Genomic DNA, 121,896 nt, shown 5'->3' with positions numbered 1-121,896 from the left:
CACACATAATGTACCTATCTCCTTAAAAATAACTCATGAAATTTTATGTGACAAGGAACATTCTATTTGGAATGCACTGAATTCGTTTATCTGTGGAGTGTAGATGGATGAGTCAACTGAGTATAATCAGAAATGGGAAATAAATGAAGCTTCCTCATTTGGTATTTATAGTGACATTAAGATAAATTTAGTTTAAGGATCTCTGTGAGTGATGGAAATGGCATCTACAAGAGTTCTAAAGATTGAACACCTACCTTAATCACTCTGTGTGAATTTACAGAAGCTGGGACAAGTAAGTTGTTGGATGAAATTGCTGGAATAATCCGATGTTTACCAAAAAAAGAAACAGGGCTTTAACCTTACAACATTTGCTAAGCTAAACTCTAGATTTAAAGGAAGAAAGGGTGGATAGAGTGACTCCTCCCACTCAGAGGCACACATGTCCAGCCCAAGTTGAGCATCAGCTACTTGTCTTGTGTTTTCTGTATTAGTTACCTGTCTGATGCTGTGATAAAATTCCTTGACAAAAGCAACTTGATGGAGGAGGGGCTTATTTTGGCTCACAGTTCAAAGATCCAATCCATCATGGTGGGAAAGTAATGATAGAGGGAGCTTGAGGTTGGCTGGTTACATTGTGTTCATAGTCAAAAGCAAAGAGCCATGAAAGGTGACTCAGGGAGTGTTTTCCTTCAAAAAACTAAGTAACAACAACAACAATAATAATAGTTATTATTATTATGTAGAGAGTGCATGCATGTTTGCAGTGGTATGCACGTGGAAGTCAGAGGACAGCTTTTAGGAGTCTGTAGATGAACAGTCTTATTAAATAAGAAACACAGAGTCAAATGCCTAGTTAAAAGCCTAAGAGGTCATAGCAGTAACTAAGAGCTAAAAATCCTTTCTTACCCTTCACTGCCACTGCTGAACTTCTCCTCAGAAAGAGACCTACTTTCTGTGTGTTTGTCCTTTTATTGATTTTCTGTTCTGCCTTCTCATTGGTTGTAAACCCAACCACATGACCTCCTTGTCACTGCCTGTCTATACAGACCTCCAGGTCTTCTATGGTTGGTATTGAGATTAAAGGCGTGTGTCTCCATGCTGGCTGTATCCTTGAACACACAGAGATCCACCTAGCTCTGCCTCCCAAGTGCTGGGATTAAAGGCGTGTGCCACCACCACCTAGCTTCTGCTATGGCTTGCTATTAGCTCTGACCACCAGGCAACTTTATTTATTAACATACAAATGAAATCACATTTCAGTACAAATAAAATATCACCATAGGAGTCATTTCCCAACTTCCACTTTTTGAGGCAGGATCTCTCTTGTTTCTGCTAAGGTGCTGTGTACTCCAGGCTAGCTAGTCCCAAAGCTTCCAAATGATTCTCCTGGCCTTGCCTCCCATGTTGCCACAAGAGTGCTGCAGTTACAGATGAATACCTGAATTGAGAATTGGACTTATATCAATTAACAAGTCCTTATTAACTTAATGCAGGTTATAGGGCATGCCCAGAAGATAACCTAATCTAATAAAATCTTTCACAGGTATGCCTAGAGGCTTGTTTCCTAGGTGAATCCCGACCTGTCAAGCTGCCAATCAGTATTAGCCATCATAATGACAGTCTGTCTTCAATAAACAAGTGTCCTTTAACGACCTATGTAGTGCCACATTTTGGCTTTTATTTGCTGGAGATTTTCCTTGTCACAGTGTCGTCATCCTTCCCCCTCCCCTCCCTACTGAGACCCACACATGCTGAGTATGCTTCTCAGGATGAGATGTCCTGACTGTGGTGGGTTTGATGTGAATGAATCAGCAACACATACTGAATAAACAGTATTTAAACAGAAATGCTTGAGGCAATGTTATTGCTATCACTTGAAAGTATATTCAGAGCCCACACTCAGACTCTCTGGGCACCAACTCCAAGCTTTGTCCATAGGCTAATTATTAGCCCTTCCTGGCTAATGGCTTAACTGGAATGACTGGGGGAGGGGCCAGAGCAGGTTCTGGAAGCAACGCTGGAGGCCCTTGGGACAGAAACTTGTGGTCTATGGTAACTGCAACCTGGTCTCCAGGATTGAGGGATAGTTCTCTGATCTTATGGATTTCTTCCCATAAACTTTTGGTTTTGAGGCTTATGGAAATAAAGGAGTGGATGGGTCTCTTGATCCAGCGAGGATTTTCCTAGATAAACTTTAAAAAAAAAAAAATGTATGTGTGCATGCTCGTGTGTGTGTGTGTGTGTGTGTGTGTGTGTGTGTGTGTGTGTGTGTGTGTAGGCCAGAGGACAACTTTGGGTACCATCCTCATAAACGTACATCTCCTTTGAGGCAGGGTCTCTCACTGGCCTGGAACTCACTGATTCAGATGGACTGGCCAGCTAAGGAAGCCCAGGAATCCTCCTGTCTCTGCCTCCCCAGTGCAGGGATGACAAGCGTGTACCACCACCGCTGGCATTTTTACATAACTGTTGGGGACCAGACACAGTTTCTCATGCTTGTAAGGCCAGCTCTGTACCCACTGAGTCATGTCCCCCACAAGCTTCATGCCAAGCCAACCATGAAGCATAGCTTGTCCAGCAGGGTAATTTTCTCCCCTTAAGAACTGAATGTTTTCTCAGACCATTTCAGTACAGAGATGTGCACAGCAAACTTGCCCGAGACTCGAGGCTCTCACTCATTTGCCTTGCTGTGGCCTAGTATCCTCTCCTCAGCCTCACAGCTGTACACTGTGAAGAGATGAGGACCTGTGTTCTAAGCACAGGTGGGAGTGTGTCTCACACCTCCATGCTCCTGACATCTACAGAATACCGAGCCTGGTAAGAAGAATCCCTCTCTTCTTACATTAAATATTTATCATAACATGACGGGAGCACCTGACCCTTTGTGTGGGGAATAACTGAGGATTAAATGGGCATTCCAACTATCAGTCAGCTGTGGCAAGCCGGGGTATTAGCTCAGTTTGCTGTTTGAAGAGAGTCTTACTGAGCTGAGTTCTGAGAAGAGATTTTTTTTTCCCCCCTGGAAGCAATATTTACTATCTTGGGGTTTCAACACTGAGTCTCCAAAGAGTCTGAAGTCTTGAGGTCGCTGCAAAAGCCTGGACAATGGGAGGTGTCTCCTTGGATTTCTCATCAGATAGTGAGGAAGTCAGATGGAATCAGCCCACTCCTGGGACCACAGAATTAATTTGGAGGCTACTTAATATAGCTGAGTGTAGGAGAGCACTTTCCTGAAGATGCTTGCTTTGGGAACGGGGGACCAGCATAGTGATGGCAGCCACGTATCCGGGGATGCCCCAGCTCTAAATATTATGTCTTGTTCTAAAGCCATGCACCCCCATTCCAAATATTGTCAGGCATGAGGAATGACAGACAGTTCTTCAGAGAGAAATCACATTAAAGATTTTACTAAGAACTTCGTTATATGTAATAGAGAATCTGAAGGGTTGTGGGGCCTTGTTAATAGCTCAGCAAGTTTTTTCCCCCCTCTTTTCTAAGAAGTTAGGCTACATGACAGGGAGAGGAGAGCTATGACTCTGGCAAATGACAGCACTTGCTGGGAACACACCTCAGTATCTCCATCTGTGAAAGGGACACAGTCTAGACTTTAGAAGCTGGCTGAGAAGAGATTAGACAGAGGTTAGTCTGGGTCTGAAATATCCTCCCAAGCCACCTAGGTCAAAGGCCATCCTCAGGCCACAATCCTAAAGGAAGAGGTGGGAACTGTAAGAGGTGAGGAGGGCCGAGTGAGGTGTCTCAGTGGGTAGACACCTGCATCCAAGTCTGGTGACCGGAGTTTGATCTTGAGACTCACAAGATAGAAAGACAGAACTGACTCACACACATTTCTCTCTGACCTCTACCCAGTCTGGTGGCTTATACATGCTCCTGTAAACACACAAAGTAAGTCAGTAAAAACATAATAAAAACATTTAAAGAGAGACGGGACTAGCTGGAGGAAATGAGTTCATTGGGGATGAGCTTCTGAATAGGAATGAAGGACTTCAGTCCCTGGTTTCCCTCTGATTTCTGGTTTCCAGACAGTGAGCTGCCTCTCTAATGCCTCCACTATGATGTATGCACTGTGACAAGCCCAAAGCAACTCTGACAAATGACCAGACCCAGCAACCATGAGCTCAAATAAATCTTCCTTTTTTCTTGTTGATCGCCTCAGGTCTTTCACCACAGTAACAGACAGCTGACTCACAGACAGTTCCAGTCAAGGGCCCGCTTCAGGAAGCTGGTTACAGCCACTTCACAAATGTCCCACTTGCCGACCCCGCCAGCCCTTGCCTTGTCATTGGCCGCCCCCTCCATCCCCTCCATCCTGGCTTTGGATTCCTCACTGAGCTATCATTGGTTCTGTGGGCCACGCTGGATTTCTATTGGCTCCTTCTGCTGTTCTGAATTATCCTGTGTGCCTATGCTGGAGGGAGTGACCCTCCCTAGTCTATATCTTTTCTTCCATCCATCTCATTTAGGAAGAGTTTGATCTGATTGGTGAGTCTGGAAAAACAACAAATTGGTAGACTCAGCTCCAAGATTCCAGTCCTCCTCCTCGGGAGCAGCAGCCCCTTCCCCTAGTAGCTCTCAGCTCTGTTACTGTTCAGACAACCCCCTGACCTCTCCCCCTTCATGTTCCCCAGATCCACGCTGTTTATAGGGGAGGTCCTCACAAAGCTCATTTGCCTACAGATGTAAGCTGCATTCTTCCATTTGAGTCTCTATTGAAATAAGTCCAATTTTCAGAAGCTGTGGTTAAAAAGTTGGTTTCCTGAGGTGTTGACAAAGTGGATCAGTGGGTAGAGTGCTTGCTTCACAACCACAAGGATCCCCTGGATCCACATAAAAGCTGAGTAAGGGACTGCGTGTTTGTCTCTTTGCAGGAAGATAGAAATGGGTCCATCCTGGGACCATGCTGGTCAGCCAGTGTAGCCAAAACAGAGTTCTAGGTTCAGGGAGAGACCCTGTCACAAAAAATAAGTTAGGGCAGTGGTTGAGGAGGACATGTGGACATTAATTTCTGGCTTTCCATACATGCTCATGTGGACCTGCACACACATACACACATACTCAAAATACACACATGCACACACATGCACCTATGTGTACATGCACATCAACACACACAAGGTCTCTGAAATCAAAATGACTGGATTCAGATTCCACTTTGGCCACATGTGTCAATTTTCTAAACTCCCAGTCCTTGATGAACTCCAGTTTCTCTTCCTGAAAGAAAAACAAACAAACAAACAAATAAAAACCCAGAACCTGCATCAAAATTCTATTGAAAGCATTAGATGAATTAACATATTGAAAGCATTTCAAAGAACACCTGCTCCCAAGCTGCAAATAGAGGGCAACTAACTCTGCTTACCATTTACTCAGCCAGTGCCAAGGGAAGGTGGGATGTTGGAGCCTGGACCTGTCACAACTCATTTCTGGGCTCTGTTCCTTCTCTGGCCACGTTGTCCGTGGAACTCCTTGGACTGTTCTACCTGCCTTGGGTATACTTCCCACAAACTCTTTCTCAATGTGCATGCATTACTTGGCAAGTTTTAAAGAGCTTTTGTTAATGTGTACATGTTTGCATGTGCACATAAGTGCAGGTGCTTGAGGAGGCCAGAAGAGGGCGCCATCTGGAGTTAAGGTAGTTGTGAGCCACCCAATATGGGTGATAGGAGTTGAACCCTGGTCTTAGGTAAGGGCAGAAAGTGTTCTTAACCATGGAGTCATTGCAAAATATAATACTTTCTTTGCTAGGGAAGAAGGAACAAAATGAGACCTGCGGTCACCTTCTTTGTTGTAAGCTATTACCCATCATGCCCTGAGGCTGAGAGCAGTCCTTCTGTTACCTTCACATCGTCCTAAACTTCAGGTTGCTCTCGATTTCAGTCTGCCAGGAAGAGTTCTTGCAGATGCTGGCCCTGTGTGGTAAACAGCTTTGGTTCTTGTCTCTCCTTTTGACTGTAGTAAGTAGGCTTCCATAAAGCCAAGCCCTTCAGCGACTATGCTCCAACATCAGTAGTCAGGCAGTCCCTGCCTAGTTTGGGGAACCCTGTGTGATTGATGGCTGTGGGCAAGGAGCCTATAGGAAAGCAAGATGGCTGCCACTCCATTGAGTTCTGCTCAATCTCAAGCCAATGAGAGACACTGTCTCACAACAACAAGGAGGAATGGGGCCCAAGGAATGACACTTTAAACTAACTTCTGGTTTACACACACACACACACACACACACACACACACACACACACACACACGAAAAAAAGGAAAATGTAAGAAGGAAAAAAGAAAGTATAAAGGAAAAAAAAAGAGAAAAATCTGTAAAAAGCATTGACCTAATTTTTCCCAGTGACTATTCCGAACAGCTTTTTATAGTGGTCTGACCTCTGTGACTTGCATCTGGCTAACAGGATGACAAAGTCATCTGGCCAATGCATTGGCAATAGTCACTTGAGGACCTGAACAGCAGGGGTCCCAGAAGCTTTCCCTGAGCCTAGAAGGCTCATACTTCTCATTTGAGAAAGGAATTTTGTAGTCACGGCTAGTATTATCTATGGTCACAAGCAAATAAAGGACTTTCAGGGGGAGGTACCATACATAAATTGACTCCAAAGGCAATCTCAGAAGTTTCAGAAATATTTTGGGCAGTGACAACACTGTTGAAACAAGTTTATGGCCCTTCAAAATGCTAGAAACTCTAAAATAAGCTCTCACAGTCATTTTGTGACTCCCGATACTAAACCGCTGTTTTCCAAAGGGCAGGAGACTGGACTTGGCATTAACTCTGTGGTGTGTTTGTTAAGGCAGAAACACAAGATCTAAGATAACCAAGAACCTCCATTTGCTCAGTTGCTGGTCTATAAAATGCACCGAGGGCAACCAATCAGAAGATCCAGCTCACTCTGCTTTTTAAGGCGATTAAAAAGAGCTGCATATTTGAATGTGCGTAGACCCTTTCTGGAAGATGTCAAGCATGCAATCATCATGGTCACATCTTTCCCGCATTACATTTTTCTTAATGCATGTTGAGATGACATCTGGTATACAGGGAATGCTCAGTGGAAACATGTTGTATGAATCAGTTAATAAGCAGTGGTAATTGCCTCTTGGGAGCAGGGCTGAAGGCCACTGGAATGGGGCCTTCTCAGTTTAAACCTTCATACAGTGTTTATATGGATGCCTCTTCTCTTCCTGTATCTATACCTTTGTGTACAGAGAGGAAGGACCTTAGGGCCCCGACTTTTCTGAAACCCTCAGACCTTCCAGTGTTCTCATCCCTATACCAAGGAGGAAGATACAATCTAGATGGTTGTCTTTGAGCCTCATAGTCTTAGTGTAAGAAAGCCGCCCTACCTTGTTAATGTTCCCTCTCTGTCACTCTATGGTCAGGGGCTGGCTTGTATAGTAGGTGTGGCTAAAACTTAGCAGTGTTTCTGCCTGTTTTGTTTGTGGAGTTGGATGAATGAGAACATTGGGGTGTTCTTTTGTCTTAGTCTGGGCTGTTATATAAAAAAAGCCATAAACTGGTGGCTTCTACTCAACAGGAATTTGTGGAGGCCAAGGTGCCCAGAAGCACAGTGTCAGAGGTCTGTTCTCTGGTTTGTAGATGCTCTTCTGGATGTAATTTCGTAAGGTAGAAGGGGATGAGGTAATTTTCTGAGGTCATTTTTGGGGGGTAGTATTGCCATTTTGTTATTTATTATAGTTATTAAGATACACTAATTGTATTAGCTATTTTACATGTTGCTGGTACAAAGTACCCAATGCATGCAACATATGAAAGGGGAGGTTTATTCCGTCTCACAGCTCAAGAGCATAGTCCCTCACTGTTGAGGACATGGGGGCAGGGGCAGGAGGCAGCTGGTCACATCCACAGTCAGGGAGTGGAGAGAGATGAACCCTAGCCCATGGAATGGTACCACCCACATGTAGAACTCCCCATCTCAATTAACCCAACCAGTATTGACATAGACATGCCCAGAAGTTTGTGTTTATGGTGATTCTGGATCTTATCAAGTTGAAAATCAAGTTAATAAACTTCACTGGGACATTTCCACACACACACACACACACACACACACACACACACACACACACACACACACGCACACACACCATGCTTTGATTGTGTTTACATATCCTTCTATGCCCTCCCAACATCTTCTCTCTTTGGTCTTCCCTAGTTACCTTTCCTTTCCCTAATATGTGGTATTTGGGGAGACCACCAGTCCTGTAAGAGACGGTTCTTCCCTCCTTACCTAATTACTTTCCAAAGGCCTCATCCTCAAGTACATTCACAATGGAAATTGGATTTCCATGTGGGGATTTTGGAAGGATCTCAAGATCAAGCCTCCAGCATTCTTCAGCCCTAGGCATGTTAGATTCAAACAAGCCAGGTGTGGAGAGCCTGAAGGAGTCAGAAGGGCTCAATAAGGACACCCAGGATGTGGGACCTCTCTGGGGACTACTACAAACTGAATGCCACTTCCTTGACTCGTGTCTTTCTGCATGTGATTCTTGCAGAAGGGAGCTGCACGGTGGCGGCGTGTGGTAGTGTGCAGACCCCAGTACTCACCTCAACCTCAACGTGATTAGCTTTCCATGTACATAAATTCTGTTTTAAATAAGGAGTGCATGGATCAGAACAGAATGACAGCGAGGAGTGAGGACACAGAGTGTTTTTTTTTCCCATCTACACAACACTAATTCTTTTGCTGGAAATTCTGCTAGAAGCAATTTACATTTATAAACAGGACTGATGATAATTGGTCAGCAGAATGATTTAGTGTTCAGTCTCTGTCTGGGAAAGCTGGTTCATAGAATCATTAAATACCTTGGCTAACATCAAAATGGAAAGGGGCAGAATTATCACTCAACCTTTTGAGTCTGAACGAGACTAACAAATTCAGTGTAGGTGGAAGTAAGAAGCCAGTGCTATGTAGTACCTAAAACATGCACCCCACAAGAGGCATTTCTTAGGAATCGAATGTAGAAAAAGACTTGCCATTCTTTACATTTTTATTAGCGAGTGTTTAGTGTATGTGGTGCTGGGCTTCATAAAGAATTCTTTCAAGTACAATATGTATTTTGACCATATTTACCTCCATATCCTTTTTCCCCTTTCTCCCTGTCTGGACAGTTTCTTCTCCACACCCCAGCCTCTCTGCTTTCATGTCATGCACATGTAAATGGGTTTATGTATCTCTATAAAATCTGGGATCTACAAATGAGAGAAAACGTGTGATATTTTTTTTCCTGAGTCCCGCTTATATTGCCTAATACAATGATCTCGAGTTAAACCTACTCCCTGGCAAACAACACAATTCCTTTCTTCATGGTTGAATCAACTTCGTCCTATATGTATGGACATACGTGTATCTCTGGTGTTTCCTGTATCCATTCATTGTTGACGGATACCTCGGCCGACTCATGGCTTGGCTGTTGGGAAGAGTGATGCAGGGAGCAAGGGGCCTCAAGTATCTCTGTGAAAGGATAACTAAGCATCCTTCAGGTACATACCCAGAGGTGGCGAGGCACAGCCAAATGGTAGTTCTGCCTTTAGCTTTTTGAAGAACCTGCATGTTGGCTATCGCGGCTTGCCTAACTCACACTGCCGTTAGCAGTATCTAAGGGTCCCTCTTTCCCCACATCTGTACCAGCACCTGCCTTTATGCTTTTCTTGACCGAGGATGGAACCTCAGTGTAGCTTTGAATTTCCATAATTACTGAGGATGTTGAAATTTTTTTTTCATATTTTTTTAAAAAAAGATTTATTTATTTTATATGTATGGATATTTTGCCTGTGTGCATGTCTGTGCATCTCACGTGCGTAGTATCCACAGAAGCCAAAGGAGGAAGTTGGATCCCTTGGAACTGGAGTTACAGACAGTTGTGAGCTGCCATGTAGGTGCTGGGAACTGAACTCAGGTCCTCTAGAAGACCAAACAGGGCTGTTAAGTGCTGAACCATCTCTCCAGCACCCACCACACCAAGCTTCTTGACAATTTGTAGTTCATCTTTTGAGGTCTGTGCACTGGCTTGTCTGTTGGTTAGCTGCTTTGTTTCTCTTGGTGTTTAGCACTTTAAGTTCTTGAGATGCTAGACATTAATGCTGTGCTGAGTATATTGCTAATTAGGATGCGCTCCCATCCTGCACTCTGTCTCTTTGCTTAAGAACTGTTCCCCTGCTGGGAAGGTTTTAGTTTCAAGCAACCCCATTTGTCAAGCATTGGCATTAATTCTTGAGCTACTGGAATCCTATTGAGACAGCACTTCCCTACATCTATGTGTTGAAATGTTTCCTTCTGACGGTTCCAGAGGTCCAGGTCTTAGTTAAGGACTTTGATACATTTGGAATCTGTTTTGTCTGGGTTAAGAGATAGTGATCTAGTTTGTTTCTCTACATGTGGACAGCCAGTTGCCCAAGAACAACCAGTTGAAGAGGCTGTCTTTTACTGAATGTATGTTTTGGCATCTTTCTAAAAGGTCAGGCGCCTGTACTTGGTTGGTTTAGTGCTGGGTCTTCTGTTTTGCTGATTTATGTGTCTGTTTTTGACCAACACCATGCTGCATCTGTGAACGTGGTTCTGAAAGTATACCCTGAAAGTGGGTCTGGTTTTGTTTTCTTCTCAGGAGTACATTTTCACTCCAGGTGTTAGTATTCGCGACACCCTAGCAGCTTCCAGACTCTCACAGCGCACGCGCTATCAGCATTCGGGCAAAATGCTTAGTCACTCCAGGGCCTTCCGTCCTACATAATCCGTGTGCAGCATGGCCACATAATCAATGTGCATGACATGGCTACATAAGCCCCTATACAGATGCTCGAGGTGATTCTTAAAAGCAGACTCTACCCATTCCCTGCCCTGGTGCACACATTTCCCTCTCCATCAGGCCTGTCCACTTGCCTTCCTCTATCCTCCTAATAAACTCTTAAAATTGGTTTTTGTTGTATCTCGTGGTCTGTTCTCATTCACGCCCGATAAATAACACTAGGGTCTTTTGTGTTTTTATATGGGTTTTAGGATATATGTGTGTGTGTGTGTGTGTGTGTGTGTGTGTGTGTGTGTGTGTGACATATATGATATATTGTCATTAGCATTTTGATGGGGGTTACACAATTGGTACATTGCTTTTGGTAATGTAGTTATTTTCACTATATTAATTCTGACTATCCTTGAGTGTGGGAAGCCTTTTTAAATGACTTCTTCAATTTCTCTAGTATTTTAAATTTTCTATTATAGAGGTCTTTCACTTCATTAGTAAGGCTTTCCCTAGATATTTTATTTTCTGTATATTATTATGAGTGGAATTATTTGCAGTTAGCATATAGCAAAGCTGCTGGTTTCTGTATGCTGATTTTATATCCTGATATTTTATAGACAGTGTTTACCATGTCCAAGAGTTTTCTGGTGGGATCTTTAGGCCTCCTATGTAAGTATTTGGCTTCTTTAGTGCCTGTTTGTGGTCCTTTTACTTTTTTCTCTTATCTTATTTCTATAACCAAGACTTCAAACCTTGTATATATGAGAGTAGAGAGGATGGACACCCTGCTCTTGCCCTGACTTTAGTAGAGATGTTTTGTGGTTTCCCACTTAGTATACTGTTGGTTGTAGGTTTGGCATAAAAAGCTTTTATTTTGTTGAGGTATATCCCTTCCATTCATTTTTTTTTTTGTTTATCCATTATTCAGTTCTAGTCCTGTGGGGCTTTTTATCACAAAAGGATATTAGACTTCACTGAAGGCCTTTCTGCATCTGTTGAGGTGATCATGTGATTTCTGCCCCTGCATCTGCTAGTCTCATGTACTGATTTGTACAAGTTGATCCATCCCTGCACTCCCGGACTAAAGCTCACTTGGTCATCATGAGCAATCTTTTAGAGGGCATGGGGCTCAAGTGTAACTCTGGGGTTCTGAGATTCTGTCATTGTGGAAACTAGTAGAAACTAGTCTCTATTGGAAAGTTCTCCTTGGACTGAATTGCCCACACTCTTTTCGGACCACTGGCTGCTCTAATCTTACCTTGGCTTTGGGCCACTCAATACAATCGGCCTAGAACACATTTAATATCTCCATGTCTGACTTCTATTACTTCCTTCTCTGGTTACTTCCCTCTAGGCCCAATGACCCAGTCATATGGCCTGTGTCTTGAATGCAGCCATCCTGTGTCCATTCTCCCAACAACAGCTTTCCTATCTCAAATACCCACTCCATTTATTACTAGCCGTATTAACAGCATGTCACAACTGAGTAATGAGGGCATTATGTATTTAGATAAAGAGGTTTAAAATATTTTATTAGGGAACACTCATCAATATTGAACAAAGCTTAAATACATGACATCAATATGTATAAGGGCCATATAAATTTTCATCATTGGAACAGTCACAGTATGAAAGAAATAAAATAAATTTATTTTTAATGGTGGGCATGATCATAAAGTCCATATTTTAATAATTTATTCATTTGCTTAGTATTATGTACATTTATTTTCTTGAGAAACAAAAAGAACACAAAACCAACAAAAATTATTTACCATGTCACATCATAAACAAATGAACTGTAAAAATGGTGTGTAAAAAAATTCATGAACACTTAAATAGCACATTCCAAGGGTATGGAGTCCATTTAAATGGAATTAAATGCTTCAAAGCCTTTGTAGATGTCTGGGTGTTGCTTATATGCATCAATACACAACAGTGCTCACAATTCAAGTACAACAATGCACACATATGAATATATTATTTTCACATGGGAGAGAATTCCTCCTTAGAGAGCATAGAACACATACCAGGCTCAGCATGATTCATACTAACTGCAGGGAATGTGATCATCAACTCCACTGACCAAAGGCCAAACCTGGAGCCGGTGGGCATAGTTGTCAAGCACTGGGCACTTAGGAACTGTGCCTTCTGGGAATTTTACATCTCACAATCGTCAAAGTTATAGGAGAGTAATGGCATCTACAACCAACCAGGCAGCCCACATCAGCATCTCTGGCAGCCTGGAAATGATGGGTTTGCATTTTCAGCAGCTCGAAGGAAGAGACAGGCAGAAAGCTGTAGCAGGCCAGCAAATGTCAGGGTTCTTGTCTGAGTAGCAGCAGCCCCATTTACTAAGATACACTTTTCCAGTGCCCTAGTAAGTCAAGTCGGTAAGTGCTGGCAGATTGTAAAAGTGGAGTTCCGGTCCTTTGCCTTTTCTGCTCCTTTCTCCACCTCCTGGGCTGTGTTTAGTTTCTAATAATCACCAAACACCGTTGGCTGAATATGTGTCCCGGCAGAACCAGCTACTGCCTCTTTGGCATGGAAGGCAGCCTTTGTGGTATTGGAGTGATGCCTTTCACTGAGGACTTTGTGCAGGACAAAACTCCTTCATCCCAAACATACTGTGTAGCATTTTCTTGGTGCAACAGTTTCTCTGCTCTTAGTAGCACTGAATTGCCTTCCCTACAGTTCCCTTGCTAAGTCTTCTCAAGCCTTTGGTTGCTCTTTAAAATCAAACACCTCATGTTTGAGAAAATGTATGATGAGAAAGAAATTAGATTTTTCTCTTCTGTTTAGGCATCTCATTGTGATATAGAAAGCTTTGAGAACAAATGCAGGCTGCTGAATAACCCACGCTTTTCAATTTTCAGCCAGGCCAAACTGGTGGCCCTACCAGGAAAGAACCCTACACTCACCATGTCCTGGTTTGTCCAGTGAATTTTCCATTGTCTTAAAAAAAAAAAAGGAGTGGGTAGGAAGACAGGTGTGGTTCGCCTGCAGGCCTGGGGGAGTGGGGTTTGCTGAGTCAAGGGGCCGGCATGGTTAATGAAGCTGTTCCTCCTTGTGTCTGGCAAACTGAAGGAGGGGCAACCCTAGCCCACAGGACCCCAGGAGCTTTGCATGGGTGTACCCCTTCCTTTCTTCCAGCAACCTCCTTTGTTCCCCACTGTCCCTTTCTCTCAGGATCCAGAAAGAGGTTAGAATTTTTGAGAAGCCTGATTTTGTGGTTAGTGGGAGCTTCCTTTCAAGTTCCTGTGCAGGATCCTGGTGTGTGTCTCCCCTTCATAGACCCTAAAGACTGTGTCTCTGCGGCTGTTATTCTCCATCCCTCCCCTAGGTCCCAGACAGTCCATACTACATACTAGATCAATGACAGGGCCCACAGCTGCGTGCAGTGGCAGCTTCCTCAGGAAGAAGGTGGGATCTGGTTTGTATGCTGGCTTTCCCTCTGCCTCTGTGGATATGCTGGAGTTTAAGGGACTAGAGGAATATTGGTGGTAGGGTTTAACCGGTTTTCGTGTGTCGTGCAGGGGATCAGCTCTAGAGCCATGTTCATGCTGGGCAAGTGATCTACCGCTAAGCCACACCTCCAGCCTTGGTGCTTAATTTGTAAGAGTCCAGTGGGGGAAACTGCCTAAGCTTGCTTTATAGACATTGAAGTGCTTTTGTTCAGTGTTGACAGCTGTGATATGTTACATTTGTGTCCCTGTCAGATGAAGCTTAGTCAAGGGACAAATCCACATGCAGGACTCAGGGTCTCCTAAAGTGATCCCAAAAGGACAGAGGATGATTTGGGGAGAAGGGACAGCAGTCACAAGTGTGGATGTGGCTTCCTGTAATAAGTGTATGTTTCGATAAAAAGCAGGGTAAGTGGACCTTTAGGGAACCGTATTGTAATTTTTAAAAATGAGCATTGCTTGTTTGTTTTACATTTATTTGTTTGGTGTGTATTCCATAGCACACATGTGGAGGGCAGAGGACAGCTTTCAGGAGTTGGTTCCTTCCTACCACCACGTGGATCCCAGGGACTGAACCCAAATCATCAGGCTCGGTGGCAGAATATGTCCTCACATTCTGCTTTTAGAATACTAGGCACCAATGCAACAAAACCCTATATTTTCATAGAGTAGTAATTTTTACTTCAAACCCCAAGTACACATATTTTAGAGAGTCAGACCCTGGCAGAGAGAGTTCCTAGACCTGGGACACATGTCCTCTGTCAATGGGACAGCCCCATGTTGCCCTCATACCCTCTGAGGGCTAATGCTCCGCCTTCCTTCTTCTAGCACTCAGAGAACCAGTCATTTGGACCAAAGCTCTTCCCTGGGCTCCTGCCATAGCCTGACAGCTGCTCCCTAAAATCCAGAACTGAAATAGCCATGGACTGTGTTTATCTGAAGCATAGCTGGGCCAAGAACCTAAGCTCAGAAACTGACTTTTCCCCTCTGCTTAGAGCACTTTTGAGATTTTGAGTCATGAGGGACTGTTGGCAGGAGATGGTGGCCAACCTCTGCCAGAGACAGCCTCTGAATGTGCTTATGTTTCCATCCAATCATGCCCAGCTGAACTTGGGGTGTGGACCTTCCCATCAAGTCACCTGTCCAGAGGATCCCAGAGGTCCTTTCCCATGATAATATCTGAGGACAATAGGTTGTGACCTGCAGCTCATGTGACAGGCACTCAATTCCACTCCAACTCAAACTGCCCCTGTTAGTGATTGGGAATGGCTGATCACCCTCTAAACATTTACTTCAGACAGTCGCCAGGTACTGCTCAGCCCTGTACCCTTAGACAAATTTAAACCGGAGCTGTGTGTCGAATCCCATCTCTTGTACTGCAGTCAGAATGACTTTCCGTTCTCGTGGCATCAGTTTTATAAACGCGGAAGTACCTCGTGTGTAGTGACTTCCACAGGGCAGCTGAGATAATATAAAACACTTCCCAGCACCATGTTGGTAGAGGGAAAAGTGCAAAGCACCATCCTTGCCTGGACAGTCCTGAGCCCCGAAGAAATCCTCAAAGCCTCTCAGGGAGCTTAACTTAAAAAATATTAAAGTGGAATTTCCAGGTAAAGGTATCTCTAATCCAAAGAAAATAGCACAGTGGAGAGGGTGCAGATAACCGAAAGCCCACATCTGAGTTCCAGAATGGCAGCCTCCAACATGGCACAGCTTGTTTCTGATTTCCTTTATAATTATACAGAAATGAGGGTCACCCGGGGAATGCTAGTGAATTCTGCAGGTAAGCCTGAGGCAGGATAAAGGATAAAGGAAAACTCTCTCAATTGTTGTATGTAGAGTGTTTGGGGCTTGCAGATGGCTTAAAGGTCCTTTAGAATACTCGTCCCATCATGTAGAGAACAGCTGGGAGTGGGGAGGAAGTTAGGGAGTATGTGGGCATGTAGTGGAGCCCACTATGATTGAACTGGTTTTTATCACCTCATGAGGTGTCTTTCTGAACTCACATTATACCTGTTTCCCCTTTCACATTCGAAGACATGGGGCCAGAGGGGTCAAAGGGCTTGCACAGAGCCACTCTGAGATGGGGGTGCACTGAAGCACAGGACTGTGATGGCTCTGTCTTCGGCTCTTTTCATGCCAATCTCAACATCCCTCCAGCTTCCCTCTGGTGATTTGGTCTGGGTGGAGCCGAGCAGACAGTTCAGCAAGCTGAGTATGGTTCACGTCTACACTAGAACGTTTCAGAAGCGGCAGAAGGGTTCAAGTCTAAGGCTCCTAGTCCCCAAACTCCCTGTGGATCTTCCCCTCTCTCTACTTTGATGCCCAAATCTTTGTGCCCCCTCTCTGTATGAAAATATTTCATCTACAATGTGATTATAAAATCATGTCCCCATTGATTTCAAACTGTGTTAAAGGGCTTACAATGGAGCAACTGTTCTAAAAACACAGTTGTGCACAAAAATATTTGATGTGTGTGTGTGTGTGTGTGTGTGTGTGTGTGTGTGTGTGTGTGTGTATAGGCAAGAGGGCAATCTCAGGAATTGTCCCTCAGGAGCTGACCACCTTGTCTTTTAGTACAGTCTCTCACTTTGACCTGGACCTCACTGAGTTGACTAGGCTGGCCAGCCATCAAGCTCCAGGGGTGCACCTGTGTGCTCCCCAGTGCTGTGATCACAAGGGAGCACTACCATGTTTCCCTTCCTTCCTTCCTTCCTTCCTTCCTTCCTTCCTTCCTTCCTTCCTTCCTTCCTTCCTTCCTTCTAGTTAAGCTCTCTCCATATACATAAAAATCCACTTTTTATGACTTAAGACTTGCTTCTGCAACATCCATCAGAGTCCCAGGAAGGGGTAAAATAATCTTAGTGTCTGCAGTCTTGGGGTAACTGGAAGGGTGCTTTTTGTTTGTAACTTATTAGGGCCATAGAATAAAAACTTGCTTTCCTTCACATCTGATGAAGAAAGCATGCATTGTGATTTGGGCATTCGAAGCTGAGACAGGATGGGCTGTAGCGGACTGCCTGCTCTCACTCAAAGTTAGGGATGAAGCTCGCAATACTCAGCAAAGGAAGGCAGGAGCCAGGCTGGCTGCCGAAAATGGAGGTGAGAGCAAGCAAGGGACTTTACCTTTTTGTTCAATTAGTCTCCAGTAAGTGTCTTACTCTTAAAGAAACAAAAACAAGGTTGCGGAAAACTGGCAAATTGTTATGTAAGTGTTGGAGTACCTGCAAGCTTTTCTCTTACAAGTACCTGCTGGTGACTTTTTCCCAGCCTCCTCACTTGTCAGCTTGAATTCGAGTACCTCTTTTGTAGACGAACGCTTCTCACTGACCTGCCATCCTCACTGTCCTCTATGCCTCTGCTCTTTACAACTGCTGTCTCTTCTGGTATGACACAGGGGCTGGAAAGGGGAGGCACTATAGGGCAAGGAGACACTAGCCTTTGCTCAGATTTTGATCAGTGAGGAGACAAAGGACAGACACTTTTAGTGGACCCATCGTCAAGACCGAGCCACACACATTCAGACCTGTTTTGAAGTGGCGTTCGGCTCTGAACGCTTCTGTAGGCTTTGATTTCTCAAGAGACTGTCTTCTTCTTCATTTCTGGATTAGACTAATGCTAAGTAGGCCACAATGCTCTAGCCAAGGCTACTGCACTGTGATGGTGATTGCTGGACCAGAGACATTTTTCACCTGACAGGCTCTAGGGTAGGGGCCTGGGCAGGAAACCAGAGCAGCATGCTTCACTGTGAGGAAAGCATGGTGGAAGATACCATACCGTGGAGCAGCTGAGGCTTCCAAATGAGGATGGATTCTCTTTATTTCTTGGCAGGAATCCGGGCAGAGGAGCAGACATTGCTCTGCTTGTCACCACAGTGACACTGTGGGTGGAGTAAATCTGTGTACTCTGAGGGCTGGGGTGGGTTATGAAGTAGAACTTCATAAGAGAAGTGATCTAGACAGGGTGAGCTACTCAATGGCCCTGTAGAGGGGAAAGCACATCACTCTGGTCCTGAGAGGCTCTGGTGGTAATGAAAGGAAGGCATCCTCAGAGGTCTTAATTGAGATCCGTTCACCAGGAGTGACCATCGTGGCCTTCGGTCAGGTTATTTCAGTAGATGGGACCTCATCATAGCGTTCCCAAGAGGCCCCAGTGACCCAGTTCTCAGGACCAAGGTTGCCATTGGTCTTTATTTTTATTTTTTGTTTTTTCAAGACAGGGTTTCTCTGTGTAGCTTTGGTGCCTGTCCTGGATCTCACTCTGTAGACCAGGCTGGCCTCGAACTCACAGAGATCCGCCTGGCTCTGCCCCCTGAGTGCTGGGATTAAGCCATTGGTCTTTAATTCTACCTTCTTTTGCCTCACTCCAACTCTGTAGTCAAGGGTCTATCCCACTCAGTGCTGGGGCTCTGCTTTCCTGGGTGCTAATGTTTCTAGGGGACAGCAAATGCCCACCTGACCCAAGACATATGCTAGCTTGGGAGTCTCTGCAGTTGGTGCGTAATTAAAGTTACTCAATTTCTAGAAACTCCAGGTCTCCAACTCTTACTCTAGGCTTTCAAGTTCTTGTTGGTTTGACCTCTCAGCTATCCCTTCTCCTCCTCCTTGCCCGGCTGGGGGTTGAGAGGCTTTCTTCCCTCAGGGATAGAATGTTGCTGTGTGTGTGTGTGTGTGTGTGTGTGTGTGTGTGTGTGTGTGTGTACTGAGTCTGTCCCTGTCCTTCAGAACTTCCATCTGGTTGAGAAGTCAGAACCTCTATAAGGTCAGTGTATATGATTCACCTTTCAAAATGCTTTAAGTGCTAAGGTTTTTTTTTTTTTTTCTTTTTCTTTTTGTGGAGCTGAGGATTGAACCCAGGGCCTTGCGCTTGCTAGGCAAGCGCTCTACCACTGAGCTAAATCCCCAATCCAAGTGCTAAGGTTTTAAGAAGCATCCAGGAGATCCAAGCAAGTTCATCATTTGTTGCTGAATATACATTTTACAGACAATTGGCATAAAAACTTGGGGGAGGAATACACAGAAATGACTGAATTTGAACTTCCTGTTTAGGTAAAGGATTATGGATTTTTTTTTCTCATATGGGAAGAAAGGAGAGAGCATATGGGATCATATGAGTGGAATTGAATGCCTCCTAAATTCCCATTTCAATTGATTTCATGTTTTCTCACAATGTGACTGTGTTTGGAAGTAGTCTTTAAAGGTAATTAAGGTGCAGTGAGATCATGGGGACAGATCATCTGATGTGACCAGTGTTCTTCTAAGAAGTAGAAGACCACGCAGAAATTCAGGGGGAAGTCAACATCGGCTGAAGACAAGACAGCCAGCTAACACCTTGATGTGGGATTTCTAGCATCCAGGACTGTAAGGACACCAGTGAATGTCATTGAAACCACACAAGCCTGCATTATTGGGCAGAAATGGGCCTGAGAAATGAACATGGGGCTACAAAAACTGGAATACTTGTGTGGGAGAAGACTCTTCAGGGCAGATGTTTCAAGGTCAGGGTACATGAGAAGGGGAATCCTACGTTCCAGAAGCACACAGGATAGCGCGTGTGGGGGAGGAACAAGGGCCAGAGCCTTGGAAGAAACAGCATCCCTGTGGACGGCCCTGCTGAGGATATGCCTCCTGATTATTAGTCATTGCTCACTGTGAAGGGGGAACTGAGTTGACTTGATGGCTTCATCAAGACCTTGAAGGCCCCAGGGAACTCCTAAGAGGGAAAGTTCACAAGAAAGAGAGAACAAAAACAAGAGACAAAAGGTGATGATGGAGAATAAAAGTTGACTTCCAACGCATGGGAAAGATGCCCAATATATGAGAGGTTGATTAGAAGTACTCCAGAAACCATTCCAAGCCACAGCTCCTCTGAAATTCGGCTGCACAGTGTGCTTGTACCCTTCACATGGGATGGATGGCCAAGAACAGAAAGGCAGAAATCCAAGGTGAGGGTCAAGGTCCTGAAGCACCAGGGCCCTGAGGATACTCTCCCCTTGCTGGCCTCATTTCCTGGCCCAGGCTCATGGCCAGAGTTACTGTGATTGCTTTGGGGACTTGTCCTTTATCCCGCAGACAGGGGCCTAATGAAATACTTTTCATTGTCTGCAAAGCTGGCAGGAATGCAGGGTTGGTATATGGGGGTAGGGTGGAATCAGCAAAGGGGCCAAAGGTGTAGACACAACTAGAGGTGGAAGAAAGGATGTGGAAGGGAAGCTGGCATTCAGCACCCACCCGTGCCTTCCTTTCCACTCTCAGATTAGCAGGGGGGCTTTCACTGGATCGTGCCAATAGTTCCGGGTCTTTCCAAACTGTGTCTGCCTCCACTGTCCTACCCATAGCCTGGTCACTCAGTCTCCTTTCTCAGTACTCAGATGCTGCACTGAGTCATGTGATCTGAGCCTTATTTGCACCTGGAAGCCCCCTGCTCCTCACTGACCCTTGAGGGCTAGAGAGGAAAGGAAGGGGGTTCTCCACTGAAGCGCTAGCTCAAGGAAACACGGTTTTGCACCCCTCAGGGAGTGCTGAGTAAATGTTCTTATGGTGGAGCCATTTCTATCCCATTAGTGAGCTCAATTTAATGGGAGGAGGAGTAAGAAAGAAAGGAGGCACAGGAGGAGGGAGGCGTGAGAGAAAATTCTGTTCCCATTTATCTTCTGGAAGATGCTCTCTGTATCCTGTCACTTTTCCTAATGAGTTCCATGTTGGTTCCAAATGTCCTCACACAGGGCACTGTGGTCAGAAAGCCTCTTCAAGAAGCCCCAAAGCTTTCTGGGAATCTCTGCTTTGATGAGTTCTGAGGACCTGGGAGAAATTTCAGGACAGCCTTGGGCAAGTGGCTGCTCTGAGCTGGACAGATGCCATAGAGGAAATTGTCTTCTAAGCCTGGAAGACCCCTGGAGTCACTGTGGCTTCTGCTGACCTGCCTGCTCATAGGATACAATGTGGGGAGTGGCATGTACCTCCCTCTGCTCCTACCGCCTGCCTGGAGATGATGAAGACGTGACTTACCGCTTTGTGCAACAACTCATGCAGTCTGTGAACGTCGACTTCGTCCAGGGGAGATACATCAGTGACCTATTTTTTTTTTTTATAAGCATGCTGATCACCTACAGCCACAGTTCAGTAGTATTGGCTCTATACCACAATCTAGTGGTGGTATGGAACATGGATGGAAAATTGTGGCCCATGGGCTAAACCTGGTCCACACCTGTCTTTTGGGCTACAAATGGATCCACAGTTTTGAAGCTCTGCCCATAGCCTCCCACCAAAGAGCCCAAACAGAGAACTTACAGTAAATCATGGCTGAAATGTTAACTATCTAGCCATTTACAGAAAAAGTTTGCCAACTCCTGGTATACATTAAACAGATATTTATTTATTTTCAGTTCCTCTAGGAACACCTCCCCATTTATAACAATGCCTCTTGGAAAAACACATAATTGACTTCTGGACACCTCAACTCAGAACCCTGCTGGCTCGTACACTGGGGACTGTCTCTACCTTTCTTTGGTTTCATGCCAGGCTGGTGCAGTGAAGAGAGACCATCTGGGATTTCTGATCAAAGTGTGTCCAATGACCCACAGGTTCCCTTTGGGACCTTTGTGTTCCTGAGGACCTTAGGGTAACAGTCACAGCTGGCTTTGCCTTACATGTCACCCTATTGAGCAGCAGCCTTCTGTCCCTGGCTAACTCCCTGGGTCTGCAGCAGCTTGTCTGTGGAGAAAGAACAGAACGACACATGCCTGTCTGTTAGCCAAGGGCACAAGAGCGGGTGACCGTGCGCTGCAATTCTTCCCAGTTGTTGGCCAGGACAGGAGGGCAGAAGTGTGAACAGAGCTGGAATTACGAGCTGGAACTAAAGAAGTGGACTATGAAAGTCAGAGAGTCAAAATACATGGCGGACACTGGGGAACACGGAAGCATCGTGGATGAAGTTGGATACGAGGGTATTCAAAGAAGTCCTTAACTCATGACTTCTATTTCTTCACATGCCAAATGTAGATAAAAAGCTCCTTCCTTTTCCTTATCCCACACAAGGATGACCTGAGAAAGGTTTGGTAAGTTTGTGGTGAGTATATGTATACGGAAACACCAAATTCATGTTGGAATTTCTGTCTTAGCTGCTTCTCTATGACATTCAAATACACTTATTTTATTCAGCCTATTTCATAGACCAGAATATTCATCGTATTTTTTTCTCTGAGTGCAGTGCTAAGTTGTGCTAAGATTTTTTCCCCCACCTAATTAAGTCCATATTTTCGTGGCTCAACAATCATCAACCCTAGCTTATAATGAGACTGCACCAAGTGTGCTATAGGGACAGTGTGGCAATAACTCCCAAGCCACATGGAAGAAAAGGTCATTATTTTGCCTTCCTGAATAAGCCACCAGTTTTGGGACAGTTTCTTTCTTGTTAGTTGAGGCAAAGCATGACTAACCCTCCCAGCTGTGAGCTGAGGCTTTGGTCAATCTCCTCCCTCAATGCTCCCTGCCACCCCTACAGCCTTTGTAGGTTCAGCAGTGGCTGTTAGAAACATGACATTCTCCTGCAGAGAGCAGGGAAGGCTCTTTTTCTGCTCACTCGTATGCCATAGGGACTGGGAAACATGAATGAGATCCTGTCAATGAATGGCACCTTTGGCCAGGGGCCGGCTTCACATGCTGAAATCCTAACTCGCTTCCTGGGTAAGCCCCCACAACAGTCATGTCCACTCATTCATCTTGCAGGGAACTTGGAGGGCCAGAGGCTACTGTTGCCATGGCTTTTGGAAGACGTGGCCTCAGCCCAGCTCCTCAGCATAGTTTGGAGGCCCAGGGCGGGTGCAGTGATCCAACTGGGCTCTTTCGGAACTGTGCATATACAGGTGGTTTCACGGTTAAAAGTCCTGGTAGTGTGAAAAAAGAGACCAGAGTGACCAGTGAGCATCTCTGATGCCTGTACATCTGCTCCCTCTGTCTTCCCCTGGTTTTCATGTGCCTTTCATCTGCCTGCCTTCCACCTGTTTGCTTTTCCTTTTGCTGATGAGCCACTCTTTTCCCTTAATTAAGTCAGCAAGCATCCATCAGAGAGGCAGCATCCTATTTTGGCAAGAGGATGGGGACAGAGATATCCCCAGAAGCAATTAGGAATATTTGTTAGTGGTGATTAAGGAATTGTGATTAACATATGAATAATTACCTGCTCAAGAAAATGGTTCCTAAAATAGTTTCACTCCTAGGCTTTCACCCCCAAACACACTGGGCTGAAAGGGCTTCATGATGGTTCATATAGAAAAGGAGGCAAGCTAGGATGCACAGCTGCCTGCCAATGGCCTGTCTTCCAAAACAGACTGCCATGGTCTCTGTCTACCTGGAGACCAGCATTCTGAGTGGCACCCAGGAAAATCATGTGCCCAGTATGGGCTCTGCAATTCCTGGTGGGATGCCTCTAGCCTCTTCCTTTTTTGCTAACTTGTAAAATAAAGGTTGGAATTGAGGGGAGCAAGAACAAGTGTTTTATCTGTTGGTATATATTTTTGAAGAGGCATACCTCCTAAGTGTTCACAATTGGCCATTCATGACTTCCACACACCACCCAGTATGTGTCCCACCTATCACTGGGCTTTTTCATTCTTGACCAAGTCTTCCAGGTTCCGCTATATGCTTATCTTGTCCTGGTTTAGTACAACCTATCCTCTATGCAAGGCTTTAGTCATATCTGGGAGCACTATGTCCTGGAGAGGGGAATGCTCTCTAATAGTTGGAATTGTAGACACAAGGTTTGGTGGTATGTTTGCTAAGATTAATATGTAGAAAAACCCCAAGGGAATAAGTTACATTAAAGTTTAGGTGAGAAATGGCCTCCTGAGAATATTCAGTTCAAACTCCCCTGTCCCAGTGTGTGAAACAGGGTACCGCACAGAACAGAATACGTAGGGGAAACTCAGTTTTGAGCCACAGTTCCTTCTAGCCCAAGGGCAAGTGCTTAGCCTTTCTCAGCCACCAGAGTTTCATTTTAGAAATGGTAAGGGGAGAGGTTCTAGAGGATCACAGCCACTGACCCATGACGTGCAATAGAGCTAACAGAAGTGCCATAAGAAAGTGCCTATAACTCAGCTGTTAATGTCTATCTTAAATGGACCAATCCAAGTCAGTGATGAGAGTCAGGAGCCTCAGCGCCTTGCAAAGTGTGTCGCATGCAGAGTGATGCCATGCAGAAGCAGTCTTGGATGAGACTGTGACAAGGGGAAGCGCTTTTCTTGCAGTGGTATAGCCTGGAACTCTTTTCTTTTTTTTTTCTGAGACAGACTCTCAAGTAGTCTAGGCTTGCTTAAACCTACTAAGTATTCAAGGTTGACCTTGGACTCTTGGTCCTCCTGTTTGCACCTCCTGAATGCTGAGTTTACAGCCGTGAGGCACCACTCTCGGGGTTAGGTGCTGTGTATGTCAGACAAGCACTCCACCCAGTGAGCTACAGTATCTCTGATGCCCTGGAGAAATTTCTGAGTAATGAGATCCAAGGTCCCTCTTCATACACAGGGTCTGAATCTCACACTAGTCTCAAAGTCACCTACTGTAATGCCCCATTGATTTTGTGTCATAGAGACCATCCCAAAGTGATTTTTTTTTTTTTTTTTTTTTTTTTTTAGAACACAGAAGAGAGGACATTTTAACTGGGGTTACTCTGGGTAAATTCCTCAAACTCCAAATAGAAGCAGTAAACACATGAATATAAATATGACAATCATTTGTTTGGCGGCAACCATTTTAGATAGTTTTTGGCACACTTAAAGGTACAGACTTTTTTTTCTTTCTTTTTTTTTTTTTGGGCGGGTGATTAAAAAGCAATTCCACGTTTACATTGTTGACCCCGCTTTTGACACCATGTTTTGGTGGCATTATCAATTCCTTATAAATTAGCTGTGTTTCTAGTCAGTGCCCTGCTATGGGAATGGAAAAAAAAAACAAAACTATTAGATACTTGCCTCCTTAGAGGGAGGGATGCCTGCGAAGTGTGCAGACAGGTGATTTTTGGGCAACTCTGCATGATTACGATTGTCACGGTTTTTATGAGGATCCGAAGGTTTTCAAGTTGATTTTTTTTTCCTGATTAGAACTGTCACCAATGGTACCTTTATAGTGTGCCTGAGTTTTCCCACTTTTAACATTTGCACTTATTCACCAAGGGATTTAAAGATTGTGGGTTACGTGGGATGGCACCCTGCTGAAGAAAAGCTATGATCCTTCTTCCTGTTCTTCTATGGAGGCATGACAAGAACAAGGGCGGGTTTTAGAATTCAAATCTGGAATGAAGTTAATTGGAACAAAGAAGTTTATATAGAGGAGATGCAGGCTTGCATTCTGAAGTTCTCCCTAGTTGCTTTGACACCCACATCTGGAAGAGCTGTTAGGAGTTATACAGAGAGCCCAAGAGAGCCTAAAATCCCAGCCAACTTCTCAGCGGCAGAAGCCAAGTTCAGAACACAAGGCCAAGTAACTACCTTGCTGGCCAGCAAGTAGACACGGCTCAGGAAGAGGCGGAGGAAGCAGGTCAGATTCAAAGTCCCAAGACAACCAATCACAAGACCCATAGCCGCATGCATACATTTTCTTCATTGCAATGTGGATAAAGATTTGCCTTTAGAAAGACTTAAGGGCAGAGTTCAATTTGATGTAAGGGAGGAAAGGAAAGATGTGAGGCCAGGAGCCTCTCTGTGAAGGTTTCCCAGTAGCTTCTACCTGCTCTGAAGCTCGTAGGGGAAGAAGTTATGAAAGATGGTTGTGATTCTTAAGAGGGTTGCTGCCACAAACATTAAACCGTATTTTATAATTCTTAAGGTGGAATGGCAGGCATGTTTTAATTTTTATGTGTGATTACCATAGTCACCATTCATAATATTGTGAATTATTAAGGATGCAAGGATTTGGTATACATAAAGAAAAAAAAATAGCACATTTCCCAAGGTTTTGCCAAAACTAGGAATCAATTTGGGCAGTTGTTTTGCAATCAATTAAAATGTTTGAGGGTAAGCATCAGTATGTTGGGAAGCTCAGGAAGGGTGTACCCACAACTCATTCTACATGCCACAGGTGAACCCCATTCACTACATAGCAATGAAGGGAGTGGGAGGTAATGGAAGCCAGTATTCCGCCATTCCTGGATTTCCATGATGGAGTTCTGGAAAAGGAAGTGGTTTGTCACACCAGAGAGGCTGCGTGACAACAGGGCATTAGCCTGGTGTTAGTACCCATCCCATCTCAGCTTCTTGCTCTTTAAGAAGGTAAAAGTAGAGAGCCTTCCTTCACCAGGTCATGCAACTGCTGCCCCAGGCATGCCTTCTCTTGAGGAAAGCATGCTGTCTCTGCTTAGTTCTGCTCCTAGATCCAAGGCTAGAGAATGCACCCCACTTTCAAATAGGGATAAGGAACCCATCAAAAAGCAACCTCTGGGAAGCCGTCTGTCCAGGTTCACCAAGCTGTGAATCTGGGGGCGTTTCCAAACTTGCCCTAAGAGCATGTTGGCCACTACCTTACACTCTTTCCTCTCTGGGTCCCTGCTCCATAAATGTCAAATGTAGTTGCCAGTAGGTTCAGCCTGAAAATAAAATTCTCTCCCTTCCATCAAGAAATAGCTCCAAACTTAGAGTGTGTGCTCAAAATATTCACAATGAAATCATCATCCTGTATTTATAGTCTTTTGGATTGTGTATGAAATTTTCTTTCCCATGGTATTTCTTGTTGAAAGGGTCAGTTGTGGAAAGCAGGAGCAGAGAATGACTGAGGGTTTGAGCTGAAGGGAAATGGCCCTTGCATCAATCAGAACCTGTTAGTTACCAGACATCCTGCCCCTTACCCTGTGCCCTACCCACTTGTCCTGTGAGCTGGTACCCTCCCTCTCCCCTTTCCCAGATGGGGACCTTCTTGAATGGTCCTGGCTTGTCCTTCAAGAACTCACTGGCCTTCTGAGTGGCAATCAGCAGTACCTAGTGTTACCCCTCTTCCTGTGACCTTTCCCATCCTCTAGACTTCCTCCCCATTTTCACCGAGGGAGATGGTGTGGATCTTAATGGTCGGAACTTGGTGATTTTCTTCAAGGCTGGGGGTCGAGGACCCCACACAGCAGCAGACCTGCAAAAAGCTTTTACTCCTCACCCGGGCTGTGGTACAGGCAGATTGGTCCTTCGGCATTGTAATCCTGGCCGATCCATGGGGCGTGGAAGAGAAAAACTTCCATTCACAGACTCCATCTGTCTTGGAGATTTTATAGAAAGTCTCTCCTGAGCCCACGGGGATACGCACCATGTCTCTGTGCTGCCCTTCCAGGGCCTGGCTGGGCGGGTGCAGGGTGTAGCCCAGGGCGTGCTTAGAGGATTGCCTTCTGCGCAGACACTGGATTCTCAGCACATTCTGAAAGGCTTTCTTGAACTCCTGGCTGGAGCATGGGTATATGATGGGATTGATGCAGCTGTTTAGGTACCCAAGCCAAAATACGATTTTGAAAACAGTTTCCGAGGGCTTGAAGTCTGGAAAGAAGGAGCCTGAAAAAGAACACAAAGGGTTACACACATGATCGGCCAGTCAAGAGGCCAATCAGCTGGAACTACAAACCAACACGCATCTTTCTATATCTGTAAAGAGTTTCAAAAGCTTCCAGATGCATGCAAGTGTCTCACATTTGCTGGTAACCCCTTTGTTATGACTTCAAAGACTATTTCAGATAGATAGGCTTGTACCAGCTCCCTCTCTCAGTAGTAGAGAATCATCTTTTGGCCTCCTCAAGCCTTAGAGAGTGCAGCAACCCATTTTTGGTAAAGTCTAGACACACGGTTTTGCCTGAGTTATAAAATAAGACAGGGGAACAGTCAAACCCACATCCACATTAAAATTTGATTATCCCAGCTGGGCAGTGGTGGCACACGCCTTTAATCCCAGCACTTGGAGGCAGAGGCAGGAGGTTCTCTGTGAGTTTGAGGCCAGCCTGGGCTACAGAGTGAGATCCAGGACAGGCAGAGCTGTTACACAGAGAAAAGAAAAATGTGATAACCCAATCATATCCTCTGTGAGCTGAAGGTTCTAGACTGCCCAGCCCAGCACCCCTTATTTTTCCTCCCTAGACATTTACTAGCTCCTTGAAAAGGCATCATATGATTTTATGTACCCCCAAAGGTCTCTCTTACTCCTTTCAGAGCGTTTGTAGGAAGAGCTTCATGGTCTTCCCCTAACTCTTGAGCTGCTCTCCTTTCTTTCCCACTACCTGTAATGGTTTTATGTCCACTCATGTGAGTGGCTTTGGGAAGTCTTATGACACCTGTGGGCTTCCATTTTTGAACAAAGTGGGAGGTTGAGTGAAAGTTTTCCTCATGGTCCCACACGACCTTTTTCCTTTCTTTCAGCCTATGGTCTTTAGTATTATTATTTTAATTTATTGTTTGAGAAGTTCACACATGCATGTAATGTGTTTGGATCAGATCCACCCACACATCCTCCCCTCTGATTTCTCCGTTGTCCTCACCTCCCCCCCCACCCCCAACTTCATGTACTTTTCCTCTACCTCACTGAGCCCACTCAGTTCTGAATGTGCTGTGGAGCAGGGGCAGCCCATCTGGGGATGCACTCCTGAAGAAAACCGATACTCTGCCTCCTCTAGCAGCCATCAGGTGCTGAAGGACCCTCAGCTGAGAGTGGGGTTTCATGAGCTACCTTCTCTACCCATTCTGGGAAATCTATGCTCTTGATTTTCTTTGTTTCTCTTTGTCTCTGAGCTGCCGACCCATCAGAATACATGGCATGCATGCTGGATGCTCTTACAGATTGCTCCAGCCAACAGTATCTTGAGCTCAGTCAGAGACAAAACTCACATGCCACACAAGTCAAAACAGACAGAATGGTGTAGCGGATGATGGGAACATTTATCGCCAAAGCACTAATTTTGTCAAGTTGAACATGTCTCAAAAAAATCACAGATACACACGGAGTGACAGGTGTTTACTTTGGAAAACCATACAGCTGAGGAAGTTTCATTCTTCAGGTTCCAAGTCTTCAGTCTGTCTAATTGTTAAAACAAAATTTAGAGTCACCAGTTATCTTGAGTCAGGCAGTGTACTTAACTTTTTGCATAGAATTTAACTATTATTAGTAATGTGAGTTACATGACTTCTGGGCTGGGGAGATGGCTCAGTTGGTAAAATATTTGCCTCACAGGCATGGGGACCTGACTTTGGTGCCTAGAACTCACATTTAAAAATACAGCTATGGTGGCACATGCTCATCCCAGCACTGAGGAGGTGGAGACAGGTGGATCCTTGAGGCTTTCTGGTCAAGCAGCCTAGCCTACTTAGTGATTTCTAGGCCAGTGAGAGAACTTGCTTCCCCCTTCTCCACACACAAAGTGGATAGTGCCTTAGAATCAAGACCCAAATTCCCTTCTGACTTTCACACTCATGCCCATACACATGCAAGCATATGCACATGTATATGCATCTACACACATGCATATAAACACGTGCCCACATACATACTTAATATCAATATTTCTATTTTGCCAAAAAAGAAACTGCCATTTAATGAGGTTGAGTAACTCAGCGAAGGACATTCAGGTAGTCTTTGGCAGGGCTAAGACTTGACATTAGGAAGTTTAATTTCGTGGGCTCTCCGAATCTCCTAGACTAACGTGTTTCTTGGAAGAGAACGGCATACATGAAGAGTGAGATGAATAGGCAGGGAAGGCTGAATTAGAATCCAGCTTTTCAGATTGTGTCTGGGAGCAGAGAAGGTGGTCTATGTTAAGAGGATGCCTGGCTTTGTGCAAATACGTTCACTTCTAGGGAAAAATTCACTTTGCATTCCGATGTCTATCCACTGTTCAATATTTCTCTCTCATGGAGACAGCAATGTGATCAAGGCAACCCATTTTACAAACCTCTACCTTTTCCTGGCTTAATGACTGAGGGCGAGCAGAGATGAGCTGGGCATAGAGACTTCGCTACAAACAAATCAGCTAGACATGGCGAAGAATTTTCCTTATTTGAATAATTCTTAGCTAACAGCAGCAACAGCGCAGCCCATATGCCCTTGGAACATGAAGCTATTAAAGTGATTTGAGAGCCCTGGTTCCCTCCAGGATGCTATTTCTGTTTAGAGTCCAGGTTTGCATTCCTAATTCTTACTCTTCTCTCTCACTCCTCAGTTTCTGAGCCTCTGTTTTCTCCCCGACCCCACTTCCTTAACCTTGGGTCCAGATGACCCATGGCTAAGTTCCTGTGCTCCCTTCCTGGGGTCTCCATGCTGTGTCCACACTGTCAGCAGGAGGTGCAGTTCTTGTGTCTACACCCTGCTACTCAACACATCCCACTGGTTTTTCCTGCAGCTGAGATATAAGACAAGAAAAGGATTTAGTTTAAAAAAAAATCAACATATTAAGATTTGGACGTAAGATTGTCTCCAGCCTCAATTCTTTATGAACATTATCTTTTTAATCCAAGAACATCTCTGGACATTGGCTGTTCAAACGGTGAATGGGAGATACTTCCAGGCCAAAGACCTTTCCATAAACAGCACCATTTGGTTTATTCCATTAAGTGTGGGACCGTACTGGGATGTGTCTAAGCCTAGTACTTACTTGCTCACTCTCAATCTGCTGATTTCCCTGGAGGCCAGTGGCTGGATCTCCTTCCTTACACGGAGCATTGTTCTTGCATGTGACTCTCTCAGAGTAGATGCTGATGGGCTGTGCTCAGGGGGTGGATACAGAATAGTACTTCTACTAGCAACTTCCCAGTGTGTGAGAAAGATGGTAAAGGGATGCGTTCTCCTTTGACTATTAGCCACTCCTCAGCTTTCTTTCCTCGCTTCAGTTTCCTGTCTTAGGAAGAGTGCCTGGAGTGGACTTGGAAAAATTACTACCACCCAGTTCTCAACAATGTTCCTTATCCCACCATCTCCTTCCTTGCCTAGACCTGACCACACAGACCCAGTCTTCTTTGAACTCCCCAAACTTCTCTCCCCAAACTCAGTTTCTTCTCAGATCCTTTCCTCCCAGTTCCTGGTGATGCTTTTGAGAGTGTGAGCACAGTTGGAGAATGCTGTCCCTGGTCTTCCATCAGTCAGGAGCACCAGGGTGGAACCAGTCATGCTAAGGTTGTGTGACTGGCGATTCATATTGATTGTCACCTTGACAGGATCTAGAATCACCCTGGAGGCAAATTGCTGGTCATGTCTGTGACAGATTTTCTAAATTAAGTTAACTGAGGTGGGAAGACCTACTTTGAATGTGGGTGGCACCATTCCGTGGGGTGGGGTCTTGGGCTGGATGCAAAGGGAGCTGAGCACCAATGTTCATCCTTCTCTGGGGATGAACAGCTGCCTCACATTCTGCCACCACGACTTACCCACCACGATAGACCATATCCCCTTCAGCCATGAACTATAATAAGCCCTTTTTCCTTTAAATTGCTCTTGTCGGGGTTTTATCACAGCAGCAGAGAAGTAACTAATACAAGATGGTTTCAATGATCCAGACAGTAGGATATGGACTCCACTCCACCAGGACCTTGTTTTTGCTCACGCACACAGCTCTAGAATCCAGTACAATGACCTGGAAGGCCAACTGCCATTCCTATGAAGTGGTTGACCTGGTTGATGATGGCTGTAGCTGACTGGATGGCTGAGTGTCCTTGTTTTCTCTATGCTTGTGGCGGCTACCCTGTGGCATGGAGTTCTGTCCTAATCACTATAGCACCTTACTTCTCTCCTTGAGCCTGCCTCTCTTCCTATTGTCTTTACTTTTTGTGCACTTTCTAGACCTTTGTTGTTTTCTGTGTCGGCATTTCTCTCCAGTTTGTCTCCTGTTCTGTATCATTTGTTATCAAATACCCCAGCATTTCTTGTCATGCTTCTCAGGAAGAGTAAGTCTTCTGAAACCCTCCTGTGAGAAAGTCCTGTTCCTTTGGCTGGCATTGCTGTGTTTCATGCCCCACTGACCTCTGTCCAGACTTTTATTCCAGGAATCTAACAGCAATCACCTTAGTTGCTGAAACATGTTGCCCTGTAGGTCAGGTCACCTTTTACACGTGAATTCGCCTAATTTAATTCCTTTTAAAAAAAAAAAAAAAGATTTATTTATTTACTTTATGTATACATATACTCTATCTGCATGTACACATTTATACCAGAAGAAGGCATCAAGTCCCATGAGAGATGGTTGTGAGCCACCATGTGGGTACTGGGAATTGAACTCAGGACCTCTGGAAGAGCAGCCTGTACTCTTAAAATGCTGAGCCATCTTTCCAGCTCCCTAATTTAATTCTTGGGCTTTAGAAAAATTTCAATTCTTTGGAGCTTCCTCTTTAAAAATTATTGTTTTATTTATTTATTTATTTATTTATTTACTTACTTATTTATTTATTCATTTATTCATTTATTCTGTGTGTGTGTGTATGTGTGTGAAACCATGCCACAACATGCTTGTGAAAGTCAGAGGAAGAACTTTATATGGAAGATTCTTTCTTTCTGCTTCATTGAGGCAGGATTTATTATTATTATTATTATTATTATTATTATTATTATTATTATTAATTTTGCCCCTGTTCTGTGTATTTCAAGCCAACTAGCCTGTGAATTTTGGATTTTGGCCAGTTTGTCTCAGCCTTGCATCTCCCTGTAGGAAGGATTATGATGTGTACTCCTGCATCTGGCGAAGGGTGGGATCCTGGGACCAAACTTGTTTGTTGGGGTTTTATAGTGGGTGCTTTTGCCTGCTGAGCCTCCTCTCTGGCTCAGGACCATTGAGTTTCCATCCACTATTAGTTGCTGCTGGCTTTTGGACTCCTTTCCAACCAAAACACTGTGACCACCTTAAACCAGATGGCTAGAGACATGGAGAGCAGGTGCTCACGGCCACATGCCAACACCAACAATCTTCTCACCTTTACAGAGTCTGAATCCTCACTTCCATTGCAGAAGCTTCTAGATATCAAGGACAAACTGACACTAGTGAAATAAACTGAAGCCTCCCAGCTTTTCCCCTGAGGTCCTAACCATCAGGAGCATCTGACTTCTCATTTTTGATCTAGGGCTCCACTGGTGCGTTGGTAAGGAGGCACTAAAAAGCTGGGCTGTTACTGATATGCTTCAGGTATGAGGAGACAGAACCATTTTCCCTCAGTGCTCTCGAGAGAAGATCAACCAGTGTTGATTCCCTTACCCACATTGGCTCCCACAGCACTTCCATTTACCCCCAAACTCAGTGAGAGCAGAAGTGGAGTGCCTCAGTTCTAACCCGACAGAGGTCCTCAGAGGGCTTGCTTTTCTAGCTCAGCTGCTTCTTTCTGAATCAGGACAACTGAGTATGGAAGCAGAAAGCTGCTAGCCTCCCAGCATGCATGCTTCACGTTATCTATCCAAAAGCTTGAGATCCTGGGGACAACTTTAAGAGACTCTAAGTTGTGATGAGTCCCAGGTAACTGCAGCCATAGAAGTTCTAGGCTTCAAAGATTGCCAGGACTCTAGAGACAGTGGCCTCCCTCTGCCCAGTAGAGATCAAGACAGTTAAGCTGAATAGCCCAGGGATTTCTACAAAATGCATGACTCTTCTGTGATCGGGTCAAGACTAGACCCAGATATTACTTCACTTTCCCCAATGTTCATGTGTCTTTTTAGCAGTCCAAAGATGGCATGGGCACTGTTAGTAGCAATGCAGGCAGCTTCCATTGTATGGCACGTATAATAAGAAAGTGCGAACTGTATAATTGATACCTACATTGTTTAAAAAGTTAGAATGTACTGTACAGAAAGCTTTCAGAACATTCTTATTAGCATATTTTGAAAATTAGAGTTTAAATGACTCTAGATGTAATAAAAACCTGACTCTAAAGGAGAATCTGATGTTATGTGACCATGGGAGAAAATTACTCTTAATTGTTGATTATTCTCTAACTAGTGGTCTCAGTAGTAGGCCTGGTACATAGCCAATGAACAGAGAAGAGAAACAATTGGCCCATTTGCCATGCCAAGGTGCTCCAGTGCCAAGTAACATTCAGGCCAAACAAGTTGGCATCTTAATACCAGGGAGAAAATTGCCTCATCCAATCAAACCCCAGAGAAATGCTGTAGGTATGACAGCGTAAGAAGATACTCAAATTTCTTAGTCTCCTGGGGTCTACCAGATGGCTCCTCTTCTGACTGTGTCATCATGACCTGACTGATCATCTCCTGGGGTTCATCCAGGTCACAGTTGGATAGTTCTCAGTTACCAGAAATCTTTAGAGTATTCACATGGAGTGGTGGCCAGGAATCACTAGGAATGCTGCCTGGGTTAGCCCATACAGGAACCCTAGGCTCACAACTCAAGACCCATGGACAGATTCCCTGTGAACCATAATTCAAGTCTTTGAATATACAATTTACATTTTCCCTAGGAAGAGGCTTCAGTTTTTATTAGCATCTTATAGTGGTCTGTGGTGATAGTGAACATGGTTAAGCCTGGGAAGCTAGTTAGGACAAACTGGGCCTTTGCCTGGTGCATCTCCTCCAACCTGTGTCCCATGACAGAGCCCAGTTTATAAGCAGGGCCAGCAGATGTGACTGGAGGGCGTTTCTGGAAGGATCTCTCCTATTCCTTTTTTCTGTTTAACTATAACTGGAAACTGCATGGTTCTCATTGTATGCTTGAGTGTAGACAAGTGGGTCCTTTCTTGAGAGAGTCAGAACATTGGAACTTTTCTGGCCTTGCTGTAGAAGGTGAAAAAGGGTGGCGGCATGGGAAGGCATGGTGAGTAAGAGGAGTGTGTAGGAGTGGAAGGGCAGGCTTGGGTCCCCCGGGGGCCTGACCAGGGTGGGATGGGATGGCTATCTGTTCCCCTAGAGGGAGGTCCACCATCACTCCCAGATTAGGAAAGACAAGAAATCAGCAAATGGTAGATGAAGAACACTTTGTGGCTTTCTCTGGTTATCCAAACAGAGCTCTGCAGATCCAGGGATTTCCCCCCAAACACATCCAAGTTGTCCAAACCAGAGCTCTTCAAAACAGCTGTCTCCCTAGCCAACAATGCCCAGAGCATTCCTTCTCTCCTTCAAAAAGTGAAGCACACGCCAGATGACATGGGTCACACACTGACTTTTTGTTGTCAATAAGACCAGGTCCAAGATCATTAAATAACATCCTGTCACTAAAGATCCTTCATCAAGACCCTGCACTCTCTATACGAGTTTCTCTTCCATTACTTTATTTGCTTAACAAATACTTCTCTGGGTCCAGCAGTGCAGTGGAGGACTACAGAGGGGGTGGTCAGAAGCAGGTATATAGGTCCTGCCTGGATTCAGAGTCTGTACACATGCCCAGTCAATTCCTGTCAAATGACCCGTGAGTTTCCAATGCAAAGGCTTTCTTCTTTTACTGACTCTTAGTTGATCCACTGAGATCACTACAGCCTCAGAGACATGGCTTTGGGTCTTCTCTCCATTCTCCTCTTCTTCTCAATGACCTGCCTCATACAGATACTTACACATAAATCTATTCAAATTCCTTTGGTTTGTTTTCAAGTCTCTGGTCAATGTCCCACTCATCTACAAGCTCCATTTACACCTGCAGTCTAACCTGCTTATCACTGTTTACAATAGTTCACAGAAGTTAGTTTTTTCTCTGGCATCCACTTCTGTTTTCCACAGTTTATCTATCTATCTATCTATCTATCTATCTATCTATCTATCTATCCATCTATCACTATCTCTATCTCTATCTATCTATCATCTATCTATTTGTTGTCCCTAAACCAGAGGACAGAACATTTCAGTTTTGGCTTTGTTGTTGTATCCTCAACACTGGCGACAGGCTTTGAAATATGTAAGCTCCTGCCAATATTGTGGAATAGTGTCCTTTACCTCTATGACTCTAGACTTTTTGAAAATATGTGTTACTTGTGACCCTTTATCTCTGTCTTGGTGAAGGGCACAGTGCTCAATGAATGTTTATGGAGTCCATGGATGGCCTCTGTTGATGGAAGAAAATGGCATTTTGAATAAAATTCCTGCTTCATCAACTCACAACTATAAATACACGGGAAGAGAAAGAGAGAGAGAGAGAGAGAGAGAGAGAGAGAGAGAGAGAGAGAGAGAGAGAGAATGAGATCTTAACTCAATTCCAAAACTGTGTCTTCCTGATCCTCAAGATGCTCATACTTACATGAAAATAAGAGCATTCTCCAAGCATTTTTATATGGTTAAGTTTCAGGCACTTCATAAAATTATTACTTCCAGTACTTATAAAAACATTTAGTAGGGCCTTGAAGGAAAAGCTAAAGCCTGTAATTCAGCTGCGATAGCCATCATCTCCACCCATATATTTGTGGACGTGAGTCCAGAGCCAAACACCATCAATCCAAAGCGGTGACATAAATAACCAAAATCGGTCCCCCTAGAAGGAAGTGTGGGACCTTTTCAGGACTGTGTTCCTTTGCATTGAGCTGAAAAGCCCAATGAAGCCCCAGTCCTAGTTCGTGCCAGCAAGGTCATGGTGTGAGCCAGCTGATGTTGGGGTATTGAAAAGTGAACAGGGGAGCTCACAAAAAGGCTTTGGTTCTGCATGCTGCCGAATGCTTTCTGGAAATTTTCCCTACTTGGAAACTATGTATCATGTACTTTTGATGTTTACTGGGTCACCCGTAGGCCAGGCCACTGATTCTAGAGCCACCCTCCAGTAGCATAAAAGAATCTGGATAACTACTTGTTTTCCATTGCTGGCTCCTACATACCAACCTCCTCCTCCTGCCCACAACAGCCCAGGATGAGCCAGGGATGGGGTTGTCTGTGGCTCCCTGCTTCTTCTCTCCAGCCATTGAGAGAACCAGCCATGGCTCAGGTTATACTGACTACCATAGTCCCTGATCTCTTCCGGATATAGGTATTTTAACTGTCAGAGAAGATACAGCCAAGAGTTTTAATAGTTTATTTAAAAATTGCAGGGTATATTTTGGAATCTATAGTATGGCTTCTAAGTACAACAAGACTAGGCAGTTTTACTATAAGGGATTGGAGCAATGAAGTTTTTTAAATAACAACAGTATATTAATGACAGGCATCACTGACTGTAAATGAGAGTTGGTTATATATAGGTCTGTCTTTCATGGTAAATTTTGCAACATTTAGGTACTTCCACTTTGCTTGAAGGAACTATTTTTTACTCTTCAAACTTAATAAAGTTTTCTGTGGTCTTTCCTAGGAACTGGGGTACTTCCAGGGAGAAGACTAAGCTTGGACAACTCATTGATTTCTGCACCTTGAATTTCTTCTTTGACCCATGACTCTCAACATCCTCTTCCCTAGACTCCATCCAAATCCCTAGCTCCTGTCTCCAGTGTACAAACATCAGACCTTCCTCCTGATGCTCACAAACTGTTTCATCCTTAATAAACCAAATCTAGGGCTGGAGAGATGGCTCAGAGGTTAAGAGCACTGACTGCTCTTCCAGAGATCCTGAGTTCAATTCCCAGCAACCACATGGTGGCTCACAACCATCTGTAATGAGATCTGGTGCCCTCTTCTGGCCTGCAGGGATACATGCTGTATACATAATAAATAAATAAATCTTTAAAAATAATAATAAAAAAATAAACCAAATCTAACTCATCATCTCTCATGGAACCTACTCTTCCTTCTTGTAGCCAATGGCAACCTTTCCCCTCAGTTGCTCAAGCCAGAATCCTGTTGGTACCTTCAACTACTCACTCTCCTAACTCCTCCATGACAGCTAAGCAATGGGTCCTGACCGCAGAACATTCAATGTCCTGTCACTGTCCATCTTTCCTAAGGCCATCATCTCCTTTTCTAGGACCTTGTGTCAGCCCTTCAACTTCTTCCTGTTGGTTTTACCCCTTCTGTGATGGCTATTCTTGACTGTCAACTTGACTACATCTGGATTAACTAAAACTCCAAAATGGAGGGGTACACCTAGGAGGGATTTTCATTTAATTTGGAGTTGGAAGATCCACTTCTAATCTGAATATTTGAGGTAGAAAGACACACCTTTACTCTGGATCTTGAGGTGGGAAAACCAACCTCTAACCTGGGCCATGCTTTCCATAAGGATATGGAAGAAGGAAGCTTTTGCTCTTTGCCTGCTTGCCATTTCCTCATTAGCAACTCTATTCCTTCACTGGCATTAGAACCCACTACTTCAGGATTCTGACATATACTGAAGACCAGCTGAGACACCCAGTGATTCTTGGGCCTTCTGTTCAAAGATAGCCATTGTTGGATTAGCTGGACCACAACCTGTAAGTCATCCTAATAAACCATACACACACACACACACACACACACACACACACACACACACACATCATATAAGTTCTGTTACTCTAAAGAACCTTGACTTATATACCTTCCAACCTATTTTTCACATTATAGCCAGAGAAATTCAGAGAAAGAGAGAAAAAAAAAGCAAGCCTGATTATATCCTTCCCTTGATTAATTATACTCAGTGACTCTTCTCCAATGAAGTGCAAATTCTAGGAGACTGAACATCCACTTCGTTTGGTAGCAAGTTAGTTACATTTTTTTCTAGTGCCCACCCAAGTCTCTTGAAAGTATCAAAGAATTCAATGTGCAGAATTTGAATATAAGTGTGCTTGTTAAGTCAGTAGTGTGATATAGTCTTTCACTTATTATGATTGATATAAGGCTAGAATGCATGGTATATACAGTGGCTGATGTGTTTACTTCTAGACTAAAATTTATTTTCTGGGCATCGACACCTGCACTAAAAGTTTTCTTAAGACCAAAGGATAGAAATCATGCAGAATATGTAGCAGCTCCAGTTGAGTTCTGACAATGGCTCAGAAAGTCTGGTAAAGCAGCAAAGATGAATCTAAAGCAGGAACCACAGCATTCAAGGCTGTTTGAAAGATCTAATCTTGGAGCCAGAGAGACGGCTCAATGGTTAAGCGCCCTTGCTGCTTTGGCAGAGGATCCAACGCCCTCTGTTCCCTTCACCCACATCAGGCAGCTCACAAGCATATGTACCTGCAGTTCCAAGGGATCCAGTGCCCACTTCAGGCCTCCATGTGCACCTGCATACATGTGGTATACATACAGACAAGCAGGCACACACATACACATAAACAGAAATAAGTAAATATTTAAGAAGAAAGAGCCAATCCTGGGCTCAGGGTGTCATTTTTCTGTTATCAATGGCAGCCATGTTTGTCACAGAAAGTTGTTCTCCAATGTTATGAGTTCTGCCTGACATATCACCTGATATGTATTCCTGTAGCATGAATCTTAGAGAGTCTTATTAATAAAAACAAACCTGGAGCCAGGTATTGGGGTCAATGCTGGAAGACCAGAGAAGCAGAACAAGCTACAGCTTCCTCACCTTGCAATTCATCAGCTGATCCTGTTTCCTCAGACTGGAAGCCTCTGTGTCCTTATCCAAATGGATCTCAGCTGAACTGCTTCTCCAAAGCCTGAAAGCTTAACCAGGCCAAAAGTTTCTAGTTCCTGGTTTTCACGCCTTATATACCTTTCTGCTTTCTGCCATCACTTCCTTGGATTAAAGGCATGAGTTACCATGCCTGGCTGTTTCCAGTGTGGCTTTAAACTGACAGAGACCCAGATGGATCTCTGCCTCCCAAATGATAGCATTAAAGGCATGTGTGCCACCATTTTCTGGCCTCTATATCTAGTGGCTCTTCTGTTCTCCAACCCCAGATAAGTTTATTAGGGTGCACAATAATTTGGGGAACACAATTTTCACCACATATTCCCACCAGCAAATTGCTTGAAACCACATGACTGAAATTCTACTCATTGTAGAGCATGTTACTGGGGGAAAATAAAGGGAAGACCTGAAGAAGGGAGGGAGGCACCAGGGAAAGCTGGATCCTGGAGGGCAGTGATGGTGGGTGATACTAACACATTGTATAAATGCATGACATTTTCAAAGAAAAAATAAAAAATTTACAATATAAATTAACAATCCACAAAGGTGTACCCTCTGTTGATTGTTCTACAATTCTACACATCCAAGAAGGCCACAAAGTTGGGTGGGTAAGGAAGAGGGTGGATCTGAGAAGAGTTAAGGAGAGGGTGGTAAATATCATCAAAACAGGTTTTATGAAACTCTCAAAGAACTAATAAAAACAAATTAATGAAATAAAAATACTCTTTATGAAGTCTTTTAACCCTGAAGCCTTAGAACTTTTTGAGAAGCAAACAGTACCGAGGGAAAGCTAGTTGGTTGTTTTGAATGTTTTGATTTCTTTTTAATATTGTAACAAAGGAATTGTCCACTGGAATACTTTTAAATGTACGTATAAAAGAATATGGGTATCTTGTTTTCTATCACAAGTTACTTAGCTTGACTTACTTGCTTTTGGGAGAGGGTATAGTGGAAATGTTTTAAGGACTTTATAGATTTTCTTCACAGATGCACATCTTTGTCTAAATAACATTGACATTACTACTGATCACTGTAAACCCTTAAGGCAGGAAGAGTAAAGGGGACTGGGCTACAATTAGGTACAGATATGACCATCCAGGAAAGTAAGGCCCAGGTGAGATGCTTTAATTTTCAGATTCCTAGCTCATAATGCTTCCTGTTAATTAATACACTAAAACTTTCATTTGCAATGGGGGAAACTTCCTCTAATTATTTGAGATCTCCCAGAAAACCTACTTGAGAAAACATGGGCACTTTTGAGATGACTGTTTATAGCGGCATTTAGCTTTCAAGGGTGTGGCCTGGTCCTTATTGTTTGAACTCACAACTTTGTATATATTTCCACTTAGATGTCTCCTAGGATGTCTAATTCCAAAGTGGCACACATGACTCTGCTTGTTTTCCAGGGCTTCCAATTTATAAGTGATGGATAGCAACTGCTCATTTGTCACAAAAAGTAGGACATAGTGATGGCTGATCTTGGTCTTCAGTTTGGTTAGCTTTAGAAGCACCTGGGAGATGGGTAAGTCACATCTTCACTTATGCCTTGTGAGGACATTCTAGAGATTAGTTAAAAGGGGAAGACCTGCCTTAAATGTGCGTGGAATGGCTATAGGCTGGGGGTCTGGATGGAGTAGGAGAAGAGAAAGGAGAAGGCTAGTTAGCCCTCCTTCTTGGATGCTGTTAGTGAACACTCTACCCATCTCTTCCTGGCATGATGGACTAACACCCCTCAAAATATGAGCCAAAGCAAACCTTCCTTTGTTGAAATTGTTTATCTCAGGCGTTTGTCACAGTGAATGAAAAGCTCCACAGAATCAATTCTGACATCTTCTTCTGGTCATTCCCAGTAGAAAACAGGCCTGACACCACCCAAGTGCTCCATGCCTATCCATTATCTAAGCCAAGTCATAACACTTGTGACCTACAAAGAGCCTTCTCATACGACTTCTGTGTGTTTTGCCACTGTTCCCTTTCCCAAGGATCATCTTAAAAATTATAATTCCAACTTGGTAACATTTCTGCTAATCTGCCTTAAACATCTTTGGGGACTCTGAGATGAAATCTAGAATCCTTAACATGATCCACCAGGATATATGATCTTGTGTTGTTCCTCTTTTCTTTCCCAGGTTGCTCTGATCTTACTCCAGCAACTCTGATTCATGGAATGCTTATTTTCCTTAGGACCTTCGGTCATGATCTTACATGGAGTATTCTGTGCATCTCTGTGGTGATATATTGTGTCCTCCAAAATATTGTATGCCCTAATAAAGCTTATCTGAGGAAAAAGCCAGCCACTATATTAAACATAGAAGTCAGGCAATGGTAGCACATACCTTTAATCCTAGCATTCCAGAGGCAGAGATCCATCTGGCTCTCTGTGAGTTCAAGGCCACACTAGGAACAGAGCCAGTTGTGGTGGCACACACCTTTAATCCCAGAACTTGAGATCTCATGTCTTGCTTGGGAAGGACACACGCCTTTAATTCCAGGAAGTGATGGTAGGAAGCAGAAAGGTATATAAGGCTTGAGGACCAGGAACTGGAGGCTTTTAAACTTTTAGGCATTTAAGCAATTCAAATAAGATCCATTCAGGTGAGGACTCAGAGGCTTTCAATCTGAGGAAAGAGGATCAGCCGAGGAGTTGTGGCTTGTTCTGTCTCTCTGATTTTTCAGAATTTACCCCAATGTCTGGCTCTGTTTTTTTTTTTTTTTAATTAATAAGACAGTTTAGCAATTCATATTACATATCTCCATCCCCTTTGTAATGTAAGCTCCCATTTGCTGCTGAGATCTTAGCTTCATTTCCACTTTCCTCTGGAAAGGACCTCTGTTCCCCCTGTACCCAGTCACATGACTCAGACTCCAGCCTAGGGGGAGTTGTCTTGTTAAGCATTGTAAAAACAGCCTGGGCTCTTTTATTACAGCATTTAGCATATTTGCTGTTCTCTGAAAACGTATGTGATGATTTCTTCAATGTCTTCCTCTCTCTACATAAATTTAAGAAAGAAATTGTACTTGGTACAGTATAGATGTTTAATAAATGTTTATTCATGAATAAAACATGTGTTGAGGTGTGTGTGTGTGTGTGTGTGTGTGTGTGTGTGTGTGTGTGTGTGTAGGAGTTCTTAGCATATTGGTTTGTGGTGTTGTCTACTGACAATAACTCTAACAGCAGTGCAATTCATCAGGTATGTTCATACAACTGTGCTGGGTGCTTACTCTGTGTTACTGAGTTGTCTCAGCTTAACTGTAGAAGCTGCATACAGTTTATTCCCATTTTATAGGTGAGGAAAATGAGACAGAGCTATTTTGTAATTTTCCAGAGAACAAATAACTATTGAGTTTTGGTCTACACCACCTGGCTTCAGCCCTGCTCTCTAGCCCTCACACTTGCTGAGGTCTGCATGACTGCAGACCACTCTCTCTCCATGCTGTGTGCTACTGAATGCCTGTTGATGAACCTTTATCAGCAAAAATCAGGTTTCGACTTAGAGAGCAAAAGCAAAGCAGGTTGAATCAGTGATTTAGATACTTCTAGAAACTTCTCATCTAGAAATGTATGGTGGCTTTCCTTTGAGAATGAGTTTGCCTGTATCCTGGCACCAAAACCATCTGAAAAGGGGTTATTGTAGCTGTGCTTAAAAATGGTTGTGTTTGATTTGCAAATGTCAAATATGTACAATCTGTTAACCTAATTCATAATTGGTGTGCCCCCCCTGTACCTATTTTTATGCAAGGGATACTTACATACTTACATTAGTGTGTGTATATGTAGACATGCACATGGTAAACCAAAGCCAATTGAGATGCTATAGTCTAGAAACACAGATGTGATGGACCCTCCCCCAGAACTATCTTTCCCTTCCCTTCCTTTGGTCCTTCCACAACTTGGCTGCCTCTCCCCATCCCCTTTGCCAAGAATTTGAAATTCTAAAGAAAAGTTTTACCTAAGGGGGCTAAGGTGTTCATAGTTAAATCTTTATTTTTACCCAGAATATCTTTTGGAAATCGTCTTCCTGAGCTCTGGCTCTGTGACTTGACAGACAGTTAAACTGTTTTCCAAAATGAAGTAGAGGAACTGCCACACCTCCTTTCAGGGGGTAGGTGGGTTGAGTCCATTGTACAAAAGATTATACACATCCTGAATGAGGATGATCCTGAGTGCCTTGACTGCCATGTTACAACCTGCTTCTTGTCCTTTTGTGCCTCTGAGCTCTTGGGGTGGAGCCCTCTGTCTTCTCAATAGGCAAACACCATTCCTTCCTCTCAACACTCATCCCCAGAGCACTGGCCTCTGTGTGACACCCCAACTTAAATTCTGGTTACAAGAGCACATCATAAACAACTGGGATTGTATTTCTAGCACATGCTTTTGTGACAGCCTTTCTTTATTTAAAAACCACCAACATTCTTCTATTTTATTTTTGTTTCAGAAAACAATTTTTCATGACATAATGTTTCATCATATGAGTCAAATGAAATTTATTTACCCACTTTGCTAATTTGAATGTTTTGCTTCTTTCTAAGTTCTGTACATTATAAATAACCAAAAAGTAAATATATATTGTGGCTGCATTTGGAGGAGCATTTTTTGGTGTATTTTCTCAAGATACATTCTTAGAAAAGGATTTATGAATCATGTGATATATGTTTTTCTAAGTGTTTGAATCCATATTTAAAATTTTTCTTTGAACAGAGCATACCTATATACATTTGTACTGGAATGAAAAATAGTTGGAGTCGCCTGGCGGTGGTGGGTGCAAGCCTTTAATCCCAGCACTCAGGAGGCAGAGCCAGGTGCATCTCTGTGAGTTCGAGGCCAGCCTGGTCTACAGAGTGAGATCCAGGACAGGCAACAAAACCATACAGAGAAACCTTGTCTCGAAAAACCAAAATAATAATAATAATAATAATACTCCACTAATAATTTTTCAATTGAAAAATAAAAGTTGCAATGATATGGGCCAGGCAAGTTTGCTCAGTGGGTAAAGGTATTTGCCACTAAGCCTGATAACTTGAGTTCAATCCCAGGATCCACATGTTGAAGGAGAGAACTGACCTTTAAAGATGCAGCCAGGGAAGACACAAGAGAGAGCCACACTGGCATTAGACCTAGCAGCCTTGAAGAGACCCAAATGTTAAAACATTGAAGTCTGTGATTAGAAAGCAGGAAATCATTGAGCTGAATCAGGAAATTTAGGTTGATTCATTGTCGTGACCCCCAGATCAAAGAGTTCCTGAGAAGTCTGCCCAAACATAAGGGGGAAAGTGCAGCCACTTACCAACAGTGAGAAAAGACACCTTTTCAAAAGGTTAGAGGATAAGGGCAACTTTGGGAGAAAACTGGAACTAATCTTAAGATTCGGGGTAATTTTGTAGATATTTGTACAGTTTTATTCAAGGAGATTAAAAAAACGTTTAAATAATGGAAATGACCAGAATTTTACCCCAGCAAGTGCTGGGTCCAAACTGTTTATTAGTACTGATGCTATACAAATATTTTCAAAGACCTTAAATGTCCAAAGTTTCCCTGATCACTTTTTATTTTTAAAATTTTTAAACTTTGTTATTAAAAATGTTGCAAAAACAAAGCAACAACAGCAGCAACATCAACAGACAACAGTCAACAGTCCATGTGGAAATTCAGCAGACTCATAGATGATACAACTCATTGGACTCCTATAGCGTTAGAACAGTTATTTGCAATGGACGCTGTGGAGTGTCACATTGGGTTTCACACTCTCACTGTTGAATGTATCCTTTATACACTAATCTACCATCGCAAAGTAGAAGTCTATGCTGGAGTTAGAACTAAAAACAGTTAACTTTATGTCTTCTTTTATACTTCATGTTTATTTCTTGCATTCAGTCTTTGTTTATCCCCTAATATTTAGCCTTTCTTGGTCTTTTCCCCACATATTATACTGTACCTATATGCACATTACTAGCTCAGTTCTGCATATGAAAGATATATGCAGGATATTTTTCTTTCTTTTCTTTTCTTTTTCTCTTTTTTTTTTTTTTTTGATTTTTTGAGACAGGGTATCTCTGTGTAGCTTTGGTGCCTATCCTGGAACTCACTCTGTAGACCAGGCTTGCCTCAAACTCACAGAGATCCTCTTGGCTCTGCCTCCTGCATGCTGGGATTAAAGGCGTGTGCCACTATCACCCAGCTAATATTTTTCTTTCTAAGATTGTGTGATATCACTTAATATTTTACATTCTAAGTCCATCCATTTTCCCACAAATTTTGTGATTACATTTTTCTTTAGAGCTGAATATTCATTCATATGTGTATACACACACACACACACACACACACACACACACACACACACAATTTTATTGTCCATTCATCTATTGATGGACAACTAGGTTGATTCCAATTCTTTGTTATAGTGAATAAAGCAAATGAAAAGTGATAACTTTTAAAACAGCAGAATTCTGATGCCCGAAGTCAGAAACATTTCCAAATCAAAGCAAAGGAAATGAGAAATATCAACTATCTTTAAAACCACCAAAAGACAAACATCCTCAAACAGCATCATGCAGAAGACGAGGTTATGCAATATAACATTATATAATGTTTAATTATGTAATAAACTTAAATTCATGAATATATTTGTCTGTTTACTGAAAAACAACAAGACAAAGTAGGGCAGAACCTGGCAAATGTTTTTGTGTGAAGGGCCAGATAGTGACTATTTCTGGTTTTGTAAACCCTAGATCTGACTGCTTAGCTCTGCCATTGCATGTGGAAACAATTGTAGAGATGCAAATGAACACGTGAGCCAATAAAACTCTATCTGTAGAAACCAAAATCCAAACTTCAGACAGGCTGTCATGACATACATTCTTTTGACCCCCCCCCCAGTCATTTAAAAATGCAAAAATCATTCTTTTTTTCCCCTGGTTTTTTTTTTTTTTTTTTTCCCTCCGAGACAGGGCTTCTCTGTGTAGCTTTGGTGCCTGTCCTGGATCTTGCTCTGTAGGCCAGGCTGGCCTCGAACTCACAGAGATCTGCCTGGCACTGCCTCCTGATTGCTGGGATTAAAGGTGTGCACCACCTCTTCCGGGCACAAAAATCATTCTTAACTCATGGGTCATGCAAAAAGGGGAGGTAGACTGGTCCAGAACTGACCTGGAGACCAGTTAACTAACAATTCAGCAGGAATTCTCTCTTACAGTAAAGGGGGATTCTTCTGTCTCCATTGTTACAAACAGAAAACAGATCTTTTAAATGATAGCCAATTAATAATATTCTAGAAGATTAAATCAATGTAGTGAGAGAAGACAACGGGAAACAAAGAAAAAATGTTCTTTCTGAACTATATACTGATGATTTGTCACCTGGAAATATGGTGTATTTGAATTTAACAATGTTGTGTGTGTTTGTGTGCGCACATGTGCATGCAGGGGCAGGTGTGCCAAGGCAAGTATTTGGGGACCAGAGGACAACTCTTGTGTATCAGTTCTCTTATGACACCTTATAGGATCCAGGATTGAACTCAGGTCATCAAGGCAGCATGCAAGTGCCTCTATCTACTGAGCCATCTTGCTGCCCCTAGCCCCGATGATATATTTTATATTTAAAAAAAAACCCTCATTTCCTAAATTTGGCTTCTAAAAGTACCTAGAAACAATTCAGTGTAGTTGCAATGAACATGTCATCAGATGGCACTCCACCTTCTGAGAGGAACCAACCCACTTTAAGGAAACAGCTGGTCTGTGTAGAACACCTGAGCCCAGACTGGCCACAGGGAGGGCAGCCATGAGAGATGGCACGAGCATGTCATGAGGCCTTAAAACTCACCCATAAAGTCGCCATTGGCTAGACGTGAGACAGTGGGAGAATCAGTAAGGATTGACAGAGGATGAGTAATGGTGACAGGATTAGTGACGTGTTTAATTCCATAAGTTCCTAATGATTGTGAGGGAAAAGAAATGCTCACTGATTGTCTCTGAAGGACATCCATTAACCACCTGATTACCGAGAGGTCAGATAAATAAGTAAAGGTTCAGCATTAATCTTGCTTTGTGTGTAGTGTCTACAACTCAAATTGCCAATGAGCAATGTCGCTTCTTAGAGGTTCTTCCTGCTAAGAAATAAAGACAGAATCCAGAGCTAGAATTTTACCACTTTTGGTAATCATTATTAATACCTTTTGAATATAAAAATTTAAAGATTTTATATTCTATCTATCTATCTATCTATCTATCTATCTATCTATCATCTATCTATATCTATGTGTGTGTGAGATGTGCTCAGGTACCTATGGAGACCTAAAGAAGGAGTCAGTCCCTGGAGGTTTTGAGCATCCAGATGTGGGTGCTGGGAACTAAACTTGTGCCCCCTGGAAGAGTAACAGGTGCACTTAACCTCTGAGCTGCTTCTCCAGGTCTGTTTGTTTGTTTGTTTGCTTTTGAATTTGGAAAACAGGTTTTTTTTCCACACAAATATATTTGTTACCTTCTCACATATAGGCTTATTATTATTGCTGTTATTATTGCTGTTGGGTTTGTTTTTGTTATTTTCAATGATTTGCAGCTAAAATTTTTCTCAGTTTTAATTTCCAGTATGGTACATACTGGAAGATACAATCTACAAAGACAAAAACCTCCTTGAGGTCCTGTGTGATCCTAGGCATGCAGCTGGGGCCCAGTAATATCTGAAAACTATTGTCCATTTGTTGAGAAGAATTCCAGAGAAATTTCAAAAGAAAAGAAGTCAAGACATAAATAAATATACAAGTCTATTGGCGATCCTTAAGCACTCCCTGGGTCTGGGGTCCTGATGCTGAAGCAGGAGAGATAGAGACCTCTGTAAGTTATCAAGCACATTTGACTCAAAATAATCAGATGGCTGCTGTTTGCACCAACAGACAGATGAGCCTTAAATAACTTTTTAAAATTAAAATTTCTAGCGGGCTTCCTCATGGCTGTTTCATGCATGCATATTATTATACTTTGCTCGTATTCACCCCCAGTAGCCTCTGGTGTCTGCCTTCCTCTCTCGTTGAACCTCGTCATCCCTCTTAACAGTGGACATTCTTCTAACAACACCAAGTGTCCAGCCAGCTGGATGAGTCAATTTTATTTTTCAAATTGTTTGTAGTTCTGTATTTAGTGTGTGTGAGTGTGTGTGCACGCGCGTGTGCGTGTGTGTGAGAGTGTGAGTGTGTGTGCATGTGTGTATGTGTGTGTGCATGTGTGTGTGTGTGTGTGTGTGTGTGTGTGTGTGTGTGTGTGTGTGTGTGTGTGAGTGTGTTTGCTGGTGTGGGTGTCACAGCTCAAGTGTGGAGCTCAAAGAACAACTAGTGAAAACTGGTTCTACCCATCTAACCTATCAGTCTCAGGGATCAAACTCTGGTCTTCAGGTTTAGTGGCAAGCCCCTTTTCCTACAGAGCCACCTCCCAGGGTCAGTTTGGGAGAATGTTTGAACTTCTCCCATTTGGAAAAAGCAGTTTTCTTCACTGAGGTGAAGAGAAGAGAGGTGTGAGAAGAGCACAGTGTGCCAAGGGTTGAGAATGCAATCAGCAGATTCGTGTGTGCATTTCTCTGCTCACGGAAGTCAGGGGGAGTGGCGGCTCCTCCCTGCCTCCTGCTCCCTCTCATTTACCTTTTATTCTTAGGATGTTTTTCATCTCCAAACTGTTTTCCCAGGCAGAGATAATAATTCTGTTATCTTGACATGCCATTTAATGTATGTGCTGTGAAAGCAGGCTTGTTTGAGTCTCTGAAACCTAATGAAAAATAGAGCTGTGATGCTACCTGGAGAAAATACAATTTATATGATCATTAAAGTTCACAGAAAGGATATTTGGGAGATTATGTGGGTTACCATTCTTCCGATGGGGGAGGGAGACACTTTGAAAGAGCTTTCTAAAACATACCCACATCAATCCCATGTCAAAACTGCACCCTCTGTCTGTGCTCCCAGAGGTACTTTGAACTCCTTATTTTGTGTGTATCAGCACACACCAGTTTGATAATCCCCTTTCTGCTCCCCCCACATCCAGAGAGAGCTTCCCAAGAGACATTGTGACTATTGCTTTCCAACTCCTGCACAGAGCTCTCTATGTACAAATTTCAATAATAGAGTTCAAATTTAATTAGCTGAAAGTTTCTATGAGTCATATGTGTGATGTAGGAAGCAATTCAGAAGTTCAGTGCTGAGCCCCAGCCATGGTACAGTCATGGGTGGTGACATACCTTTCTGATGTTAAAAACAATGGATAGGATTGGACACCACACAAACTTGCCCTTGTTTTCAGCTTTTAGGGTTTTGAGCTCCAGAGGAGAAAATGCACAACTGGAAATGAGCTCCAAGTGCTCTCCTCTCTCTCTCTCTCTCTCTCTCTCTCTCTCTCTCTCTCTGTCATTTGGCATCTGTCACACCGGAAGGGAGGAGTTTGAGTGGAAGAAGCAGAGATTGTTATTCAGGGATGCATAGATGGATGAAACGCACAAGGCAAGGGTTGGGGAGGAGAAGACCATGCACGGTGCACCAGCAATCTGAAGATGAGTCCTCCCGAACTGGGCTAAGCATGGGGCTGTGCAAGCAAGAGGGAATAACTGCAAGGGAACCAAGGAATCTGTTGAGACTGGACCTTCAGCTTTGCCAACGCTCTGAGGCTCCTAAGAGATACTTTGCTGGGGTCTCAGCTAAGTCTAGACTACGGGATGAAGTTACTACTCTGCCCTGTTTCCCTTTTAGCATGTCCACATGTGTGTAATCTCTTGAATCACTCCTTAAGACATGGACAGTAATTGAATATTTTGGATGATTTTCTAATAAATCCAATAATGTACATGAGCACATTCTTTGAATAGGCAGCTCTTCAAAAACCTACTCAAGAAGATTAAAAACAACCCTCAATTGATCAATTTAGATGGACATGCAAATGAAATAGGATTGCCAATAAAAAAGGACAATGTTGGCAGAGTTGTACAAACTTTGTGACTTATGAAGATGATGTAGTCATCAAAGCTGTATTGTATTAATGAGAGGATAGGGGAACAGATGGACAGAAGAGATCAGACTTAAGGAGCGGACTGCACAGATGCAGTCAAATTAGGTTTTCAACAAAGGTATAAAAGCAATTCAGTGGCGGAAGAAAAGTGTTTTCAATGCATGGGAAAGAGAAACTGGGTATCATTGTAAAAAGATGACCATTTATTTGTTCTTTATATTGTATAACAAACATTAACTTGATATGGATTTGTAAACTTAAAGAATTAGGCTACACAACTTTCTTCATTGTAAAGATTTTATATATATGGGTGTTTGCCAGAATTTGTGTATGTGTACCATGTGCAAGTCTGATGCCCTCAGAGCCAGTAAGAAGTCTTAGATTCCCTATAACTAGAGTCATCGGTGGTTGTGAACTGCCAACCAGACATTGGGAACAGAACTTGAGTCCCTGTCAAGAGCAGCAAGGGCTCACAACTGCTGTGCTGTCTCTCCAGGCCCCTGACTACAAAGCTGTTTACAAGTAGATAGAGAAATCTCTTTGTGGTCTTAGATTAGTAGAATTTTTCACAGGACATAAAAACCAATAACCACTGAACTATATCAACCAGCTTGATAAAAGAGCATTAAAGATGAACAGATAAAACAAAACATGGGAGAGATGGCAGGCGCTGTCATCATCTTATAGGAATTTGTGTCTAGAAGGCATGCACGGGGGTGACTACTCAACAATCAAAGTGCTGCTGCAGAGAACAGAAAAGCAACATGAATGGACCCACAGAAGGGAAGACACACAACCGGTTTACAGGTTAAAACAGACTTGGCATCATCTGTTCATCAGCTTTCTGCTCCTCTAACAGAATATCTGAGATACTATCTAATCAACTTTAAAAGAAGATAGGTGCACCTTGGCTCACAGTTTGGGAGGTTTTGGTTTGTGGAATGCTTTGGATAAGAGTGTTCCCCACAGGCTTAGGTGCACAACCAACTCGGTCCTGTTGGCGGTGCTGTTCGGGAAGGTTTAGGGGGGCTGGCCTTGTTGGAGGAAGTCTGTCACTGGAAGCGGGCTTTGAGAGTTGAGAGAATCCAGCTACCTCTAGTTTGTTGTCTCGGCTTCATGCTGCAATTTAAGATGTGAGCCCTCAGCTTCCTGCTCTTGCCACAGTGCTCCCTGCCACGAGGGACCCTTAATCCTCTGGAACTATAAACCCAAACAAACTCTTCCTTAAATTGCCTTGGGGATGCTATTTTATCCCACCAACAGAGAAGTAGCTAACCAGTATGTGACAAACTGGCCTTTGGTAGCAAAACACATCCACAAGGGAGTGTGTGGTGGAGGACGATTGTTTACCTCACAGCAGATGCTAGACACAGGGAAAGAGGACGAGGCCAGCATCCCACAAATCCCTTTAAGAGCACAACCTCCCATGACCTAAAACCTCTCACTAGGCCTATAGCACCCCAAGCTGGGAACCAAGCCTTTAATACACCCCCACCCAGGGAACCCCTTCAGTTCCACACAATCATGGCATCTTAATCATCGGGGACATGGAAATTACAATCCCAGTATGATACTACTAACATTGCCTTCACTTTGCAAGAGAATAAAGTATGTGATTTCCTAAAAAGTTAAACACACACCACATGCCTCTCATCCGATCCAGAGGTTTCTCTCCTCGATAGTTAAGGGAAATAAAGATACATAGTTACACAAAGGCTCCTACTTGCATATACAAACATTATTTGAAAAGCACCAAATTGGAAACACACATACATGCTCACTGAAAATTATTCTCTATACACACATACACATTTCCAGAATAAAGAAAGAACAAGTGACATGCCTCACATGGATGCATCTCAATATCACTGTGGTGAGTGAATGAAAAAGAAAAAGTCATTTACTGTATGGCTCCTCTTGTGTCCAAATCTAGAAGCAGAAAGCTGATGAGGTGATAGATTATGGCACAGCAGCATCTGCCTGGCGACTGAAATCCACATTGCCATGGGTTGCATGGGCATCTGGTTTTGTTTGGAATCACCTTGCCACAAATCGATGTTTAATCAATAAATGACCATATAAAGTAGAAATCTCTACACTGAAAATCTGGGTCTAGCTCCAGAACGACACAGACCACCTCTGTGTGTTTACTTGGAACAGAAGATGGCTATGGTAGAGTCCAAATGAAACGAGTTATGAAAATAATTGCAATGATAAGGGCTGATGGAAATTTAATTTATTCTTATTGTCTGACATTAACAGCTGAGAGAAGCTACAAAATTGGAATTTCATAGCTCATCAGTGTGCACAGCTTTGACTTTGAAGACACACACACACACACACACACACACACACACACTCATGTTCCACAGATTCTGATTCTAACATCTGAAGCAAGGTCTAGATTTTTCTTCTAGTACCATTGGTGATTCTGATGAGCATTGCAGCATAGGAATCGAATCCCAACAGACCAGGTAGATGAATATTCTTCTTGTTTTTGTTTTTTTGTTTTTGTTTTTTGAGACAGGGTTTTTCTGTGTAGCTTTGTGCCTTTCCTAGAACTCACTTGGTAGCCCAGGCTGGTCTCGAACTCACAGAGATCTGCCTGGCTCTGCCTCCCGAGTGCTGGGATTAAAGGCATGCACCACCACTGCCCGGCTTGAATATTCTTTGTGGTCACTGACAAGATCGCAGGCATGTCTACACCAGTTTGTCCCCTCATTCTCTCTTCCTTGTTTTCCCTAGTCAGTCTCAATATACCTATGTCACCTTGGCATAGTAGCTAATTATGCTGGTTGGCTTTGTCAACTTATTATAACCTAGAATCATTTAGGAAGGGAGTCTCAGTGAGGGATCGTCTACATTGGGTTAGCCTGTGAACATGCCTTGGAGGATTGTCTTAATGAACTGAATTGGTGTAGGAGGGAAGACCAAGTCCACTGTGAGTGACACCATTCCCTGGGCAGGAGTCCTGAACTAGGTAAGAGTGGAGAGTTCCAGCTGTGCACAGGTAGGCAAGCAAGTTAGCATGAATGCATTCATCTCTTTCCGCCCTTGACTGTGGATGTGATGCGACCAGTTGTTCGAAGTTCCTTACAACTATTGGCTTTAACACAGAATTGTGAGCTGAAACAAACTCCTTCCTAAGTTGCTTTTGGTCAGGATATTTTTATCACAGCAAAGGAACACTAGTGGTTCTTTATTTGATTCTCCAGGGTATCACAGGTATAACTTAACGTGAATAATGTGGACTGGCTAGAATTTACAAGGCACAGCCTATACCCCAATTAGAGCAGATCAGCTGTGTACCAGACTACCATGTTGTTGCCATGGCTCGAAGTGAAACAGAACCTAGTAGTGACTGTGTGGCCACTCTGTGCCCCAGAACTTTTAAATGTGTTCCTATATTATCTCATTTAACTTTTCCAAATAAGGATACTAATAGATTAGGACTTCAGAGTAGAAACAGGAATGTGAGGCCAAATTACCTGCCCCAAACTCTGTGGGCAGGGGTGGGTTTGAACCCTGGTATCTGACAGCCTCTTCTTCTATGCTCTGTTCTTACAACAAAGTGTTAAGTCCATCTCTGGTTTTCCTCCTTTGAAGGATGAAAGACGATCCTTTCCATGGCCTCTTTCCTCTCCATCCCTGCGCTCTCCTCCCTCCAAGCAATACCCAGGCCGTGGGGGATTACCACTTCCCTACTTCTAATTCATTTAGCCTCCTGTCTTTGAACCAGTCTCTCCCTCTACAGCCTTCCTGACTCGAGGCTAGCTAAGCTTTCACACCTAAGTTGACCCGTTTTTGCTCGTCCTTGTAGGATAATGAACACTAAGAGCATAGGTAACCCTTCATTCAGTTCATAGTGCCTCTAGGCGGGGGAAAAAGCACAGCTCAAGCTTTCTGTGACTTCTGGCCAAGTTTTAATGGAATGTAAGTACAATGCCAGAGCCTAACAGGAATGAAAATGCTCCAGTGTTCAGGGCCCTGTTTAGGCAGTGAATCACTGCTAAGAGGGTCGTCACACAGTGGGGGATAGATGTCAGGCCTCCATGTACGGAGATGAAACAGCCTACAGTCTAGTGCAGGGCCTCCAACACAGTGGATGGCTCCCCTACTCTCTTCAGTTGCCTCTGAGTTCACGCATTACAATAGATGCAGTCACCTCCAAGAATGAATAAGGGATGGGGTTGTGAGGAATGGAACAGTGACTATGGCCTGGGCAAAAGTGGTAGAGAGAAAACCTTAGGAAAGAAGAATTGGCTTTGAATCTTCAAGGATGACAAGTTATTTTCTAAATCCAGCTTAGGAGAATTAATTAAGAAATGGGACAGGCTACGGCCACAACTTACCAGAGTGGGTGCAGGTGGGAGCTATCTATGGACATATATGAAAACTATGGGAAGAGGCAGAGCTTGGTCATGTCATGGGCCATATGACTCTTTTTATTTATTTTATTTTATGCATATGAGTGTTCTCTCTCTCTCTCTCTCTCTCTCTCTCTCTCTCTCTCTCTCTCTGTGTGTGTGTGTGTGTGTGTGTGTGTGTGTACCATGTGCATGGAGAATCTGAAGACCTGAGCTTGATCTCAGAACTCATGCATAAAGAGTCATATATGATGGCAAATGCTTGTAATCCTGGCATGAGAGAGGTGGAGACAGACAGATCCTTGGGTCTTGCCAGCCACCCAGCTAGCTTAAGTGGTGAGTCCTAGGCCAATGAGCATCCCTGTTCCAAAATGGAAGGTGGATAGCCCTTGAGGAATGGCAGCTGAGGCTGTCCTCTGGTCTCCACACACAACTGCACCCCCTCCCCCCCATACACAAGAAAAATATGTGTGCTACCTGAATGAGCTTTTAAAAAAATCCAGAAGCCTTTCGATCATCAAGATTCTTTTGCAAGGAAAGAGCCTTGCAATCCTCTCGGAGCAAGTCATTATTTCTCTTTATAAGGCTCACTAAGCTAATCTTACTCCTTAAGCAGGGAGCCTGGTGGGGCACACCTGTAATTCCAGTGACTCAGGAGAACAAGGAAGAACCTTAGTTCAAGGCCTGCTTGGATAATTTGAAAAAGATAAAAAGGAAGAATAGAATAGAACCTTGATGAGCCAAAGACTTCTGGAATTTTCTTCCTCTTCTTTCTCCCTACAATGAGGATGATCGTGCCTATATTCACAGGCCTTATTTGGACAGTTGTGTACCAGAGAGGTACAAGAATAAAGGAAGGTGACTAAGGCCATGGATACGGAGATACGGATTGAAGAAATCAACCAATGCCCATGACCGGCGCCTGGAGGCTCAGAAGAGTGGGCTTGCTCTGCCCCTTTGCTTCCCTCTGGGTTGATGAGAGGGAATGTTTTCCTAAAGTAAATGTCATCTGCCAGGGAAGTTGTTTTAGAAGACTGTGTTGCCCATCAACCCTAACCTTTTAAGGGAGGGAACTGGGGCTTGCTCAGCTCTGGGACTTCTGTTATGTCTTGGGCAGGTGGGATTTGGGTAAAGGAAGAGTCCTGTGGGTGGGGAATGGCAGGAAGGATGCCTGCTTTGGTAGAACAATAGTATGACCCAAAGTGAGAACGTGTGCCGAAGGTTCGAGAGAAGACAGAATAAGGACTGTGGGGGACTGACCAGATGGATGTGCCTGAAGGGCCAAGGAACATCCATCTTTACCCCTCACCTATAAGTTCTGACTCCACCTCTTCCTTTTCAAGATCTTATAGGATGGACAGTTTTCTCTGCTGTCTCCTGTTCCTCTCTGGAAACACATGTTCTCAAGTCTCTCCCAACAAACACATGGCTGTGCATTTCACATTGCCTTATTTTCCTAAGTTCATACCCTGAGGACTTAACACTTCCTTGGTTAAAAATTAGAACAATGTACACAGTGCACAATGAGCTGTTCTAGCCTTGACCCCATCTCTCCTGTTCTCCTCCAGGCCTGCAGGTTGTCATTGTTATTAGTTTCTCCTTTATTCTTCTACTGTTTTATTATATGGAAATATAAGAAAATATGTTTATATATTCCTACTTCTGACATTGTCTATCAAAAAGGTACCATGCAACATGCTTCTACACATGTTTAAAAAATTAATATAGCCTGGCCCTCTCATTTCTGATCATGCATAAAGATCTTCAGTCTTATAAGCCATTGTCTGTATTCACGTGTGTGTGTGTGTGTGCGTGCGTGCGTGCGTGCGTGCGTGCGTGCGTGCGTGCGTGTGTGTGTGTGTGTGTGTGTGTGTGTGTGTGTGTTTATTCAACCCATTCCTATTGTTGAGTAGCTAGGTTGCTTATTTTTCATGTTATATACACTGTGGAAATAGCAACTAACCATGAAGAGCTTGTCATTGTGGTTCTTTACATACTTGTTTTCTTTGTTTCCATGGTAACTTGGCTATTCTCAGAACTCTGCAGTTCACATCTATGGCAGTGATGAAGCTCTCTTGCTCATGTTTGTCTCTTAGCCGGCTTCTGGATGCCCGTCTAATGTTGTAGTGGTGGTATCTCACATACACCCCAACTGCCTCTAAACTCACGTTGATTATGCCTTTCATATTTCTCTGCCATTGTCTTCTCTGAATAAAAAAGCTGCATAGCATGCCACACTCGCTGCTCTCAGTGAGCTGAGAAACCTAGGTTGTGGTTGTCTATGCCAAACAGAGCAGTAAACTTGGTTTTGTTTCTTGCAGAAGGCTTTTCTTTTCATTCTTGTTCATTAATACCATTGAACTCCTTGGTCTCACTATATATTCCTGTCTGGTTTGTAGCTCACTGTGTAGACTGGGCTGGCTTATAGATTTCCAACAATCCCCCTGCCTCTACATCTGAGTGCTGCGATTACAGGGTCTACTACCATGCCTGGCTACACCTAGTTATTCATAAAACAATGAATAATTAACCAATAATGAAGTTGCTGAGAAAGAAACCAGGAAGACAGTCCCAACCTCAAGCATCTTACAAAGACAAAAATGTACTTAGGCATAAGCTTAGCCAAGGCTGTGAGAAACATATACATCAGTGAGGAGAGCAGAAGGTGAAAGGGTAGCTCATGTCCACGGTCAGCAGGATCAATACTGCTAAAATGAAAATGTCGCTGAAAACAGTCTGTGAACTCAATGCGGTCCCCATCAAAATACAATTACATTCCTCACAGAGCTAGAAAAATAACCTTAACATTCTCTAATAACCAAAACGAAGGTGACGAGAACCAAGAGCTAACCGAACCATCACCACACAACACAACGCAAGCACCTCGTGGAGAACAGCTTACTTAGTACTTGAAACTTGGTACTCAAAACTTTGTGCTGGAAACTTAGTCCACAGAGGCAGACATGCACAGGAGGGCTATGGAGGTGAGCGCCCAGAAGCAACACAACACAAACACAAACATGTCCCCTGACTGATTCTCAGCAGGGTGCCAAACACATTCCTGGGAGAAAAGACAGTGTCTTACAAGTGGCTCAAAGAAAACAGTGTATCTGTGTGGAAACGAGACCAGTTTCTCCCCATGCGCAGAAATCAATTCAGAATGGAGCCAAGGGCTTAGGGTAGGCATTGAAATTCCTGGAGGACATAGGGACACAAACGTCAAGACAGGGGATGTAGGTACAACTTTCTAAAAAGGACTCCAGTAGTTCAGAAGCTACATCCAAAACTGACAAGGGGGATTTCGTGAAATTAGAAAACTTTTTATAGCAAAGGAAACAACCAAGTGAAGAGACAAGGCTACAGAATCAGAAAAATATCTTTACTAGCTGCATATTCCACAAGATTAATACCTAGAACATACAGAGGAATAAAAAAAAAATATCCCTGAGCGCCAAGACATTAAGTCAGTTATTCACTAAATAGGTAAATAAACTGAGCAGATAGATCCCCAAAGAAAACACACAAATGGCACGAAACAAAAAACAACATCCTGAGCCAGGCATGGCGCACGCTTTTAATTCCAGCACTCAGGAGGCAGAGGCAGGTAGATCTCTGCATTCTTGGACTGCCAGGGCAATGTAGAGAAACCATGTCTTGAAAAACCAAACCAAACCAAACCAAACAGAACAAACAAAACCACCACCACTACCACCAAAAACCCCAACACCCTTAGCCATGACGAAAATGCATATAAAAACCACGTTGAGATGTTGTCTCAAGGTGATCAGAACAGCCGTCACCCGAAAATACAAAACAGCAAATGTTGTTGGGGACTTGGGGGGAAATGAATCCTGCACCCATGGTAGGAATGTGAATTAGTCCAGCCACCGTGGAAATCAGTATAGATGTCCTTCAAAGAACTAAAAACAGAATTACTGTATGATCAAGCTTAATTGTTGTTGAATGTATATGTAAAGGAAACTGAAGTCAGCACAGGGTGCAGGTGTCTGCTCACTGTGCTTACTGAGGCATTATCACAGCAGGATACAGAATCAGCCTGGGTGCTGTCAATGATGAATGGGTAGAGAAAATGGATACACACATACGTACATAATACACACAGTTATAATTATTATAGGAAGATGTGATGGGTATACATAGTGGAGTACAGTTACAAAAGAGTGCTGTTTTCAGGTCAGTGCTGGAACTAGGGGTCACTGTGGCACCTGAACTAAGCCAAATATAAGCAGACAGATATGACATGTTTTCTCTCCATGTGGAGCTCAGGACAGAAGTTGATGGGGAAGGAGAAGGGGCACTAGCTGAGAGGAGGGCAGGAGGAGAGGTGTGTGAGGATAAGGAGGGTAAATGTTTACAAAGTGTGCCATATGGTGCCTAAAAATGTCACGAGGAAACTTTGCATTCTGTACAATTAATACGCAGTGGCCATAAAAAGTCAGGAGGCATCCTCAGAAGTCACCATGCCATGAGAAATGTCCTAATGTGAGGGAATAAAACACACACACACACACACACACACACACACACACACACACACACACACACATCCATCGGTCTAAAAACAATAACAACAGTAAGAAATAACACTTGATTTTTTTTAACCTCCCTCTACATCACTACTACAATTATGTAAAAGGCTAGGGAAGAAAACTCCCACCCTCTTAGGGGGCATCATGCCCATCATTGGGAATGCAGTTCTTGCTGGCAGTGAAGGAAGCCGCACTGTTGTTTGTCATGAGAGTCCAAGGCTTGTCCATGATAATGCTGAGCTCTGCCAGCCAGGGATTTTGCCCCATTCACCACTGTCTCCTTGGAATCTGCCATGATGCAGAACAATACCTGTACCTGCCCAGCACACATTTGCTGACCTTGCCTCTGCAGAGCGTCCACATGCACTTCTAGTCTCATTGCCTGCCACACCCCACACTGAATTTTACATCACAGCCCATTTGAACTACTACCAAAGATGTCTCCTGGCTCCCATGGCTTGGATGATGCTGTTTTCTCTGCCTAGAAGACTTCTCTTCTTGATTCTAATCTAATGTGTATCAGTTCCCTACACCTGGCATTTCTGAAAGGATTACCTAGCTATCATAAAATCACCAAAGCCCCAAAGAAAACACCTTTCTCAGTACAGGAATCAGAACCAGGATTCCGCCTGGAATCAGCAGGGAGCTACCATTCTGTTTCCCAACAAGCCTGCCACCTTGCCCTTGGAGGCTGAAAGATAAGTACTTTATAGCCATATTGGGGAATAGGGAGGCAGTGGGACAATCATAGTAACAGTGTATAAAATCGGACAGTCTTACATACCTTTGTCAAGCATATAGTGCATGTGCAGTCAATTAAATGAAAGTATATTAACTTATTTTTATACTAAAAATATGCTAGATGCAGAATGTTATCTTCTGTTGAAGGGAGGAAAGTGGGAAGGAGGAAAGGAGGGAGGGAGGGAGGATGTGACAGTTTGAATGTAATCGGCCTCCATAACCTCATAGGGAGTGGCACTATTAGGAGGTGTGGCTTTGTTGGAGTGGGAATGGCCTTGTTGGAGGAAGTGTGTTACTGTGGCTTTGAGGTTTCATATATGCCCAAGCCATGCCCAGTGCCTCAGACCACTTCCTGTTGCCTGCCTATCAAGATGTAGGACACTCAGCTACTTCTCCAGCACCATGTACGCCTGCATGGCACCATGTTGTAAAATTATGATAGTGGATGGAACCTCTGAAGTATAAGGGAGCCATCATTAAATTTTTTCCTTTGTAACAGTTGCCACGGTAATGGTGTCTCTTCTTAGCAGTAGAAACCCTAAGACAAAGGGGGAAACAGAGAGGGCCTGGAGAGGACTGAAAATGAATTATGGCTACTGATTTAGTCTCAATACATGCAGACTAATGCTACCTAACCCACAGGACGATAGCAAAGTGATAGTCCTAGACATGACTTATATCTCCAGTCTACTTGTTTGATTTTGGCAAAAGTCCTCAATGAAGTTGGGTCTTACATTTCATAGATGGTTAATGGAAATTCTCTTAGTTTGCCTCTCAGTCTTCAGAACCGAGCCCCTGACTTTTGTCACAGCTGTGCAAGTTTGGTTCTGAGAGAGGGAACTTCTGACAGAAGCTGGCTGTCCTGTTACTTCCTGCTTTTCCCTGAACAGAGTCCCGCTGGCTTGTACAAGTCTTTTCTTAGGGCCAACTATTAATACTTAAATGTGTTCGGAGGTCATATCAATAACACCAGGATCTTGACCAGTTGTGGTCGCCACCATGCGACTTTTATTAATTCAGACAAACTTCGCTTCAGACTAATTTCATGCTGCATGTCTGAATTCCCACCGAGTCAATCATGAGTGCAGGATTTTTGTTTTCTTTGCTCCATCTGAAGACTTGGTGACAGGCAACAAGCCTGATGCAGCTGCTCTGCTTCACTGGGGAGAAAGGCTGCACATGTTTCCTGCATGGAGCCATCTGCTGGAATCTTCCAGCCTTGGGCAAAGGGACAAAATAGTGGGGCGTGCTTTCAAGAAGCTCCATTAAAGGCAACTGATTATGCCCCATTACTCTCATAATGTTCTGAAACACTCAAATAAGAAGGGACACTTTGGGACAGCTAGATGGCTCAGAGGGTAAAGGTGCTTGCGGCCAAGCCTCATGGCCTGTGTTGTTCTCTGGGACTTGATTGTTGGAGGGAGAGATCCAACTCCCACAGGTTGCCTTTTGATCTCCATTTGTATATTATGGCATGCCTCCTCTCTTCCCTATAAATAAGGAAACTGTAAAAAAAAAATAAAAAAAAAAGGAAGGTCTTCATAATGTACCCATCTTACAGTGCTTTGGTGATGGTGTTCTGGCACGATCTAGTTTATAGCATGTCCTGTGATTTTGCTCGTAGGAAATCAACTACCCACACATCAAATGGTACAGAGACTCTAGAGAAGCAATTTTCAACTTGTGGGCCATGACCCCGTTGGGGTTGAATGACCCATTCACAGGGGGTCGCCTAAGACTATCAGAAAACACAATTATTTACACTATGGTTTCTAACAGTAGCAAAGTACAGTTAACACGAAAAATAATGTTACGGTCGGGGTTCAGCCCAACATGAAGAACTGTATTGAAGTGTCACAGCATTGGGAAGGTTGAGAACCGCGACTCTAGAGGACACCAGAAGTTGTGTTGTGAGGTCCATCCTCCTGTGGTAGCATGTCCACGGATATGTAATGACATATGCTCTCATGACTTTGTTCTTGAATGGCAGGCTTTGCAACTAATTTTTAACAAGCATGTGTCATATTCAAGTAAGATGAAGAAAATTGCTTTGATTTCAGTGGCCATCAGGTAATTCATTGGAAAACCCATAACATCCCCCACACGCACAAAGAAAAATCTGGATTTGCTTGGTGTGGCATTTTAATTTTTCATCCTTTCTCAGCAACATATTCAGCTGGTGTTCAGACTTAATTAATACACAATCATGCACTGAAAAAAAAAATGTTTTGAATCCACACAGGACATTCTACAGCCCTGAGTTGATTGACAAACTGGCTGTGTTCACCATTATTTTAGTGGGCTCTTAGAGAAGTAGTGACATGGAAGGCTGGATCCTGCCTAGGTGAGCTTACCCTCTGTCTGTGCAAATTATTCCTGGCATGAGTCTCCCCTCCTGGCATGAGTCTCCCCTCATTTATGGCCACTAAATATCCATTCACTCAGAGCCCACTCCTAAAATGTTTCTCAGCTCTTTGGTGAGAGTGATTGATGTTTGGAAATCAACCTGGAGTTCCTTAAAAAGTTAGGAGTCGAGCTAGAAATATGATCTAGCTGTACCACAGCTAGGCATCTCCCCAAAGGACTCTTCATCCTACCACAGAGATGCTTGCTCATGTGTGCTCATTGCTGTTTCATTGGCAAGAGCTAGGAAATGCAAACAGCCTACAAGTTCACCAGCTGCTGAACAGATAATGGACAGGTGGTGCATACACAGAATGAAATTTTGCTCAACTAGAAAGAAACAAATGAGATTATGAGTTTTGTAGGTAATAGATGGAACTGGAAAAAAGACACTAAGTGAAGTAACCTGGGTCAGGAAAGACAAACACCATCCACTCTCTCTTGTGTGTGGATGGCAGCTTCCATTCTTACCGTTTGTGGTATAACATGGAGCATCTCATTTGGGGATGGAGAAAGATTCTAGGGCACAGACCTGAAAGGGTTATGTGGTGATCCTTGGGTACCACAGATGTGTTTTGTTTGGCCAGCATAAACCTTTTATGAGTTTAATGTATTACCTGTCAATGTTTTTCCTTTGGCTTTTGGGACAAGCTTTCTCTATGTAGCCCCAGCTGTCCTGGAACTCACTCTGTAGACCAGGCTGGCCTTGAACTCACAGAGATCCACCTGTCTTTGCCTCCTGAGTGCTGGGGTTAAATGAATGCACCACTATGTCCTGCACTTGTCAAATTTTAGGGTTAGACTATTTCACATAAAATACGAGATAGGCTTATCCTAACGAGAAGAGAGTGTTGAACGGTTCTTAATTCATTTTTTTATTGCAGTACTTTTAGTGGGTGTGATTAGATGAAAGCTAAGCGGACGGTGAGTTTCATTTTTCAGATTCTAAGATGAGTTGGAATCCGAACTTTACCGCCAGGCAGCCTCATTCCTTGGCATAAACTCTTCAGCTCTCAGACCGTTCTGGTATTTTAGACTGGCACAGACTCTTCCTTTTCGTTGGTCAAGATCATTTAGATATGTGGGCCAAAATGTCAAAATTTTCCATTAAACAATTCTCACCAAGCCATACTGGACTAAATCACATGGGAGAAAACAAGGGAATGGAAATCTTCCACTGACACCTGAAGATCATATTTTAGACTTCCAGGTTTGGAAAGAAAAAAGTCTAGAAGCTCACAAACTCTCCTGTGGCAGAGCATTTAATTGATAGATGAATTTTGACAGGCTCCCTTTGGAACACACGGTTAAGTTGGAAAGACCGACAAATAATTGTTCAAGGACCAAGAGATAAGAAAGAGTAAGAAACAGATGAAACACTGGCCCCAAGCTAGCCTGTGGAGGACTTGGTAGTGTTGATGAAGAAGAGACTGTTGACTAATTAATAAGTCCCTTCCCCTCCCCTCCCCTCCCCTTCCTTCCCCTCCCCTCCTCTCCCTACTTCTATTTTTGAGACAGGATCTTGTTATCTAGGCTAGTCTAGAACTTGCAATCCTCTTTCCTCAGCCTCCCAAGTATTGTAGGAGTGCATCACCATAACAGGCAGGACACTTAACTTCCATGGAGCCAAACTGGGATGAGAGATAATGATTTATGTAACATTAGGAAATGGGACCAGTGATCCCTGAATAAGATCCCGTCCTGTGGGGCGGGGGGAATCTTCCCCACAAGAAGGCCAACCAACTGACTGAAGGACCCTCGTCTGCCTCACATCATGCAAGACTGTGCTGTGTGGGGGCCTGAACGATAACAAAACTACATCGAAGTTTACAGAGTACAGCCCAAGCAGCCATGGGAAATCCACCGCCTTATGTACTTCTCACAGGAAAGAAGAAAGCTGAAAATTAACAGGCAGAGCACTTGTTTCTGCTCCCTATAAAATGGAGGCCAAGGCAAGCAGTGGAGCGCTAAGGCCTCTGAGAGGTCCAGCCTCAGGGCTGGGTTAGCTGAAGCAGAGGCAAATGGGTCAGGAAGACAGAGAAACAAGGAAAGGTGATGCGTTCAGACACCTGTTGCTTACTCGGTATATGCGAGCTCTGGTTGGCCAGCCTTGGATCACTCGGTTACTGCTCTGGAGCTACAGAAAGGCTAAGCAGAGAACAATGCTCAACCTGGTCCAAGTAGCACTCTGCCCAGCAGGCCCCGGGGAGAGGTGCATTTGCACCTGGTGGAAGAGCCTTCAGCCGCAAACCCTGTCACTTTTATTTGGAAAAACAATGGAAACCAGGGATGGGGGAATCTCTTCTTTACGGGAGAGGCATTCTTGATGGCTCAGACTTACAGGATGGGGGATCAGTGAAAAAATAAGTCTAAGGGCAGAGGCCTAATCAGAACACCAGGGAACACCCGGTCCTGCTCCCCCTGCACTGTCTCACAAACACAGAGTAGCAAGTAACTGTGGTTTTCTTAATCTGTCTCGTGCTGACAAAACATAATACTTAAGACAAATTTACTAAGAACACGAACTTTTAGAAAATTGTCCTGGGCTTCGAAGTCCAAGATCAAAGGGCCATTACTGCTAAAGGCTTTCTTCATTCAAGGTCATCCTATGGTAAGGAGAGAGGGCCAGAGACAGGGCTCAGCCTCAAGTGCTTTGATAACAACATCAATACATTCAAAAGGATGGACCGACCCCTCAGGATCCAATCACCTCCCACCAGCTCTCACATCTCCGCACTGTTGCATTACTTGCTTTGTGGGGAGACATTAAACTCTGGGTTACAGCTAGGGGCAGGGAAAGAATGAGAAGAGAGGACCTGGGTGTGGTTTGTTCACAAAGGGAAGACCCAAGCTGAAGACTCAAGCATACACTTAGTAAGCTCAGTGATGACTCCGGGGTTAAAATTATTGCCATGCAAGTGTGAGGACCAGAGTTAGGATTCCAGGAAACCTTGGATAATCTGGCTGGGCATGGCAGCAGCCTGTGATTCCAGCCTTGGAAAGCAGAGATAGGAGGGGATTCTCAAAACAAGCTAGCTAGCTAGACTGGCCATATCAGTGAGACCCTGCCTCAATGAATAGGGTGCCACAGCTGCTGGGCGGTGGTGGCACACACCTTTAATCCCAGCACTCTGGAGGCAGAGGCAGGCAGATCTCTGAGTTTGAGGTCAGCCTTGTCTACAAAGTGAGTTCCAGGGCAGCCAGAACTGTTACACAGAGAAACACTATCTCGAAAAACAAAAACAAAAAAAAAAAAAAAAGGTGCCAAAGCAAATGAGGATGATTCCTGACAGCAACAATGAGCCTCCAGAAATGTGTACATACCAACATACTCATTTACATACGTGCATATTCATACATATACAACCTCTGCTCTTACCTCAAGAAAAAACCAACAAAACGTGTTGCGTTTAGTGTCCACTAGGAGAATGGAAGGCAAGCTACAGACTGGGAGAAACAGATTTGCAAATATCATGTCAAGTAAATGACTTGTATTCAGAATACACAGAAGCCTCAAAACTCAACAGTAAGGAACAACTCAATAAACATAGGTGCAAAGGATTTTAACTCACAGTTCACCAATAAATGACAATAGCAAATACATAGATAGCCTGCTCCATCAGTGGTCTTTAGGAAAATGGAGATTAAAACAATGAGATACCATTATGCATGCATTGGAATAGTTAAAAACAAGACAAAACTAGTTATCTTCCTCAATATGGTTTGAATATGAACGTTCAGGTGTTGTAGGCTCAGTCTCCAGCTGGTTGATGCTAATTTGGGAGGTTCTGGAAACTTTATCGAGATGGGGCCTAGCTGGAGGAAGTGGGTCACTACAGGCATGTCCTTGGGGACTAGTAACTAGTAACTAGTCCTGTTCTCTCTGTGCAGCTCTCTGCTTTCTGGCTGTGGCGTGAACAGCTTGTGCCACGTGGGAAGCCATGATGTGCTGCCGCGCCAAGAGCCCAGTGTCAGTGGAGCTAAGGACTGAAGTCTTTGAGACAGAGAAAACACAAATCCCCTGTCTTCTTGTGAAGTGCATCAGACATCTTATCACAATGTGAGGCGCTGGACTAACACATCCCTTCCAACAAAAAACTTCCTGACAATCCTATCTGAATTGCTCAGAATAACACAAGGCATTACTATCATGCTGGAAAGCAGTTTGACAGTCCCAGGATGTTAATCTCCAGTATTGAAAACAACACAACAATTCACTTGTGGGTGTTCACACAAATGAGCTGAGTATTCATTCCAAGACTCATATGTGAATGCCTACAGCAGTTTGATCAGATCAAAGGCTGAGGATACTACCAGTGGCCTCTAGCTGGGAAATAGAAAATGTGGCCTATCCACACAACAGAATGGGCCTCAGTTTGAGTAGGAAGAGTCGTCCACACAGCGCTGAGGGATCTAAAATGTGGGTGCTGAAGGAAGCCAGTTGTGGATGCCTTCATGACTGTATTCCTATGGCATTCTTAGAAAGAGAATTGCAGGGACAGGAAAGTCAGGCATTGCGGGGCGGGGTGGGGTGGGGGTAGGGGTAGGGGTGGGGGTAGGGGTGGGGGTAGGGGGTGGGGGAGAAAGCAAGAAGTGGAGAGGGAGGGAGGGAGAGAGAGAGAGAGAGAGAGAGAGAGAGAGAGAGAGAGAGAGAGAGAGAGAGAGGCAAGTGCACTGTAGATGTCTGAAAAGGAGTGTGGGGAAAGTCTTGTGGGTGACAGAACATTTCTATTTTTTAATTGTGGTGGCAGTTACATGACCATATACATTTGTCAAAAAACACAGTAGAACTCCTAGAACTTAGTACATTTCATTGACTATAAATTACACCTCCATACAATGCCTAGTGGGGATTTTCTGTATGAAATCCTTAACCATTATCAATCTCTTTTAAACATGGTGAGCTCTAGTTAGCATTTCTGTATGCATCCTCTCATTTAAGTTTTTGTGATTGTCTTGGGAAATGGGTGTGATTATTGTTTCAGTGAGAGAGGTTGGAAGAGAGCTTTCGTTCACTCATTTGTTTCCTTCTGTTTCCTCGGGTTGTTTAAAAAGCCTTGCGATGGAATCAGGAAGGGGTGGGACATAGGGTAAGCATTTCCCCTTTTCACCTCATCTTCATAGAATGACCTGTTTGAACAACACCTGCTGAGGAGTTTTGTGAGCGCTCAGAAGCCCAGTAAGGTGGTTCCATGTCTCTGTTTCCCCTGCATCAAAGATGATGGGTGTCTAGATGCACCTCAGGAGTGAGGGTGGTTTCATTTCACCTAGGTTACCTTAAGGGTAATGAAGAGCCAAGAGAGACCCCTTCAGGCCAAAGAGATGAACACACATCTCCCCCACACCTCTAGGCCACTGCACAAGAGACCCATTTCTCACTTTACCATGAACACAGAAGGGATCTGCACAGTTGAAGAAACAGTCTGGTGGCAGAGGGAGAGAGGAAAAGGCGGGGGGTGGGGGGACCCACAGCAACTGGAGGGTTGACCCTACCTCACTTTCTACTGAGTCCCCTGGGAGGGTCACAACAAGGCCTACCCACAACCCACACATGCCGAATCCCACAGCACCTTCGACCAGTCCATCCTCACCCTGGGACTCAGAGCTTCTTTCCCATGTAGTTGGTACCCATCTGTGCAGTCCTCTAGCCAGGTGGGGCCTATAAAAAAGGCACCCAAACTGAAGGGCACCAGAGCCTGGCTGTAAAGGGAAAGTCTGTTTACTGAGCACCTCAGAGGTCCCCAAAGGATCAATCAAAAATGATGAGGAAACACATCTAATCAAGAGTTTTGAAAGCTGCTCGTTACATAGGGGGCAGATGACATCAGGCCACTAGCAGCTTGTTCAGTGGATACATTGAAAGACAGGGAAGAGTGGACACAAAACCCTAGGAGGAAGGAAGGGAAGAAGGAAGGAGGAAGAAGGAAGAAGGAAGAAGGAAGAAAGGAAGAAAGGAAGAAAGGAAACACCCTGCCAAGCGGGAACTCTATGCCTCACTACGTTGTCCTTCAGAGTCGACAAACAGAAACATTTTCAAGTGAGCAGAAGCTGTGAGTTTGTCCCACCACGCCTGCTTCACAAGAAACATGAGGGAGCCCTTCAAGTTGAAATGATAGGACATTAACTGATAACAGGAAAAAATACAATGAATTGTAAAACGCCCAAAGACAAGTGAATGTTGAAACTCAGAATGCTCTAACATTATGAAGACAGTACACAAATGCCCTTCCCTCTAGTGCAGAAGCAAGGGATACATGTTTGAAAATGACAATAGCCATCTTCACTTAGGAGCTATATGACTTAAAAAGGAAAAGCTGAATGTGGTGGCGAATGCCTTACCATTCCAGTGCTGGAAGGCTGAGCTCCAGGCAGCCTCAGGCACATGGTGAGGCTCAACAACCAATTCTTTGATGTATATTTGAGTTAATTTTTACTGTTCTGTTTTTACATTTTTATTTATTTGTTTTCTCTCTGTGTGTATGTGTGTACATTTTTATGTATTTGTTTTCCCTCTCTCTCTCTCTCTCTCTCTCTCTCTCTCTCTCTCTCTCTCTGTGTGTGTGTATGTGTATGGGCATGCCACAGCACGCATGTGGAAGTCAGAAGACAGCTTGTAGCAGTTGGTTCTCCCCTCCCCTCCACCATGTAGGGCCTGGGTATTGAACACAGGGCATCAGGCTTGGGTGGCAGGAACCTTTACCTGCTTGAGCCATCTCTTACGGTGTTTTGAGATCAGGTCCCATGTAGCTGAAGCTGGATTTGAACTTGATATGTAGCTGAGGATGTCTCTGAACTCCTGATCTTCCTGCTTCAACCTTTCAAGTGTTGGGATGACAGGCACCCATCACCATTCCCAGCACTTTTCTATTTCCTATTATTTTGTTAAGGACTCTTGGGTTATATTCACAATAGACTCTTAGATTGGTGTTTGTTTTTAATGGTCTCTGGTTTGAGTATCAGGGCAATATAAGCTTCACGAGGAATTGTGAGGGATTCTACCTTCTAATTCCTGGAAGAAAATGCCTACAATTGTTCTTGACTCTTTTTTTGATTGAATTCTTCAGTGAAGTCATCTGACACTGGCTATTTCTTTCCTGGCAGTTTTAAAATGATGAACTCAAGTTCCCAAATAGTTAATGGCGGGGCTGCCTAGTTCATCTATTTGTGGGAGTTACGGTATTTCCAAAACACCATTCTATTTTATCTAAGACAGTCCTCAAGCTGCCATAGGCTGAGTTGCTGGCATTAGTTCAGTACCTTTTGATATTTGCAGAGCCTGAGGGAACATCCTGCCTCACTTCTGATATTTGAAGTGTATGTCTTCATTCTTAGCTCCTTCCTCAGACTCATTGAATGTTTGTCTGTTTTATCAATCATTTCAAAGATTTAGTCTTTTCTGTCACTGGTTTTTCTCTTTTCGGTTTCAGTGATTTCTGCTTACTTTCTTCCTTCTCTCCTTTTAGATTTAGTTTTCATTTGCTCTTCTCCTCCTCCTTTCTTTTTCAAAATTATTTGTTTTTGTTTTGTGTGTATGAATGTTTGCCCCCTGAGTATGTGTACCATGTGTGTGTAATGCCCATCGGTGTCAGAAGAGGGCACCAGAGCCCTCTTCTGGACTGGAACAAGCGACAGACATCCCCATGATTAACTCAGGAGAAATCCGGAGGAGACAGGAAAGAATCAGCCAGTTGGAGGACAGAGCACCAGCAATGATCCACCTGAGACAGAGGAAGCAATGGATTTCTCTGTAGGAGCAGAACCTAGCTTCAGAGACCAACACAACCACGGATGAAAGGCCTAACACTGTGTCACTAGAGCCTTGGAATGAGAAGAGCAATAAAACTAAGCCAAGAAACATGCATAGAAAAAAATGGCTGAAATGTCCCCAAATTTAGCAAAAGAACTAACCATACAGATTCAAGAAATGCCTGGAGCCATGGCTCGATGGTCAAAGCATGTGTTGTGTGAAGGCTTGGATTTGGAGTCAGAGATGGCCATGAGCTTCACGTGGGTGTTGGGAACTGGATGAGCCATTTCTCTGGCCCCCTATGCTAACGTTTTCTAAGAAGATAGTCTTATTGTATCTATGGAGGACTTGTTCTAGAACCCGAACCCGAACCCATTGGTTACCAGGATATTAAAGTCAGCAAATGCTGAAACTCCTTATATAAAAAGGTACCATGTTTGCCTATAACCTATGCATACTCTTTCATAGCATTTCTAGGGGATTTATAATACATGATGCAAATGCTGTTATACCAGGGCTTGAGCAATAGCTTAGCTGTTAATAGCACTTGCTACTTTTGCAGAGGACCTGGGTTCAATTCCTAGAACCCACATGACAGCTCACAACCATCTGTAACTCCAGTTTTTGGGCCTTCAATGCCCTCTTCTGGCCTTTGAGACACTGGACATTCATGTGGTGCACATACATACATGGAGGCAAACACTCACATAAAATAAAAATAGATCTTAAAAAATAGAAGTGGTTATGCCATATTGTTTAAAGAATAACCATGGGCTAGAGAGATGACTTAGTGGTTAAGAATTTGCACTACTCTGACAGAGAATTTGAGTTCAATTCCCAGCATCTATGTTGGACAACTTACAACCACTTGTAATTCTAGCTCCAGGGGATTGGATGCCTCTGGTCTATTGGGACACCTGAGTTCTCTGTCTCTGTCTCTGTCTCTGTCTCTCTCTCTCACACACACACAATTAAAAATAAAACAAATCTTAAAAAAATAATCATAAGCCAGGTGGTGGTGGTGTACACCTGTAATCCCAGCGCTCGGGAGGCAGAGGCAGGTGGATCTCTGTGAGTTCGAGGCCAGCCTGGTCTACAGAGCTAGTCCAGGACAGGCTCCAAAGCTACAGAGAAACCCTGTCTCAAAAAACCAAAAAAAAAAAAAAAAAAAACCATAAGAAAAATAGTAAGGCTATAACTCTATACGTGTTCTATAAGATGCAAACCCAAAACCCCGGTCTAAACTACTCAGTACACATTAGCAGCAATCCCCCTGATAGATGGGGACCTAGGCTCCTCAAGTGTCTCCAGTAAGGTCATGGTACATATGGTGAAGGGCATGTTTTTTTCAGCTGATGGGGGATCAAAATCCCAGCTCCCTAGACCAGGATCAGGTGCCTCATCCAAGCCTGGCAAGGGTGGAAGTCTCAGCTACATACTTAGCCTCTGTTGACACAGGTGGGGATGGGGCTATGTTTTTTTCCTTAGCTGTTTCTTTGAAGTAGAGGAATTGTTGTATAAAATGTGTCATAGTCTATCTGCTCCTATCAAGGATGTGCAGCTGAAGAAAGCAGCCTTGGCTCACAGTATTTTTTGTTGAACCTGAGTTTCTGCATTGCTGGCATTTTTTAAAATTTAAGTTTATTATTATTATTATTATTATTATTATTATTATTATTATTATTATTATTTAGCTCCAATGAGGTGATTGATGCATAAGGAATAAAGAAATCACAGGGGATCTGTCACCAGATCACTTCTCAGATCTCAAGGTCTGTAGCCAGTCACCTCTGTCCAACTCTCAGAATCTTCTCATGTCTACAGTGTAAACAGTGCCTAGAGTTTTCTGTTGTGCTTTTAGTGAGAAGAGCAGATAAAAGACCTTGTGCTCCCACCTCCCAGAAGCAGAATTTGCCCAAAGCATTCAGTAAGCATCCTCATGGCTGTTTCTCCATCCTGAGAACAGTGTGATATGATTCTTTAAAAAGGGGACTCAGGAGCCCAACTCGCCAATATCCACCATACTTCTGCTGTGTGCTCTTTGCTCCATAGCCCAGAATCTTATCTGTAAGGCTGTATTTGCTTAGTGGATCATTTTGCTAAGTTGTGTGAGCGCTAAACATGATTACACATATGTGCTTCTTGTTGCATGTGGCTACTGGGAGTTGAAATGTGGCTAGTGTGTGAAGAAGTGAAGCTTTCTATTTACTCAATTTTGGAGTCATTTGAAATTAAATTGCCATATGTGACTAAGTGGCTCTTTAATTTGGCAGACAGGCTCACATTTCTATAAAATAAGACTCCAATAATCTTTACAGGGTGATGCAAAGCATAAGCAAAGATGAGAATGTGCTTTGTAAACATTGCCATGTACAAACTAAAGTGATTTTTACAGTCCATATAATAGCTCAAGGATGTTTGAGTACAGGACGACCTCATCCCCAACTGTAAAATGAAATTCTTTGTTACAAGCATGGATAGAAAAGCAAGAAGTGAACAAAACAAGGGAAGGTGGTGGAGGCAAACAATGTGGCTGGTCTCTCTATCAAAATGTGCCTTTGCCTGTGATGCACACTCAGGAGGCCACATTCTGTAGTGCTCATCACCCGCTGAGTTTTGCCTTATTGGTAGCATGGGTGATGGGGGTGGGGCTGGATACTGGCAGTGAGCTCTACTCACTGCAGGGAACTGATTTTTGAGGCAAGTGACCAATGATTCCCCTGGTGAGCCCTGTCTCTAGAACCTCTAGAGGAGCCATGGGAAGTTGGAGTTTTATGGTGAAGAGCTCACAAATCCTCTACAAAGGGTGTGATTTTCATGAAGAGAAAGGAACCTTTACTATGTTCTTGAAAATTGGAACAAATGGGCTAACAGAGTTCTCCAGGCACAAGGCTACCATTATCTATGCAGCACCAGGAAATTCACCCCTACTTTCTGTTCAATAGAAGTTTGGGATCAGAAGGCCTAGGAGTCCTGGGACTGTAAGTCCATCATTTACACCTGACGATTGTAGGATTTTGTGACTTTGAGAGATCAGTCCCTTCTATTGCAATGATAAACACCGTAACCAAAATCAACTTGTGGAGAAAAGATTGATTTTATTGTATAGCTTGGAGTCCACTGTGAAGGGGAGTCAGAGCAGGAACTCTAGGCAGAAACTGAAGCAGAAGCCACGGAAGGATGGCTTCTTACTGCTCTGCTTTCCCTTGGCTTGCTTAGATGGATTCTTATACAGCTCAGGACCACCTACTCAGGGTTGGCACTGCCCACAGTGGTCTTGGCCCTCCTACATCATTAATTAAGAGCTTGCACAATGGACTGGCTGTGGGCCAATCTGATGGAGGCACTTTCTCAACTGAAGTCTCCTCTTTCAAGGTGGCTTGTATCAAAAGTTGACAAAGGAAATCTAACCAAGACATGATAGCTGCAGATCCTGGTAGCTGGAAAGGTAACATGGCGCGAGAGGGGTGTGTGTGTGTGTGTGTGTGTGTGTGTGTGTGTGTGTGTGTGTATGATATCCCTATTGGATATCTCAACAACAACAACAACAAAAAGTTGTCAAAGAAACAGAGACAAAAAATTCACATCTCATTGCCATGTTGCTCTGAGCTCATTTAGCAGTAAGTATCGCCAAGCTCTAGAAGCCCCCTTGATGCCTCTCTCTCTTCTTCCTAGTCCTTCCCCTCTCCACCCTCTGGTCCTGCAACCCCAGCTCTGGTTTAGATGTGAGAGGAAAGGGAAGAAGAAGAACAGTATAAAAGAGAGAGGGGGGGCAAGGAAGAGGAAAGTCAGAGAAGCTGCTTAATAGCTTCAGCTCAGAAAGGAAAGCACTCAGACACTCAGCAGAGCCAGTGTCTGCATGTTACTGTGAACAGAGCAAGCAAGGATGGAGGGACAGAGTGGCAGGTTCCAGGAAACCCAGGTGTATATAACAGGTCAAACAATGATAGATGGGGGCACCGAGGAATCAAAGCCGAGGAGATCTCTGATCCTACTCCTGTTGCTTCCCAGCTAGGAAACCTTGACCGAGGCAGCCTTTCAGGACTCGATTTGCTCATCAGTGTGAAGGAGGGCATGATGCCAACATTGAAGGGTGTGGGCTAAGTGAGATGCATAATGCAGTCGTCTGAGGTAAGAACGTGATAGGAGAGAAAGCTTATTAGTTTGCATGAGAACTTAGTCCATTTCAAGCAATTCTTCTGACATTATAACACGCTGTCTCTCCTCTCGCCTCCCACACCCCCTCCCATGCCAACTGCTCCCTAAAGCCCTCTAATTAGCTAAATAAAGAGTGCAGACAGGACCTATGTTAAAAAATGATTTCTGAGCCCAGTGAAGTCCCCAGGGAAGCAAGAAAACCACATGGCCAATTACCGTGGCATCATTTCATTTCCTCAGAGTGACTAATACCCAGAGACAGTCACTTAAACACTAATCACAGGAGAACAGGTAGAAATTATGTTAAATGAGCCCATCTTTATTCCTGAAAGAAAAAAATCAGTGATGCTCTCTGATCTGTGAGCACGCTTACTCCTTAATCATGGGCAAAGAGAAGAGGGTGGCTTCCATTTCTGGTCAGATGCTGGATCTTGGTTGCACAAGGAGTTTTTCTCAAGAATAGATTTCAACATCTACAGTGTAGAACCCAATCACCATTGTAACTGAAGCAGCACCACGCTGTCTGCTTTTGGTTTTTCTGAACTCAAGAACTGTATAAAACAATGGTGACTACATGTTGCAAGGAAGCCATGGGAACCCACTCATCTCGCCCTCACTTGGCTGTAATTTCAAGGTCTTGGTCCATGCATCTGTGTTGAGAGAGAGGTAAAAGAGTGCCATTTTCTGGGGATTTGTGTGTGTGTGTTCATGTGTCTGCACACACCTGTGAATACAAGTGCACAAGTACCTGGATACATGTGTGTAGGTGCAATTGGAAGCCAGAGGTCAACCTCAGATGTCATGCCTCATTTACTGTCCAACCTGCTTTTAGGGACAAGTCCCTCTGTCACTGGGACCTTGAACTCACTGGTTGGCAATGCTGGCTGGCCAGTGAGCCTCAGGAATTCTCCTGTCTCTGCCTTCCTGGTGCTGAATTACAAGTAGACACACCATACCTGGCTTTTTACATATGTCCTGGGAACCATCTCAGGAGTCAAGCACATTACTCACTGGGCTATTTCTGCAGGCCCTTTATGGGTTGTTTTGAAATGGGGGAATTATTTCCTAATGGTGTCTATAGGTCATCAATCCATTGCCTATTTTCTTCTTTCTAGCTCCCTGCAGTTTTCTCCTTATTCCTGCTCATTTGCATCATATCTTCAATGTCCATCAGAGACCACAGGCCAAAAGCTTGGCTGCTACTGGGAGATAATGGAAAGTTTAGAAGGTGGGGCCTAACTGAAATAGGAGATTTTTGGAGTCATGCCCTTGAATGGTATATTGGAGCTGTGGTCCCTTTTTCTCCTCATTGCTTCTTGGAAGACACGAGGCGAACAGTTTCTCCGACCACATGATCCATGTCACTCATGATGCATTGCTTGACTACAGCCCCCAAAGGCAACAGGGACATGTGGTCAGTGGACTGGCATCTCTGAAACTGAAGGATAAAATAGACTTTTTCTCACTTTTAAGTCCACAATGGACAGGTAACTGTAGCTTTCTCCCATAAACTACCAAGAGTTTGGGTTGTTTTAAGATATGGGAAGGGTTGGTAGATGGGCTTCATTTCTTCTGTTCAGAAGTGGTCATGGACATTCATTCCGTGTTGGTTATCCTAGGGTCTCTTGTTCCCCAAAGCCATATTGACCTGTCAAGCATTCTTGTCAAATACCTCCTAATTCCTCCTGCTTTTATTCCCTCAGGCTCCTGTCACTGCTTTATAATAGATCCGAAATTAGCTCATAACATCATCTGAATTGTATCCATCATGCGTGTCAGTCCTGATTGATGATCTTAAGAGAAGGGATCAACCTTTGGTGGTCATAACTTGTGTTTTTGCTATAATCAAATAGCTAACAAAGTCACCTTGAGGATGGAAGGATTCATCCTGGCTCACAGTTCAAGTACACAGTCCATCATGGTGGGGAATGCAGGACTGGAGGAGCTTAGACATCTGGTTACATTGTATCTGCAGACAGCTGGCAGCTGGTTGCATTGTATCTGCAGACATTTGACAGCTGGTTACATTATATCTGCAGACAGATGACAGCTGGTTACATTGTATCTGCAGAAGCAGGAGACAGATCAATGCTCACCCCTCTACTTTTTATGTAGCCTGGGACCCCAGTCCACCGGGTTAGTATTGCGCACTTCCCATCTCATTTAACCTAATCTAGAAAATCTCTCCCAGATATGCCCAGAGATTTGTTTCCAAGGTGATTCTAGATCCTGTGGAGTTGACAAGCACTAAGAATCATACCTTCCACCTTCCAGTGTTCTGCAAAGGGTGTGTTTGCACGGTACTGGGCAACGTGGAGTTGCCTATGGAATGGCTACTTACAGAATAAGCCAGTCTCTAAGTGTGCTCACTTTGTTTGCATGAGGAAGCAAACTCCATTTCTTGAATTCCTCCAGTGTTCCAGATACTGAGCTGGGCTCTGGCCCTGCCAGAATCACATTCTGCTCTGTGAGCACTTCCCTCCTCTTCCTGTGGTTGAGGCCAACACCCCCACAAGTTGACCTCATTCTCCTTGTGGAGACAGTGACCATGGGCAGGGCTCCAGCCAAGCTACCACTTTCTGCCTGTCATGGCTCAGAGCTGACTGAATTTCTTTCTGTGGCTCTCCTCAGAATATGAAACTCTTAACATTCTCATTTTGTCAAGAAAAAGGCATAAGGAATGCAAAAGCAATTTCTAACTGGTAGTTGGGCCTTTGTGTTTGACAGGTACATGTGCTGTAGGAGGGATCCAGACTCTTCCTATTTGTGGCTATACCACCACCTAAATGGCTTTGACTGATCAGTGTCGAGGAGACCACAGGAAGATGGCATGTGGCTTTGCGACTGTTCCAGCTCCAGCTACTTTTGCTTTCATGGGACCCTTTTGCCATGCAGAATACCAATAATAATATTTTATAGCTCTTCTTGGTACAAAGATGACTTTATTGCGCATCAGTACATCTTATTTGACAGAAGGTTTATTTTTATTCTGATTTTTAAGGAAATCGAGCATTTCTCCGAGGCCTTCAAAATGTGGTAGAGAGCTGGAGCAACAGCGCAGTGGGTCGGAGGGCTTGCCCTGCAAGTGAGAAGACCCGGATTTGTATCTCACCACCTATGTCAGAAGCCAGGTATGGCCACATAGTCACCTATAACCCCCAAACTCTGAGGGATGGAGACAGGAGGATTGCTGGAGCTTACTGGCTGCCAGCTCAGCTCTAAGCTCAGTGAAAGACTCTGTCTCAAGTGAACAGGACAGAGAGTGATATAGAAGGACATGTGATCACATCTCCTGGCTGTTGTGTGCATATGAATACACACACACACACACACACACACACACACAGAGAGAGACAGACAGAGAGACAGAGACAGAGAGACAGAGAGAGACAGAGAGAGAGAGACAGAGACAGAGACAGAGAGATGAGACAGAGAGAGTGCATTGTAGACATACGCTTATGAAATTTATGCCCATTATCATCCCTGACCTCACTTAGCTCTACATCCTTAGCATCATCTCATGTTGCCTTCATGGCCATCACCTCCCACAGATGGACAGGACAGTAAGGACTGGGTCTCTTACTTGCTTTCCAGCACACTGTATTGGGCTTTGTCTAGAGCCAGGGCACTGTGTTATGACATGGCCATGCATGGTTGAACAAGTTTGTGACTCAGTGTCTTCATCTATAAAATGGAATACAAAAATGTAATTCTTTCATGGGAGCATTAACTGTGACCACTGTACCCCTGTGATTCAGCACAGTGGCAGCTTGTAATTATGGAATACTTAGCCTTTGTAAGAACTGCTACAGGGCAACAGACACCAGGCTATAATTTTTGCATCTCACTGTAACCAACAGTTTTGGATAGAGTGTTGAGTGTTGAGGTTTTGTAGAAATGTTTTGGGGTAACACAGGCATGGATTGAGGTCTCAGCTCTGTCACCCACCAGCAAGGTGTTGTGAAGGCCTCATTTTGTTACTGTCTTGGTTCATTCAGGCATCTATAAAAGAATAGCTCATATTATGTGGTGTATAAACAATGGAGATTCATCCTTCATGGGAAGTTCAAGATCAAGGAGTGGCAGATTCAATGTCTAAGGAGAGTCAATTTCCTGATTCATAGGTGCCTTCTTGTAGCTGTGTCTCCACAGGTGGAGGAATTAAGCAGATCTGTGAGGCCCCTTCATAATGACAGTGGTCTTAACCATCGGGGCTATATATGTTCTTATGACCTCATCACCTCCTAAAGTTCTCGGTCCGTGCTACCACCACACTGGTGATAAGGTTTCCTCATATGAAGTTCAAATAGTCAGACCATAGCATTGAGACCCCATGTTCATCTGTGAAACTGTGTGATACTAACATGGTACTTCACACAAAGATCAAAACCCTGTCCCAGATAACCCAGTCACTCCCTCCTCTCTCTCCTATTAAGGAATATTGGTATCTAATCAAATTCTTCTGACTTATTTGTGGCACTTAATCCCCAGGAGCTCACTAGGGACCAGATTTGGAGCTAAGCCCAGGTATGCCAGCTTTCTTCCCTTGTTCCCATCTCTGTTAAATAAAAGCAGTCTTCCTGGAAGAGGTCACATCCATGTCCCTTGTCAGGCACTAACACTTTAACCCATATGTGTTTCTCATTTCCCAGACTAGCTGGGGACTTGTGGAGAATTTGAGGATGTAGGCTGGGACAGGTCGGGGAGTTGAGTATCTAGGCTGGGAGTAGGCATAGGTGTGAGGATACAAGCTAGGGACAGATACGAGTGTGGTAATATAGGCTGGGGATGTGAAGGGATATGAAGATGTAGGCTTGATACAAAAGAATCTGGGACTGACTTGTTTTGCTTTGTTTTTTCAAGTGACACTGGCATTTCCACAATATGAAAAAATCCGCTTGTTTTGAGAGCGCCTCATGCCCTGAAGAGCCCTTCTCAATGAAGCCATGGCTTGCTATCCCAGCCCTTTCACATCCTTGTGCTTCCTGATCTGATATTTAGTTGAGCTGAACAATAAAAACAACTTAACAAAGCAATGTCTATGGCCACTTGTCAGGGGCATGTGATCGTCAGACAGGGTACTCTGGGTAGGAGCCCAGTACCTGGCTCAAATTCTGCCTTTCTCAGATGCCAACTCACACTGTCTTTGGATTTCCGTGCCGCTTCCTTTACAGTGTCTACCTTAGGAGGCTGCATTCTCAAGGGAGTGCTTGACAACTATCCTATGTCTGAGATATATGTAACTTTGCCATGGTGGCAGGTCTCAGTGCTGCGGAGGCACACTAGATCATGACTCCTGGCATCTCAGAGACCTGTCCCCTGAGTTGGGATTGGACCATTATCCACAGTGACCAATACAGTAGAGGCAGCCCACTTGTCTTATCCATTGTTAGCATCAGAGTCTGGATAAATCCTGCTCCACACAAGGTGGTTTGGATAGGGAGTCGATGAAACTATGACCATAGCCAAAGCAAATTCAAGTGTGTATCAGTATTATCTATCCCACAGAACTGCCCCCAGCTCACTGATAGTCTTTCCAAAGATCAAGAAATAGAGATATATGTATCCCTTAAACAAGACAGCAAAGCACCTGGGATGTGATACAGTGAGAAAGTTTCTTTGTATAGACGCACAAAGACCTGAGCTTGGATCCCCAGAACCCACTTAAGAGCTGGATGTAGTGGCCTGTGTGTAACTCCAGGGCTGGGCACAGGTGAGAGTGGGGAGGGGCTGGGGATAGGAGCACCACCAATTCCCTGGCCAGTCAACCCACCTAGCCGAATCAGTGAGCACTGGATTCAGTCAGAGACTATGTTTCAAAAAATGTGGTTGAGAGCTATACAGAAAGGTATTCAATGTGTGGGCCTCTGGCCCCCACATGCACACACACACACACACACACACACACACACACACACGTACACACACAAAAAAAATGAATACCAGCATCTGTGCACAATATTGCAAGTTTCCATTCATGTCTTATCTTTAACAGTATGTTAGTGTTATAATATAATATATGGTATATATACAAATTTGCATGTAACTATATAAATATTATATAATAAAATATAACAGCATGTAATTCTAATGAAATATTCCTTGGCACAAATGGAAAAAGGATGAGAATCAGCAACAAGTGTCCAGCCAGCAACACAATAAGATGCTCAATAAGACATCAAAGAGATGCAGCTAGACATCTCACAGTCCTGAACACAAGGTGCCCTTCTCACACTTGGGTTCATTACAAAGATGAGCAGAGAGCTAGTGATGGGATTCAGAGCAGCCTAAAAGAAAAGGAAGACCTGAAGGAAGGTGAAGATATGTTAAGCTTGTTCCTTTGGGGACTCATGGCTCCTTATTTGTAAATGCTGAATGTGTGTGTGTGTGTCTGTGTGTGTGTTTCTGTGTTAGAAATTGATTGGGGTGGTTTAGGGTGAGGGAATGTCATATGCTGGAGCAGTGTGTGAGTGTGGCCATTACCTTGAGTCTCTAACATACTCAAGTGTGTGGCGTGCTGGAGATCCACTGAGAACCCACTCAGGCAGGAAGAGTTGGGCTTTTAGGTGAAAGAACAGGGACTGTGTTTATCACAGTGTCAGAGTTGTCACCTCCTGCCCTGAGTGTCCCCTGCCAACTACTACCAGTCTGTTTCTGAAAGGCTGGGTAGACACTGGACAACACTAGAAAAAGGCCTGGTGGGCACAGTCCTCTCATACCTGCCATGAACCTGAGGGTAGACCTGGGGGTCCTTGTTTCAAAGGAAAGGAAGAACATGTCTGTGAATGGCAGTGTCCCCTAAGCTAATCCTAACGACTGGCTTGAAACGGTATTTCCTGCCATCTCTAGAACTCCAAATGAAGTTCCTGCCACTACCTTGTGTCAGGGTACCACACATTTGGACCCCCGAGAAGTGACCGTAAAAGAAGAGACTGTGGGAGCTGGGAGAGATGGATCAGTTGAAAAAGTGGTTGCCGTGAAAGCATGGAGACCCAAGTTTGAAACTTAGAACCCACATTAAAAACAAACAAAAACTAAAACCAAAAACCAAGTATGGTGGTGTGTGATCTGAGCACAGGGGAGGCAGAAATATGGTGGATGGCTGACACTTACTAGCCAGCTCACCTAGCTTCAGTTTTAGTAAGAGGCTGCCTCAAAAAAACCAAACCAAACCAAAACAAAACAAAAACCAGGGAATGGTGCCAAGGTTGTTCACTAGCCTCCGTACATATGTGCACATACACACATGTAGTCACACGTGCACACACACATGCAGATATACACACATCAGCACACATGCACACATTCATCCTCACAGATGATATCCTGGAGTCAGATGATATTCCTTTAATACAGAAAAGACAGATCTGGCTGGACAGACAGCACAGTTGGACCTTCTCATCAGTTGTGGTTGCAACAAGAATCTAGGGATATGATGGATGGTTTATTTAAGGGATTAACGAAGAAATGAGCCATTCTGTCCATAGTCATTTCGGATGACAATACCCAGATGCATTTCCTGCCCTAACCAACCCTCCAAATCACAGAGCCAGTTCTACCCTTGAATGTTCTGGAAGCTCCTTTGCCACCTACTGGAGTTGGCCCTCATTACCACAGCAGGCTCTGAGAGGAGATCAGGGTGGGTGGGGGTCTCTCTCTCTCTCTCTCTCTGTTGTTTGTCTACCATCTACACAAGACTGAATAACAGGATGAAAACACAAGATGTGGCTGCATGTCAGTGCCTTTGTTCGCCCTGACTTGTGATCATTCACAGGTTCTGTAGTTTCTCACGGTTAAAGAAGTATACGTTTGAGAGATGAATCTGGGGTGCAGATGGTGGGAGAGGGGGTTTGAGGAGCCCCAGATTGTGGAGTTATAACCTAATCACATTTTCTTGGCAGCAGCATAGAGAGCCCCTGCGGATCTGTCAAGCTCACATGGACCTTACAAAGATTAAGATAACAGCATGCCTAACGCAGCTAATGAGGGGGATCTAAAAGAACTGGGGAGAATAGATGGAGTTATGAAATGCTTGTTGTGGATAATGACTCTGCCACAAATCAGCCTATAGGGTCAGCTCCATTTCGCACACAGATGTGGGGGGGAGAAGATGCCAACCATACAAAGGCAGGAACACAGTGATGATGCTGTGCCAGATGTGCTGGCACCGAGCCCCACTTGCTTGGGAGCCAGCCTTGACAACACCACTGACGATGACCAGTTTATGGTATGTTTAGAGGGGCCCAGGTGATTGCTCAGCAGGCAAAAGTACTTACCATGAAGGCAGGTGTGAGGACCTGAGTTTGAACTCATATAAAAGCCCAGCTGTGGTCCTGTACATTTGTAACTCCAGCACTGGGGTGTGTGTGCATGTCACAGGAAAATCACCAGGGTGGATGGGGGATGTCAGAGGAGGATCACCAAGACTTGCTGGCCACCAGCCCAGCTTCAGGTTCAGTGACAGATAGTGTCTTAAGGGAATAAGACAGAGAGTTATAGAGCAGGACACTTGACATCTTCCTCTGGCCTCTACACACACACACACACACACACACACACACACACACACACACATGTGTAGTGGGTAGCCATCCCAGCATTGGCCTGGAAGTTCCAACACCCATTGAGGCTTCAGTAATGATCACGCCCACAAGGCGGGGCAGAGGAAGGAGCGGAAGACCGAGGAGCAGGAGGAGGTGGCTCTCTTGGTTCCGGGACGCGGGACGCTAGAGGTGGACCGAGCAGAGTTCTCCAGAGAACGCCGCCGGACTACCCTATACCTTTGCCAGACTCTCACCTACCCCTTCATTTGTAAGCTACCCCACAAAATAAACCTCCCTTTTAACTACGTGGAGTGGCCTTAATAATTTCACCAATGCACATGGTTAGGAGGTCATGAAAATTCTTAGACATTGGAGGAGGTGTTGGGCTGCAATAGTCCAAGTGGTCTCTCTCTCTCTCTCTCTCTCTCTCTCTCTCTCTCTCTCTCTCTCTCTCTCTCTCTCTCTCTCTCTCTTTGGTTTTTCGAGACAGGGTTTCTCTGTGTAGCTTTGCACCTTTTCTGGATCTCACTCTGTAGACCAGGCTGGCCTCGAACTCACAGAGATCCACCTGGCTCTGCCTCCCGAGTGCTGGGATTAAAGGCATGCGCCACCACTGCCCGGCTCCAAGTGGTTTTTCTAAATCCTGATTGTCCGCCTCCTGGGCTGGGCAGAGGAGCAGCATCAGAGTCCTTTTCCTGTGCTATCCTCCCCCAGGGAAGAACATACTCACAGGGAACTAAGGACCCTTTGGGTGTTTCTGCATGCATCTTTCTGCCTATCCTTGCTCCACCTTCAGCTTCTGCCCTCCAGTGCCCCCCACCCCTTTCTGGGGGTAGTCAGCAGTATTAGCAACCATGTACTGTAGCAGCAGCCCATGTTTTTTTTTTTTGTTTTTGTTTTGTTTTGTCTTTGGTTTTTTTTTTTTTTTTTTTTGTTTTGTTTTGTTTTGTTTTGTTTTGTTTTGTCTTGGATAGCCCATACTCCAGGCTGGCTCACCTTAGTTTGCAGGCTGGGGAGGGGGAGGGAAGGACACCCTGCTGGTCTCTCACTTGCTTAGAGGAAGAGCCACCAAGAGCCTAGGCTCTTCCCTTCCTTGGAGACCGCCAGCCTTCCCTTTCTCCTGCCAAATTCCTCCTCCTATCAACATGAGAGCAATGAGAGACGATGCAGCTGGGAACACAGCGGCCTGACTTGCCCATCGGTTTGCAGGTGGGATGCTTACAGGGCCAAGAAACAGCAGGCTGCTCTCCTTCATGGCTAGAGGAACATGCTCCAGCTTCCTGAGAAAGGGAACTGGTGACGTCTTTGTTTTACAACTGTAAGCGTGCCAGCCCCTTCATCTGGCACTCTCCAGTTAGAAGTTTCTATCATAATAGTGAAAGTACCTATGCCCACTGAGGCACTGCTAGTGGAGTCTAGTGTTGTTCGAACCACAGATGGTCTTTTAATAAAAAAAATCCAGAGCCAGATATCAGGATGAAAGCTGAAAGATCAGAGAAGCAGAACAGCCAGCCACTGGTTCTTACCTCTATGAAATCCTCAGCCTAGAGAGTGAGTTTCTGTTTCCTCACGACTTATATACCTTTCTCTGCCCTGCTGTATTACTTCCTGGCATTAAAGACTGGTGTGCTTCCCAAGCAAAGGCATAAGATTTTAAGTGCTGGGATTAAAGGTGTCTACCACCACAGTAGGCTCTATTCCTAGTATGGCCTTGAACTCACAGAGATGCAGACAGATCTTTGTCTCTCTACTGATAGGATTAAAGGTGTGTGCCACCACTGCCTGACCTCTGTGTCTAATCTAGTGGCTGGTTCTGTCCTCTGATCCTCAGGCAAATTTATTAGGGTACACAATATATCACCACAGTCTGGAGCAAGGTAGGTGGTTACAGAGGAAGCAAGGTTCTCAAGACACTATGGATAGCTTTCATTGAAAATGTGAAGAGAAAAAAAAAAGCAGGTACAGATTGGATTGTACATGGAAAAAGACATGGGGAGAAATAAAAGGTGTGGTGGAGCTGGAGAGACTGTTCAGTTGGTAGAGCAGTTGCTTTGCAAGTTCAAGGACCTGGGTTTGGTCCCCAGACCCCATGTAAGAAAAGCCAGATGTGGTGGCATGAGCTTGGGAACCCAGCCCCAGGGAGGGAGAGAAACGCAAAGCCTTGTGCTCACTGGCAAGGTAGCCTAGCCTACTTGGCAAGTCCCAGCCTAGTGGCAGGCACTGTCTTTAAAAAGACCAGGATGGATGGCATTTGAAGAAAGACAACAGAGGGTGACTTCTGGCCTTCATATGCTCGTACACACACACACACACACACACACACACACACACACACGCATACACCCGTGTACACACACACACACACACACACACACACACACACACCCCTATGGGAATATACACAAATGTACACAGAATGATGTCAAACAGACTGTGTAGGCTAAGGGAAGAGGCTGAGTTGGAAATGTACCTCCAGTCAACTTATTGGACCTGTCCCCAGTGTTATACCTGAGGGAACAAGGTGAGTCGAACGCAGGAGAAAGAAGAGCTGGGTTACAACAAAGCCAGGACCAAGGCCTTAGCCCATGTCTGTAGAGTGGGCAGTTTGGGCTAGTCTTACATCAACTTGACACAAGATAGAGTCATTTGAAAGGAGGGAACCTCAATTGAGAAAATGCCTCCATAAGGTCTGGCTGTAAGGCATTTTCTTAATTAGTGATTTATGGGAGAGGGCCTAGCCCATGGTGGGTGGTACCATCCCTGGGCTGGTGGTCCTGGGTTCTATAAGAAAGAGGCTGAGCAAGCCATGATGAGCAAGGTAGTAAGCAGCACCCCTTCACGGCCTCTGCATCAGTCACTGTTTCCCTCCAGGTACTGGTCCTGCTTGAGCTCCTGCACTGTTTTTGATAATGAAGTGTACATAGATCCGTGAGTGAAATAAACCCTTCCCTCCCCAGGTTGCTTTTGGTCACGGTGTTTCATCACAGCAATAGTAACTACAAGAAAGCAAGCATCCTTCCAGACATGGATGTTCAAGAGGGACATGGATTAACCATTGGGATTTCTGCCCCAAGAGAGGAGGTAGCTCGAATCTGCAGAGGGCAGCCATCAGGGCAGACATTCAGCTATCTGCTGTCAATCATCCACATACACTGGAGTGGATGTGAATAGGCTGGTGGCTCATCACAGCACTTGGGGCATGCGTACAGGTTGTGTAGATCTGTGAAGCGATAGGCATGTGTGTGCAACTCTAAGAAAAAGCAAGCAGAAGAAAGCGCTTTAATCTCCATTCATAAAATATATCAATGCCAATCACTCTAAGGCTGACAGGACTCCTTCTCAATGGGAGAGAAACAAGCACCTGGCTGGTTCTGTCTCAGGACCAAAGGTTCTCTCTGACCTTGTCACAACGGCAGCATGTGCTTGGGCTCCTGCCTGAGTGCAAACCAGTTCCTGAGAACTCACTGCTTTCTATTTCTGAATGGGATGAAAATAGGACCAAGGGATAAATTTTATCTCCCTTTGACTTGTCTGCAGTACCTTGAATATGGATTCATGCTGGCCCCAAGGATAAATCACAGAGTAAAGGCCCTAAGCAGACACCCCACTGTCTGCCTTAGGCAGAGAATGACTCAGAGTACTGAAAAAATGAAGGTACTTTCTCAGCCTCTGCCCTAAACAAGCAGCCCCGTGTGAGTCAGGCTCTCCTCCTGAGACTAATTAAGATGCTATAAAAATGGAAGGACCTCATCACTAGACACTTTCTCCCCCAACTGTATCACCAGAGCAAGTAGAAATGATGCATTCAACCTGTTAGTTCCTCCCAAGGTTGCTGTTCAGTGTGGGATTCTGCTTTTATTAGCAAGTGTTGGAGGGAGGATGAAGGTGAAGAGGAGGTTCTCCCACAACCTCAAAGTAACCTGTTGCTTCTGACATGGGAGGAACAGTTCAGAAGATTGTCATATTCTAACTGAGTATTTTCATCTATTTGGTGCTGGTGATAGTGTTGTCACCTTGATAGAATCTATTATCACCCAGGAGATAAGCTTCAGGGCATGCCTGGAAAAGATTATTTTGATTGCCTTAATAGGTGGGAAGACCCACCCACTGTGGGTGGTGTCATTCCCTGGGCAGGATATCCTGGGCCACATAAAATAGAGAAAGCAAGCTGAGCGCTAAGGAACATTCATTGCTCCACGCAGTTTCTTGGCTGTGGATGTAACATGACCATCGAGCTTCAAGCTCTGCTGCCTTGATTTCTCTACCGTGATGGGCTATACCTTGAACCATGAGTCAGAATACGTCCATTCTTCCTTAAATTACTTCTGTCAGGGGATTTTAATCACAGTAACAGGGAAAGAAACTAAAACTGGGCTGTTCTGGAAATAACAGCCAGTGCAGCCAGCCAGGAGAAAGTCCAATTATGAGTACTGGAAAGAGGAGGCAGCTGGTCAGTTAGGATGGTGTTTATATGCTTGGATAAACCATGGGGATTAGTTGGAAGTAATTAGCAGTATAGTAGGAAAGCAGGAACATAATCTGGCTAAACAATAAATGCCTAAAACCCTGTGGCTTTATTTAGTAATGACACAAGCAGAATTTGGCACAATGGAAGACAAGATTCCATTCACGTTAGTAGCAAAACTATGAAATACCTAGGGATGCACTTAGCAAAGAGGTACAGCGTGAGCAACAAGGGAAACTGCACAAATGGACCGACTTACAGGAAACTGCTACTTCAAAAGGACATGCTTACGCTGTGACTGTATCAGTTTTATCCATTTGAATATATTAGTGAACAGAATCCCAAACTGTGGAATGCCAGACAAAAGCCTTCTTAATTTCACCTGGAGGGATCAATGTGGGTGAAAAGACAAAATGAGATGGAGCAGGGGATGAATGTTGCCTGGTTAGATTTTAAATTGTATTTTAAAGTTGCATACAGGCCAGCAAGATGGTGTACCTGGTGAGAGTGTCAGCTGTGAAGCCTGACAGCATGTGTTTGACCCCAGAGCAGCCATAAAGGTGAAAGGAGACAGTAAGATCCACAAAGTGTTTGTCTGACCTCCATATATGCACCATAGAACTCACAGTGTACACACACACACACACACACACACACACACACAAATAAAATATATGAAAATAAAGTTGTGTATATTTATAAACACTTGTAATAAAATACAGATCAGGCTTTCTGTCGATTACCCAGCCAACATTTCTGGACACAGAAATCAGCAGTCTCTCCTCAGGCAAGTGTGGGTTCTTGGAGATATCATTTTGCACAGGGGCTTCTTCTTTCCCCAGTCTACCAGCCCAAGAGAGCCCCTGTCCCTGAGCTCTCCAGGCATTATCTTAGACAAAGCAGTTCAGGCCTACAATCTGGACCTGTGTCTACTGATGACACTGAGAGAGCCTGTAGCTCAGTGCACATCCTGTGGCTGGTCTCCATGACAACAAACATCTGGCAGAGAAGTGGCCCATCCAGCTGGAACGCTGGCTGCTTCCCACTTCCTGTGGGCCTCATACCTCATGGGTGAAAGGTATAGGCCTCAGTTTTAATTTTTAATGTGCCTGCCAGACTTTTGAGGCCTCACATGGTGGCAATGGCCACACCCTTTGTCTGGAGAGTCAGCATTTTCAAATCCATCAGGTCCTCATTGTAAACTTAAGAGAAACAAGAAAAGCAGCTGCTGGTTTTATTATGTTCAGCAGCAGACAGAAGGTTGGTCTCATTGTTGCTGTTGATGTCTCCAACACTTAGCTTTCTTAGGTGGCCCTCACTGACTGCTGTGTAACTCATCAGAGAAAGCCTGGCTTCCTTTGGAGTGGGCAAACCTTCGTGTCTCATGATCTATGCAACACTGTCTTATAAATCCATAATGTTTCATTGTCTGTGGTATACAAATCACTTCTCTTTCAGAAGTCCCCAATAACCCATCTCTGAGCTCCACGAGGAACTTGTTACACACTCCATTTTGTGGGTGCTTAGAGAAACACTCCACAGCATACCCTGAGTGGGTAGTGTCTAAGCAAGAATGTGTTCCATAGTGTTCTCCTTCATGATCCTGGGTTCTTCCTACTCCTCAATAGAGTCAAGTATGTGGCAAAGGACTGGGGCCTCTAGTCTACAGGCCAGTGAGCAGATCTGGCTGCTGTGCTGGACATGTGGTCATAAATGCCAAAGCCCCTTTCCTGGGGCCAATGCTGAGGCTCCCATGTGGTGTCTGTGTAAGAGGAAGTGGCAAACGACCTGTCAGTCAGAAAGCAGGTGTATTTCAGAAACAATAAATATATCACATTGTTGCTAAGTCACTAAAGACTTATTAAATGCTAAGAGCACAGATGTATGGTGGTGCCTGCCTGCAATCCTATGGCTTGAGAGGCTGAGGCAGGAGGATCAAGAGTTTGAGGGCAGCCTGGGCTTTAGTAAGACCCTTTCTCAATAAACACAAAATGCGAGGAGGGATGGTCAGTATCATAACTGTAAACAAAGCAATTTTTGCAAATTTAGTATCTGCCTGCATAAACAGGTATGAGAGCAAGCCAGTAGCTCTCATATGCCAAGTTGTAAACCACAAACAGATTTCAGAACTTTCGAGCAAAACCCAGGTGGTTATTCAGAGGTGGTGCTCCCCCTGTGTTGTGCAGAGGTGCTCCTTAGTGTTGTGCAGGTTGCTCCCCCGTGTTGTGCAGGTGTGCTCCCCTGTGTTGTGCAGGTGTGCTCCCCCGTGTTGTGCAGGTGTGCTCCCCTGTGTTGTGCAGCTGTGCTCCCATGTGTTGTTCAGGTGTGCTCCCATGTGTTGTGCAGGTGTGTTTCCCCTGTGTTGTACAGGTGTGCTCCCATGTGTTGTTCAGGTGTGCTCCCATGTGTTGTGCAGGTGTGCTCCCCTGTGTTGTGCAGGTGTGGTCCCATGTGTTGTGCAGGTGTTCTCCCCTGTGTTGTGCAGGTGTGGTCCCCTGTGTTGTGCAGGTGTGGTCCCCTGTGTTGTGCAGGTGTGCTCCCCTGTGTTGTGCAGATGTGCTCCCCTGTGTTGTGCAGGTGTGCCCCCCTGTGTTCAGTACCAGGGGCTGTGTGGGTGGTGAGTCAAGGTTAGTATTAAAGTCACACTGGGCTGTGCACAGCTAAATGAGGCTCCAAAGGGCAGAGGAGAGAACAGAGGCCCATAGGAGACCAGGAGAGCCACGCAGCTGGGAAAGGTGCTTACTCTAGACTCTAGAGGTCCTGGGTAGAATCCCAGCCCAGCCACTTCCTAACTCATGATCGTGTGTCTGCTGTGCCCAAGAATTATTATTAGTAAACAATGAGAAAAGGAGCTTGACTGACACAGAGTCACCAGTTGACCTTGGGAATTCTAATAAAACTAACCCTCGTCGACTTCGTCTTTTTCTGCTTACACCCCTTCAGCCCCATCTGAAGAGACTGTCAAGTTCCTATGATTTTCATCCCATGTAGGATGAAACAGTTTCAGGAGGAGAACAGATTTTTACATTAAAAAACATTCACACACCAAGAGAGACAAGGAGAAGTGAGAAGATTAATACGGAAGTCTCTAATAGGCATGGGAACAGGGCAACTGAAGGTCCTGGAGATGTGCTACAGCCATGCCAGCTTGAATGGGAGAGGCTGCTTGGTAGAGGCTGTTCAGATGTCTGTGACTGGACACGTGACTCAGAATGGTCCCAGCTTCAGTAGCTCCTCCCACCCTGTGTGTGTTTGTGTGTGCACACGCGCACACACACGAGCTTGCTCAGAGAACAACCTCAGGTGTTATTCCTCAGTATTGTCCTTTTTTTGGGGGAGGGACAGTAGCTTTTTCCCTGGCCTGGAACTTGCCAAGTAGTCTGGCTGGAAAGCCCCAAGGATGTTTCTGTCTCTGTCTCCTCAGGGATGGGATTTTTAACATGACTTCTGAGGATGGAACTGAAGTCCTCACAACTGTAAGGCATACATTTGCTAACTGAGCCATCTACCCGGTGACCTTTAGCGATCTTGATGTCTGTCTTTCTGTATTACTTTAGTCTTTATCGAAGTACTGCAGAAGACAAGGAAATCAGATTCAACTTGTTGTAAGCAGGACACACAATCAGGACAATCAGAATTTTTTCCCCCTGGCTTGAGTTGTTCCAGTTGGCTGTCTATACCAATCACAAGACTCCTGCCTCTCTCCAAGCTGTGTAAAGTTAAGCCAAGTAATTGAGTACAAACCAGGCAGGCAGTTAATCATACAGATGTTTCACACTATGTCCCTTCCCCACCTCCCAACATTAAAAAAAAAAGCTGCTAGGATACATGTTTTTTAAGTTTATAGACCGTACTTAAGCACCTTGGATAACCGAATCGCTTTTCCCACGTGTATTTACATATTTAACAACATGTGACCCAAATCCAGGACTTGTCTGAATCTCCATTTTAAGAAGCCAGCTTGGACCTAGTGAAAGATCAAATCACTAAGGCCACCTTTGGAGTCTAGGTGACAGGCAGAAAACCCAAGCTTCTTGTATTAAACAAACTACAGCTGACCAGGTGCTCTCCAATGAAATACAAGGAGACTTTTGTTCTCTTTAATTTAATTCAATAAATATTTATTCAGCACGTACTACCGATGTCTAGTACGTCTTGAGAATTCAAATATGATTAAGACAGATGCAGGTTAGGCCCATAGAATCAGTTCTGGGGCTTAAGTACTGATCCCTAAGCAAGCCCAGCTGTCCTGCTGATGGGGAACAGAGGCCTATCTGGAGACAAGGGAGCTTTCCAAGGTATAGGGCAAGGGAGAGTTTCGGCAGTTTAGATGCTGGAACTCATTGGACTTTCCTGGATTCTATTACTACAAAGTAAGCAAGCAAACAAAAGCAATGGCAGATAAAATCCAAGCCCAAGGTCCTCCTCCATAGCCCTGGGGTTCAGGGAACCTCCCATCCCTTCTCTGGATTCACACCTCCACACAACACAGGGCCACCTCCTCTCAGAAATAAGCTGCCTATCTGTCCTCCAACTGATCCTCTCAGATTTGGAAGTAGAGTAAAATTCATTATGACTCTGATTGTGTTCTTGGCTGGGTAAGTTAGATATTGAACTCCAACTAGTAAAGACTAAGTTTTCACATGGAAGATCTGCTGTTAAGGGACAGAGAGAGTCTGGTTGCTTACGAATGTGGGGATCTAAAGTATGTGATATAGGGTTGGGGTGGTGGCCCGGTCCACACAGTACCTGACATTTAAGTACAAGGACCTGAGTTTGAGCCTCGGAATCTATGTTTTCAACAAAGCCAGGCATGTGGGTAAGCGTTTCTAATCTCGGCACTAGAGAGGCAGAGTCAGGCAGACCTCAAGGACTCAATGGCCAGCCAGTTATACCTACTTAATGAGCTTCAGGCGGGAGCAAAACCTTTTCTCCAAGCCTAAGGTGAACAGCACGGGAGGAGCAACACCCCAGACTGACTTCTGGCTTCCATAGTTCCCTCCCCCTATAGCCACACTTGTACCTCCCACCCAACACACAAAACAGACTTGGGGGTCAGAGAGATGGCTCATTTGACAAAGTGTTTACCATGCAAGCAGTAACACCTGAATCTGGACTCCCAGTACCCTCATAGACAGCTGGGTGTGGTGGCATGTGCCTGTTACCTCAGTGCTGGGGAGGCAAAGATAGGGGGGCTGGTTTGCAAGCTAGTGTAGCCGTATCAGTGAGCTCCAGGCCCAGTGAGGGACCCTGTCTCAAAACATAAGGTAGAGAGTGATTAAAAAAGACACCCAACGTCAACCTCTTGTCTCCAGAAGCATGTTCATCCACACACACACACACACACACACACACACAGACACATGGACAGGAGTGCATGCATGCATGCATGCACGCGCGCACACACACACACACACACACACACACACACACACACAGAGAGAGAGAGAGAGAGAGAGAGAGAGATTCAAATGCCTGCTGATTGTCTCAGCAGGTAGTAGGTTGTGAGCCTAGAGTGATACTCTGATCTCCTTTGACTATACCTGTGTGACCATCAGAGCCCTGTGCTGAGCTTGGTCATTGGCCAACTGTGAAGGCAGAGGTTTTTGGAGTCTGGCATTCACTAGGGTTTCAGTGTGTTTCTTAAAGCTATTCTGAACCCTAGTCCAGGCTGGGGTAGCTCTCCAGAAGAGGTGCACTGGCATTCACTTTAAGACATAGAACTGATGTGGTGAAAGGGGCATGTATTTTTCTCTATCCTTCCCAGAGACTGGAAATTCGAAGAAAGGAGGGCCTGGGGAAGGAGAGAAGGGCATGGAGTCAGGGAGAACACACACAAATTGATTTCATGACTCCTCTGTGACTGGAGGGTCAGGCAAGTTAAGTTAGCCAAGGTCAAGAGAGAGAAAGGCCCTTGGCACTACCTCCTGCCGTATGTTCTCCATATGAGACACGTTGGCATGGAGCTGCTCACTGACCTTTGACCTCACTTCCATCTGTGAGCCTGGGTGAATCACAGGAAGGCAATACGCAGTTTCTCAAGTTGGAGTTTGGCTCACCCTGTCAAATCTCCATCTTGACCCTTGTGAAACACTATTACCCAAGAACTCTCAGAGAGAGTCAACATTATTAGTAAACTAAGGGCCTGTGGCTATAATTTCCTTCTACGGGACACAACCGGACTATAGAGATGCTCATAGTGGGATGCAGGCAGTGGGCTGACTTTGAGAGGACGATGATCTGGGTGGCACTGAGAACTTGGCCCACACAGTAGCAGGACGTGGGAAGGCAGTGACTGGGTGGGAGATGGTACCGCACCCTGGATTTTTCTTTCTGGTATTTGTCCCAGAAGATCCACTGGATATGGGCACCTGACCTTTGACACATATCCAGTTCTTGCCAACGGCTTCTACACAAACATCGTTATTTATATAAGCTGAGATAAAGGCAGTTACAATGAAAATCGCAGACTTGGGTTTGGAGAGTGTAAGCGAGATTTATGATGACCATGAGATGGCTTATAACAATGCACTTCTTGGGGCATTTCTTTTTTATTCTAAACATTGGCTTCCCTCCTTCCTTCCTCCCTTCCTTCCTCCCCTCCTCCTTTCCTCCCTCCCTCCCTCCCTTCCTTCCTTCCTTCCTTCCTTCCTTCCTTCCTTCCTTCCTTCTTTCCTCCCTCCCTCCCTCCCTCCCTCCCTCCCTCCCTCCCTCCTTCCCTCCCTTCCTTCCTTTCTTTTAATATGTTGTCCTGTGGAATTTGGCAAAAGAAAAATTTTAAATCAGATTAGAAATATCACCTTCCCAGTTACATAGCTGAGACAGGAGGTTTTGATTTATTCAGACTATATTTGTTTGAAGACAAATTTAACTCTAAACGGAGAAACTGCTCAAAGGTCAAACTCGGCCTTAGTTCCTTTAGAGGAGTTGCTAAAGCACTTTTGTCCCCTGTGGAGGCCGTGCTGACACTGGGAGGTGTTATTTCCCACACCCATTTTTCCACCTCTCAGTAACAAGACAGAATTACGGCTCAAAGGAGCAAACGAATCCTTATGTGGGCATGGGCACAGCTGTGGACATGCCACTTGCCATAGCAGGAGAAGACTGGCCTCTCTAGCATTCGTGTCTGGAGGGCACAGGGGACATTAAGGGCATGAGATTTGGCACCAGGGAGATCCAGACTCCAGCTCTTGCTCTGCCACACGCTGGTCGTGTGACCCTGGCTGAGTTACTTCATCTCACTGTGCCACACTTTTCTTTTTCAAACCGAGAACCCAAATCACTGCTCTACATGGTTCCAACGGTTGCAGGAGTGAACAGATATAAAGGATTGCATATCAGACTGCAGTTTGCTAAGGTCTAAGAGCAAGCCAATCCAAAAGAAGAATCCAGAGGAGACGGAAATGAAAGTGGTCGGACGCACTGAGACGTTCCTGTCTTTCAGTCCACTTGCGGCTCCTTTCACCCGAGACCCCAAACTCTACCCCCACCTCCTTCCCTTTCTCATCCATCCACATGTGAAGGCAGTCACTCCTGTGGATACTGCCCTGGCAATACTGACTGACTGTGTCACCTTGGCACTATGTAAGAGACAAACCTCTGTGTGCATCTACGAGGAAGTTTCTAGATTGGGATAGCTGAGGTGAGAAGACCCCCACTGAAGGTATGGGGGGGCACCATTCCAAGGGATGGGGTTCTGGGATGAATGGAAAGGAGAGAACAAATATGAATATTCATCTCTCTGCTTCCTGACAGCAGGTACAATGTCAGCCCATGCCTCATGTCCGTGCCACCACGGTTTCCTGACTATGATGGACTGTAACCTCCAACTGTGAACCACAGGAAACCCCTTGCTTCCTTAAGTCACTGTCTTAGTGGGTTTCAGTTACTGTGGTAAAACACCGTGACCCAAAGCAATCTGGGGAAGCAAGGGTTGCTTCAGCTTGTGACTATTAGGCTACAGGCCATCACTGAGGAGAGTCAGGGCAGGAACTCAAGGTAGGAACATGGAGGCAGGGACAGAAGCAGAAGCCATAAAGGAACTCTGTTTACTGACTTGCCCCTCATTGTTCACTCAACCTGCTTCCTGATACAATGGAGGACCCTTGTAGGGGTGGCACGGTGCACAGTGAGCTAGGCCCTCCCACATCAAACATTAATCAAGACAATGCCCAACAGCCTTGCCTACAGGCCAATCTTTTGTTGTATTTGCTTTTTATTTTTTCAAGACAGGCTTTCTCTGTGTGGTCCTCACTGTCCTGGAACTAGCTCTCTGTAGACCAGGCTGGCCTCAACAAAGAGATCTGCTTGCCTCTGCCTCCCAAGTGCTGGGATTAAAGGCACACCACCAACACCGCCCGGCTACCTGCATCCCAATCTGGAGACATTTTCTCAGTTGAGAGACCCTTTCCAGCTCCTGAATGCTACACAGGCTGAGATGGGACTTGGCTGCCAGTGAGAATTCTTTCCCACTCTGCGTGGAGTCTGGTAGGTTACAGATGACCTCAGGTTACTGCCACAGTGCTCCTGTGGCTTTCTTTCCCTCTGTCTTTGTTGCTATGTTTGACAATTGTCCCTTTTTGTCTCTTATCAGGATTTTATACTATCCTAAATGTCTACTTCCCTCAAACCCCAGGTAGATTATGCTTGTTGTTCTGTTTATTCCTTCCGATTGCATCCAAAAATTCATCTCCCAGCCCTCCTTGAGAAATGCCCAGTGTCATATATTCATGATTTCCCCATTGGCATCAGGAACAGGGAAATGGGTTGCTAGCTCGCTCCTCCCCAAAGCACTGATATTGGTCCTCATCTCTAAAGCAGTCTTACCCAAAAGGACACTTGGACGAGATGGACTGTTCATCTCTATTCTGTCCAATATGGGCGCCAATAGCTCCATGTAGAGATGGAACACTTCCAGTGTGGAGACTCTCACTTTTAATTTTACCTAATTTAAATTTAATTAGTACGACCCTTGGGAAGGTTTTAGTCAGATACCATGTGTCTAGGGGCATCTTTTAGGGCAGTGCTTCTACAGAATAATATTGGTTGAATATTATCAAAACTCAAGGTCTGCTGGGGCCACCTGCTTGCCCATCATCTCTCTACCCATGCAGTGTTCCACACGGCCCTCCACCCTCGAATGCCTATGAATCCCACTCTGATTCTCCCATGTGTGTGTGACCTCTCACTCCCACCTACCAGCGTTGAAATGTTTCTACTCTCTTCCCTGCCTTTTGCATCTCCCTGTCATATCCCTGCCATTAAAATCTGAGAATCAGCATGAACTTCTCATCTCCACACATGCCTCTGAACTTACTCTAATTCTCTTTCTTTACCTTTCCTAGCTGTTTGCAGTGGTTTCTCATGTCTTCTAAGTTCAAGACTCAAATGTTTATCTGGTTTTCAGAAAGACATTAAGGATAATGCCCTACCCAATCCAATCATTGTTTATTCCATGATTCTTTCAATCTATATGACACTTCCCCTACACATGCACACACACACACACACACACACACACACACACACACACACACCACTGATTATCTCACTAGGTTACCCTCATGCATTTCTTATGCCTGCCCTTGGCATTTTGACCAGCATTTCCAATCCCACTTTTCAGGACCCCAATGAACTCCTTTTCTCCAAGGAGTATCTTGTGACTACCTAAGCTCTCCCTCCCTGCTACATCGTATCTCCGAGTTTCTGAACCATTCCTAATACACATGATTGTGTCCCGATGACTGTTGTTTCGTTTGCAGAACCCTTTTTCTCAAAGTAGGCCATGGGTCTTCTTCCAAGTACCTCACGAGACTCAGCTCAGGACTGAGGGTACAGTAAATACCCCCGTGCTTCCTAAGACCTCATGATTAATCAGCAAATTCAGGGTCAGCACTGGATATGAACAAACCAGAGAACCCAGTGGACATTAGACCACAGAGTTAATCATTTGCTCCCTGCTTCCCCGATCCCCTGCTCCTCATGGCTTTCTCTGGCTTGAGCTCCTTTGTTTCTCCCCTTCTTGCAGGGGACAAGAAGAGCTATTAATATCCGGGGTGGGGTGGAAAGTGTGGGGTTGTCTGTTTTCTCCTGAAGTGATGGCCACAGTTAATGCTGCATTTGCCAAAGAAAATTAACATGACAAGGAAGAAAACTCCGGCAGAGCATCTCCCGCGTAGTAGCTTGGTAGCATCAGCTAAATTATTTATCATCTATGAACCCCATTAATAGGAGCAGAAAATGTAATAAAAAATACCCTTAAACACCTACTGGCAAACTATAGAGTGAGTAAAATAAGCTGTGATCTTGGACTGGTTATGCCCGAGGCAGAGCATATGCACCTCGGGGATGGCCTGGGCATTGTGATCTGAAGGGATCATCCAGAAGGGCGAAGCTCCATCAAAGAGACTGTAAGCAAAACTGAAGGAGGAGAATTGTCGGGAATCACAGTGGATCCAGGAGTAACCCAGAAGCACGCCATGCCTTAGCCAGCAGAGCTCAGGTAGCCGTCAGTGTTAGCTGCACAAAGCAAATGTGACTATTAATCATCTTGGTGTATTTCTAAGTGGAGACTGGAAATCCTCAGACTTCTGAGCCCTGTGAGGTAACTACCTACAGTTCCTTTTCCCGAATCTTTGGAGTTCAATGTATTTTGGAATTTAGATTTTCATAAAGGTAAAGAGTTGAGTACTACATATTGTGTAATATTTCTAGTGAGGTATATGCCCAAACAAAATATGAACACTTGTGAAACATATTGTGTGAGTTTAAAAGCTACAAATAGGTTCATGGGTTCAGATTGCCAAGAGAGTTCTCAACAGGTCAGGCTATGGTCCCCATTATTATTTTAATTAAATTATTTATGAGGTACCTCTTGATAACTTATTATGTATAGACACTGAGTGATCCTATCAGGAAGCTTAGCATTTTCATATCTTGGAATGTTTAAAAATAATTTATCGGCACCACAACTTATTAATATTGAACTTTCTGTCTTGGTAGGTTTTGAAATTAGACATTCCAAAGAAAACACGATTCCATACCACACTACACAGTTTTCTATAAGAAGAAATAATTTTTTAAAGCTTCCATTTAGCATCCAGAGATATAAAAAATAGTGAGTAGAAATTTCAAAACTTACTACAAAGCTACAATAGTCAGAACAGTGTGCTGCTAATATAAAGAAATCATACCTATGGGATATGCAATGGACTCCACATAGTGGGGTGGGAGCCTGTGAGATGGCTCAGTCAGCAACGGAACTACTGCCAAACAAGTGTGAGGACCCGAGTTCTGATCTTAGGCACTGATGTTAACAATAAGAGAGAGAGAGAGAGAGAGAGAGAGAGAGAGAGAGAGAAAAGAAGAAGAAGAAGAAGAAGAAGAAGAAGAAGAAGAAGAAGAAGAAGAAGAAGAAGAAGAAGAAAAGAAGAAGAGAAGAAAAGAAAAGAAAAGAAAAAAAAAGAAAGAAAGAAAGAAACGAAAAGCAAGCAAGCTGGGAGCCGTGTCTCATGACTGTAACCAGTGCCAGTGGGGCAGAGGCGACTCAGCTGGCCTGCACAGAGTGATGAGCTGTAAGTCTACTGAGAATATGAGAAGATGGTGGACAGCAGTTGAGAACACAGTCACCCTCAGGCCTCCATATGGGCATATTAGTCATGTGTCCATGTGCCACAGCTGCTCAGTGGGAGAGAGAGCAGTCACTTCAGTCATGGCGCTGAAACAGCTGGATCTCTCCATGCTGAAGGAAAGGGTGGGACCGTACCTGACACCAAATGCAAGAGTCAATTCACAGCTAACTGTGAGAGCTAAAGCATGACATTCTTATAAGCAGATGTAGGAATAAATCTTTCTAATCTTGGATTAGGCAGTGGTTCCGATATTCAGCAACCCGACACAAACCACAAAAGAAAAAGAAGATAAACTACATCGCATAAAAATTCAAGACAGATGTGCATCCAAGGACATTATGAAGAAAATGGTATCTGCCTGAAATTCCAGCAGGAGGGATGCTGAGACAGAACAATCGGGAATTTGATGTCAGAACAGGTTTTATATATATATGCACTATTTATGAAAAGAGAAAGAAGGAACAGAGAGAAGAAGGGAGGAGGGAGGGCAAGAGCAACCTAAAAGATAAAAACATCTGTGAGCTCACAAAGCTGATAGAGACCTAGTGTCTGACACAAATAACTCCCAAGACTCGGCCACAAGTGGCGAACAAGAGTGGACGGGAGACTCAGGCAGGTGGCTATTGCTCCACAGCAGTAAACAAATGCACCATAAGCACACAAGAAGGCTGGGGACATCAGGAGTCATTAGGAAATGCAGCTGAGCAACTGAGGACGACGGCATACTCGATCCACGGCTGCAACGATTACAGGCAAGAAAAGAAGACGTGGTGGCTGCGGTGACGGAACTGGGACCCTCGTGCATGGGGTGGCTGCAGATACTGTGGGCCAGCTGCTGTGGGACACGGCTGGCCAGACCCTCTGCAAACCAAACATGGAAGCCTCAGGCGGTCCAGCAATTCCACTTCTGATCATGTATCCAAATGAATTGCAACAGGCATTCAAACCAAGACTGGTACAGGAGTATTCGTCTTGGCAAATACTCAAAACTAGCCCAAAGGTAGAAACCATTCAGCTGCCCATCAGTGGATGGAGAGGTAAGTAAAACGTAGTATATCTGCATGATGACATATTAGCCGGTCACCAACAAAGTGACTACATGCTGACAAGTGTCAACAACATGAATGACTTTCAGAAGAACAGGCTAAGGAAAGGTACACAGAAGGCCACACATTGTGGCCTTATGGATCTGGTACTAAGGACAGGCCAGTCATGCGGACGGAGAAGGATAGATGGCTGCCAGAGGCAAGAGAGAAATCATTGCTAATGGGTGATGGAGCCACAACACTCAGTATACTGTCCCAATGCTACTGAACTGACGCTTGAAAATGGTTAAAACAGCCAACTGTATGTCATGTGAATAACCACAGGTAAACATACACATACACACAGGACGGTGGAAAGACTTTTTAAGAACCTCCAGGAATCTGGGGATTTGAAAAATCATTATTTAAGATGTGGGAAGCACAGTAGGGCTACGGCGGCACATGCCAGGCATTCTAGGAGCACTTTGGAGATGGAGACAGGAAGGTCAGAAGTTTAGGGCCATTCTTCAATCCATAAGGAGGTTGAGGTCAGCACGATATACATGAAATACAGCTCAAAATTTTTCTGTTTCTAAGATTGTCTATGTAATTGGCCAGTGATAGTGAAATCACAAGAAAAGACAAGCCAACACCATCGTAGACCACAGGGATCCTTCCAAAACATTTCTCATAACGAGGGACAGATCTACATAGTCAGCTTGTGAATAGTAGGTTTCTAACTTGCAACTAGATGCCAGGCAATAAGCTGAATGTGAACAGCACATTTTAAAAAAAATTGAGTGTGCAAACTGTTCCCTTCTCAAACCCTTTTTGGGCAAAGGCTACTGCTCCACGGGCATTCCAGAATAAGGACAGCCTGTGAGCCCAGGTCAGCTTTGTCCTGTTCCTTCTGGAGAAGGCAGGCTGCTCTCCCTACAGCAGCCCTCTCTGGGCCCTTTATTGAGTCTGGAATTTGACACCCTTGGTGAAGATCAACCTGTGTTCTGATCCTCTGGCAGGGCTGCCATCAGGAAGCACCAGGGGTGGGGGTGGGGTGGCACTTAGTGCCCAGAACTCAGAGTTTCCAGTTTGCTGTCACCAGCAAGGCACTGATTGTATCCAGTTTATATCTTGAGTATAATGTACACAGAATTCTGAAACTCGGTTTGAAAGCTACCAGCCTAATGCAATGCCGCTCCCTCCTCCCCGCTTCCCCGGGATGAGTAGGCAGAGTACAGAAGATGAGCAGTGTCCTGTGAGTGAGTGAGAGCCTAGAGCTTGGGTTGGACAGAGAGGCCCTTTGCACTGCCCCAGGCCCGGCAGCCACACAGGGCTAGCAGGAAGTCACTGATTCTCAATTGTATCTCAGCTTTCTCACTTTCTGTCAGTGTTGCAGCTAATATCCTGAAGTCTACGAATTAAATTGACACCGTAAATGATAGACACACACCCCAATGGCACAGAAGCACCTGGTGCTCATGCTCCCCGCTGGTATGTTGAAGCTCCTGTCTTCAGTGTGGTGGGGTTTGGGCAGATGGGAAGTTATTGGAACTCAATGAGGTCGTGGGGTGGAGACGTATGAGGGGACTTATGTCCTTATAAGGAGAAGAGGGTTTAATTCTTTTGCCATGTGAAGACACAGGGAAGGTGACTGTCTGTGAGTCTGGAAACTGATCTTGCCTTCTCCTGAGCCTGAGCCTGAGCCCAGCCAGGAGTCATCACAGCCTCCAGGGCTTCGAGGAGTAAATGATGCTATTTAAGCCTCTAATCTGTGCTACTCTGTTATGGCAGCCCCAGGCTGACAAAGACAGCTTCCCATCAGGCTCCACAGAAGTACCCACAAGCAACTCAGGAGCAGTGGGAGTGTACCAGTCCTCAGAGCATTCGGCAAACTAGATAATGGATAAGGGTAAAAATGAGAGAAATGAATCGTTAACATACATCTATTGAACGCTAAATCTACGAAGCATACAAACTATTGATCATCTATTAATTCTAAAAGCCTCAATTATTTCCACAGCTAAAAAGTTTACATTTTCTGATTAGAATAGAGTTATTTAGAATTAATTTTAAGAAACTAGGCAAATAAAATACCAATTATTTTCAAATTAACCTCTACCAAAGGACTCCTTTGACATCTACACAGAACAAAAGAAAAACCAAAATTAGAAATATAGACCAAGCAGATGAGAAAAGTGGAGAGTACGACATTAGGGGAAGAAATGAGAATTTGCTTAGAGGAAAGTGAATAGCTTTGATTGTTTTCAATTTTAATAAGAGAGAACCAAAGCACACAAACATTGTGGTCAGGCCAAAATTGAAAAACAAAACTGTAACCAGGAAATGAAACTGGTAGAGACAAAATTAACTAATTGGAAAACAGGAAAATAATAAACCCTGAACCTGAAATTGTTGAAAGAAAAATTTAAAAAACTAATAAAATTGACAGTCTTCCAGTTTGTCACAGTGAACAGGAAAGGTGTCAGAGAAAGAGGCCACTGTTGTCTAATGAGGAAGACGATGAAGGTGTCCAAGAGAGGAGAAATTATAGAATGCCATGCATAAATCCAAACTGAAATGTTCAACGGCAAGTAGAAGGAAAATGGAAAATGAAATAAAAATTATCAAACCTGACAATCAGAATAGATCAGTATCCGTGGAAGGAATAGAAACGAGGCTCCAGGACTTACATCCATAAAAGGAGCCGAGCCCAAGTGTTTTATGGGGCAAAATTTTCAAAGCTTCAGGGCACACATAATTCTTACACTAGTTCAACTGTTCCTGATGGTCAGAAAAAAGATGAAAAGTGTCACAGTTTTCTTCATAAAGCTGTTTCCCAAAAGGGGTAAAGATGATTGACTGGGCGTGGAAGCCGAAATACAACTACAAGTAAGTATTATTGGGGTGGCTTCATAGTCAGTCAACACCTAATCCAAAGATGGAAGATAGGACAACGGGACAGGAGAAAATTATGTCAATGCCACCAAAAAAGACTGAAAAGCAAACCTGTGTTTGATGAAGCTGTAGATCCAGCTCTGATGAAACAGCATTCTAAAGTGGAAATAAATCAAAATGCACTTTCTAACAGGACCGAATAGTTCTATAAACTATGCAAAGGTCCTTCTTTATCTTGATGAGGTGTACTGACCCATAACCAACAGTCAGTGGTGTGTGTGTGTGTGTGTGTGTGTGTGTGTGTGTGTGTGTGTTTAAAATATCAAAGCAGAACCACCTAATGCCATGGTCACAAATGGATTTTGGAAGATGTGTGCCTGAAGCCTAGTGACGGCAACAGTTGTTGGGCCCAGAAGCACAGTAACACCAAGAGCCCAGAGGTTTCTGGGAAGAGTGGACACCCAAAAATGCATGGGATAATTTTGAAAAGGAATATTCACTCAGGGGTCTTAAGCCAGGAGGTCTTAAACTGATCAAAGTTCCTTACAAACACAGAGGGAGCTGTGAAGGAACATAGGAAAATTCAGCAATTCAGTTAGTGTGGCACCAACACCCAAGTACAGAGACTGAGGAATGGGAAAGAAGTAAAATAGATTCACGGTCCCTGTCACATGACAAACAGCAGTTTCAAAGTATGATCCGATCCGATAGATTATTCAGTACATCTACGGAGACAGATCTAAAACCATTTCAAAGTTAATACAGTTATGGGTCGTCTACCAAGATACAAACAAAAACTTCCAGATAGAATATACACCATGCTTTGGAAGAAATCGGCTATCTGACTCACACTGGGGAAGCGCCTCCAAGTATCCCTAGAGGACACATTCCATGAAAAAATGGATTAAAATATTTGACTGCATAGCTATTTTCTATGTCTACATGACCAAAAGAAAAAATAAACCCCATAAAAACACAAATAAAATGGTCGCCATGTATAAGGATTAGATAAATAAATATATCTCCAGTCTTCTCTTTAAACCCGCTTTTGCCCCTCAGCAGCCTATTAGCTATAGTTGTTCTATAGAAGCCAGGTGCCTCCTGGGAAGCTGGGGGGCAAGACTGAAAGCAGAGTCCCATTTATTTGCCAAGGAAGAGCCCTCAGCCTTGTCTGCTCTGGGGACTGTGAAGAGACGGAAGGAGATGGTGGAAAGGCAGCTAGTCATTTGTTCTGAGCTCCCTCCTCAACACAGCTCTAGGAGCCAATAAAATGACCTGAAGACAAAGGAGGGCAGGGAAGGTTCTCACACTCTCCATTCCCGGTGTGTGGGGGAGGCAGTCTAGCGCAGAGGGCCGTGGTGCAGCTGACCAGAGAGAGAGAGGGCAAGCCTGGGTCAGTACACACGTGCAAGGATCTCATAGACCTCTCTGTGCTGGGACCAGAATTGAAGTACCACTGAGAATTTGGCTTGGGAGTTACAGAGGTGGGCAAGGGGGCTCTTGGGATAGAGCAAGTGGACCCTAGCCAGGGCTAGTGGGATCACAGTCAGGCCTTGAGGGTCTATAATTGAAGGGAGGGTAGAGTGTGGCTGGCTCACCAGGTGAGGAGTAGTTTGTGGGTGATCAGCCTGAGGTTCCTCGGGTGTGAGAGTCAGAAACTAGATATCCAAGGGCCAACCACTGTGCTAACCAACCTCCCTTTGCAGGACACTAAAACACCACAAAGACAAGACACTAACAAGACACACTTAGGGTCATAGTCCGTATACTAAATATCTTGTAATGAGTTCCATAAAGGCTTGCTTCCAGGACTGGCAGTTTGGGGTGACACTGTGGACCTTCAGCGGATAGGGATTTATAGGAAGTCCTTATGTCACTGAGAGTGAGCTCCAAGGTGGATAGGGGATTCCTGTTCTCTCATCTTTGGTTGATTTTCTGGCTCACAAAGTTAGGTACTTGCTCTGCCATAGTCTCCCATCATGGTGCATTGTCTTTATCAGAAGCCCAAAGCAATGAGGCCACTGAACCTTGCACTGCAATCTGTTGAGCCATGAACCCAAAGAAACCAATCTCCTTGGGTAAGCCATCTTAGCAGTGGTTCTCAACCTCTGGGTCATGACCCCTTTGGGGCTGAATAACCCCTTCACAGGGGTCACCTAAGATCATCAGAAAAACACAGATATTTATATTACAATTCATAATAGTAGCAAAATCAAAGTTACAAAGTAGCAATGAAATAATTTTGTGGTTGGGGGTCAGCACAACATGCAGAACTATATTAAAGGATTGTAGCATTAAGAAGGTTGAACCACTGCCTTATAGTGATAAGAAGCTAACACAAGCCCTTATTTCCTGTCTCTGACAACCCTGGAGTTTTACAAGAATCTGGCATAGTCAGTATGTTCGAGGAGAGTTCTAGAAGGCCAAGTCCTCTGTTCTGAGGGCCCTCTGCTCCACGTGTGTATGTTGACATCTCAGCCTTCAATAGAATGGTGTTAGGAGGTAGGGGCTTTGGGATAGGATGAGGGAAAAAGCCCCCAAAACTCCCTTCTTCCATCATGACAGCGAGAACAGTGTATGAACCAGAACATACAAGCTCACTACAAACCCAATCTGCTGGAGCCTTGATTTGGACCTACCAGTTTCAGAGCTTCGGGAAATAAGTTTCTGTTCTTTAGAAGTGACCTAGTGTAGAATGTCAAAGTGGACCAAGGCACCAAGACAGGTGAAGGAGATGGGGTAAGTAGGATGATCTGATCTGAAGGAGCTAATTTGAGATGTTATTAAAAGTGTGAGCGGCTGTGTGTGTGAGTGTTTGTGGTGTGTGTGTGTGTGTGTGTGTGTGTGTGTGTGTGTGTGTGTGTGTGTGTTGCTGTGGGAATGAAAATAAAGCAGCCCTGACTCCTCAACCCATATGCGTTCTGCAGAAGGCAGGCAAGCCAGTAGTTATGAGTGATTACCATCTTCCATGGACGGAAGACAATAAAGAAACAGAAAAGTGCCCTCAAAACACAGACAAGCAATTTCACCAAAGGGAAAAAAATGTAAGTGACCAATACAAACGTGCAAAGAAATGTCCAAACAGCAGAGAAATCTGCCATTAAAAACAAAAGGCCACTATGTAAGTGTCAGACTGGCGAGCTAAATTGTTGGGTAGGAAGAAGAGAAATTCATTAGACAAAGAAAATGCCTCTGAAACATCCTCTTCCCCACCTAAAACTCTGAGGTGAGGCCATCGCTGTGTTCCTCACATGGTGCCTACAGAGTTCAGCTTCCTTGGGCTAAGACCTTGCCAGGCTAGGCAAGTGCTTTGGAAGAGTCAGCTATTGTTCAAAGCACTGCAGGAGTCCCGGCCAATAGCTCCCAAGCCAGCAATGCGTTCTTTTGAATCTGACTGTGCATCTTCAAGACGGATTGGTCCTGTGGAGGGAGCCCGAGTCAATTAAAGCCAACTGCGGGTATAGTATTTGTGATGATGAGATATGTTCTCTTGTAAATCAGAACGCAGGAGGCGCTGATCAAAGGGGCACCCAAGAGCCATGCAGAGGTTCCCGGAAAGAACACGTGATACAGATCACACCTGGCAGGCGGTAGCTCAGCCTGTCCGATGCAAAAGTCTCACAACTGGTCTATCCACAATCTTGCTTTCATCAAGTCTGTGAGATGTTGAAATGTGAGCTTGTCATCTTTGTGCCCTGGCTGTCATTGGATTAAAAACAACTTGTAAAATGGCTCTCAAACCTTGCCTGATCTGGTACCTCTCTTTGCAGCTTCATCTGATACCCACAGGAGCATCTGGAGAATCACTGTGAGCATCAGGCTAGCCCTGCCAAATTCTGTGTACATTCTGTTTTGTTTTGTTTTGTTTTTGATAAGGTATCGTGTAGCCCAGGCTGGCCCTTGAACCCACTACATAGTGGGCTTGAACTGCTGAACCTCCTGAACCTCCTGCCTCCACCTCTGAGTGCTGTGATTCCAGGTGTATTCCACATGCCTGGTTGATTAATTGATAGGGATGGAGTCTAGTGTGCTTCCTGAATGTTACAGAAACGCTCTACCAACAGAGTCACATATCTAGCTCTCTCACTCACTTTTAACCACTAATGACCAACCAGTTATGTAGATCTTGGCTTAAAGGTTAGGTCATTCTGTGAGAGAATTTCAATCTTTGATGCCTAGGACCATCCTAGTACACTGTATGGGTTTTTAAGGTACCATCTAGACCCACTTTCTAGCATTGTATACAGTTTGGGGTTGTTCGTGTGTGTCTGGAAATTGGAAACCTTCAGGAAGGACAAAAAAGGACCTTGAGTGTTATGCAAAGTATAGCTCATGAGAAGTTCTCATTGTAGTCAGAAGATAAAAGAGAGAGGCTATTTGACACATCCATGATGAGCACTTGGAAGGAAGACCACAATTCTCCTTCATCCCTATGTGGATTCACTCCTCCCATATCAAGACACTGACTGATCTGCTTCTCTTTGGACTAAGGTGGGTCTCCTCACTTGCTTTGATCCAGAAAGAGGAAGCAGTGATGCTGGGCCCGAGGTAGATGTAGCTTGTTCCACAGAGACCTGGTAATACTCTAGCGTGGAGACAAATGGTCCCACTACAAGAAAATCGATTTAGAGCATTGGAGGAATGGAGGCCACCATTGAAGGCCAGCCAGTTCTGATCACTATCCAAGCTGGGTTCTGACGTCCATCCACAGACTCACATGCATTTGCAGTGCATGCTGCCTGTGGCACTGCATTGGGGTGGTTTGTGATGAAATATTGGTCTTTTATCTTAAACCCTGATCATAATTAGATTGCCATCATACTACTATCTCCAAGACTTCAACCTTTTCTGTAATAACCAGGAGCCTGGTCTCATGTTACCAGGGAAGCAATGATTGACACCTGGGCACCTATTGAGGAACCAGTCATTATGTGACATGTAGAAGCCGTTGTATGCATCAGTGGTATATTTTATGCAACTTTGGTATATTTTCAGATGTCTGAAGCCTTTACTACATATTCAGCTGTCCTGATTTTCAGGGATTTGTCATCATTATACCCAGTGTTTCTCTAGCCACCTAAAATATAGTAGATAGTCTATGAAATAGTATTGAGTAAACACATCATTTTCTCTGCTCCCACTTAGTAAGCCTCTCGCCAGCTCTTCCTTCACCCCAGCATCCCAGCTTAGAACACATTTTCCCTCACTGCTGCTGTATATTTTCTGTCTTCCAGGGAGCACAATTCTCAAATGTTCTCTGCCCATGTAAGTCAAAATCCAACCCATTTATTGTCTCCTTTGATGCAGAAGCAACAATATGGATCCAACAGCAATGCCAGCCATTGCGTTGAAATAGGGTACTATATACAGAACTCAGGCATGTTTGATATGTTTGATAAATGGTGCCCACTCTTGCTTTCCAATGCTCTCTCCCTCTCATACCCCCAGGGATAACCACCATCCATGGCAACAGCCATAACCTTATGGCAACAGCCATATGTCAACACATCCATAATAATTTGTAGCTCGTACGAGTCCTAATAAGATCAGTGATTGTCATTTACTTGAGCTAGGCACTACATGGAAAGCTGGTTAGTATGGCATCTACTGTTTTATGAGAAAGGGAGCTAAGTCTCAGGCCTCGGGAAGTGGTAAGTGACGGACAAGGGGTTAAGTAACAAAGATGATGTTATGCAGCTGCTGGACCTTCCCTAGGGGACAGTCCCCAGCCTTCTTTCCTTTCCATAGTTGAAGGCTGACACCTTCCTAGCCTCTCCACTCATCTCTGCCATCAACACTCACTTTTTACAAGCTGTCTTTGCAACTTCAGAATGGCTGGTAGCAGCCTCCAGTGTGGCCTCCCTCAGCTGAATGACTTCTGAGTTTCAACAGAACAATTGATTCACAGAAAGGAAACAGGACAAGCAAGACTTGCGTTTGAAAGCAGTTTAGTTGGACACACTATTCAATCCAGCATACATCCCAGGCTCGGTGGGGAGAAGCTTGGGGGAAAGGGGCTTGGCCTAGCAATGTCAGAGTGACAAAGCCTCCTCCTGGTCCCCATGGGGACTATTGAAGGACGATGTCTCTCATAACTCAGGCTGCTCTCTAACTCACTGTAATTTGAGTGTAGTGTAGTGGAGGGTGACGTCGAACTCTTGGTCTTCTGGCCACCACCTGTCAAGTGCTGAGATCAGAGGTATGAGCTATTACACCTCAGTGGTCAGAAACCTTTGGTAACCAAAAGGATTGCCTCATTTGGTTTTCCTTAGACAGTACACATGTGGATGTTTCACTCTCAGCTTGCCACACCCCCTTCCTTGGGGACCCAGTTTTCTTTCTTTTCATTCTTGGATAGCCTAATACAGATTGATGGCCTCTTCTCTTGGGGTTTGGTAACATAATGGCATATTTATTTTTCTGTTCACATCTTGTGTGAAAAATGCACTCAAGGCTGCTAATGAAAACAAATAACATCTCACTGATGGCTCAACGGAAGTAGTGCTGTCTTAAGAACCTGCTCCATCAGCAGTGGTATTCTAGAAGCTTCTTCAGTGACTTCCAGATGACCACAACTGCTATATTTCTCACCACAAGGTCCTAATACTGCTTGAGCATGTCTCTTAGGCCCATGCTAATTACTCACTTTGTCTCTTTAACTAGCTTGCCAGGCCCTGGAAAGCAACGGCATGCTGTATGCATCTTTCCATTCTTTCTGCTTTGGTATTTTGGTTTTATCACCTGTCTGTATCTCCTGGGAGAAACATCTTCATATTCCTTTGGTGCTAGAAGGAAATTGCCAACCACATATTGGTGAGTTTAGGGGTCTCCCATCTCACCGAGCAGCCTTCTGACACACTGTTAACCATAGGTTTTCAATTTTCCTCTTGACTCTGTGTCCTTTTTATTTTATTTTTTACATCACAAGCCCCTCTGTCACAACATCTTTACCCAAGCATTATCAACTCCTTGAGAGTGCACTTAAATAAGCCCAGGAGAAGACTCCATTAAGTCCCAGGCATCCACCTGCCCTTCAGGACGTCAGGACTTGAGTCATTATGCCCCATCTCTTTTAGAACCCATCACCACCACAATCCTGACGTCCCAGATATCCATCGTCTCTAACCCTCTCCACCATCTGCTCTGTGTGGGCTGTGATCTGACCCAGTCCATGTCTATCCACCACAGATGTGCCGTCTTTATCCTGCTCCCTAGGACTCCTCTCTATCCTCAGCCACACCCCTGTAGCCATCAGCCACTTAGCTTTGGGAGAGCACCATGCAGCCTTCCCTGCTCTGTTTCATATTCATGATCATAAATTCCAAATAGGCCCTTGGGACTTTTCTGCCTTGACTAAATTTTCATAATACACAGACTCTCGTTCCTAAGATATTTCGTGTCTTTTCAACAGACACATTCCTCATTCCTTCCCCTCCCTGCGTCTCAGCTCACTGGGGGATATTGAAGCATTCTGATGAGGCCTCTAGTGCTCTCCTTCACTCCTTCTTGCTATGGTGCTCACGTCCTTGACTTCTTTGTCATTTCCTTCTCTTGGACACTTCTCTCTACTCTTGTCTATGTCATTGCTGTCCTGCTCTATCCAACCTTTCCCATCAGAATACAAACACCATGACCTGTCTTCCGCTTCTGAGAATTGCCTCTGGATCTCTCCAGCAACACCCTTACCCAACTCCACTCTAGCAAACTCTTCCTAAGAGCTGTTTTTCCTCACCCCTCCCCCCACCCGATCTTCCGTTTTTCCTCGAAGATGCGAAGTTGGGCTTTTGTTCCCATCTCTTTACAGAAGTGGTCAGCCCCACCCGACCACTGTCAGTCAGTTGTGACTGCCTCATCACCAAGGCCACTGCTGGTGTCCAGCAGCTGTGTGTGACACACTGGACTATTCTTATTTCTGTTGTGATCTTTCGAGACAGGCTTTCTCTGTGTAACAGCCCTGGCTGTCCTGGAACTCACTCTGTAGACCAGGCTATTCTTGTTTTAAACAGTTATCTTCTGCCTTGGGATTCTACATTCTCCTAACTTTTCTCCTACCTCCTGAGCCACACTCCTCCTCTCTCCTGCCTGTTTTCTTTCCTGTCCGACACCTACAAGGCTCAGTTCTTCTGTCTTTTCTCTGAATGCTTCCTCTCTGGCAGATCTCCCCATGCCTCTTGATGTACACATGGATGTGTCCAATGTTTTACTCTTAGCCTGTGTCCCTTCAAAATTCCAAATTTGCACTGCTACCCACCTTGTAGACACTCAGATGTCTAATAGACATTTCCAGCATAGTGGGAAAGCAACACTATGATGTGCCACCTTCTCCAGCCCTTCCCAGCTCTCTCTCTCTCCCTCTCCTCTGTCTCTGTCTCTTTCTCTGTTTCTCTCTCTCTTTCTGTCTCTCCCCTACCCCCCATCAAATAGATCGCCATTTACCCAGTTATTTAGGTTCTGAACTTGGAAATCACACTTGATTTCTCCTCTTTCTCTTTCCCCTGTCCACATTTGTCAGCTCTGCCTTTGAGGGAAGCGCCTGCTCCCTCCCCACTGCCTCCACTTGCCCAGCACACCAGAGTCTAAGGTTTCACGACTTCTCTCCCAGGCCTTTCTGAAGCCTCCTAGCTGGTCTTCCTGTTTCTACTTTTGCTTACAATCAGCCATTTTCCACCCAGCTACCACAATAATCATTACAAAGTACAAAGATGAGCCACCCCATTGCTAAAAACCTGCCAACAGCTTCCAACCGCAAGTAGACAAGTACACGAATTTTACTTGACCAAAAAGACCTCACATGCCATGACCTCATCTGCCCTCAGCCTCTTTTCACCCTTGCCTCTTGCCCTTGCTTAAGCAGATGAAGCTTTTCTATCTCTGCATTTGCTGTTGCCTTTGCCAACACGCTCTTTCTTCTGGATTTTACAAGCTCAGTGGAGTCAATGCTCTGCTTGAATGTCTCTACACTGCATAGAACTTCCCAGACTGTTCCATCGTCCTTAGGCTCCCTGGCCTCTCACTCTGCTTGCTCTCTGATAGCTCTTATAAACTCTTAACCTTTAGAGCACATTTGCCGATTTCATGGGCAAAGGCTTTTCTGCCTTGTTCCCCACTAGTAGCTAAGACAAAGGGTGGGTGAGCATTTGTAGAGTGAGCAGGTCCAGCTATAATAGTGTACTCTCGGGGATGCAGAAAGAGGAGGAATGTGGGGAAAGAAGTAAGCAGAGAGGCCAAAGAGTGTCCTGTAAATTCAAAGCTCCAACATCCTTGCAGGAGAAGAGGTAGGAACAGTGATAGGCAGGCACAAAGAAGGTCATATGGCAAGTCAGCCTCTCCAGTAGCCTTGTTCTACAGAACCCCCCAACAGTACAAATCATCTGTGTCCCTACTGTCTCAAAAATGTAGCTCCTGGTCACAGCTGCTCATTGAGCACTTGAGAAGTAGCTAGTGGGATTGAGAGATGGAATTTGGGTACAATTTAATTTTAATCCACACTTACACAGTTACACATGGCTGGTGGCTATATCATTTGATAGAACTTGAAAAAATGTCTTTCTTCCACCTGTGGTGGCAGGATGATAGTTTTGTTGAAAAGTCTGATCAACATCTGGGGCACCGTTGTTGGCACTCAAAAACTCAACCTATTATTTTGATGCAATGTCTCCAAGTATGGTACTGTAATTGACACTGGCCTCATAGGAACTTTAGAGGGGTTGTATTATTGTTGTTAGTTGCTGTAATTTATGTTTGTTAGAGTTCGTGGTAACCAGCCCATGAGTCTGGGTTTTAGCTTACAAACTAAAAATAGCAAAGAAGTGCTTTGGGATTGCATCGAAGGCCCTTCAGAGACGGGACTGTTCTGAGTGGATCAGCTTGTTGATACTTGGAATGAGCTAATTAATTTTGATAGCAGCTAATTTTGCATCTGCAAAAATTGGATTTGCAACATTATTGTACTGTTTTCAAGCTGTCATCTATAGCTTCCGGGATGATTCTGGGTGAGAGTGATACCTGCTTTCAAACTCGCTGCTGAAAATGAAACAGTGTTTGCTTCCTGGGATTGACGTGCTGGATTCTTTACAGGTTTTAATTGGTTTGCACGTCAAAAACAAAAACAAAAACCATTTCTGTTGTCATCGGTGGCTTACCATATTCTCTTCCGTAATGAATTCAGAAAACAAAATGGTCAGACAGAGCCTAAGCAGACACTAGAACTAACACAATGGAACGGACCATCTAACCCAATCCTGCTGTCACACGTTTGCCCAGCAGTAAGCATGGTGGTTATTTACAAGCCAATAGGACTTTCTTCCCCACTCATAGTAGACCACAAGCAGTATTCAGCAGCCTGCTTTGGGGACACTAAAGAGAGTGAGTAGACTTAAAATAAACAGGCTTAAAAGCATTAGGAAAAGTTGACATTCTCGACAAAGAGACCAAGGAATCTGGATCAGCCAGGAGGAGCCTTCTTTGGTGCAGAGGACCAAGTGACCTGGGACCCAGTGCAAAGAGGACTGGAATAGAAAGCTGGGAAAACTCTAATCCCCGCCAGGGAGTCCTTCTGTGCACTTTGAAATGCAGACCCCTTCCTCTCACCCTAGGCGAAGTCTCCCGTGGAGACTCCCCTCCCCGTAAACCTTAAGCAGTGGGGTTGAGAACACTCACCAATGGGCATCACTAGGAAGAAAGGCAGCCAGCAGAGAACGAAGCAGCCCACCACGATGCCCAGAGTCTTGGCGGCTTTCTTCTCTCGGGAAAACTTGAGCAGCCTCACGGAGAAGTGAGTCTTATTCTTGGCACCGTTCACCCCACCGCCTCCTGCCGGGACATTTTTCCGGTGGATGCGGAGCGTCACTTGCTCTGAGTCCGACCTGTCGGTTTTAAGGCCGGACTTGAGGCCTCGGCTTTCTCTCTTGGCCACCACATAGACTCGGCAGTACATAACCAGGATGATGGCCAGTGGCACGTAGAAAGAGCCCAGCGCAGAGAACAGCACGTAGCCAGGTTCCTCATTAATCTGGCAGATGGTCTCATCCTCAGGTGCTGGCTGCCTCCAGCCAAACAAGGGTCCGATGGAGATGACCAGGGAAAGCGCCCAGACACAGAGCAGAGCCCTGACGCCCCTCCTCTGGGTGACAATGGTGGGGTAGCGCAGCGGGTAGCTCACACCAATGTATCGGTCGATGGAGATGATGCAGAGGCCCATGATGGACGCTGTGCAACATAGGACGTCCACCGCCGCCCAGATGTTGCAGAAGACCCTGCCAAAGGCCCAGTAGCCCAGGATCTCAAAGATGGCTGAGAAGGGGAGCACGGTGGAGGTGAGGAGAAGGTCTGCCACCGCAAGGTTGACGATGTAGTAGTGAGTCACTGAGTGCAGATGCCGATGGCAGGCCACTGAGAGGATCACTAAGATGTTCCCCAGCACTCCGAATATGATGAGTCCCCCCAAGATTACCCCGAGCAGAATGGCCTTAGAAATGTTCACCGGTGCTGGTGGGTGGGTGCAGTTGGAACCTTCGGAAACATTTTCAGCGAGAAGCACCATGGTCCCAGGGAGGGGGGCCAGGTCCGGCTCTGGACGGCCACCCTCTGGTGGGGGGCGGAGGTGGGAGTGAGGAAGCCAAATCAAAAAACCTCAGCTTGGGGGAATCCTGCCAGCTGAGTTGGGCTGGGGAAGGGAGAGAACACACCTGTTGGAAACCACCCTGGGCAGCTCTGGCAACCCTCAGAGGGCCACACTAAGTCACAGATCATTAACGGTGACATGGCCAGGAAAGCTCTGGACTGCTGAGTACACCTTCCCTACCCTAAGCATACAGCAGAGGTTCAAGGGGACACGCTGTGAATGCAATCCCAGAGATTACAGGAGCTCACTTTTCTGTGTGGTCTGATCCATCCTGTGCATTCATAGATAAATTAGAAATTCACAAGTATATTGCCAGTCTTTGCCGAAAGGGTAGCAGCTAAGTGTGGCTCAGCTGTCGAAGCTCAAAAGGAGGGACCCTGGGCATCTGGGCGCTGCATCTGGCCAGTAGTTACACTCAGCTTGGTCGCCCAATTATGGGCTCCTGCTAGTTCCAGCTTCTAGGCGTTCTGGCGAGGTTGTATGGGTCTGAAATATTTGCTGAGACCGAAGCGGCCCTAGAGCTTCGTTCATCTGAATCCAGCTGAAAATAAAAAGCGCAGAGAAAAAGGCGGACAGTGAGCCAGGGGCCCTAGACAGCCAGGCCCTGCTGAGCTCGCCCAGTAGTAACCAGACTCCTGCTGGGAGCCTGCTGCTCTGCAGTCCAGGAGTGGCTTTGTGAGGCCTTGACGCAGGCGATGAGTGGACACAGGAGGGGATCGCGTGCTCTGTTACTTTTCTCAGTTCTCCCCAGTGCTCCCCTCTGGGAGGCTGCCTTCGAGTGCTCCACCTCCCCGTGGCTGACCAAGTTCAATACCCAAACCAAAAATAAAGAAAAAAAAAAATCCCCACCTCAAATTATGACAACCAAACCCCAAGCTGCAGTAGCTGGAAGCTGGATTTCGAGAGCCAGGATGGAGAAAATAAAACCCCGAAACGCCCCCTCCCTGCACCACCCCCACCCCGGCTCCACAGCCTGGTCTGCAGCGGCGGGTTGTCGCACAGAGTCAAGCCGGTGGAATCTGGAGGATCCTCCGGGGCGCCTTTTGAACAGGTTGCACCACAGTCACCTGGAGAGGGCGGCCTGGGAGAGCGAACCTCAGAGAGCACGGAACCGCAGGGCCACGCGCACGCTCACTCCCGCGGAATTGGCGCTCGTGGGAGCAGAGCGCGCGAGTCTGTCTACCTGCCAAGCTCCCCGCGCGCGAGAGCCAGGTTCCCAGCAAAGCCGATCCCCAGGGCTAAACAGGGCCCTGATGGATTCAAGCAGGATCTCCAAGGGGCGCCCGCCCTATGGATTCCAGCCTCTAGCCACACCCGGGCTTCTGGGGAGCTGAGTAGGAGCGCATCACTCCTCGGACCAGGCTTTGCGAGTAATAGTCACTGCGGATTCCCTAAGGGTCTAAAAAAAAAATCAAACATGCGTGCCAGCAGTCGGGGATGTCTGGGACTTTCTGGGCCAGGGGTCATGATCTACCTAAATAACCCGATTTCTACTACTGCAAAAGGACCAGGAAACGTGAGACAGGAGTGCCGGGCTTGGGGACACGCACACTTCGTCTTTTGAGGTTGAGCCCCAAGGCAGGGATCTCAGGCGAAGGCTGCTGTGAAAATGCCAAGTTCAAGCCTTCACAGGCGATATCAAAAACACGCCACTGCGGAACCCGCTTTCTCCCATCTGGGGTCTATAACTGGGTTAAAATGACACTTGTTAACTAGAAGGTAACTTCTCACGGCAAATCAAGAAAACACAGAGCTCTGGGGTGCTGGTATTCAAATCGGGTCCCGAAGGGGAGACGCGGGGCTAAGTGGAGGTCCAGTGTCAACTGGAAGCCGGGCACACCTGCCTACCCCCACCCGGCCCTGCGGGATGCCTGAGCCGGGTACCGCAGCGCTACTCACCTGCTGCGCGGATGCGGAGGCCCCAGCGTGGCGAAGAGCGGACCTTCAGTCCTTGCAGCGCCGCCTGCTTCTCTGCAGGGAGGAGAGGGGACGGTCTCCAAAGACCAAGTCCTAGTCCTTAGCACCCGCTGACTCACCCACCACTGCCGAGCACCTTAAACTCCGGGCTCGCTTCTGCTTCTCCTAGATCTTTTAAAAATAAAGACTGGTAACAGAGAAAAGAAAAGACAAACATAACGAGCCAATAACTCCGCGATCACCGGTTTGATATTCAGTTCCTGGACACCAGAAAAGAGAAGCGAGGAACTTTGCGGCTCTGGTTGACGTAGTACAGGCAGTAGCCCAGAGAGTACCGTAATCTCCAGCTGTTACCGTATTCCTCTGCGGCAACCCGCACAATCTCGTAAAACTCGGAGTTGGTGGCTTCTTCCTTCCTGCCTGGAAGTGGATTCATCCCGCTCTTCTCTGTTTCTCTGTCCCTCTATGTCTCTCTCTTCCTCTTTCCCTTTCCTCTCCTCCCTCTCTTCACCCTGGATCCCTCTCCCTCCTTCCCTTCTCTGAGTTTCCACCTGTCAATGGGCTGATACACACATTGAAACCAAACCAACAAACACAGACATCCTTCCAAATTTTTACCGAATAGACCATATGTTTACAGAAATTCCCCAAAGGTTACTTTAAAAAGTTTAGTCGTGGCCCTGGGTTTGTTCAAGTCAGAAAGCGGTGTCAAAAGTGTAAGTGCATGGCATTGTTTGCAGATGTTTAAAAAGCACGCAAAGCAGAGAAGATTGCCTGGGTTTGATTGCAATAGTTTCAGGAAAATAAAGACTATTAAAAATATGATCCAACTTTCATTCGGTTAGACAGCGTTTTAAAAATTATATGTTCTCAAGGCAGTTTCTATGCAATGTAGTATCTTTAAATGTATCTGTTTCCAATTCTCAAAAGAAAATGTATCCTTGGAGGAGAATTTCTTCTCTTCCATTTTTTTTAAAATTTTTTTTGAGTGGAGGGCTCACATAGTCTTATTTATTTATCTATTCCTGTCAAATTCCATGGTCTGCTTAATTTAGGACTACTCAGAATATTAAGAGCAAACAAGAGTGCCCAGTATGGTGCCCATTTCTGAGATCATCTTCTTTCGTCGATATTGACTCAGACAGAACATAATTTTTTTGAAGTGCTTTCTAGAATCCCTTACGTCTGGTAATACAAAAGTAGCCTTAGGTGAACACTGCGTGTAGTAGGTAGAGTCTTTGCTTGCATGAATGTACAAAATCCTGGGTTGGACCACAAGAGCGCTGTACCTGTGTTCCCTCTCCTGAACAAAAATGTGTTAATACTACTCATTTTCCAAAAAAGATGTTTACAGACTTAAAAACAAATAGCAGTATGCCACAGTGTGGAGAGACACAGCCATGTGGTGAGATGAAGGGTCCTTTAACACTGAATACCTGGTACTTAGAGTTCTTTCTCCTCTCTACACAAAATCCCTCAACCCCATGCCTGGAAACATAATACCCACACCTACTATGTTTGATTCGATTTGACATTAGTGGCATTTAAAGAGTGTGTGTGCAAATGACTTGCTTCTTCACAAACTAACTCTTGGAGTCTGGAAGAAGCCTGGTGGACACGCAGACAAGAAATTTGGCTCTTTTAACACTAGCCCGTTAATGACTAGATTATATGCTTTCTGAGATTTCCAAACCCATTTGGAGGAGGCTCTGCAACCTCTAAGACTTTCACCCCTATCAGATAAATGTGTAAGAGTTCCTTGGGAATCTTGCCCCCTAGAGGGAGAGCCATTGTTCAGCTTTGTATCCTTTTACCCAGCATCTTGAACATTCATTCTCTTTAACATACGGTCCATGGTAGAGAAGGGAAGTGTTTTTGTCTGCAAGAAAACAAGCTCTGGAGGGAAAAATGAATGAAGGTCTTTGGAATTCCCAAATCTCTAACCCATAAAATGGGAACACATCCATCCCAACCACTAACTACCTGTTGCCCAAATCCAACATCCACTTTCTGCAACCAAGTAGGTTTCAGATTTCAAATGTCAGTCTTTACAAAGAAGACTCTCAACACAAGCCTTCTGGTTGCTAACCACCAATTAATTCACAAATGGGAAACTACTTACTCATAGTTGTTTTTTATCAGCTTATGTTTATTATACAAAATGATTGCTTTAAAATGTTTTTATTTGGGGCTGGAGGGATGGCTCAGAGGTTAAGAGCACTGACTGCTCTTCCAGAGGTCCTGAGTTCAATTCCCAGCAACCACATGGTGGCTCACAACCATCTGTAATGAGATCTGGCGCCCACTTCCGTATACATAATAAATAAATAAATCTTTTTAAAAATGTTTTTATTCAACTATGTCATGCACTTTGACCATATTCACCCCCCATTTTTCTCTCCCACTAGTTTGCTAAATCTTCACAAATAGTTCCCATTCTACTAAGTTCATGTCATATATAATATTTATGTATTTTATACTCATATATGTATAGATCAAATTGTACACATGAAAGAAAATATGCAATGTTTGCCTTTCTGAGTCTGGCTTATTTCACTTAGCACAATGGTTGCCAGTTCCATATCTTTCTTATAAATGACATAATGTTTGTTGTTCTTCATGGCTGACTCAAACTCCATTGTGTACATACTACACATTTTCTTTAGTCACTCTGTAATGCATGGCTGACACCACACATTCCTGATACAGGGTAAAAGGAAGGTGTAGTGAAGAGACAGCGGCCATGGAGACCTGAGGAGCAAGTCCCACCTTCTGGGAAGCTTTTCTGGGTCTTGGTTTTCTAATTTTTAAAGGGAACAGTGAAACCTAGCAGAGTCGATAGTGGGCTTGAATGAATTTAACTCTCTGAAGAATATTGCTGATGGCCCTGATTGGCTCTCACTACTAATCTTATGAATGAATTAATCTTGTGAATTCCTTTTTTCCCCTGTACATTTTGGGTTACTTTAAGTTGAAATATGCATCTAACCTAACATAGGCTATGGATGCTCAGCTTGAAAAGTCACTTGGGAAAATGGTGACATCTAAAGGATCCAACATGGCACCATTGGACCTGCTCTTCTTCTCTCCCTGTGTCTGCAGGGGCCATGCAACTTCATGTGAACCCCTCAGCCCAGGCATCCTGAGAGCCACCTGTTAGCAGTGGATCTTAACAAGTACAGATCTGTGATGTCTGTCCAGAGAGGATGGAGACAGATGAAATTCCTAAAGACCAGAGAGAGAAGACTGTCACTATTCAGAGTTCAGGTTCCAATAAGGCACAGGACTTTAGTCCCTTGGACCCTTTATAGCAAGGAGAAGTCTGTGGTATAGGGATTCAGAGCTGGGTTCTCTAACCTAGAAACCCAAGGAGATGCTCCTCTTGCTCCACTCTGAAGTATGTGTGACCAGGTGTGATGGAGGTCAGAAACGCCGTTGATGGTGAGGTTTTGGGAAAGCCTGTGGGATGCCACTTGACTGAAGGATTGCAGGATAAGCCAGATTCAGTTGATAGAAAGAAATGGGAAAAACAACTGGATAGAGCTGAGTCACAATGTGTGTGTGTGTGTGTGTCTGTGTCTGTGTCTGTGTCTGTGTGTCTGTGTCCTCAAGCATTCAGTAACATTGGAAGAATCGTTCTGATTGAGAAGGACTGGCCAATCAGCACATATCCGACACCATTGGCTGGTAGGATTGTGTTAGTGATTTGGGAGAAAGTAAGAGTTTGAGGTTTGGAGGAACAAAAAAAAAGACAATCTATGAACCTGCTTCTTAAAACACTGCACAACAGAATTAGGATCATTTTCTGGGATTTCTGATTTGAAGTGGCAGGGTAGATGGTTTAACGTTAGTATCCACCATAACGACCTGGCCTTATCTGTCAATTCTCTTAAGGCTTAGCAAGTTAAAGCGGGAGGAAAATGAAAAACATTGCTGAGAAGGCTGTGGATGAAGCAACAAATCACACTTCCCCAAACGAACATTATGTTCCAGTCCTCTGACAACCGGTGTAAAGCACACAGTGCACAGACTCTGTGGAAGGGGGCTTTGTGAGATCATAATTCTGACTTCGCCATAATTGCCCCAAACCACAGCCACATGGGAAAATAACCTGCTGCCAATGGTGTGAATCCAGCCTGCCATCTTCGCCTTGTAGAGCAGCACACTGGGGACATGGAGTCCAGACAGACCTTTGCCGCTCAGGCAACTTCACTCTTGTAGAGCACATCTGGCTTGATCCATGTCAATCAAGTGCTCTTGGTCCCTTGATCAAATAATATCTCAAGCCTGCTAAGACTGAGCATGTCTGAAACTCCACTAACTCCCCATGCTTCATTCCTCTCCATGTCCTGGCTGGATTTGGATCCTCCCTGCCTTCTCCATTTCCATCTTCCCTTTCCCAATCACAGGGATTTCCTCAGCAAGCTACTTCTCTGCTTAATCGCACTCTCTTCTCTGCTTCTGGGAGGAGTAAAATGAATGCATAAAATGAGTTTCTGTGAGATGTATTCATTCTTCTCATCACAGGCATTTAAAGAAACATGTTTATATATGTGTTTATATGGAGAAACTCTCCACATTAGCTATGCTCTAACCATCACAAAGTGTTGCATGTATGCCTAGGTCATCGAAGAACTGCATCTGCCTGTATTTCATGCACATGATGCAGGAGTTTATGAGATCCTCCTTCTGTGATGAGGAGCAGTGATCTCATGGAAGAGCTTACCCTTATCCTCTCTGAATTTCCCTTTCACATTTCAGAATTACTTTAGGAGTGAAATTAAGTCATGTGAGCCAGATGAGAAGTGACATTAATTTTAAAGGTTCTCTGAGAGACAGAAGAGATAGCTTGTCAGCTTGCCATGCAGGCATGCAGACCTGAGTTCAATTCCCAGAACCAGAAGAAACTGGGCATGGTGGCACACACTTGTCATCCCAACACTGAAGAGGAGAGACGGGAAGACCCCTAGAGATAGATAGCCAGCCTGGTGAAACCAGCGAGCTCCAGGCCAGTGAGGACCCCTTCTCAACAAATGAGGTGGACAGTGACTGAGGGACACGTGAGATTCATTGACCTCTGACCTCCACAAACATATGCACACACATTTATATAAGAACACACATAATTCTTTTTTTTTTTCTTCCCTAGACAGGGTTTCTCTGTGTAGCCCTGGCTGTCCTGGGACTCGTGATTAATATGCCAGGTTGGCCTCA

The 121,896-nt window shown here is 44.6% G+C and overlaps 1 protein-coding gene across 2 annotated transcripts; it reads right to left on the bottom strand.

The window, feature by feature from the left end:
* Positions 1-19,103: 19,103 nt before the first annotated feature.
* Positions 19,104-116,998, bottom strand: Adra1a (adrenoceptor alpha 1A). Of its 2 annotated transcripts, XM_036198702.1 has the most exons (4): positions 116,665-116,998; positions 113,802-115,306; positions 27,362-27,747; positions 19,104-23,115 (listed from the first exon to the last, which is right to left on the bottom strand). In XM_036198702.1, exons 2-4 carry the CDS (start codon positions 114,682-114,684, stop codon positions 23,107-23,109), a joined length of 1,278 nt encoding a protein of 425 aa, XP_036054595.1. In that variant the 5' UTR covers positions 114,685-115,306; positions 116,665-116,998; the 3' UTR covers positions 19,104-23,106. The 2 variants fall into 2 exon arrangements, with proteins under 2 accessions (XP_036054595.1, XP_036054594.1); XM_036198701.1 differs by lacking the exon at positions 19,104-23,115 and having other exon boundaries at positions 24,839-27,747.
* Between the last annotated feature and the right edge of the window lie 4,898 nt (positions 116,999-121,896).

This window comes from Onychomys torridus, chromosome 9 (assembly GCF_903995425.1).
Source record: "Onychomys torridus chromosome 9, mOncTor1.1, whole genome shotgun sequence".
NCBI classification, from domain to species: domain Eukaryota; kingdom Metazoa; phylum Chordata; class Mammalia; order Rodentia; family Cricetidae; genus Onychomys; species Onychomys torridus.
Note: the sequence above shows the minus strand (reverse complement) of the source record. Positions and strands in the feature narration are given on the sequence as shown.

Bases quoted from the DNA above. Each gene is read 5' to 3' on its own strand.
- Adra1a (XM_036198701.1), bottom strand. From the start codon at position 114,684: ATGGTGCTTCTCGCTGAAAATGTTTCCGAAGGTTCCAACTGCACCCAC. The intron at 27,748-113,801 runs GTGAGTGTTCTC...GTTCTTTTTCAG, and splicing joins CTTCCTAGTGATGCCCATTG to GCTCCTTCTTTCCAGACTTC.